The 129,166-nt window shown below is 37.7% G+C and overlaps 9 protein-coding genes and 1 long non-coding RNA gene across 15 annotated transcripts; 6 read left to right on the forward strand and 4 right to left on the reverse strand.

Annotated features, from left to right (window-relative positions):
- Positions 1–4,348: 4,348 nt before the first annotated feature.
- Positions 4,349–17,570, reverse strand: LOC143717350 (glutamate-rich protein 6). 2 transcript variants are annotated; one of them, XM_077209633.1, is made up of 11 exons: positions 17,316–17,570; positions 16,914–16,972; positions 16,571–16,681; positions 16,391–16,483; positions 13,335–13,504; positions 12,660–12,727; positions 11,707–11,876; positions 11,367–11,449; positions 7,517–7,672; positions 5,425–5,647; positions 4,349–5,299 (listed from the first exon to the last, which is right to left on the reverse strand). In XM_077209633.1, exons 1-11 carry the CDS (start codon positions 17,344–17,346, stop codon positions 5,039–5,041), a joined length of 1,425 nt encoding a protein of 474 aa, XP_077065748.1. In that variant the 5' UTR covers positions 17,347–17,570; the 3' UTR covers positions 4,349–5,038. The 2 variants fall into 2 exon arrangements, with proteins under 2 accessions (XP_077065748.1, XP_077065326.1); XM_077209211.1 differs by having other exon boundaries at positions 16,571–16,684; positions 17,316–17,561.
- A 2,713-nt stretch (positions 17,571–20,283) lies between these two features.
- Positions 20,284–31,549, forward strand: LOC143707545 (uncharacterized). Of its 3 annotated transcripts, none has more exons than XM_077200061.1 (5): positions 20,284–20,369; positions 20,589–20,735; positions 28,563–28,685; positions 28,865–28,980; positions 29,057–31,549. In XM_077200061.1, the coding sequence occupies exons 2-5, from the start codon at positions 20,663–20,665 to the stop codon at positions 31,349–31,351; spliced, it is 2,607 nt and encodes an 868-aa protein (XP_077056176.1). In that variant the 5' UTR covers positions 20,284–20,369; positions 20,589–20,662; the 3' UTR covers positions 31,352–31,549. The 3 variants fall into 3 exon arrangements, with proteins under 3 accessions (XP_077056176.1, XP_077056168.1, XP_077056140.1); XM_077200053.1 differs by lacking the exon at positions 20,284–20,369 and having other exon boundaries at positions 20,405–20,735; positions 29,057–30,838; positions 30,980–31,549; XM_077200025.1 differs by lacking the exon at positions 20,284–20,369 and having other exon boundaries at positions 20,405–20,735.
- Positions 31,550–37,492: 5,943 nt separating this feature from the next.
- On the forward strand, positions 37,493–45,748 carry LOC143707891 (schwannomin-interacting protein 1). Its single transcript, XM_077200070.1, has 7 exons — positions 37,493–37,674; positions 38,809–38,927; positions 42,173–42,290; positions 42,401–42,601; positions 42,754–42,877; positions 43,097–43,190; positions 44,255–45,748. The coding sequence occupies exons 1-7, from the start codon at positions 37,645–37,647 to the stop codon at positions 44,343–44,345; spliced, it is 777 nt and encodes a 258-aa protein (XP_077056185.1). The 5' UTR covers positions 37,493–37,644; the 3' UTR covers positions 44,346–45,748.
- Positions 45,749–49,632: 3,884 nt separating this feature from the next.
- Positions 49,633–51,974, forward strand: LOC143719587 (interleukin-12 subunit alpha). Its single transcript, XM_077209842.1, has 7 exons — positions 49,633–49,654; positions 49,767–49,918; positions 50,302–50,388; positions 51,368–51,409; positions 51,491–51,607; positions 51,708–51,749; positions 51,855–51,974. The coding sequence occupies exons 1-7, from the start codon at positions 49,633–49,635 to the stop codon at positions 51,972–51,974; spliced, it is 582 nt and encodes a 193-aa protein (XP_077065957.1).
- A 6,026-nt stretch (positions 51,975–58,000) lies between these two features.
- On the forward strand, positions 58,001–61,753 carry txndc12 (thioredoxin domain containing 12 (endoplasmic reticulum)). The gene is made up of 7 exons (XM_077201213.1): positions 58,001–58,167; positions 58,669–58,729; positions 59,120–59,172; positions 59,825–59,898; positions 60,036–60,105; positions 60,552–60,635; positions 60,926–61,753. The coding sequence occupies exons 1-7, from the start codon at positions 58,065–58,067 to the stop codon at positions 61,003–61,005; spliced, it is 525 nt and encodes a 174-aa protein (XP_077057328.1). The 5' UTR covers positions 58,001–58,064; the 3' UTR covers positions 61,006–61,753.
- Positions 61,754–62,765: 1,012 nt separating this feature from the next.
- Positions 62,766–77,740, reverse strand: gipc2 (GIPC PDZ domain containing family, member 2). Its single transcript, XM_077200705.1, has 6 exons — positions 77,165–77,740; positions 68,839–69,024; positions 68,174–68,354; positions 67,587–67,705; positions 67,376–67,457; positions 62,766–63,725 (listed from the first exon to the last, which is right to left on the reverse strand). The coding sequence occupies exons 1-6, from the start codon at positions 77,438–77,440 to the stop codon at positions 63,574–63,576; spliced, it is 996 nt and encodes a 331-aa protein (XP_077056820.1). The 5' UTR covers positions 77,441–77,740; the 3' UTR covers positions 62,766–63,573.
- A 447-nt stretch (positions 77,741–78,187) lies between these two features.
- Positions 78,188–84,071, reverse strand: dnajb4 (DnaJ heat shock protein family (Hsp40) member B4). Its single transcript, XM_077200071.1, has 3 exons — positions 83,572–84,071; positions 80,786–81,363; positions 78,188–79,450 (listed from the first exon to the last, which is right to left on the reverse strand). The coding sequence occupies exons 1-3, from the start codon at positions 83,780–83,782 to the stop codon at positions 79,217–79,219; spliced, it is 1,023 nt and encodes a 340-aa protein (XP_077056186.1). The 5' UTR covers positions 83,783–84,071; the 3' UTR covers positions 78,188–79,216.
- Positions 84,072–84,115: 44 nt separating this feature from the next.
- On the forward strand, positions 84,116–103,466 carry slc25a24l (solute carrier family 25 member 24, like). 2 transcript variants are annotated; one of them, XM_077200212.1, is made up of 10 exons: positions 84,116–86,773; positions 93,687–93,813; positions 96,650–96,737; positions 97,020–97,131; positions 97,632–97,790; positions 99,093–99,230; positions 99,308–99,415; positions 100,766–100,933; positions 101,092–101,230; positions 102,152–103,466. In XM_077200212.1, the coding sequence occupies exons 2-10, from the start codon at positions 93,756–93,758 to the stop codon at positions 102,334–102,336; spliced, it is 1,155 nt and encodes a 384-aa protein (XP_077056327.1). In that variant the 5' UTR covers positions 84,116–86,773; positions 93,687–93,755; the 3' UTR covers positions 102,337–103,466. The 2 variants fall into 2 exon arrangements, with proteins under 2 accessions (XP_077056327.1, XP_077056326.1); XM_077200211.1 differs by lacking the exon at positions 84,116–86,773 and adding an exon at positions 93,259–93,561.
- On the reverse strand, positions 97,032–97,770 carry LOC143710284 (uncharacterized). Its single transcript, XR_013194528.1, has 3 exons — positions 97,692–97,770; positions 97,210–97,310; positions 97,032–97,115 (listed from the first exon to the last, which is right to left on the reverse strand). It is a non-coding gene; the product is annotated as an uncharacterized LOC143710284 (long non-coding RNA).
- Positions 103,467–104,402: 936 nt separating the features above from the next.
- cope (COPI coat complex subunit epsilon) lies at positions 104,403–113,246 on the forward strand. 2 transcript variants are annotated; one of them, XM_077200073.1, is made up of 10 exons: positions 104,403–104,589; positions 104,794–104,856; positions 105,124–105,224; positions 105,992–106,144; positions 106,230–106,283; positions 108,760–108,841; positions 109,554–109,709; positions 112,632–112,700; positions 112,849–112,923; positions 113,056–113,246. In XM_077200073.1, the coding sequence occupies exons 1-10, from the start codon at positions 104,488–104,490 to the stop codon at positions 113,101–113,103; spliced, it is 903 nt and encodes a 300-aa protein (XP_077056188.1). In that variant the 5' UTR covers positions 104,403–104,487; the 3' UTR covers positions 113,104–113,246. The 2 variants fall into 2 exon arrangements, with proteins under 2 accessions (XP_077056188.1, XP_077056187.1); XM_077200072.1 differs by having other exon boundaries at positions 104,404–104,589; positions 108,760–108,845; positions 109,558–109,709.
- The last annotated feature ends 15,920 nt before the right edge of the window (positions 113,247–129,166 follow it).

Genomic DNA, 129,166 nt, shown 5'->3' on the forward strand with positions numbered 1-129,166 from the left:
GTGAATTTGGACAAATAAAAGTTGTTGCGAATGATGTATTATTCTTTTCTGTATGACCAGAAATGATAGAGTATTTTAAGTTGTTTCCACTGTTGAGGAAAAAATGCAAGTGTTCGCGCCCGCGCCTCCACACTCCACAAACTTGGATAGCTATGCGTCAAAATCTTGTGTTTATTTGTTATAATCTTAGCCCTGTATTATTATGGTCTACCTGTATTATGAGTGAAATTTGACGAATTGCTTTGTTCCTTTTTTGGATAAAAACGCCTTCTAAATATCTGGCCTAAATGTAATAATGATAATTATTATTATCATTTGCGTTTATAAATGAGTTCACTGAAGACAATCATTAAAAAAATTATGAATGTTTTATTTTTTATATAACCTAACCTTGTGTTTGTTATATTTATTTTTTATAGGCTATGTGAAGTCTTTTATTTTTTTGCTTATTCTATTATTCTGAGCTTTTCCTCACAAAAACAAATGACTTTAAAGATACAGCCTAAATGTCGTTTTTTAGAAAATTCAAGAAATTATCCATTTAAAAAAATTAAGTTTAAACATAATGAAAAGCATCCCTAAACAAGAGGCCTTGTACGGTGGGCGAGAGAGCTCAACCTGCTGCAACCTAAAGCATGCAAATAGAAAAAAACATGCAAATAGAAAAAAAACACCACCAAATTAAAAAAACACATCTTCATCAGTTTCACAACACACATGCTCCAAATACTCAAAACACAAGCAAATACAGAAACGCGCTGCAAAAGTTCACAACACAAGCAAATACAGAAGCGCTGCAAGTAACACAGACCACAACGGAATGTTTCCGGGAACCAAATAAGTGACGATAAGTCAACCATAAGTGGTTGTGTTGTGAGCTTTTGCAGGCGTTTCTGTATTTGGTTGTGTTGTGAGTATTTGGAGCACGTGTGTTGTGAAACTGATGAAGATGTTTTCTTAATTTGCGGGTGTTTTTTTCTATTTGCATGCTCTTCTTTAGGTTGCAGCACGTTGAGCTCTCTCGGCCACCGTAGGCCTGGTTGAATCATCCAGCACAGATTGGGGGAGAGGCCACAAATCCGTGAGTACAGTTTACAAACCAGTGGGAACGGATTGCGAAAGCGTGGGCACGGTTTATGAATTTGTGGGTACAGATTGCAAAAACTGAAGGCACTGTTTACAAATCTGAGACCACAGATTAGAAACTCGTGGGTACGGTTTATTAATACGTGGGCACGATTTGTTAAACCGAGGGAACAGTTTGAGAATTCGTGAGTACGGTTTATAAACTGAGCGAACGGATAGCAAAACCATCCGCAGATTTTTTTTTCCACAGCTAGGTGACTTCCCGGGCTCCGTACTTTTCGGCTGAACAGCAGCTCTAAAATAAATTAAAGCTGCAAGCAGCATTTAGCGGTGTTCAAGCAGTTTAGGCCTTTAAGGCCGTTAAGCTCAAAAGCATCAAAAGATATTAAGTTTTATTTAGCATAAATTTAACCACTGACAAATTAGATGGAAAAGACCATTTACAGCCAATACAGTCAATTTACCATAGGAAATGTATGGTTTTAAAGCTTTTTAACAGTTATAGCGCCACCTATGGTCCGATCTCTATACAATTTTGCATGCTTCTTCACCATGTTATGTCACATATGCTCACCAATTTTTGTGAACTCTGAGTTGTTATTTAGGATTTACAGGCTTTTGAGCTTATTTTGCCACGCCCATTTTCTAAATGACCCGGTTATAGCGAACCAAAGGGCAAAGTTCAACTTTTTTCGATAATTATTCATCTAGAGAGTCCAGAGAATAGGCCTAGACTGGTTTGGTTCCGATCGGGCGAAAAAACAGGGACTAGTTCGCAAAAGTAGGTTTTGGACAAAATTCGACATAGCGGAAAATTTCTCTTGCCTAAATCGAAATTGGAATATTGAATTTTGAAATATACACATTGTCCGTCTTGAGCCAAGGATCACAGTGGTGTAAAAAGCGTGAGGCTAGTACCAACGGTCGAGGAGTTATGAGCAATTTAGTACTTTTGGTTGCTGTAGCGCCACCTATGGGCCATCGGGGTCATACTCTGATAGGTTGTCCCCAAACGTGTGGCCTACCATCTGACTGAGTTTCAAGTCTCTGGGCCTTACGGTTTGGGCTGCACAATGCGTTTTAGGGGATTTTTTTTTTCAAATAGCAATTACAATAGGTTTTCAGCACTTCGTTCTTGAACACCTAATTAGTGTCGTTGTTCAGCTGAAGTCAACTCAGTGTTGATTCAGTTCTGTTGTAAAGATCATCGATTATTAAATTAGTTCAATTCATCGATCAAGCAGTTAAGCAGAAAAACGGCGATGTCGTCATCCAGCTCAGTTCACTGTAAAAAGTGATCAGTTGACTTAACTTTAAAAAAGTTAGGAAAACCGTTGCCTTAAAAGTATAGGCTGTGGATAGTGGTAAATCTTTACCAGATAATGGTAAATCTCCAGTCATTATTTCTCCAACATTATTTAAAACAGTATTGTCCTCTTGTTTTCCACTAGAAATTCTTTAAGGCTTGTTTTCAGAGAATTTTTATATTATATTCCCCGTGTTAATGTTATTTTCTCGACACAACCAGCACGGATATTTTTAAAACAAAACAAAGGATCTAGCAGGCAGCCATCAAGCGGATGTGCAAGTTTTGTACAGAATGCAGTGATCCGATTAGCCAGTGCCTAGCCCTGGATCCTACTAAACGGATGACGTTAGAGCAGATGTTACAACATACATAGATTTGAAAAGTTCAGGAGATTCACTCGATAAGTGATTTCAGGTGTGAGGAAGTGTAACAGACAGAGTAGGATTAGCTGCTATTATAACTTGTCTTCAGTTCTGGATTATTTGTAGTGAGATTTTCAAATCTTTGTTCATCATAATGTTCTTGTTATAGTCAAGTCACCTTCATTTTATAAAGCGCTTTTTACAATACAGATTGTTTCAAAGCGGCTTCACAGTAATAAACAGGAAAATAACAGAATCAGTGATGCAAACATAATTTAGTTCTGTTGTAAATCGGCTCTAAAAGACATTCATGAGTTGACTTATTCATATAATCTTTGTATTGGACAGGAAATAACATTTAACACAATAACACTTGCTGTCCTTGGTGGAGGGCTTGAGCATAAGACTTGAGCCTGAAGTCCAACCCCAACCTGACAGCCGCCACACCAGAGAGCCCAGAGCCGGTCCACGTCTGAGTAAGTACGTGAGAGACGGCAAGACTGGAAAGACAAGTCATCTTTATTTATATAGCACCTTGTACTGTATATGACCAATCTGTATATATGACCCCTGTGAATAAATGCTTATAAATGAATACATAAGAAGAAATGCTTTGAAACAGTCTCGGCCTATGAGAAACGGATGAAGTGAAAAGGCAAATACTTATTTTAAAAATAAGAGCTGGTGTAAAAGCTCTATCTGCATGGTTGCAAACTTCACTGCATTGTTGAGCCTATCAAGAACATAAACATACAATAAAAGAGACTAGACTAGAGCCTGTGGACAATACTAATAGTAATAATTTTGTGCATGACACCAGAGACAATTTGATGACACCCCCCATTGGTTATTTAGGTTAAAGAAGCTCTTGTATGATTAGAAAAAAATATAGGTCGACCTTGAAGCTTATATGAAAAGTTCTGTGATGAAACTCTAGATGGCACAGGCTGATTGGTCCTAAACTCAATCTGCTTGGATCACATCATTGTCTTTTGGGAACAGCTGATTGGTTCCTGCTGTATCAGTAGCTAATGAGCTCGGGTGCTCAACCTTCAAATACTTTGTCAGCATTTGCTGTAGATTCAACGTGCTTTCAGAAACCCTCCACCTTCCCCAGCTCCACCTGTATTAACTGAAATCTAAAAAAAAATTGAATATACCTGACATTTTTGGTAACATTAGTAAAAAGTTTAGGTCATTGTTAAACTTTGATTAATCTATGTTCACACTAAGGACGATAACTATAACTACAGGGTTCGACATTAACGTTTGTCCAGGACAAGTGGATTTTTTGAAGGAGCAAGTGAAAGAGAATTTTACTTGGCTGACCGGACAAGTAGCCTGATTAAAACTCAAGTGACAAGTGATTTCCCGTAACAATGTCAAGCTGTTGAGGCTCGCTGCCTGCCTCTCTGTGAGACACTTTCATGGAAAAAATAAAACAAAGATGTATAACAAACATGTATATAATTTGCAGGTATCAGGGAGCCACTATCAATATGTGAGAGACTCCCAGACCTTCCTGTAGAGGTGGGATGTCTGCAAATGAGCGCATAAAGAAACTCACAGAAAAAACATACTGAGGAAGAAATTCAAAATGTTACGTTTTTTATTTATAACATGATAAAGTAATGTAACCTGACCAAGGGAGCTGTTTTGACATATATTATCACAATTGCAAATGTTACATTGATTTTATAGTTTAATAAACAAGTAGTTCATATTAAGTTACTTACATTTTAGACACAATATTGACTGTTTTTGTTCTATTTAAGTTATAGTCCTTCTGTGATACATCTCGAGTGAGCTTCACTATGTGCTTATTTTATTCAGATATAAGTCAAAATAATTGTGTGATGTGATTGATGTCATTGAGTAAATGATGAGATAATTTTCATTTTCGGGTTTACTGTCCCTTTAAGATTTTCTTTCTGTGGTCACTTTTTATGGTGAACCTCTATTTATTGTTAATTTTTTTTTTTACCAAGTTTTTTAAGGTATGGTCACATTTACCCCTGATTGACATATTTTAGCAGGCAATTTAGCTGTCGTTCCTATAAGAATCCAAGCAATCGGAATTTCAAGTGAGGTTGAAAGATTTTCACGTATATTTATTTATCACGCAAATTTGGTTTGAAAGTGACTTCTGTGTGAGCTCTGTACTTCATAATCGCTACACTATTGACAATAGACAATGGAACTTTTTTTTGCCCATGAAATTTCGCTAATGTGACTGCACTATTAGTCAAGCGAGACTTGCATGTCTTGTGTGAGTGTCAGTTCATGGACAGGCCTGCAGACAGCGCTGGATAAAGGCCTTGTCTGGCTCTTCCATTTGTACCCTGTGGCTCAAACTCCGCAGTCTTCGGACCAGCGAGTGAAGGAAAGGTGGAGGTCTGATCCTCAGATGTGTGAGGCTGGATGGGAAGGCTTGGCACTGCTGTAACCGTATCAGAGCCATGTGAAGGCCAATCCTGCATGCCAGAAGCACTAGTTCCTCTTTACACATGAGGGGCTGAGGAGGAGTGTTGTGTTCTTTGGACTGTAAGCAAAGACACGGCAGACAAAACACTCTGAGTTGAGTATTAAGTGTGACGGATCAAGAAAATGTCTCAAACTCTAATGTTGGTGATCAGATTAAAAGACAGGACTTGTGTACTTTCTTACCGACTCACAGCTGCTCACTCTGAACCTGGCTTGCTGTCCTGAAGCAAGGAATGACACAAACACCAACTGTTGGCCAAGAACCCGGACCCCTATATTTCTGTTGAGCGACAGAAAGAGTGGTCTCAGGGGTGTTGGTGTTTGAGCCTGGGCTGTCCAGCTCCACGCTCTGATCCTTCTCCCGCTCTCATCTAGACTCCGCCCACCCCAAGCATCCATACACAACCTGCTCATCAGGGAACAAGAGCCACGTCACAGTTCACTGAACTTATACTATACTATAGTTTAGCTATATAGAGTTCAATTTATAACGGGTTAGTCGTCATTTACACTCACCCTCATGTCGTTCCAAACCCATAAGCCTTTAGAAACACAAATGAAGATATTTTTCCTTTATGTCCATCTATTAAACGCCCACAAAGCCAAAACTTTCAAGCATTAAAAAGTACATTTAATTTGATGTGCTTTATGTATGTGTGTTGATCAATGATTGTGTGTGTGTGTGTGTGTATATATACACACATAAACACAAACTTTTATGATAGATGACAGCACTATATATAATGCTGGGTAGTAACTGATTACATGTGATCTGTATTACATAATCAGATTCCAAAAATGAAGTACTAGTAATTAGATTATATTACGTTTTAAAATACTCGTAATTAAAATACTTGTAATCAGACTAGTTAAATTTTTATTGAATACACAATGGCAGTAAATAATTCATAATTTATTGCTTCTCCATAATTCTTCTTTTTTATGTTTTAAATTTTCCTTTCTTAAAAAAAGCACTTCTTTTATATACATTCAGAAAGTCTTCTAGTCTTGTGAAATTGCACACACAGACCTGCCACTAGTCAGTTATTAATTTTTGTATTATTTTTTATTGATTTATTTAATTATTAGCTTTTCATTAAACTCACAACCCCCTGGAGTTCCATCACGAACCCCTGACGTAATGTAATGTTTAATGCACTACTTGTTGTTGATAACAAAGAATGGAATATATTCTCAATTCGATTCTATATTCTTGTTTTGTTACATTGAATTGAATAGAATTCCAAAAACTATACTAACTAGAGTTAGTAACATAATCCATTACTACTGTTTGGTTACTTGATCTAACTTGTTTGTTACATTGAATTGAATATTCAATTCAATGTAACAAACAAGTTAGATCAAAAGTAACCAAACAGTAGTAATGGATTATGTTACTATCTATGGTTTTTGCGATTTGGAATCAGAAAAAGACCATTTTTAATTAATAAGAAGTAAATAAAACCCTAATTTTATAAATCAATCGTGTCTCTTTGAGAGACTTGTATTCAACCGCTTGATTCATATTAGTTTTACAAATATTGGATTGCACTTTATTTTACACTATGTGCACTTTTAATGTACTTTAATGTACTTACCCCCAAAAGTACTGAGTAGTGTAAGGTAACTACATGGGTTAAGTTATGGGTTAGAAACTTTAGAGGTAGATTCAGTGTAGTTAGTGTCATTCCTACAATAAGTACATAGTATGTTAATGAAAGTCCCAGGATTTGGAAGTGCACAAGGGTGAGTAAATGTTCATGATATCTAATGTTATATATCATCTAATGTTCATGATATCTAATGTTATATATCATCTAATGTTCATGATATCTAATATATCTTAATAAATATTAATGTTCCTGTGGTTAGATTCTGGGCCCATCTGTGTGACGGTATTTATTGTCAAATAAATGTTGTCATCCAAATAGAGCGCTGCAGGGATGCTGTATTTTTGTAGGCCAGATAGCACTTCCGGTTCTATCATCCTAAAGGCGTTTTTTTAAAGGGTTTTTGGTTAGACGTCTAAAATAAAGTCTGTGGTTAACATAAAAATGCACATTAGAAAACACATTTCTCAAAATATCTTCTTTTGTGTTCCACAGAAGAAGGAAAGGCATGCAACGACATGAGGGTGAGTAAATGATGACAGAATTTTCATTTTAGGGTGAACTATCCCGTTAAGGTTTCAAACTTTCCACTCCTCCCCTAGATCAAGAATCAGTACATTTGAGATATTCAGATTCGAGTCAGTGTAATAGCAATTGGACCATACCAAATGCTGCCGTTGCAATGGTAACAAGTGGCTCTGCCATTAGACTGAAAGAGGGCTCTGACTGGACAAAGAGTCGTTGTCGTGTCATCCCGTACGATACAGATCCTTTCCTTCTTACAGCAGAGAATGATGATAGCCAAGTTTCCTGAAGGATAGCTATTGCAATGACAATAAGGACAATCTACAGCAATAGATAATAAGTTAACTAATTTTCAAATCACTGTAAAATCATCTTATCCCAAGGTGTCAAACCCTGTGAGGATGCATCGAGATAGCACCATGCAAAAGTTTTCCATTACCAATGTCATTGAAGAAATACTCTATTTTTATAATGATATATAGTTTGTACCACAATCCAGCCTTTTATTTTTGTACAGTAAAATACTTATAGTTAGTGTCTTTTAGTGAAATCTAAAGTCACACTACAATCCCAGATATTACTAATTACTCATTTATACCTGTAAAGCCTGACAATCATAGTCTGAATATCGACAATAGAGAATATGGAGCTCAAACTTTAGGAGAAAAATTAGATGCAGTTGCTGATATTTATGTGACCCAAAAATAAGATGAAATTCTTATAGCTTGTAATGTAAATCAATGAGATTTTATATCAGATTTGCAAGTTACTTAAAATGCATTTAAATGTCAGATTTCGCTCTGTATCTCCCAATAACATTGTAACATGCTCTGTTTTGGATTCATTGTGTTTTGGTTCTGTTTTCCCTGTTCTGGGGTGCGTTTCCCGAAAGCATCGTTAGCCAGATCGCAAATTCCGCTGTTATAGTTCAGCGAGTCTATATTTTCCGAAACTATGGTTCCAACGAACATTCGCAAACAGCATCACAAAGTTGAGTGGTTGGAACAGCAGATCTCGACCTGTGGTTAGAAGCATAGTTTCTTGTTTGCATGACATGTGGGCTTAATAAATCATTATCGTAAGCAAAATAAGCAAGCTGACATTCAGTAAAATCTATATCTTTCATTTCAAATCAGAATATATACAAATCCCATCTTTTAGATTGTCAAGGGATTTAAAGCAGCATTTTAAAGAGAGGGCATGTGCATGCGTACGTGCTCTAGTACGTAAGAAAAAGACGATGATTTACTCTTCACACAAGAAGAGCTGCTCTGATTGCCTGAACTGGGCAGAGATCTATAGATATATACTCTTAAGGCCCGAAAAGGGCAAAGTAAATGCAACTCCTGCTTGCCCTCTGAAGAGCAGAGAGAGCAATGACCTGTGCTCTGAATGGAGAACAGTAGTTTACAGTAGTTAGGCCAAACTCAAGGTAAGATGCACTCACAGAGAGAGTTTGCAAGTCACCAACTCACTTGACCGAAGGCGGTCTTTAGCGAAAGGGGCCACAGCTCGGCTGATTGGAGCGGCTCGAATGGAGGGCCCTAAGGACTGTAGACAGGTCCCATGTTGGAATAGTGAGGGGGACAAGGCGGGTTGAGCCTTCTGAAAATGAACAAATCTGGCTATAGAATGTTTCTGCCTATAGACTGGCCGGCCACAGGAGCGTGGTATGCTGCTATGCCCGTCATGTAGACTTTGAGCGTGGAGAGGGATGCGCCCCTTCAGCAGCTCCTTCAGGAAAGACAGTACCAGTGAAGCCTCACAGGACGTCGGGTCTTCACTCCGGACTGTGCACCAGTCAGAGAAGACAGACCACTTAAGGGCATAGCGGTGTCTTGTGGATGGGGATCTAGCCTCAGAAATAGTGTTTAGGACTCTCGCGGAGAGGTCCATAGGTTCCTGTCGAGGGGCCAGACATGGAGGACCCACAACTTGGGTTGAGGGTGCGAAATCATTCTCTTTGCCTGGGAAAGGAGGTCCTTCCAGAGGGGAATTGGCCACGGGGGTTTTGCGAGTATCTGCATCAACTCGGGAAGCCATGACTGATTCCTCCAGAGAGGGGTCACCAGAAGGGCTGCACGTCTGTCCTACCTGATTCTCTGAAATTGAGGTCTGAGGCCACCCTCCTTTTTGGGAGCGAGGAAGTAGTATTATGAGATGGCCTCCCATTCCCTGAGTCGAGTGGCAAATGGTTGAAGTATTACAGGCTGCATCTCACGCTGAGGCGGGAAAATAGCACCTGTTACAATATTGAGAGGAAATGGGTAGCGTTTGGCCGGGCAGAGGCGTAGCTTGACTTCCGGCTCCGCTGAGCCTGGGTCGCTGCTGAGTCGCGCAACACGAGTGCAGCGAGGCGAGACTTGATTTCTCGCAGTGAAAGCGTCCGTCTTTGATAAACGCGGCTTGCTGTGGGAACGGCACGCTCACATCATCAACAAAAACAACATTTTCAGTTGCAGAGCTGTCAGCGCTGTACTCAGCTGCAATGGCCCTGGCAAGCGGCGTGCTCAAGGGCGCAACGTTTTAAAACAAAAAAGTTATTTTAGTGAAAAATATGCTCTATAAGTCTCATCTGATAGCCGTTGTGAGGCTGATTCGACAGGGCGAAGGCTTCTTCTGTCTTGTCTCAGAGTCCAGTGAGGAGAAGATCTTCATCGCTGAAGGAGAATTATTCTGAGATCCTATGGCGAAATTCCTGCTTAATATAGACAGCAGCCCTGCCCATTTCGGCGTACTTCGGCGTGCATAGGTTTGTGCAGTTCTGCTGCACAGCCATTGGCTTGTGCAGTTTCACTGCGTGATTCTTTAAGGCTTCAGTATTCTGAGAAAAAGGAGTTTTTATGAGTGAAACATATCGATAGGGAACCATAATTGCGATTCATCTTTCTTTTTTTATCACCAGCACATGCTGATGACGTTTTATTCTTCTATACTAACTTGTGGCGTAGCCTATGATTCAATAGATGTCATCACTGTACAGTCTACATACATGTCGTGCCCAAGTTTATTAGATCCATGTCGTACAGTGATTTGTAATGATCCTATAGGATTGCCAAAATCTGTAGCAGGCATTAAGTGTGGTTAATTCCCTGTGATTCTCCTACGTGTTCCTAATGGAATTTAGCTACTATTAAAGTATTTTTTTGTTATCCTTTGTGATCATGCATTTACAATAGCCTACACATCGCCAGACAAATATGTCTTACTAAGATATTTAAATGCTTAGTTTTATGATCAACGCTATGAAATGTTTATTGTGGGGGCAAAACATATAATGCAATGCAATGATGATTGAGAGCTGAACAAATAAAACAAAAAGCCATAATTATATATTTATACAACCCCAAATCAGAAAAAGTTGGGACATTTTGTAAAATGCATTAAAATCAAGAATCTGTGATTTGTTTAAATTCTATTTAAACAAAAGTACAAAGAAAAGTTTTCCAATTTTTTCACTGACCAACATAATTGTATTTTGTAAATATGAACAAATTTTGATTTTGATGGCTGCAACACACCTCAAAAAAGTTGGGACAGAGACATGTTTACCACTGTGTCACATCACCTTTCCTTTTAATTACACTTTTTCATCTTTTGGGAGATGAGGATACTAATTGTTGGAGTTTTGCTAGTGGAATATTTGCGCAATCTTGTCTGATACAAGACAGTCGCTCAACATTCTGTGGTCATCATTGCCTGATTCTCCTTTTCATGATGGGTCATACATTTTCCATAAGAGACATATCTGCACTGCAACAAACAGGCCAACTTTTTCTGATTTGGGGTTGTGTGTATATATATATATATATATATATATATATATATATATATATATATATATATATATATATGTATGTATGGATAATTAAGTAAAGCTAAGTTGCTTCGGTCAAACAAGTGTTCATCTTGAAGTATTACTAACAATATAAAAGTTGTTCTCATGTTTACTTCATAAAAATCAGTAAAGACGAAATCCTAAAAGGATACAAAACTTGTGCAGAACCATCTGGAAACACAGTAAGAAATTTATCTCCATTAGAATAGTACTTCTCCAAGAAACTTGAATTGTTCTGAAAAAAAGAGACCAGATGTTTAGTTTAAGGACCTCATTATGGAAGCTTTATCCACCACGGAATTAAAATCAATTAAAAGATAATCCCACAATTGCGTGTTATAAAGTCAGAACTGTTAGATATAAACTCACAATTCCGAGAGAAAAAAAAGTCACACTTACCTTTCTTATTTTTTATTCCGTGGCGGAAACAAAGCTTCTTCCATACCATGATAATACGACTTTCTAACAGAGTAAATTATTATGGTCAGTTACCTGGTGATGAGTTAAGCCAAACTCAACTGACCCCAGTGCAGAAGACTTATGACGTGTCCATTGTCCGGAGATCTCGTCCACATGCATGTACTCTTTAACTTTCCAAAGATCCTCTTTGGGTGCACAGTTAGAGAGACGGAAACTGATAACTGAATTATCATGAGGCACATCTGAGGAGAGAAAATATTAATTTACCCCCTCAACATGCTGTCACTGAATTATGTTTTAGTAATAACACACACACACACACACACACACACCCTTTAAAACTATCAAGTTTACAGGGGGTTGAATAATTTTGAGATTGGAGAAGTCATTCAAATTTGCACTTTCAGTTGAATTTGGGGAAACCACTTGAAACATTTGTTGTGATGTGCTATTTCAATTCCTTTTGTTTGATTTGTTCATTGCAAACCGCTGAAAGTCTGTAAATGTTGCCAATAAATCTGATTTGCAATGGGGGTTGAATAATTTCGATTTAAACTGTATATACAGTACATATATATGGTGACTGCACGGAAAGGTAAATTCTAGTCATGGGAGTAAATAATGTCAGAATTTTCATTTCTAGGTGTGAACATTCATTGTTGTTACTTATCCATCCATTGGTAAATTGTCAAACACATCCTCGCTCACACATATTGTCACAGTCAACCCTAGTCATGTCTTCCTTTGTTCTGTTTTCCCGCCACTCATCTGTCTCTATGGTTACTGTCATTTAGTTCATCATCTGTGTCTAGTTAATTATCATCTGTGTCACCTGGTTTCTGTTAATCTGTGTTCATCAGTGTCTGTATAGTTCCTTTCAGTTCAGCCAGTATTTGTCCATTCTCAGTTCATCCTGCCTGTCTGTACCCATTGGAGTTATATTATTAGTAAAGGTTTGTATTGGAGCTTTTTGCCTCTTCATCTTCTTCTGTCTACACCAAACCGTGACACATGTGGATACTCACTGTTCTTTGATACCAATAAACTGGAATGAGCAGCTCTGTCATATCTCTGTCTCTCTCTCTGCTGCTGTCTGAAACGAAGCCAAAGGAATAAGTATAAACCAAATCACATATTTAAATTTTCATAACAACATGCTCAAATAACAACACAGCGAAGAGCATATGCCATGTACACTGCCATTCTAAAGTTTGGGGTCTGTATTTTTTTTTTTTTTTTATCGTTTGAAAGAAGTCTCTTATGTTCACCAAGGCTGCATTTATTTATGAAAGTACAGTAAAAACACCAATACTGTGAAATAGTATTATCATTCAAAATAATATTTCTAAATATATCTTAAAATGTAATATATTTCTGCAATGTAAAAGCTGATTTTCAGCATAATTTCTCCAGTCTTCAGTGTCACATGATCCTTCAGAAATCATGCTGATTTGCTACTCAAGAAACATTCTGTATTATTATCAGTTGAAAACAGTTGTGTTGCTATATTTTGGTGAAAACCATAATGCTTCTTTAAGGTCTCTTTGATGAATAGAAAGATTTTTAGATTTCTACTTTCACTTTTTTGTTCAATTAAATGCATCTTGCTGAAATAAAAAATATTAAATAAATAAACAAATAAACATTCATACTGACCCCAAACCTTAAAGCAGTAGTGTATAGTACTGTACAAATCAAACCTGTGTTTTTCTCTTTCTCGTGCTTTATCCTGTAGCTCTTCGTCCTCATTGATGAAGGGGTCATCTAGTCGACCAGGTCCGATTGACTGTGCCTCAGAACGTCTCTTAGACAGATGCTTTTCATGGACCATAATCTCGAACAACTCTCTGTAGTTCTCACAGCAGAAGTCCTGAAGTCCGATTAGACATTCATAGATTCAGGAAAAGTGTTGAAGCAATAATGGCAGTGTTGGGGTTTAACACATTACAAGTAACGCACGTTATGTAATCAGATTACTTTTTTCAAGTAACTAGTAAAGAAACATTACTTTTAAATGTACTACAAAATATATATATATATATATATATATATATATATATATATATATATTTTTTTTTAAATAAGTAGCACAAGTTACTTTGTTTTACCAATTATTAACTGACACCTCTCCTGTCCCCATGTTGAGAGAAAGCAGTATACAGTATAACACGATGTGAAAAAGTGAAATGCAAACTCAGAAAATGAGATTCTGAAGTGTGCATACGATGGACACTTTGGGCCTGTCCAAATACCCACACCTGCGGTCTTGGCCACTTACACGTGCATGCGACGGGAAGTATGTTCACAAGACTGTCCCATGTCTTATGCCAAAATGCCAAAGTGCAGTGCTCTGAACACACACTAAACCCAAGATCCCATCATGCATCATGTTCGGGAACTCACATGCCTCGAAATCACGAGATATAATTTGGTAGTAAAACATAAAGGCCTTGTTTCACAGACAGTGCTTAGATTAAGCCAGGATTAGCCCTTAGTTTAATTAGGACAAATAAGTAGTTTTTATAAAAATGTCTTTGAAACAAACATTACTGGTGTGCATCTTAAGACAAAACAATGGCACTGACATATATTAAGATATGTCAGTGCAAGTTGTTTTCAGTTAAAAAAGCTCAAACGTGCATTTTAGTCTGGACTAGGTTAAGCCTTGTCTGTGAAACTAGGGGAAAGTGTTGCACATTTCACTGGTGCAAAGAGTAGGCTGTGTGTATTTTGTAACATAACATTTGCAACTGCTTTTTATAACTTAATTAGAAGCACCACAACAAGTCTTCTGTTACAACTACTGAGCAGACATTTAAAAGTTTATTTTAAAATGCAAAGTATCGAAAATCAAGATAAAGCTGTGTAAACATACATTTTTGCAACCCTATAAGTGTGCCCTATCGGGTAATCAAATGGTCTACACACACTTGCGGTCTTCATGCCTACTTGAACACTTGGGCCAAATTCAGGAAACATGTCATGTGGTCAAGTGCAGTGGTCAAGTATTTGGACAGGCCCTTGACTATTATTCCTTTCAATTTTGGTGTGAAAGGGCCTTTACATTTGCCAAAAATATAACTTTTTCCCCTGTACATGCTACCCGTGGGAGATATCATTAGGAAGCATGGCATTAGTTTTCACTGTTATGCTGATGATACTTAGCTCTGAAAAAACTTACCATTTCACAAAATTAACGAAATGCATAGCCGATATAAAAAACTGGATGACTAGTAATTTCCTACTACTTAATTCTGAAAAACAAGGTTTTAATTATTGGACCAAAAACCTCCATATGTAATAACCTAGAATACTGTCTAACACTTGATGGCTGCTCTGTCAAGTCCTCGTCGTCAGTTAGGAACCTGGGTGTGCTCTTTGATACCAATCTTTCATTTGAAAGTCACGTTTCTAGTATCTGTAAAACTGCATTCTTCCATCTTAAAAATACTGTATATCTAAACTACGACATATGATCTCAATGACAAATGCGGAACAGTTAGTTCATGTGTTCATGACCTCAAGGCTAGATTATTGTAATGCTCTACTGGGTGGTTGCCCTGAACGCTTAATACATAAACTACAGCTGGTCCAAAACACATCAGCAACAGTTCTTACTAACTAGGAAGTATGACCATATTAGCCCGGTTCTGTCAACACACAGCATTGGCTCCCTATTAAATCGTATACATTTTAAAATATTGCTGATTACTTACAAAGCACTAAATGGTTTAGCTCCCCAGTACTTGAGCGAGCTCTTAACCCATTATAGTCCTTCACGTCTATTGCAATATCAAAATTCTGACCAGTTGACAATACCTAGAATATCAAAATCGACTGCAGATGGAGGACCTTCACCTTGACGCCACAACGCATGATGTAGTCAGCCGGACCCGGGCCGTATCCAGATCAGATGGTGGACCTGCGCCTGGACACGACCACAACACATCCCTGAAGTGTCAGCTCGTCTCCATATGCACCTGACGACTCCGATCTTAAACCAGATGAACTGGATAATATTCTGATTGTTCCAAACCAATCTGACTTCTGACCTGTAATGCTGCCTGAATCATAATCATACACTGTTCATTCGTTGGCCAGAGGAGGACTGGCCCCCCGACTGAGCCTGGGTTCTCCCAAGGTTTTTTTTCTCCATTCTGTCTCCTGATGGAGTTTTGGTTCCTTGCCACTGTCGCCTTTGGCTTTCTTAGTTGGGGACACTTAATATTCAACTATATTATTGATCAGCCTGATTGACACCATTATATGAGAACTGAACTGAGCTGGACGATGACATCACTGTTTTCTCCAGAGCGGCTGTATAGGTAAATGAACTGAGTAAATAACAAATGATTTTTACAGCAAATTAATCAACACTGAACTTACCTATGCTGGACAATGACACTATTTTCTTCTAAATCTGCTGTACAGCTGAAACAACCTTTTTTTTTCACTGTAAAGCTGCTTTGAAACAATCTGTATTGTAAAATGCACAAAATAAATAATTACACGTGACTTGGCTTGACTTATAAAAAAAAATTTGAAAAAAAAACAAGCAAGCCCAGCACAGGTGAAAAAAAAGTAATGCAAAAGTAAGATAACACTTTACTTTCCATAAAAAGTAACTGCCCCAATTTGTTACTTTTTTAGGGAGCAACATAATATTTAAACGCATTACAATTAAAAGTAACTTTCCCCAACACTCAGTAAGTGTTTGTGTCGGCTATGTCCTTGACTCCTTTCACAAGAGACAAACCTCTCGAGTCTCCGCAAATCCTGGATCCAGAGGAGGCCAGGCTTTCGAACCACAGAACTGACAGCATATTGGAGAGTCCCGTTGAGGTTGGGGCTGGGTAAAACACATGATTTATTTAAAATAAGTAATTTTCTAAGATGTTACACTTTTAAAATGACATAAATCAAATGAATAGGCAACCTGTTGACTGTACATCCTCTCCTGGGACTCTCTTTTGTATCTTAGGACTCCTGGGAGCCCATGACAGAGATCTGGTGAGGATTCCAGTGCTTGGAAATACTCCTGCTCCATCTGCTGGACAGTACAGAAAATGGTGTGGAGAGACCGTTAGGGTGAACAGGATAAGAGAAAAGGCATGCATTTTTAAAACACCACTAAAAGTAGCGCGTGGGGTGTGTTATACTTCATGTTTAAAGTAGGCCTATGTTTAAACATACTAAAGAGGCTTATAAGTGATGTGGGAAAAGTACAAAAATAATACTTTAAAAAGCTTTTCAAAATTATCAGAAGAAATGTTTCTTACACAATCAATATATTTGATCAGTGTTCCAATCTCTGAATCCATCACTGCATAACCAGCATCTGATAATGTGAAAAGTAACTTGAATATGCACACAATTATAATCATCATTTATGGGTCTGATACACATCATAGTATTATTTTCGTGTTTTAGTTAGATGTCTTAACATCATAATGTAAGGGGAAAATGCATAATTTGATCTGTTGTTTATTCTGGCGTGTGAGTTTAAAATATAGCTCATTGATATCACTTTAGCTCATTGATATCACTTTAGGGTTTTAAAAAACTTCAGAAAAAATCACTTTATAACTGTACAAACAACTACAAAACTTATCAGGTTTCTGACAAACAACACTCTAAATTCTAAACAAAGTCTGCAAAAGATGATGAATTCACGTGCTCACCTGGCTGAAAAGTTTCCTCTTGATTTTCCATATCACATGGGTATTCCTGATGTAGACCTACGACTGGGAGCAAATATTCGCTAGTCCAATGGTCTGGACTAATTTTAGCCTGTAGTTTCTTGTACACTGTGTGGGAAAATTTCGGTTACTGAAAGACTGTCTAATAAAGTTTTTTTCCGCTTTGTCACACTGATCAAACCTGATGGAAAGAATTTGGATTGTTCCACGGCAGTGCATTGAAGGCATGCACCCAGTTCAGTGTTGATAGTATCCATGGATATTTGAGAGGAGTTGTCCGGCCTGTAATATCAAACTCTGTGGGAGACCATAGTGTTCAGACAGCGTCTTGAAACACCAGAAGCACATTTGCATTCGTTTCTTATGATCTTTGCACAACTAGTATTTTCGCCAATAAGTCATCTATAGTCTATTTTATTTGTTTTCTCTTACTATATGTTTGTATTTTATGTGTAAAATATCCATCACAAAATGTCAATCTAGTCAGGACACAGTAACAACTCCGCATGGAAATAGCCATAGCCTACCTGCAATCGGGATACCTTAGCAACGCCTATGTGCATGGGACCTCTATAACGTTACAAATTACTTTTAACGACTGTTTAAACTTTTAGGACATGTTTTATTGTGCTAACAGAAAAGTTTGCTATAGGCCTATTAAAATATTTTTTTTTTGTTATTTAAATATAAAATATAGATAGATATAGATTTAAATATAGGCTACGTTGTTAGTGCTAAAACTGTAAGATAAAAAGTCGCGAAATAAAGTTAGACATAACCAGAATAAAGCTTTTATTTGTTTGCTCATTTGCGGAATCCAGCTTTCTTAATGCAAATAATGCCGTAGATTCGATTTTGGAGGAGAGAGAGAAGAAAAAACACACACGAGGAAACACAGACCAGGCATTGAATCTCGCGTGAGATGTCTGTCTGCGGACTGCAAGAGAGGGGCGTAACAGGAGGAATGGGGCCCAAATCACACAGAACCGCATATGTCACACTCAAAACGAGATGTTGTCGGCAAGATGCCAGCGAAAACGTGCCATTTTCTATTTTGACAATCAGATTTTCAAAGTATTGTTTTTGTTGTGTCTAACCCTTTAAACTCCACACCAAGAAAAAAAGTGATGGAAAATGTTTTTCTTCTTATGTTGCCTTAACCACACTCAATGTATTTTTTTTTCAACACATCCCATAATTTTTTTAATATCGGCCTCTACCAAATGGTTGAGATGTCACTTAATGGTAAAAAAATGGTACCTGAATTCATACACATACTTTGCCATACTTTTTCATTGCCCATAATTTATGATCAAAACCTTTTCTAATCTTGACAAAACACATTGTCAGAAAGGTCTGAGTCTCAAGGTTCCATATTTTGTGACAGAAGTGATATTTGGACAGAAATGTATTAATTTTTTACAGCAGAATGCATACAATTAAATTAAATTGAATTTATGTCATTTTTGGTATTAACTTTACGCCTAAACAAAATCTCATGGGAACTTCAATTTTTGTGATATCAACTTCAAATTTGGAACACAATTTGGTTGGATATATGGCTTTGATTTTATAGTAATTTTATAGTAAAAATATTTTGTAAAATATATATTTTATATCCACAAGTTTCCTATGTCCCATGAGGCCTTGCGTCAAAAGTGGGCGCGTCTTCCGGTTCGAAGTAAACAAGCGAGACTTGACGGGACACTCGTTCATTCATTCAACAGTTTACAGTCATTCAAGATGTAACGTTAGCGATCCAAACTTGCTAACGAAATACACAGAACATGACACAAAAAAATCTTAAAGTTTTAGGTGGCCAATTTTTTTTAGTAATTCTGTGAAATATGTGTGAATTACACTGCGCAACCTAAAGTAATACTACCCACTGGATGAAGAAGGGTTGGCTCTCCACAGAAAATAAAATATTCATCGCATTTATGAGGAAAAAACAATGTTACGGACGTTAGCGTTCCCTGAAAGCGTTAGCCTACTAAAAGACTGCTTTAAAACTCTTACAGACCTCAGCAAAAAAATGCTGAGTGTTTTCTTTAAAACAAGACCAAACTTAGGTCTTTATTCCAAAGCTTTCTTGAATTACAACCAAGTTTTAATAGTGCATTGTAATATCCATTCTCAAAAAGGGGGGTTATAGTTTCGTTATGTGCCGTTTGGTTCAGCATGTTTTTGAAAAATTATTAAAAACATAGGCTACTTTAGTTTTTTCATGGAACAAAGCAATAAAGCTTACATTTTGTAAATTTGGGGGCAGTCATGGCCTAATGGTAACAGAGTTGGACTGGTGACCAAAAGGTTGCTGGTTCGATTCCAGTACCGGCAGGAATATGACTGAGGTGTCCTTGAGCAAGGCACCTAACCCCCAATCGCTCCCCGGGCGCCACTCAAGGCTGCCCGCTGCTCCACACGCTGCTTAAATGCGCGTGTGTGTGTGTGTGTGTGTGTGTGTGTGTGTGTGTGTGTGTGTGTGTGTGTGTGTGTGTGTGTGTGTGTGTGTGTTCACTACTCACTACTCTGCTCCTAATGTGTGTGCACTTACTTGGATGGGTTAAATGCAGAGGTCAAATTCCAAGTATGGGTTACCATACTTGGCCATCACGTGTCACTTTCACTAATTTCACTTTCACTAAAGTTAGGGCTCTTATAGGGTAATATTTAAAAAAAAAATAAAAAAAAAATGTGCACAGTTTACCAATCTGTCCACGTGGATGTAAATTGACAATCCTGTACCCACAGTTTAAAACGATCCGTCCCCCCGGATTGTAAAACTGTGCACACAGTTTATTTATTTTTCTCTTCACGGAACCTAGGGGGCTAGAAACCTAGAAAAAGCTATTTTCTGTCTATGAGAAAAAGTAGCTTGTTTTGGGCTTGTTTTCACCAGAGCCATTCACGGGCTTGGTTGCTTGATCCCCTCCCATTAGGCTGATCTGATGTGTGTTGGTCTGCCTGACGCCTCTTTGTTTGGAATAATTTAATGTTACTCTGCCTTTTGTCTCGGGAGATCTGGCAACACAGGTGAGCAATTTGAAGTGGGCGTAACTTAAAGGGGCGTAACGTGAAGTCTTGCAGACTGCAGACGGAATCTATTTGAGATAACAGGTGATTTTACTTAAATGCGCGAAAATGTACAAATGCTTAAAAAACACATGTCACTGGAACACGCACGTTGCAGAATGGCGTATGAGAAAATGCGGCAGAAACTGTTTGTTTTTTTCACATGCATTATTTTAATAGAGTGCCGAGGTGTGGAATTATCTGGAACGCAAGAAACAAACGATGGAGAGAGCGGGATTATATCAGAACAATCTATGTCAGACCACGAGGGATTTGATGAGTCCTTGGCTGATTCTGAGCACCTTGGTGACGACCCCATTGTCGCAGGTAGGCCTAATGATCGCTTGGTTTAATTCCATATGCTTCAGTCCAATATAATGAAGGGGGAATTTCACGTGTGTTTGCAAAGCCTTTCCAGTTTGTTTTATTTAGTTACTTATACCTCCAAGAGATGGCAAAAGTAGGCTATACACATCAAGTAGGAGTAGGCTATAGCCTAGGCTACTAATGTTTAAAGAGACTCTGGTAAAAGTTGATGTAGCCCTACGGACTAGGCTACAATTATTATTTTTTTACTCCAGTTAAAGTAAAGGCTGAGGTTGTGAAATGTAGGCTACTTAAATTTTTCGTTGTGTGTAAACTGACACATTTAACTTCTCAACTTGTATAGCCCTGCTAGGGAGACTGTGTGTACAGTTGAGACCTGTAACTTGCGTGTGCAGCAAGTGTGATTTTTGTTGTGCACATGCGTATTGGTGTCCTCTTTGATCGTGGTAAATTTGAAAAACGGACGCATCTCCGATCCGAAGATATCGGCAAAAGTTTATTATCCTTATGTGACTGTTAAACGTAACTGGTATCATCACAAACGTTATTCTGTGCACTAAAAACTGGCATATTTCATGGTATTGTGTCAAGCAAGGTCATTGCGAAATCTAGAGAAATGTGCGAGGTGGCCAGCGGGGTAAGTTGAGACAGGTGTATCAACTCAACTGTACCCCGAGATATAGTTCTATTATGAAACGCGCTCTTTAGTTGTTCAGTGTTATGATAAAAGGTTACACGAAGTAATTAGCCAGCATAGGACGCAAATGAAAATAAAATTTGATATTTAAACTGTGTATTATTAATGAATATATAAAATATAATTTTCCTGTTTTATACATTTTAACCGGTGCTAATTTAAATAAAATGAATGAATTTAAATCATTAAATCATTTAAATCACACGTGTGGGGTGTGTGCGTGTGTGGGGTGTGTTGTGTGTGGTGTGGCGTGTGTGTGGGGTGTCTTGTGTGTGGTGTGCGTGTGTGGTGTGCGTGTGTGTGGGGTGGGTGTCCATGTGTTTGCCCACCTGTAATTGCGTGTGTGGAAAGTTAGGAAGAATTAGTTAGACAGCTAGTCTTTGTGTATGTGAGTGTTTCTGTGTGTAAAATTAGGTAGAAAGTTAGGTAGCAGCAGAAAGTAAGGTAGAACAGTTAGCCTATGTGTATTAGCGTAGATACAATGGGTTATCCCACCGGTCACTTTTGTTGCCGGTGACATGTTTGTGAGTTTTATAACCACATTAAACAAAGTTGAGTAATTGCAAATGCATATCAATACTAGACACCTTAAACATGATGTGTACCAAAAATGTATGTCCTATCTTTGTTAACATACTTTACTAATCTTTTCTTTGGGAGCTTTCTTGCTGCAATCCTCTTCTCTTGGCGCAAACAGGAAGTAAACAGCTCTTGTCATGTGACAATTTACAGTAAACATGCGACACTCCACATATTTCATTGAGACCCTTTATTATTTCAATATCTGCTGGAAATGCATTGATAGATCATTCAGTAACATTTTTATAGCCTTAGAAATTAAAAAAAAAATGTACGGTCACTGTTGTGACCGGTGGGATTAAATGGGTTAACCCAATCCGATCACGGCTCTCCCGGTGTTAGTGTTATTCCACAAGATTTAAGGATAAACTGTTTGATTTCTAATTATTAGTTTTTCACATTTCACTTACCCTGCTGTGCACGAACATAGCTGTTCCTCAATTTGTGTTTCCCATTTGAATGGTCAGAGTATGAGGACTATATGCGCTGGGACTATAGGGTTTAGCTTCAATTTTTATGGAATTATTCGTTAATCGGTTGCATATGTCGTGGATATATCCCTCGAATCCATACTGCAGTCCCTTTTGTCTGGCTCTCTCAGATATTTCACATGTTCGCCAAAAATTACTAAATATCTCATTGGGAATGTCTGACACCGGTGCATACACACTGTAATAGACGTGCCAGGCGCAAAAGCTTGACCGGTGTAGCAACAGTAACTAGGGAGGGCGGGGCTTAGCGAAGGGTCAATTCCCCCTAGCATTTTGAGCGCTGTTGAACGGATTCTTAAACGCTTTTTATTGGCCATTTTGTTCACGCACTCAACATGTATGTCTTTGATTGGCTACAATGATCAACGCTTCAAAACATGTTGTAAAAAGTTTTTTTTTTTAAACGCTCTTCACCGAGCACTTGCACAGATACACACGGTAGCGTTTGCAAGCAGGCGTCTATCAGACGGCTCTGCTGATCGACACCTGCTTTCAAACGCTCGATCATGTGTGTAAGCGCTCCGTGAAGAGCGTCAAATTATGTTTGTCCCAACAATGGTATAATAGCCGAAGTGGGTCAAGACTCTAGACGTAAACATGGCTGGGGCATCTATTATTTGACTCTCACTGCTGTCCACCACCCCGTTAAAAAACGTTTTCTTAGGCTAGTTAACTTGTTCACGTTGCCCTCATTCATGTGATGAGCTCTAGGAGCCATGAAGTAGTGACGCTGGGAGCAGGGACATCTATTTAGAGCACCTTATTACAATATCGATATTTGGCGCCAGCGTATCTATTCTTTTATTGCACAGAGAAGGAAACGATTGCCCTATTGACATTTTGTCCCAGCCCAAGTGGTTATCATGGTTTAACTACAGTAACCATGGTTGTTGGTTTTAGTAAAACCATAATTATTTTTTGAAAGGGTTGTCTGCCCCATAGCTCCCTCCCTCTGAACCTATTACGGGTGAATATTTGTTTGCTTAATTACTAGGCTACTGTAACTACACAATAAATCAGTAGTTTTTAACCTGTGGGGGGCATTTTAAGATTACTTAAAAAAATGACTGAAATATATTTAAATTAATTGTATTACTATGTTAAATGAGGAAATAATTTATTATAAACCATTTAAACCAAGCACCACCTCTCTCGTACGTATTATTTGATTGTTTCGGGAGCATCTCAAACCGTTTCTCATCGCACTGTGTGAAATCTAGACTGAACGGCGGCCCAAAACACCCAACTTCATGAATTTAGGATACCCAAACTACATCTTTCAGTTGGATAAAGAAAACCAGTCTCTTTTATAAAGTTTTGATGGATGACAATTGTAATGAAGGTATAGATGATTACAGTGACATAAAGGACTCATACATTAGGCATGCAGTAGTTTAATGCAAACAAACCGTTTGTACATTTACTCATTTAGTTTGTATGTGCGCTCTCGGCTCACTGACTACTATAACATCGTATTTGTTCATGAACAGTTCAATGTATTCTCGTAGTTGTAAAACTGTATTTACTGTGAGTGTTTTTATAATGGATGATTGCCGAAACGCGTTTAGGAAGAGTTTGTGCGGATCAGTGGCGCTTTTGTACACATGACCATTAGACGATTGCTTGTTCTGACAGAGGAACTATTCACTGATGACATCGACCCGCCTTCAGAACACTAAGTTTCCACACATTCAGAACGTTTTTATTTTGCATTTGTATTTTGGTGTTTAATCATTTTGAAAATTTGCAGTATCGACTCGAAGAGGAGGGGGGCCTTGGAGTAAAAAATGTTGGGATCCACTGCAATGGGTAATAGAGATGTCTTTTAGCATACAGTATTTTGAGTGATGATAGTAATGGGGTGATGCTGTTAACAGTTATTAGCAGTGTTGTATTACAAATTTATTAAATGTTTAATTTAGGTTCCAATACAATAGTATATAAACTGAGATAGTTTCGTATACTGAATTTAGCATTTGAGTTATAGAGGATGATATCAGCTGATTGTATGCAGAGTTTTCCAGCAGGAGATTCCTGCCAGTCTTGTTCTCTCTATTGCAAGTTAATTGAGTCAGACTACTGAGACTATCAGTCTATGTATGCTGATGAGATCAGGGCCGTGGAATTTCCGGTAACAGGCTGACTTCTGTACTTTATTTACATGCTTTGTTCAGATTGCCTCTACCTCTATGTAAACTAAGTCTAAGTCTAGGTTTTTTTCATAGATATTGACAAGGTTTATAAGGAAAAAAATTAGTTAAAATGCAAGATTTATCGCTCATTTGAAAATGTATTAATTAGTTGATGTACATTTTTGAATATAAAATTAAGATAATTTAGGAATAAAAGTGAGAAGTCTGGCATGGGCTTAATTGGTACTTTTGGCACCATTTAAGCCCGCGTGTGTTCCAAATAAGCCCACATCATAATTTATTCAGAAAATATAAAAAAAAAATATTGATTTTAAAGAAGTAAAACATCAATATATTTATTCAGTGACAGGGAAGTATTAAAAAAATACTTTTGCTAATGTTTGATTAGAGCCCTGGGTGGGATGGGTAGGTGTTAGTGGCCGGTGGTCTGGAGCCTAAAGTCGACTTGACTGGAGTTGTAGCTGGAGTCAAGCTGGAAGTTTGACCGGCTGTATCTCGGGAGCCAAGCCGAGTTAGGGCTCCATAGGGCTTAGGGGGGCCTCCTAGTGGGCCCCAGACACCGGGAGTCTGGAGCCTTAACTCGGCTTGGCTCCCAAATTATGCCTGGTTATACATAAACAACTCTAGGACAAAACGGGCTCTCTCATTTGAATGAATATGTGTAATTTGTAGGCCTAGAACGTAGAACTCTCTAAATAGAGTTGTAAATTAAGGTAGTAAGTAAGGTTGAAAGGTTAGTAAGGTAAAAGTACACAAAGAAATGTTATCATTAAAACTTTCAGAAAATGTATCAAAGTTTGCAATTAGAGGGATTCCTCATTGAAACACACAAGGTGGGCTTAAATGGTTCCACAGTGAGTAATGGTGAAAAAAGACAATGTTTTCCTTTAAAAATGTAAGATATGTTTACAAATACATGCATGGAGCTTAAATATAGTGTGGACTAAGTATCATAGTAATTTTCATTGTGCCCACATTGAGAAATGTTAAGTTTTTTTTATTCAAGGTTAGCTTGTATTGGCTATAGTTTGCATGCGTTTTGTGGCACTGTACCATTTAACTCTTCGGGGTCGCCGATCACGCCGGCGTGATCAAGTTACATGACCAGTTTAAGACGTCGAAGCATAAAAACAAAGTCACGTTGAGCGCTGCCGTCCACTTCTGTCGAAAGTGCTGGCTTGAAATTCTATTTTACTTTTTGTTTTGTGTTGATAGACCAAGTAAAAACGGAGATATGATCATTTAAACTTTATATAAAAAAATACTGACGCGTTCGTAAAAGAACGCAAGATGGGATGCGACAGGCGTTGCATTTATTCTAATAACTTCGTCGGTTTTTGTCATAAAACAAAACGGAGAAAAATTTGTGAATCTGCTGACTCTGCTATTCAGGCTGCACATTTTAGGGAATGGAGGAGGAGCCAACTGAGCTAAGACGCAAAATTGAAAGGCAGAGGATTTACGGAGTTGACAAAGAGAGACATATATACGTTATATATATAGAGAGAGATTATTGCTAGTTTTTGGAAGAGTTTGAGTAGATTTTGAGAGTAGTTTAGGAGTAGTGTAGATAGTTTAGGTAGTTTAGGAGTAGTTTAGGTAGTTTAGGAGTAGATTTAGCTAAACTGTTTTGAGGAGAGGCACAGATAAAAAATAAAAATAAAAAACACCTGATATTTGCTGTAAATAGTTGTATGTATAATTTGATTTTGTGTTCATTTTACCTATTGTATGGTATATTTGCACTATTGAGGAACCCCTCTTACTCAAGGAATGAAATCCCTGTAATGTAGATATCTGTGTAATTGTACATGAATTGTTTTGTAGAGTTTCTAAGCAAAAAAGAAAAGAAAAAACGCCTATTGCCACACCTGCTTTTTGCTGCATATAGTTTAATTTTATCTCAATTTTAAATTGTTTATGTTGTATTTGCACTATTTGCGAACCCTCATACTCTGGGAATGCAAGGCCTTAAATATAGCTCTCTGAATAATTGTGTGCACAACATTTTTTAAAAAGTGGCTGAGCTAAAAAGAAAGAAAAAAAGCCTATGGCTACACACGCTTTTTTTTGTAAATCATATTTTTTTTGTATATAGGTTGATTATATCTGAATTGTACCTGTATATGTTGACATTTACAACTTGTGTTTACATTTTAAGCCTTTTAAAATGCTTCATTGAGCATGTTTGTGTTTTTTGTAGTAGAAAAGCTATAATTTTTCTATTCGGATTTTGTGTTTTTTGTGTGATTTTGGGTCCAGTATGTTGATAGGGTACATCAAAGTGAAAAACTAATTGTCTGATCATATAGGTGATGTTGTGCTGAAAAAAATTATACCAAACATTGGTATGGTAAACATTTTTTTATGTTGCAAAATTTAAAAAAAATAAAAGTACTCAAAAACGGCCAAAATAGCCCAAGACTCCGAAGGGTTAAGCCCATCTTAAAAAAAGTTAATTTATGAAATTAATCTTCTCTACAAAACAATTTATGATGAATTTATTTTTTAAATTAATATAAAATGAATCACAAAACATGTATTCTTTGCAGTTAACATGCTTAATTCTTTGGCAGTCAATCTTTTTGTAAGGCTAATGGTTTAACCTAGAGATTAACTTTAAACATAAGCTAATAAAACTCCTCTATCATTTTATGTAATTTTCATTTAAATGGAAAAAGTACTATTTGTTCATACAGAAAACACAACACATTTATCTCTTATTTGACATGATATCAATGTAGTTACCAAATAAATGGCTGAAAATTTTAGAAATTTATTGATTTCTGAAGGGTCCCGAAACACCAAAGTTTTGGGGTGACTTTGTGTGAGGTCCCCTCAGACAGTAAATGGTAAATGGACTGCATTTATATAGCGCTTTCACAGACCCAATGGCCACCAAAGCGCTTTACATATTTGCCTCTCATTCACCCATTCACTCAGTCATTCATACACCGACGGCGGTGTCAGCCATGCAAGGCGCCACTCAGCTCGTCGGGAGCAGCTGGGGTTAGGTGTCTTGCTCATGGACACCTCGACACTTGGTCAGGTGGAACCGGGGATAGAACCACCAACCTTTCGGTTTGTAGACAACCTACATGAGCCACTGTTGCCCCCAATGGGTGGTATGCACATGGGTGGGGCTAACTCAACATTGCCATATCTGATTGGCATGCAATAAAAAATGCCTGGGAAGTAACAAATCACTGGATTGATTAAAATAATGAGCAGCATAAAATATGATTCGCTCTTTTTTTTTTTTTTACTTCAAAGTTGAAAGTGGGCTTAAAGGGTACAAGGGCTTAATGGGTACGCTTACCCTATATAAACTAAAATGTATACTGCCTTAGTTAGACTTGGATGACTACAGCGTTGCAACAGCAAAGTCCTCAATAAAGAGTAACTTCTGCTTGAAAGATATCCCAACGTCTCCTGGTCTCTGAAGGAAAAGTTTCCAACAGCAGTTTGATGCTTAACGAAGTAATCAAATACAAATCTACAATAGCCAGATGAAACTGACCTGCACTTAACTCCTAAACCGATAAGTAGTTTTGCCTCTCTGCTCAACCTGGGCACTTCCACTCCATTCTCGAGTCTCTCGCATTGATTACTCTGATCGAAAGAAACATTTTGGTATAGCGCAGAAGTTGAATCGTAGTGCTTGCCAGTCGAGACTAACCGATTCACGATTTATTAGAGATGCCACCAAATACAGATTAAAATTAAAGTAAAGAGCCTGGTTTGAAAATGTAAGAAGTAGAAAGTACAGATATTTGTGTAAAAATGTAAGGAGTGAGGGTAAAAAATTGTCAGAAAAATAAGTAAAGTACTGATAACAGAAAAATCTACTTGAGTACTGTTAGTATTTGTACTTTGTTACTTACCATCTCTGCTTGCTTGCTTACAGGGCAGCTAGTCAGTTCTTCTGAAGCAGCTTGGGATGCCATGTCTCCAAAATTGAGGTGTGGTGGTGATCTCATGAAGTTACAACTTAGTGGTCCAGAAGTAGCACAAATTGAGCTTTGTCGAGGTAACCTGTGAATTTATTTATTTGTTTACCAAAGAATTTGATGCCAGCACAACATCTTAGTTTGTTGCATTAGTCCTTTACTGTCCCACTAAGACTTGATTTTTTTCATGTGAACTGCATAAATACAGGAAAAATCCATGTGGTTTAAGTCTTAATCCCCTTTTTTATGTAAATCACAGGTAATGGTGCACCTGTTCCCCTTGCCAAGTTGCCACCTCACTGTGGACACACCATTCCCACTTACAGTGGTCTTGTCTATGCTACACCCTATGATGGATGTGGTATCATGCAACAGGTATTGCTTTTTCCATTCTACTTATTGTGAGCATAGCAAAATGAGGACCAACCTGGATGTTCATGATGTTTTTTAGGGAGGGAGTTATGTGATGCAGATGCAATGGCAGGGAAACTCTGCAGTCATTTCTTGTCCTATGATCTCTACAACTGCAAATGAAACCTTCATTGGACCTTTTACTCCTGCATATCTGCAGATTCTACTGCCTGATTCTCCTCTTGATGCACTGAGTTCAGCAGCAGACACAATGCTAGAAACATCAACTACTGAAACTGGTGAACCATCTACCCCCATATCCCAAGAAATGCTCAAACCTCAACCTCCAGGGTACACTCAAGCATTTATGCAAAATTTTTGGCCTAACTACTACCATCACCAATATGGCAAATCAAAGCCCCCAAAGAAACCAGTTCTAACCTCTTTCCCCACCGACACATCAGTTGCCCAAGCACCAATCCAGAATCATCAACGTCCAGGATACCCCCAGGTCTTTTGGCCGTATTACCATCATGGCAAACCAAAGCCCCAAGATAAACCAGTTCTAACCTCTTTCCCCAGCGACACATCAGTTGCCCAAGCATCAATCCAGAAGCCTCAACTTCCAGGATACCCCCAGGACTTTTGGCCATATTACTTCCATCATCATCATCATGGCAAACAAAAGCCCCCAGAGACACCAGTTACAACCTCTATCCCCACTGACACATCAATTGTTCAAGCACCAACCCAGAAGCCTCAACTTCAAGGATACCCCCAGGACTTTTGGTCATATTACTACCCCCATCATCATCATCATCATCATAGCAAACCAAAGCCCCTAGAGAAACCAGTTCCAACCTCTATCTCCAGCGACACATCATTCGACCAAGCACCAGCCCAGAAGCCTCAAATTCCAGGATACCCCCAGGACTTTTGGGCGTATTACTACCATCATCATGGCAAACCAAAACCCCCAGAGATGCCAGTTCCAACCTCTATCCCCACTGACACATCAGTTGTTCAAGCACCAACCCAGAAGCCTCAACTTCGAGGATACCCCCAGGACTTTTGGTTCTATTACTACCCCCATCATCATCATCATGGCAAACCAAAGCCCCTAGAAAAACCAGTTCCAACCTCTATCCCCAGCGACACATCAGTTGACCAAGCACCAGCCCAGAAGCCTCAAATTCCAGGATACCCCCAGGACCTTTGGGTGTATTACTACCCTCATCATAATCATCCTCATCATCATCATCATGGCAAACCAAAGCCCCCAAAAATAACAGTTCCAATCTCGATCCCCAGTGACACATCAGTTGCTCAAGCACCAGCCCAGAAGCCTCAAATTCCAGGATACCCCCAGGACTTTTGGCCGTATTACTACCATCATCATCATGGCAAACCAAAGCCCCCAGAGGTACCAGTTCCAACCTCTATCCCCACTGACACATCAGTTGTTCAAGCACCAACCCAGAAGCCTCCACTTCAAGGATACCCCCAGGACTTTTGGTCATATTACTACCCCCATCATCATCATCATCATGGCAAACCAAAGCCCCTAGAGAAACCAGTTCCAACCTCTATCCCCAGCGACACATCAGTTGACCAAGCACCAGCCCAGAAGCCTCAAATTCCAGGATACCCCCAGGACTTTGGGGGGTATCACTACCCTCATCATAATCCTCCTCCTCATCATCATCATGGCAAACCAAAGCCCCCAAAAATACCAGTTCCAATCTCGATCCCCAGTGAGACATCAGTTTCTCAAGCACCAGCCCAGAAGCCTCAAATTCCAGGATACCCCCAGGACTTTTGGCCGTATTACTACCCTCATCATAATCCTCATCATCATCATGGCAAACCAAAGCCCCCAGAGGTACCAGTTCGATTCTCGATCCCCAGTGATGCATCAGTTGCTCAAGCACCAGCCCAGAAGCCTCAACTTCCAGGATACCCCCAGGACTTTGGGTTGAATTACTACCCTCATTACCATCATAGCAAACCAAAGCCCCCAAAGAAACCAGCTCCAGCCATCCCCATTGCCTCCCCATCAAGTTCACCAGCAACAACACAGGAGCTGCAAAACCAAATGAATCCTGGAGATGTATTCCCTCAGAATAACTATTACCACAATTATCCTCTTTATTTGAAACCGCTTTATTCACAATACCCAGTTCAACCTTCCAAAACCCATACCATGCCACCTATAACTACCACCCCTCAACCCTGTACTACAACTGCAGCTGCTGAATGCAAACCCTCAGCCAACCAGCCTCTCAATGGCCCACCCCAGTACTATATACCACTCAGTTCAATGTTTTCTGAAAAAGACCCTATCGCAGTTCATTTTGTGGACTTTTCAGAGATTGCTGCTGAATCTTTCCCGTGAATATTCAGAATTTGTTTGGTAATGGACTGCACTTTGTTTTGAGAGATTTCTTCCTGCATTATTGCTAATGTAGGTTGTGTGGGTGTATATGGAGAGACTGCAAAGTGGTTCCTACTCCTAATATCAATATGCAGATGTCTGCTTCATTCTTTTATAATTACCTTAAACCATTCAATAAAATAAATTTTGTGAAATGTACTTTGCAGTTTCCTTTCTTAATCCCAAGTGTTAAAAAATCTGGTGTGAAATTGATGCCTAAACAGATCTAATTCACTGCCTTTTTCAATTTCTGATACCATGAAATGAACAGTGTTCTGAGTGATGGTTTTTAAAATGCTTGTGTATATATCGGAAATGGTTAATAATAGTATTAATAATACCCGTACTTTATTTATCATGGTTGACAAGCTTACAAATCCAATACAGCAAATAGCATCAGAATTTACATCCACTATGAAATGTAATGAATTTGCGTGTTTTTTTAGTGAAATAATTATAAATATTAGACGGATTATCAGTACTACACCGTCTAACAATGACTATATACCGTTATTACAACCACCAAGGCATAACTTGGTTATTATGTCACATTTTAATGTAATCAATCAAAAATTCCTAGAAGAAATAGTTAGACATCTTAAATCTTCCACGTGCTGTCTAGACATATTGCCTTCAGTCTTTTTTGAATTTTTTTTTAGCTCTATAGTAACAGATTTGCTGCAAATAGTTAATAGTTCTTTGCAATCAGGCATTTTTCCAACGTCCTTGAAAACTGCTGCCATTAAGCCTATATTAAAAAAGAGAACAATGGATGCTTCTATAATGAACAACTATAGACCTATTTCAAATCTCTCTTTTATAGCCAAGATTATTGAGAAGGCTGTGTTTATTCAACTAAATGAGTTTGTGACTTCAAGTGGTCTTTTAGATAAATTCCATTCAGGTTTTCGAACACAACATAGTACTGAAACGGCCCTAATTAAAGTTTTAAATGATATACGGCTGAATACTGACTCTGAAATAACAGTTTTGGTTCTATTAGATCTCCGTGCAGCATTTCACACTGTAGATCATAGAATTCTTATAGATAGGCTGGAAAACTGGGTAGGAGTCTCCGGAATAGTCCTTGATTGGTTCACAAGGAGTTACATTGTTACCATCGGAAATTCTGAATCTGATAGGGTGGCCAAGACGTGGAGTTCCACAGGGATCAGTTCTTGGACCACTACTTTTTAATCTCTACATGTTACCTTTAGGCCAGATTCTACAAAACAATAACATTAATTACCATATTTATGCCGATGACACTCAAATGGCTCTTGACTCAGATGACAATAGATCAATAGACTCTCTGTGCCACTGAATAGAACAAATAAAAACCTGGATGAATCTAATTTTTTTACAACTAAACCAAGATAAAACTGAGGTTATTGTGTTTGGCAACAAAAATAAAAGAACAGGTATTATTGAAGAATTAGATTCTCGTGCCTTTAAAATCAGGGATCAAGTGCGTAATCTTGGTGTTATGATAGATTCAGATCTCCCATTTAACAGTCATATCAGTTTTGGTGGTCACCAAAACAGCATTCTATCATTTGAAAAATATATCTAGAATCAAAGGATTGGTGCCTCAGAAAGACCTAGAGAAGCTTATCCATGCTTTTATCTCTAGTAGGGTTGACTACTGTAATAGAAAATGGCTTATTAACCGGACTTCCGAAGAAGACTGTAAAGCAGCTGCAGCTTGTTCAGAATGCTGCTGCTAGATTATTAACCAGGACTAAGAGAATAGAGCACATCACTCCAGTTCTTAAAACTTTGCATTGGCTCCCAATCAGTTATAGAATAGTTTTTAAAGTGATGCTTTTAGTCTATAAAGCATTGAATTGTTTAGGTCCTGAGTACATTTTTGAAATGTTTGAAAAATATAAACCAAGCAGGACTCTTAGATCAATGAACTAGTGGAGCACAGAATTAGAACGAAACATGGAGAAGCTGCGTTTAGCATCTCTGCTGTACATGACTGGAACAAACTACCTGAAGATACCTTAGATGTGCCCCGAACGTATTGATTAAGTTGAAAACATTTCTTTTCTCACATGCTTATGACTGAGCTCTTAAATCTAGCTATACTGTTCAGCTTTACATTTTCTTATTTTTTATTAAATCTTTATAATCTTTTGTGTGCTTGTTTATATCTTGTATTTTATTATGATGTTTTTACTTTTTTGTAAAGCACATTGAATTACTTTGATGGATGAATTGTGCTATATAAATAAATTTGATTTGATTTGTATATTTAGCTCAACCATATATAAACTTAACTAAACAGGAAATGCACTGAATAAATTGGGGCCAATTCAACCCATTCCACAGTCTTATTTTTGTGTGTGTGTGGATGGCTGCTTTTGCTTATTTGCTAGTTCAGTGGCAATATCTCCCATATTAAAAACAATGAATTTCAGCGGTTACCATTTTCCAAAATGCACGGTAGGCCTGCTTTATAAATTGCTAATAATTGTAAGGGAAACAGGTCAATTTAGCACAAAGGGAAATCATTTATTGGGAATTTTGAAAGAATCCCTTGTTGTACAGCCGAGCAAATTGATGGTCCAGCGTTCACTTTCACTTGAATATTAATATCCAAACTATAGTGAAAACACTATAGTAGTGTTTAGCACGGTAACTTAGATCAGCAGTTTAAGACCTTAAATTCATAAGCACATGACACAAGAACACTTCTCTTTAAAATACAAACAAGACTGGATGACTAGTAATTTCCTACTACCTAATTCTGAATACTGAATAATTCCTAGAATACTGTCTAACACTTGATGGCTGCTCTGTCGAGTCTTCGACGTCGGTTTGGAACCTGGGTGTGTTCTTTGATACCAATCTGTCATTTGAAAGTCACGTGTCTAGTATCTGTAAAACGTCTCGGCTACTAATGTAACCCTCGTTCCCTGAAGGAGGGAACTGGAGACGTGACATCGACGTGATGACGTAATTGGGATCACTTCAGGGAGCCCTATCAACTTCGAGTGTCTACAGGACGAGCCATTGAACGTGCGTGCGTGAAAAGCGTCACACGCCCTCCAGCGCGGGTATAAACAGGAAGCGGGCGCACGCACTCATTGTTTTTCGCTGAGGAGCCGAGATTGAGGCGGCCGTACAGTGATGGTCAGCAACTGGGGCGACGGGAAGTCACACGTTCCCTTTCAGTCGCTCACGTTCAACGTGCCGACGTAATTGGGATCCCAAGGAAACGCCGCGGTTGCTGCCGCATCCAGCGCCCTATGGCGGACTCTCAGACCCCCATCTGGCTGGGGCAGAAGACCTGCGTAGAGGGAGTTCATTGCTGTTGCGTTATACCCCACACCGTGGAAAGCGTGCCTTTCCAGGGGAGAGGGATGCTGCGGAAGCCACATCCTGCCCGAAGGGAGGTAACTTGGAGAATACACATATGGACTGGCCTGAGGGCAGTGCAACATATGGAATGTCACTGGAGTGGCTCCAGCCTGAGAAGGGGGAGGCTACACCAGGCAGTGACGGCAGAGCGGACTCTGCCAAGGGAAAGACACGGGCTCACCGCAGGGAGCTGACCGTGGAAGAATACAGGGATCACGACATATGGAACCTAGCCTACCACAAGTTACACAAGCATATGAGCACTAGGCCTGGCGTCGGACGCTCCGCAACGTCCGACTGCCGAAGGGGTGCGGAGGAGTTTGCCTGAGTGGGGAACTCGACTGGAGCAGAGAAGCGCACGTATCTGCTCCATGTGGAGGGGAATGGCAAAGCAAGCCACACTAGAGCGGGAACTTCGGTGTTACCGCTGGTTGAAGCGAGCACACAGGAAGAAACCGGCTCAACACGTAGGCTATAAAACCTAGCGAACGTGTTAGGTGTCACCCAGCCCACAGCTCTACAGATGTCTGTCAGCGAGGCGCCGTGTGTCAGCGCCCAAGAAGCAGCGACACCCCTAGTGGAGTGGGCTCTCAACCCGGGCGGGCAAGGCACGTCTTGGGCTTCGTAAGCCAAGGCGATGGCATCAACTATCCAATGGGGGTCCTCTACTTGGAGACAGCCTTTCCCTTCTGCTCTGCTTCCCTTCCCTTTTGCTTTCAGGCGCAGAGCGCGGACGGGACAGCGAAAAGCCAGGGCTGGGTCTGTCTCCTCCGAAGGCAGCGCTTGCAGGTTCACCACCTGGTCCCGGAAGGGAGTGGTGGGAACCTTGGGCACGTATCCGGGCCGGGGTCTCAGGATCACGTGAGAGTTTGCCGGGCCAAATTCAAGGCACGATTCGTCGACCGAAAGTGCATGCAGGTCCCCTACCCTCTTGATGGAGGCCAATGCAACCAGGAGTACTGTTTTACAGGACAGAATTTTTAACTCTGCTGACTGCAAAGGCTCAAAGGGTGGTCTCTGAAGTGTCGAAAAGACCAGAGACAAATCCCAAGAGGGTATAGAGAGCGGGCGAGGAGAATTTAGTCTTCTCGCCCCCTCAGGAACCTGACGATCAGATCGTGCTTTCCCAGCGTCTTACCCTCAACTGCGTCGTGATGTGCAGCGATAGCGGCAACATACTTTAAGGGTGGAGGGAGACAGCCTTCGCTCCAACCCATCTTGCAGGAAGGAAAGCACGGCTCTGATCAAGCAAGTTCGGGGGTTCTCCTCGCGAGAAGAACACCAGTCAACAAACAGGTTCCACTTCAACGCATAGAGGGGCCTCGTTGAGGGGGCTCTAGCGGAAGTGATGGTCACCTAGAACCTCCGTGTTCCGTCCAGGGACCAGACATTCTGGAGTTTCCATAGGTCTGGATGCGGCTGCCATAGGGTGCCCCGTCTCTGAGAGAGCAGTTCATCTCTCAGAGCAATGGGCCAGGGAGGGGCTTTCGCGAAGAGCACTAGTTCCGGGAACCAGCTCCAGTTGGGCCAATATAGCGCAACTAACAAGACTTGCTCCTCGTCCTCCCTGACCTTGCACAAGGTCTGTGCAAGAAGGCTCACTGGGGGAAACGCATATTTGCGTAGGCCCAGGGGCCAGCTGTGTGCCAGGGCATCCGTGCCTAGGGTCCCCTCGGTCAGGGAATAGAACAACTGGCAGTGAGACGTCTCCGGGGCGGCAAACAGATCTACCTGTGCGGTCCCGAAGCGCCTGAAAATCAGCTGGACCACCTGGGGGTGGAGTCGGCATTCTCCCGGTAGCACCCGCTGCCGTGAGAGCTCGTCGGCTGCATGGTTGAGCAGGCCCAGAATATAAACGGCACGAAGCGACCTCAGATGCTTCTGACTCCAAAGGAGGAGATGGCCGGCGAGTTGAGACATGCGGCGGGAGCGTAGACCACCTTGACGGTTGATGTACGCAACGGTCACAATGCTGTCCGTACGGACCTGTACATGCTTGCCTAGTAGCGGCGATTTGAAGCGGCCCAGTGCAAGATGTACTGCTAACAACTCGAGGCAGTTGATGTGCCAATGCAGTTGAGGCCCCGTCCACAGACCTGAAGCTGCATGCCCGTTTATGCCCTCTCGACGAACGCCCTTAAGCAGGAGCTCTGTTTCTCTTGCTAATTTTCTCCACTGCCGTAGCGGTGATGTCCCCTCTGCTCCCGCAGGCCAGTAAGCTCGGAGCCCTCCACTTGGACAACCAAATATGCACTACCTTTAAAATCATATGTAACTGTGAACTTGTGAAATTGTTTTATTAACAAAGTTCTGAAAGAGCACAATCAGATTATTATCCTAATCGACACCGGAGGAGCACATTCATTTAATCAACTCAATTAACGAGACGAGGTATAAATACAGCTGACTTGCCTCAGTTCATTGACCGTTTTTTAGCATCCTTCCACCACCCCGTCTCCTCACTTCTAACTATTGCTATCCCAACCTGGGATGGGGGAGTTCTCTGGGTTTGGGAGAGAAACCGGAGCCTTATATGTAAGCCTGAACCAGTTTTGGGCATTGTGAAGATTTGTGGATAGATTAAATAGATTAATCTAGTGTGGAATTGATGCCAAAATATGTATCTAGTTAATAAAAAAAAAAAAAGATTTAAAATCTAGTGTGAAATTGATGCCAAAATACGGATGTAGTTCACGGCTCTTTTTTTTTTTTTTTTTTAAGTGGCTGCGTTCCATTGTGAGACGCTTGTGCTCTCCTTGCATGCTCGCTTGCACTCTCCCTCCTCCCCCTCTTTCATGTGTGTGTGATGCTGGTCTCAAGGGTGTAGCTCAGACACTGCAGTAGAAGGTAGGGCTTGGCTGCTGCACTATACGATGCGCTGAAAGATGGTGCACCAAGAGAAATGTGTTTACCAGGTAAGACAGGTCTATATACTTTTTTTTATAGTGTAAGCGTGGCTTCAGTGTGCTTTATATTGTGTGTGTACACACAAGTGTATATTTGCAAAATCATGGTGTAAGAAGTGGCTTGAAGATTAAACTAATATTTCTGATAATAAGAAAGGAACTGTGTTCTGAGTGATGGATGTTACATTTCTTGTAAATTTAGTTCATCGATATATGATCTAAACTGAAAAATAAAAAAATAAATGAATAAATAAATACACTGTTTAAATTGGGACCAATTCAACCCATCCCACACAAGGTCGTATTTTTTTTTGGTATATGGATGGCATTTTTTGCTTGGCATTATCTTCTAGTTTAATGATAACATCTCACTCATTAATAAAAGCAACATTTACCTGTTCCCATTCCTCAGAATGCTTGACAGATTGCTAATATTACATCATAAGCCGAGCTATGGATGTTTCAGTTCCGTGCATCATGAATCAGCCTCTCTTCTGCCCCATATATTTCTTCATCCAAATGTTAATCTCAGTGGAACTGCTCTGCAATCAGCCTGAAAATGAAAGTGAGCTAAAATAAGCATGTCCGTGGATATAGGAAGGGAAAGTTATTGAATTTTACAATAGTAGGCCTTACGATTATTGCTGAGATGAGTGCAAGGCATTTTTAAATATTAGTCATTCTGAGCACCATCAGAAGGCAACCGTGTTGCCATGGCAATGAACTGAGTGTATTATGCACATCTGAGAGAACATTATTCCTACCAATTTAACGTCATCAGGAATAGTCAGGCGATTATGTATTTTGAATGTTTATGTGGGTATGTTTGTCGAGGGCTTCATGCGTACTGCCTCGGTCTCTCTCCATTTGTTTCTCTTCGTTTTTGTAATTTGCTGTTTGTTGATTCATATTGTACCTTCCTATTCACACTCCCACACCGATACCTTCTTGTCCTTGAAATCTAGCGTGTTGTTTGCACTTTAACACAAGCATTCAATAGACGTTGTATTAAAACGGATTACATCTACTTTAAAATATCTCGTCAAATATTCCTGGACGCGAGGTCTTCTGTGGCCTACATGTTGTGTTGACTGTCTGTGAGCGTTCTCTTCATTTATTGAAGTCAACTGTGTTTGCACTCAGGCCCAGAGGAACGAGAGGGAGTCCATTAGGCAGAAGCTGGCCCTTGGCAGTTTCTATGACGACGGACCGGTTACCTTTACTGGCTGCAGCAAGAGCAGCAAAAACTGCCCGTCCTCCCGGTCAGTGTGCGCTTGTGATCAGTGGCTTGATCTTGTGTGTCTTATGTAATGTTGATTGTTTTCAAGTGTATAACTGTATTGACTGGGATGATATAGCTACTGGTAAAATAATAATAATAATAATGAAAACATTTTCAAGTATTTTAAAAGGTTCTGCTGAGAATATTTTTGTTACTAGATGACGAAGCATCATTTTTTTTAAAACCATGAGAACTGTCGTCACATTTATTTATATAGCGCTTAATACAATACCGCATCTTTCAAAGCAGCTTCACATTAATAAACATAACAATAATAGTGTTAGTGGTTTAAAATGTTTAAAGTTCAGTTTATAAAGTTGTTCTTCTTCTGCCTCCAACTGAACTAGAGTGTGAAGCATCGATGGGAAATGAGAAGAAAAAAAACGATATTCTTAAATCTATTCCTGTTTCAAATCCTCAAAATTGCATATTGCATTTCACATCATCCACAAGATTTTCTAATGAGAGTGTATGTATTATGTTCTATTTCCTGCACTTATTCTTTAATAATACATGTCTTTTATTTTTTTATGTTATGCAGTGTATGAGAATATATTCACCTGTTTCTGGTTTATTACACTTATTGCTTTTCCCTGTAGGATGTTTATTGATTTGATGTAAATTGGCAATTATCCAGTGAATGTGATTTCACCAAGTACTGCATGTTCCTGGATTACATTTGTGTCAACCAATCAGATTCAATGGACAAGTTTACAGTTTAAGTCAAGTTTAGTCTTACAACCAGGGTTAGGTGCTTCTACATAAGTGTTATTCACCTATCATTTCCTTCTGATTTTAGGGAAGTGGTTTATGGGTAGGGATAGGGTTACGAATGGAATGTTGTTCCTGGATCAACAAAATATGTTGTCTTACTTAGCAAAATCACGATAACCGCCATTATCCAGCTCAAATTTGGTTCCAATCCGATAGTGTCAGTGCAGTTAAATGATCAGATGTCCAGTTTTTACCAGGACAGTCCTGTATTTAACCTCTATTTTTAGTGTCCCAACTTACTATGAAAAACAAAATCATGTTTTGTCCCATATTTCACCTTTCCTAAAAAAATGTTTATAGCTAAGCAATAGAGAGAGTCTCCTGTCTGATCTAAGGTAGTCAATCACGTCATTGTATATTTTGGAGAACAAAATGACCATCCAATCACAATTCCCTATTGATAGTGAAGGTGGGATCTGGTGTTAGTGAGAGCGCGCAGGAGATTAAAGGGATAATTGGCCCAAACATGAAAATTCAGTAATCATTTTCTCATCCTCAAGTTGTTCGAAACCTGTATGAATTTCTTTATTCCAATTAACATAAAATAAGACATTTCGAAAAATATGGGTAACCAAACAGTTGATGGATCCCACTGACTCCCATAGTATGGAAGAAAAAAAATCCCTTTGACGTTAAGATGTCAACAAGAAGCATTTTTGTACATTTAAAGAGAATCTTTAAAAAAAAATAGTTATTAATTATTATATTTATAATGCATATTATATAAATTATTAAAAAGGGAGTCTTGAATTCCACTCTGAGAATTGAGAAATCTGGTCACCCTAATTCAAATTGATATTTTAACTGAATATTAAGTGTATTTCAAACCACAACTAAGCAAGACAAAGGTGACAGTGGCAAGGAAGGAACCCAAACCCCATCAGGTCACAGGAAGTGCAGGGCTCATTGCAGCATACCAAACCTGGAATTCGATTTCAGTGTAGAATTTATGTTGTCTTGGGTAGTCAACCCAATTTCTCGCTTGACACCAGTCTCTACTTTGTTTTCGCTGTTTGCTCAAACAAATATTTGACAGAAAAAAGGGAACATTTTTCCTTTGTTTCTATTTTAGTCTGGTGTGCTGTGCTTACCGTTTCATGTCTAGAGCACTTTGAGATGGTAAAAAGAGAGTCTGTTGACTTTGCACATTTTCTCAAGAATGATATGGAAAAGGAATTCAGACATTGCTGATATGGAGATGAAAAGATGTTGCAGAGAGTGGGAATAACAGCAATTCATCTGCAAAATAATCTTTCTGCACAAATGGGGTCCTTAAGAGATCAGTGATCACCTTTAATTGTTATTTATACTTACTGGTGGTCCAAGCATTAAGTGTTAAGAATGCTGTTGTTTTCATCTGCATTAGTATTGCTTTTATACTTTGTTCTGCCTTTAAACTAAATGTAAAGAACATAGTAAATGGGAGAATATGAGATTTAGACGGAGAGTCTGAAATGCAGGGAATGAAAAGCAAGCACATGATAAATACCTGTCTGCTGCTGTCTGAATTTGGTGTCTTTATATTTAATCTGAACTAAACATTTATGTACAGTTATGTACTGTACAATTATTATTTTAACGCTTTCTCTTAATAAAGTCATAAACCTCATCATTTATCACTTACTATCCTATATATGACTTTTATTTTTTGCATCAATCATAATTTCACCACAAATCCATGGTTTGGCCATGTTTTATGGTGTGGGAGTTTCTGTTTTTCTGTTTTTTCTGTGCTTTTCTCAATTTGCAACTACTTTAAAGAAGGTTCCTAGAAATCCAAGCAAAAGAAAGTCCAAAAAGGGTTGAAATTAAACAGAATGAGCATGTTTCCCCACAAAACTCTTTATCTTTGTTTACCTAATTACTTTACAAGAGATACCACAGATTCAGTCTCATAGTCTACAGGAGTAAACTCTGCCAATGAAGCCTTCAACTGTAATTATAGAATTACTTGAAGCAGTCGGTGTTTTCTTAGAATACTATTAACCACAAGATTCTCTTGCATTTTAAGAGGAAAGTCTTTCCGTGGGAAGTGGGTTTCACTGTGTTTCACAGACACTAAAAATAGAACTTTCACTCTTTTGCGTTTTTTTTAGTTTTTGTGTGAAGTTTCTTTTTTTTTACTTTTCTTTGTGTTTTTAAGTCGTTTTATCTTCAAACTGTTCATGCTATACAACTAAAATATTTTTTTTATTTTTTTTATTTTTTCAAATGACGCTGATAGATTGCCAATCGAAATATATTCTAAAGCGCATAATTTACAAGTCTTTAGTTGTATTTCACACCACTACAAAATAAAGTATCAATTTAGCATACTAAAACAATATCACAAAGGACAATGGAATTGAGTAAAATGGCAAAAAGCTGCATTGTTGTAGATGGAAAAATTACTTTATTTTTTTTACAAATTTTTATACTCACCCTTGCTCTTTTCTCGCTGCACTCTCATAGGTTTCAGAATGGGGTGAATCTACAGATGTGTTTTGTGAATGACAGCAGCAGTGACAGAGACAGCGATGCAGAGGACAGCAGAACAGAAACCAGCCTGGACACCCCATTGTCACCAATGGTATACGACACATGTCTATTGAATGTCTATTACACAGAGTTCTGCAATTTGAAACTAAAACTTATGCAACTTAACTGAGCAGTTTTTGTTTTTCCTCTGTCTCCCTATAGAGTAAACAGAGCTCATCTCTGTCTGACCGGGACACAGGAGAGGAAGACCTGGACTCGGAGGATTCGGAGTTCTGGCGGCTACAGCGGCGGCTGCAGGAGGAGGCGCGTGTGGCTCTGGCTCTGGCCCGTCCCATGGCCCGCATGCAGGTGGAGGTGGAGAGACAGATTCAGCTACACCGCAGGTCCCCCGTGGCAGACCTGGTCAGTGAGACGAATGCTGCGTTATATTTCTTTCCCGAAGGCTTATTGTGTCCTCAGATTTCAAAAGGGATTTCACGTCACCTCAGAGCGCTTGCTAATAATAAAAAAACACAATACATTTAGCTTGACTCAACTTTGTCCTTGTGCTTTAGTTACCACATCTGCCACACATCAGTGAGAGTCTAATGAAGAGGAGTCTGAGGCCTGTGGACCTGAGGGACATGAGTCTTGGGCAGTTACAGGTTATCACCAATGACCTGCACTCTCAGATACAAGGTGAAGACAGGAAAGAAAAAAAAAGCCATTCTGTTATTATTATTTACATAATGCTTCATTGTTTCATTATAACATCTAATTGACAACACATACAATTGTCAGTTTTAGCCATGCTCTGATTTATTTTTTATAATATGCAACAACCAGTGTAAGACAAACATATTTCGTTGTGGTAATGGCAATACAGACTTGTAGATTTGACTCGTAATTGCATTGCAGGTCTAAATGAGGAGCTGGTTCAGCTGTTGCTCATGAGAGATGAACTACACATGGAGCAGGATGCCATGCTGGTAGATGTGGAGGATCTGACCAGGTTAGGCCTGTAACCCAATCAAAACGAGGCTTAAAGTGCCCCTATTATGCTATTGTAAAGTTCTCCTACAATAGGGTTACATGCATCCAAGGTCAAAAAACACTGTAATTTTCTCTTAATATACATTGCATCATCACCTCATTTCTCCCAGTGTCTGAAACCGCTCGATATTCAGTCTCTCTAAACCTCTTCTTTCTGCGAGCCAACTCACCTCTGATTGGTCAGATGACCCAGTCTTTTTTTTTTATTGGTTCACTCTGCTCTGATTGGTTAGATGGCCAAGTGTGTTGTGATTGGTCAACTCTGCTCTGATTAATCAGATGACCCAGTCTTATTTATTTTTTTATTAGTTCACTCTGCTCTGATTGGTCAGATGGCCCAGTCTGTTGTGATTGGTTCACTCTTTTCTGATTGGTTAGATGGCCCAGTCTGTTGTGATTGATCTATAACTTACAGCATGTGTCGGAAACCAAACACTCATTACCATATCTGTATTTTAGCTGCGTATCTTGCTCAACACTTGATACACAGTGATACTAAAAGTAACAATGCTGTCGGTTTTACCGTATCAATTCTACCTTGAATCCTCATCCTTTGGAAGCGCATGCAATGTATTTGCTCTCGCCGCACAGAAAACAGCGTCTTCTCGACATGTCAAAGACATGAACCAAACTCTTTCAGGCCTCATTTACAACTACAGTGTTTGAGGTCGGATCAAAGTAGACATTGGTCACGAGCAACCAATGAAGACCACAGGCTGGCATTATGATCATGCTTATGTTTATTATCACAAACATACGTGGGTTCGAATAGAAGGTAAGACTAGAATTACTGACAACTCATTTCAGGCAGTTTAGAATCATTTTTTTCTTTTTAATAGACAATAATTCCATTTAAAACTTTGATCTTTAAAACTTTGCAGACCTTTTACATTTACAGCTGTATAACACTACATGAATTCATATCCAAAAAAGCATGATAGGGGTGCTTTAAATTAGAGTTTTTGATGAAATAACATGTGAAAAAATATATATATATATATATTCTTTCTTGTTTTTGAACAGGCATGCACACAGCCAGCAGAGGCACATGATGGAGAAGTCTCTGGCCAAAAGCAAAGCAGTTTGCCACGGTCGCTGTGATTCTCCATTTTGAGGCAAACAGCACAGGGTCCAACCACTTGTGTTTCACTATATTATGAAGCAGTGTACTCGCTATAGACGCCTTTTTCAACTAGATGTGTGTGTTTTTGCCTATGTTACAAGCTTTGTGTGGATGTATGTCAATTATACATGCTGTAAGTGTTCAAGCATGCCCGCACCTTAGCTGAGGGTTACACACTCACTTTTGAGGAAGTCCTGTTGATCCTTCATAATGTAAAAGAATCATTCAACATGAATCATTCAGTCACTGACAGGATGGATCGGTTCCTGTGTAGAATGTCTGCTGGTTTCTAGTTCACTCCGTGTGGACCTTAAGAGGAAACAACTATGAGCTAGTTCACCCAACAATTAAATGATTTTGTCATCATTTATGCACCGTCATGTTGTTTCAAACCTGCTTAAAGATACTTCCAAGAATGTTTTTTGTCTGTACACTGAAAGTCAATTGGGTCCAAAACAACATTGGACCCCTTTGACTTTCATTGTATGGGCAAAAACATCTTTTAATTTTCAAAAAATAAAAAAGGCTTATTCATTTTAGGCAAACTATCTCTTGAACTATGGAAGCTTGTTTCCGCCATGGGGGGAAAAAAACAAACTTTTTTCGGACAATTTTTACTTTTTTCTCAAAATCGCGAGTTATAAACTTGCAGTTGTGAAAAATTAAGTCAGATTTGTGAGACAAACTCACAATTGCGAGGAATAAAGTAGGCCTAAGAATTGTGATATATAAACTCGCAATTGTGAGGAAAAAAAGTAAGACTTCTGTTTATAAAAAAGTTTATACCTTTTGGGTTTTTTCTCAGAAGTGCGAGAGATACAGTAAACTTGTAATTGCCAGTTATAAATGTCAAATTCTGAGATATAAACTTGCAGTTTCTGAGAAAAGTCTAAATTGTGAGATGCAAAGTGGCAATTACCTTTTTTATTTTTTTTATTCCGTGGCAGAAACAAGCTTCAATATCAAACTATAGTAAACTGCTTCTCTGTGCAGATTATTGCTGGATTGATTCACTTACTAACCTTCTGCAATATCTCTCTTTGGGGATGAATATGTTTACTTTACTCTCTAGTTTTACTCTGACAAAGTGTTTGCACTGGCTAATGTGCTGTGGATGGAGCTCTCCTACCTAAAACAAAGAAAACATAGCCAAATGTGAATTTTGGGATAATGTTAGCATTATATTTCTTTGAAGCTGCCTGGTGTGGTGGAAATGTATTATTGTGTTCACAGTGAACTATAATGTCAGTCTTTTAAGAATGCCTATTTTACTTACTTTTTCTTATAAATGTGGCGTTTCCTGTTTCACAGATGTAAGTGACACACCATTCTGTATTTGTGCAGAGAACTGTAAAAGGAAATCACGTTCAAATAAATGACTTAATATGGGCCAGTATGCTATTGTTTTCATCTTCTAAACTGTCACAAGGGAACTAAGCCAGTCAACACAAAACAAGTGTCATTGTGGTTTGTATTAGGTCAGTCCCAAAAACGAAACCTCTTAAAAAAAATAAATTAAAAAAAAGCAATAAATTAAAATAACTGTGTAAAAACCAGATCTCTCTTTCTTCGAGTTCACCTCATATCTACAATTTGTATCTAAGATCTCTGCAGAATTTTAACACAATAGTGAATATGACAAAATAGCACTTTGTCAGAAAGTATTAGCATACAGCACTGACTCAGCAGTCGAGTAGTTCTACTTCCTTTTTGTGGCCAGATTACGCATAACACTCCAGATCAAGACTGCACTCCCACTCTCTCCCTGACAAGAGCACATTACCTCAATATTACATCAGATATGTGTCACCGGCCCACTAAACCATTCACATGGGTACATTTCCCTCAAATTGAGATTTATACATCATCTGAACGCTGAGTAAATAAGCTTTTCATTGATGTATGGTTTGTTAGTAGGACAATATTTGGCCGAGGTTCAACTATGTGAAAAGCTGGAATCTGAGGGTGCAAAAAAATCGAAACATTGAGAAAATCAATTTATGTTTGCGATTGTGCTGCATTCACTCACAAAAATAAATCTTTTATTACGGTAGGAAATGTACAAAATGTCTTCATGGAACATGATCTTTACTTAATATCCTAATGATTTTTGGCATAAAAGAAAAATCTATAATTTTGACATATACAATGTATTGTTGGCTATTGCCACAAATATACCTGTGCAATTTGTGACTGCTTTTGTGATCCAGGATCGCATTTGACGTGTCTGCTCCACCAAATGGACACAAATAATAAGGAAAATAAAGACAGTCAAGTTGTTTTTAGTGGGTTTTCCACTCTTGTTTAAAACTGTGGCTTACAAAAGCAATAATATTGGAATTTGTATAAAATACGTAAGATGTAGTATTTTCATAAAATAAAATAAATATGATGACTTAAGGGCCTGTCCAGAATGTAAACTCTGTAATGAGGCATTTCCAGGAACTGCAACTTGTCACCTGCAAAAAAAAAAAAGGGGGCAAGCAATGAGAGTTTCTCAAATATCATAGCCTCTGTTAACGCTTTTCTTGATTTTATGTACATTTTTTAAAAACAATCCAAATGACGATATAGGAAAGCTTGCTGTTTCATACTTAAAATCACTGGTGCCACAAGAGAGGAAATGTGAGTTTTACTTGAAATGTGACATTAAAGGGAAAAAAAGAGGAACATTCCAGTATAATGCAAGTTAAACTATGACCTGTCAGAAGAAGGAACACAAAATATCAAGGTTACAGTGAAGAACTTTCTTTTTGAAGCTTATAATTTCATAAAATCACTTACATCAATTTTTTCTGTAAAATGTGTTTTTTGAGACGAACATAAATGATCATTTTTTACTGTCGCTTTAGGGTTTTTACACAGAAAAGCTTGTTTACATGTTTAACTTTAACGAATCGTTAAAATATTGGTTCAAATAATATGTACTTTTAAAACCCTAGCTTAAAGCGATAGTTCACCCAAAAATGAAAATTGGCCCATGATTTACTCACCCTAAGTCATCATAGGTTTATATGACATTCTTCTTTCAGACGAATACAATTATATTAAAAAATGTCCTGGCTCTTCTAAGCTTCATAATGGGAGTCAATGAGTTTTTGTTTTTGGAAGTCCATCAAAGCGCATCCATCCCTGATTAAAGTGCTCCACGCGGCCCTGGGGGTTAATAAAGGCCTTATGAACTCAAGCGATGTGTTCGTATAAGAAAAATATTCATATTTAAAACTTTATCAACTAAAATAACTGCTTTCGCCAAACCCAGAGTCATGGAGCACTTTTATGATGGATAGATGCACTTTTATTATGGATGGATGCACTTTTATTATGGATGGATGCACGTTTATTATAGATGGATGCACTTTTGATGGACTTCCAAAAACAAAAACCCATTTTTCCAAAAAAAATTTTGGGTGAACTATCCCTTTAAAAGTGTGCTATAAATGAGTAGTGCTCACATTCCGCAGTCGAGCTTGGACCGGAATTTTAAAGTCGGAATGAACTTCCGATTTGTGATGTATCCCCCATTGTGATGTATAGCCGCGTGAAGCAGCTTCTCGAACAAGAACAAATATAGTTTGGGACTTGATTCTGTCCATGGGGAATTTATTGGATGGTTGTGGTTTGCTATTGGTTGATCTCATGTGATTGATAGATTGTCCCGCCCTCCTGCCAGTAAACACATCATCAAGGAAGAGAAGAGATGAGCCACAAGGGAGGGGAAGTTATTTTGATTAAAGATTATGAGGGCACATGAGTAATAATAATCAAAAGAATGATGTGCACGAATAAATCATTTATAATAAATACTGCAACATTCCATTAATAAAAATAAGAATTGTCGACTTTGATTTCATGGTGACTTGATAATTTTGGGGGAAGATATCCTCCAGGGCAAAATCTCATCTCAGCATTTTTTGATGAATAGCATGGCTATCTTCAATTTTGTCATTTCATCTGAATATCAACACTTGTGAGATTTAGTCAGCCGAAACCATTTTGAGGTCAATTGATCTAATTGTGTGTCTCTGGAAAATAGTGATCTATGACATTGTATTATGTTGAATATCATTTTTGTATGTCTATTTGTATTTTTTTAAATTATTACAATAATAATGATTATTGTAATTAACGGGATTATTTTTCAGTATTTCCATGAATTAGATGTACATTTCAGACATCTTTGATTTAATTCAAACCTATAGGTTAATTGAGTGAAATCATTCAATTAGCATTCTTGCTATTATGACCTCAATTAAAATATGGGCAATTTAAATTGATAAAATGCATAGAATTTAGTTTTCCTTACAGATTAATCTCTTTTACTGGTATTCTGCTTTGTCTGTCATCGGTTATTCAATTATTATCAACTAAATTGTCAAAATAAAATATTAAATACAATTCTTTATTTAGTATTTTCATTTGAATTACACTTTCAAAATTTATAGAAATATTAAGAATTACATCAATAGTAATTTATACATTATGTAAAAGTATGTGATTTAACATTTTAATATTTGACATTTTGTTCTATACTAAATTAGCAAATGTTTATTTATTTCCTATAACACATTGGCTGATGCATCATCATTGTCAAGCATATACTTAACTTATATCTGTCAACTCCACATCGATCTTTTCCCATACTACTTGGATATGTTTCCCTTTTTTCTTTTTCTTTTTCTTTTTGTTCAGGGAAAAAACATTTTCGAAATTATAATTTCGTTATCAACATTACCAATAGCATACCACAAATGTTGTCAAACTGATATTAACCTGGGATATTTTTTAATGTTTATATTTTACTATAGGCTAATAACATTCGATAAAAATTAATTTAGGACTAACATAGGAATGTCTATTCCTTTAGACATCTCTTAAATGCCCAGTGTTCTTTTTAACCTTTCTTTGCATGTTTCTGCAAAATGTTTATTATGACTGTAAACGAGAGTGCAACTAAATTTAAAATGCTGTTAAAGTGACAGTAGGGGCTTTACTGAATAAGAAGGCTCAAGATTGTTATCCTGTACACGTACTGTACTTGTGAAGTATGTCTGCGTAAATCGAAACGTGCGTTAATTCCCAATGTATGCAATCAGCGTGTCCTAAACTCCAGAACTCAACATCTGTAATACCACGGAAATTACAAAACACATGGGCAGCGGGTTGTTTTCATTTGAGTTAATATGTTTAGAAAAGGGAACTCCCATATCTCCAAAGATTTATAAAAAGGACAAATCCTGATCCTAAGCACTAGAATATGCTACAACTGAACGCAACAATGCTGCCCAGGGTCTCTAATTGTAAGTATTGTTACTGTTTTTTAATCTACAAACGATTCCGGCTCTTATTGTAACTATGCAATTTAACTTTAACGTTTTGTGAAATATAATGTTGTTGTTGTTTTTGTAAAAGATTTGGCCGTAAGCATCTTGTGCCTCGCGCTGTGCCGCTGTGGCGTCGCCGGTCCGGTCGGAGCGCGTGAATCTCCATTGAGCCTCACAGGAACGACGTGCAACGCGCTCGCGCGCTCTCTGCTCTGGAACGTGTCCGCGGTACTCGCGATGGTGAGTGATTATTATTCAATAAACGAGCTCATATAGCTAATAAACAACACACTCTGACTGAGTCCTAAATCGTTCCCTAAACCCTCATTGACTAATCCCTACATTAGTCCACTAATAGCTACTGTTCACTTGAAGGAGTGAATAAAAACGAGTGAGCGAATTCAGACAGCCGTTGAGCGTACGTTGGTTGTACACTCGTTATTGCAGTGCAATGTTGGATTGAATAAGTGCACTCAGTAACGTCCACTATGGTTTCAGACACACAAATGGATGTCCCCTCAAATTGTGCCATGTTCGAGGGTATAAGGGTATAGCCTCTCTCACACACACACACACACACACACAAGTAGTCTAGTCTAATAATATTTATTATCCGCTTACAGGACCACTTGTTCAGCGGGTTCGACTGCACAAGGCAAAACGCAGAGGTCCACCTCAGGACGCAAACGATGGCTACCTGCACACCGCAGGTAAGAGTGACGTCATGATGCTCTCATAGTGGAGCACACTTTCAAAATTATTATTAGGCTATTATTATGTAGGGCCCAAGCCCCAAAGGACTGGAGGCCCTATATTGTTTCCCAAGTAGCCTATTAATATTAATTCCTTTCAAATTTTCGGGTACTTTTGGTGCCCTTAACATGCTCAAAAACTCTTGAAAATATCCATACGCGTTGGAATCGTAGGCTACCATTAGGGCCATGCACCCTTTTTGTATGTTTTTTTTCGGTGCTCTGTGGAGCACTTTGTATGTTTTTTAAGGCTTTTGCACCTAACCAAACTTCTCATCAAGCCGTGTTTACGGCATACAGACCAACTGGAAGTCGGCTTTTATGGGCTGATTGAAAAACGCTTGCACTGGAATTTAGTATAGTAGTCCTCCTTGGGGATTCATTCGCTACCAAACTCGAGAGTCTGCTCACTGCAGAGGGGGGGGGGGGGGGGGGGTTGTGGAGTCCAGCTCCCCCGCCCTGAATGTAATTTGGGTGTAGTGGGTGGAGCTAACATATCCAAACACACCCTTATCCTATACCCATAACTTTATCCCTTCACCTATTAGACATCCAGGGAGGTGGAGCTGGACGTCATTTGGCACTATAGAGGTCTACACAGAGGACCAGGTCGGGTCCCAATCTATTACTTCGGGTCCCGGGTCTGTTTAACATTGTGTGTAATACCAGAGTCGATCTGAGAACACCCGGCCGGGATCAGAGTCAGTCAGTGGTGTGCGTGTGTTTTGTAACTTGCAACTTGATGAACTTTCACATTAATGTTTTCTCTGACGCTCAAATTGAATTGGGTTTGCTGCTAAATATAAAAAAAACAATGTATTCAAAAATCATTACTGATCACTCTGCTTTCTTCATCACAGTTCATTCTTGATTGCTGATTTTCAGCATAATCAAAAAATCATAATTTAACAACTGTTATTTGTTTTTCACTCAACAGAACGCAGACTGCGCTCACAGCACTGTCCTAAATATTGATGAGGTAAATTTACAATCCATTCTTCCAATTCTTCTGTTTATTGGCTGTGTCTTTTGTCTGTTACACTGACATGTGTCTTTGTAGAATGAATGCCTGAAGAATATTCTAGAAGATCTCCACTACTATCGGGAAACATTTCAAGCCTACTCGAACCCAGAGCTCACCAAAACAGTCGTTGGCAGCATTGATGACCTCATGCAGGTACAAACACAAACACCTTTACTTAACTACTGTTAAGTAACTATAACTGCAAGGCTCTTTTTCAATCAGTGAATATTCATTCCTTTTTTCATCATAATAGGACTGTTTCTCTGTCTCTGCAATGGACAACTCTCCGGCAGAGGTAAAACCGGTTATATATATATATATATATATATATATATATATATATTCTTTTGACCTCTTTGATGTGTAACTAAGTATGATTATGTGTTTTTGTTTTTTTCAGGTGTCCATGGATCATCAAAAATCTTTTCAAGAGAGACTGCAGCTGTGCAAAGTCCTAAAGGGTTTCAACATTCGGACAATAACAATAAATCGAGTTTTCAACTACATTTTGGCAAAATAGCAAGCTGGCACTTGTTACCGGCCGAGTCATTTTAGTTTACTGTTTCTAAAAGGAATGATTATTTATTATTAAGTTATTTATTGTATTTAAGCACTATTTATTTACGCAGTAATTTATGAACTTGATATGTTTCTTGCTGTTTTATTAAAGGTGGCCTTGCATTTCAGCAAAACTTTGTACTGGTCGTGATTTTCCATAGTAAGATACAATTTGTTAATACTGCAATATAATTTGTCTTATAAATTGATGGGAATATGAGCAAAGTCACATCTACAAACAGAATCTGAGTGAAAAGGGTACATAAAACAAAATGGCTTCAACATCAGAATATTGCTGAACTGAAACACTTCACATAGTGCAATGTTTTTTTCCAGACTGTTGTGAAGTTTGGTGGAGGTTATTGCTGCCAAAGCAGAGCCAAACAATTATTACCTTAATAACGACCAATAAGAAAGGGATTGTTCAGGTTATCCTTTCTTTGTATGTTTTTGATCACTATTATATTAAAAGTATAGTTCATCTAAAAATCTACTCACCCTCAAGTTGTTCCAAACCTGTGTGAGTTTCTTGCATCTGTTGAATACAAAAAAATATATTTTGAAGAATGCTGATAAACAAACAGTTGACTGTAGCCATTTTTTCAATACTATGGCAGCCAATGGCTACTGTCTACTGATTGGTTACCAGCATTCTTCAAAATATCTTCTTTTGCATTCAACAGATGAAAGAAACTCAAACCGGTTTGGAACAGAATTTTTATTTTTGGGTGAACTATACCTTTAACAAGGCATTAAAGTGGTCATGCATTGAGAAATCACATTTTTCCTTGAGCTTTTGACATATAAGAGGTCATCATACTACAGAACTACACATATTTTGTTTTTAAACTAAGTACTGAAATATTAAGTAATGAATAAAATCTAATATTGGCTACAAGTGTATATGTAAACAAAGTTGGAAACAGAGAATGTAAACAAAGTTTACATAACAAAGCATGTAAATACATTAATAGAGTGCACCAGTGCCCACCCACTTTTTCATCAGTGATGATGGTTCCGGAAAGTTCTTTTTTTTTTCATGAATTTTTCCCATAAGCCATGAACCAAACCAACCAGCTACGAGACGAATCGCAACATTACAAACATTACAGAAAAGTATTTGAAAATCAGGCAAAAAGACAAAGGTAAGACTTAACAGCTTTAGTGGGGGAATTAACTACAATCCCATGAAGCAATGCAAATGGCATAATTGAATTAAAAAGAATGGACGAATATGAATACTATTAATTTAAAATTGTTGATTTTATATATATATATAGAAACATATACATTTTAAGTTTGTGGCAGAATGTGCATGTATACACATATTTAAGTATTTTGACAGCTTAGTAAGACCGACTCCGATACGTCACGCGGTGCTTCACAAGATTGGCCATACCCTGCAAGCTCTTTTGCCATGATATGCCGAACCTCACAGTAGGTTTGTCTTTAAAGGTTTATCACAAGTTATGGTTAAAAATCAATTTCCCAGTGGAGAAAATTAATTTGTGATAGTCTTTCTCTATTGTGATGTATATCCGAGTGAAACTGCTTCTCAATCAGGAGAAAAATGTACAATGGGACTTGATTTTGTCCATCGAATATTGATTGGATTGTTGGATCTTTATGGTTTGCTAGGGACCCTTTTCACAGGCTGTGATGACCAGTGTTGGGAAAAGTTACTTTTAAAAAGTAACTAATTGTTTTTTAATAATAATAAAAGCAACCCTCAGGCTGAAGGAAATGTGTAGACATACTTGTACAGTAGAGGGTGCTGCTCAAACAATCCTTTCAGCTTTGTTGCCATTCTGGATCGCAGAAATCGCATGCAGGAGAAGAAAGAGCAACACTCTTTGGCTGCATCTGAAATCGCATACTTATATATAGTATGTGAAAAACAATATGTGAATGTGCTTCTGAACTGTGCATTCAATGGACACTTTACTAACCCTTGAGGTCATGGGAGAGGATTTGTGAATGGCAAACAGGTGTTTTCTCAAGCACACCTGCAACTAATCAAGGTCTTCATTAGTTGCACCAGGTTTGCTTGAGCTAGAACACATGACCACATATGAACACGATGGCCCAGTCCCAATTCGCCTACTTATACTACGACCTAAAAGTATGTACTCTTTTTGTGAAGAAAAAGTACATACTTTTGAGTGTGTAGCAAAAGAGTAGGCAAGCTTTGGGACATACTATGACATAGGGGTGGTGATGGCACAATGGATAAGACACTGCCTTTGGTGTGAGAGACCCGGGTGCGAATCCACTGTGAGACACCAATGTGTCCCTGAGCAAGACCCCTAGTTGCTCCAGAGGCGTGCGACCTCTGACAATATAGCAATTGTAAGTCGCTTTGGATAAAAGCGTCAGCTAAATGAATAAATGTAAATGTAAATACTATCACGTCATCTTTAACGGACAGCTCTGTCGCGTGTTACTGTCACCGTAAACTGCCCTGTCAATCATCTTGTCGCAGTTAAAATCATCCATTCAATCTAATTTGATTTCCTACCATTTCGGAGAGCACGTTCATCTGCCAGTCGTGGGTCTTTCATGCGGAGACTCTCCTCATGTGTTTGCAATTTGAATATAATGATGCATTTAAAAGGTAATGGCTAAACGTATCTTTACAAAAGTTCACAAGCTGCTGCTGCAGATGCAATATAATGCAGACAACGTTGAATAAATATCTTTTCGTCAGGTTAGATACTGATAATTAATCACTCAAACCCCTTTATTTAAACCTCTCAACATAACCGGCGGACTCGCGCGTCCTCCATGTCTAGTTTTTTAACACTTTTCACTCGTGTTTGTAGTTCTAACCGAATCCTCATCCAATGTGCGATGGGTTGCGGGCACTATTAGCCGTTAGAGTGTGCATCGATCTGCACTTCGGAAATAGTAGACCATCCGGGTGTCTTTGGAACACTCATTTCAACATACTACGATTTGGGACGTACTAATTCTATTTTCGAATACTATTTAGGACGGATAGTATGCGAATTGGGACTGGGCCATAGGTCTGTTGAGAGTCACGTTTGACTGCATGTAGAAATATGGCTAAGTTAAAAGAATGGTCCAAAAAGGTATCACCCCCCTTCACAAAAAAGGAACAGGATACAAAAAGATAGCGAAGGCACTAAATGTTCCTAAAGACACAGTTGGATGCATAGTTTCCAAGTTCAAAGTTAAAGTAACAGTGGTTACACTACCTGGACGGGCAGAAAAAGGAAGCTATCAACGGCTGCAACCAGATTTCTGAGAAGGCAAGTTGAGAAAAATCCTTGAGTGACTGCAAAAGACCTGCAGCCAGACTTGGTGGCAAGGCACTGAGTTTTCAGTTGCACAGTAAGGCGCGTACTAAACACATGCTCTGCTCTGCATCCTCTTGCACTGGAAACATGCAGTGTTTGGAAGGCAAGATGGATTCAATGGAGTATCAGGATTCCTTCATTTCCTGATTCAGGAAATCCTAGGAGAAAATATCATGCCGTCAGTGAGGACGCTGATGCTTGGGCGTCATTGGACCTTCCAACAGGACAATGATCCCAAGCAAACCTCAAATTCCACCAAGGCTTGGTTGCAGAAGAAGTCCTGGAAGATTCTACAGTGGCATCACAGTCTCCTGACTTGAACCCCATAGAAAATCTCTGGTGGGATTTGAAAGCGGTGGATGCAGCACGCAAACCCAAGAATATTACTGAACTGGAGGCCATTGTTCATGAGGAATGGACTACGATTCCTCAGAAACACTGCCAGAAGCTGATGTCTGGCTACACATCTTGTTTGCAGCAGGTCATAACAGCAAAAGAGTGTTCTAAAGATGCTTGCCATGAAGGGGTTGAATAATTTTGAGACTGCAGAAGTCATTCAAAGTTGCATTTTCAGTTGTATATGGGGAAACCACTTGAATCATTTGTTATGTTGAGCTTTTTCAATTATTTTGTTTGATTTTTTCATTGCAAACAGCTTAAAAATTTGTAAATTTTGCCAATAAATCTGATTTGCAATGGGGGTTGAATAATTTCGATTACAACTGTAGAACATACTTTTTCACAAACTGTCACAAACTGTACGTTTAGTTTCACTTTCATGGACTTATAGTTTTCGTCAGTTACCTGTTTCCTGTATTTTCTTTGTTCCTAGTTTCCCGCCAGTCCCTAGTTGTCATACACACTTATTAATCATCACAGCTGTTTATCACTGTGTCATCATCACTGTGTACTGTGTATTTAAGTTCCTCTTTGTGTTCACTTCAGTGGTCCGTTTACACGCTGTAGATTGCCTGTTTCTTACCTTTGGATTACTTGAGTTTCTTTTATTTAATACTTTTGCATTGGAACCTTTTTCATCTTTTTCTTCATCATCTGGACCTAAAATTTACAGAATACCGGACCCCAAACAAGTTATTGCCGTATGGAGCGCATCATTCGTACTCGAAGCCGGAGTGCACTCTCTCACAGAAAGTCCAAAAACAGATTCGTAGAAGTAATAACTTATGATGTTCTAGGAAATCATCCAGTGATTCCTTCGCTGTAGCAGAAGCTGAATAAAAAGCAGAAAAGGTTTTAATTGATGAAACGTGAAGACAATAAACACACGTTTGGACAATATATGGTTTATGTGTGTTTTTACTAGAGACACTTGTACTAAACCTTGCCATATGGCAACGCTGTACCACAATGGAAAATTGTCAAAAAAGTAGTTTTTCTATAATATTACGATTTTCTTTAAGAAATTTGTATTTTATAATTTATTTGAACATCCAGTCTTAATCTCCATCAAAATCTGCCACACACATACAAACACATATAGACATGTACTTACACATTAACACTAACTCAACCTCACTCTCATCAAATGGAAGAGCTAATTCTGCACTCTCCCTTTTGCCCTTTCTGTAAAATATTGCTGTTTTCATTTTCTGAAAAGGTTTCTGTATTATTTATACATAAATACAGCTATACTACAATAAACACTTTAAATAAATAACTAACTGCAATAATATTGTTGATGCTACTATCTAAAAAAAAAAAAAAATCCCAATAGGGAAATACATTACTGCAATTCCACTGGCGCAGCGTTGCCAAACGGCATACCTATTTTTTCGTAGAGGTAAAGCGTTGCCATATGGAAACATTTATATTTTCTCAATTTACAGTAAAACTAGGCTATGTTAGACAAGATGAAATATAGTTGCTGTAAAAAAAAAGAAGAAGAATCCCTTTGAGAAGAGATGTTTAGAAATTAGGTTATTAGAGCAATTTCTGGAGGACAGAAACAGTTGTCTTTTGTGTGCGGGTGACAGTGGAAAATGGCCATAAATTAATATTCCCATTCAATACAATGGTATACACTGTATCTCATCTCCATATTATTGTATTTCTGGGGCAACATGTAATGAAAAAATAAGTTTAATAATGGGAGTAATAATTGGTAACATTTTAATCATAGGTAATATCTAATAGAAATATTGATGTATAATTGCTTTTCCTATTCACTTGTTGTATCTCCCAAAATGCCTGATAAACATGATTTGAGTCCTGGTGTCCACTAGTGGACATGTGTGCAAATGATGCCCTGTTTTACAGAAAGTCAACTTTTGATTAGACACTCCAATAACGTTTTCCTCAGATGTTGGTTTATGAAATACGATTTGAAAAGTAGTCCAGTTTAAATTAGACATAGAATTTATTATCATATTTCCATAAGAGTGATACATTTGATCACTAAATTAATGTAAGTCAATTTTAAAGACCAAGGAGAAGTTGTTTTTATGGTGAAACCGCCACACATTGGTATCTCTGAAAAGCCCTCAGTGCTCTTTACAGGACATCCAGACTGTAACATAGGGTGTCAAAGATATTCACTAAAATATTAGCTAATGTCCACAACAGTGGTCAGTGGCAGTGCGTGGACAAAATGTCTATTTCTGGGTCCCAGAAGAATATGGCTGTTCCATTTAGCGTTAATAGGCGGGATTTAGGACCCAGCGGCCGGGGTCTCTCCGTCACATACAGGCAGCTCAAGGCTAACAACCATCGGAATGAAAATGCCGTCGTCTTTACTCAACATTTCGCTGGTTTCACTTATACTGGTTTTTATTGCATCACATTTCGGGGAGGTCTTAGCTGATGGCAATGGACGAGGTAAAAAATGTCAATAAATTTAGAAAATCGATCTAGAACAATCCCTATCAAAGCTATCCGTGCTAACGTTAGACCACCGGCTTCTGTCCCGGAACGCGGATCTAACTAATGTAACTAGACTGACCGAGATAAAACTCACTACTATCTTAGTAAAGATGACTGTCTGTTGTTAGTTACAGTATATCCATCTCCGTATAAAATCAGTGTGTTTTATTCAGATATGAGCTCATCTTTAACCTGAGTTGGTGGGGTTTTGCAATCCATAAGTGATCATAAATGATCAGATGAACTTAACGTTAGAGTTATGAATGCTGAACAGCGAAAGTCATTGCATTTGGGAAATGGATGAAATACTTTGATGGGATCTTTGATAACAGGTGTTTTGTGTCAGATCTCTTTGTTCTGTTGTTATAGCCCTGGCTTGTTCCAACAGGTAACGTTACACTGGTTCTCAACCGGATGTGTCATATTACATAATGCACTTGTTTGTGTTTATTAAAGGATTTGGGGACCACATTCACTGGAGGAGCCTTGAAGATGGGAAGAAGGAGGCTGAATCAAGGTATATATGACTGTAATACCCAGTCATCTCTGTAACGTTATGCTTTGAATATTTCTATGAAAGGTAGGCCTGTACCAGACTTTCAGAAATATAATCAGGTCATGTGCAATCCTATAAGGCATACCGTATCATATTTGATACAGGCATTTCTAAGGCCTCTAAATTTATCAGCATGATACAAACTTTGATAAAAACCTGTGGTACACAATCTATACTACATGCATTCTGTTGTCTGATTGATTACATGTTTTATCCCCCACAATAGAAATGACAAAGCTTTGATCTGAAAACTAAGCATTTCACTTCAGATATAGAGTGTGAGACTAATATTTCTATGTACTTTATGTAAGTAGTCTGCTATATGGTTCTAAAAAATTTCAATGTGTCCAGTGGGCTTCCTCTGATGGTCATTGTTCACAAGACTTGGTGTGGCGCCTGTAAAGGTATGTGGCTGCTTGAGTCTTTGGTCAGAATATCTGTCATAAGAATGGAAATACAAAAGTATTTCAACAATAATATTCAAAAGGTTGGGGTCAGTAATATTTTTGTTTAATGTTTAAAAAAATAATAAATTATATATATATATATATATATATATATATAAGTAATGTTTACAATATAAAAATGTATTCACAGTAATGTAAAATATTATTACAATTTAAAATGACTCTTTTTCTATTTGAATATACTTTTGACTAATTTATTCATGTTATGCAAAGCTGAATTTTCAGCATTATTACTCCAGTCGTCAGTGTCACATGATCCTTCTGAAATCATTCTAATATGATGATTTGATGCTCAAGAAACATTTCATTTTAATAGTCAATGTTGAAATTAAGCAGTTGTGCTGCTTTTTTTTTTGTACTAAATATTTTCAGCATTCTCTGATTAATAGAAAGTTTAAAAGAACAGCATTTAGTTGCAAGATTTTTTTCTGTTACTTTTGGTCAATGTAATGCTTCCTTTCTGAATAAAACTATTAATATATTTTAACAATCTTACTGACCTAAAACTTTTGAACAGTAGTGTATGTATGGCTTATTATGTTACCTTGAAGTGCAAACATAAATTATGACATTGTAAAAATAACTTTAGCGCTAAAGCCCAAGTTTGCTGAATCAAAGGACATCTCTGAGTTGGCCCACAACTTTGTCATGATTAACTTGGAGGTGAGTGTTATTTTCCTGTATTTATTTATATGGTAACACTTTACAATAAGGTTTCATTAGTTAACTACCTTAGTTAAATGAACTGCACTTCTAGAGCATTTATTAATCTTCTCATTACATGTCTCTTGTGGCTACAGGATGAAGAGGAGCCTAAAGATGAGGCCTTCAGCCCAGATGGTGGTTATATTCCCAGAATACTTTTCCTGGGTAGGTTACATACATAAACAAATCGGCTAGGCAAATGCTCTAGTTTAGAACATCAACCATTGCTTAAAGGTGGACTCTTTATCATTAAAAAGATTTATTCCTACAGATTTTTTTTTTTAAATCTTGATGAAGGCTATATTAGTGGCCTAATAAAAGCAGTTTTATTTAATTTTACATGAAGTTAGGGCGGAGTCAGTGTCTTAATGGGTGGTGAAATGTTGGCATCACATAACCAGCCAAATATGACTAACTTTATCTTAGTAACCCTCACATTATTGGACAGCAGCAGAACAAATTACGCATGTTTGAATAGTGTGTTTCTACAATATCATAAGGAACAAAACATTTTACTTGTGTGATGCTACATCCACGGCACTAGGTGTCAGTAAATGGCCAAGATGACTGTCACAACATAGATGGAAAATATGTGTTTTGCTCTTTGTTAGATCCCACTGGTAAAGTCCACTCTGAGATCACAAACAAGAACGGAAACCCAAACTACAAGTACTTCTACAGCAATGCAGATCAAGGTAAGACATTTTACTTTGGAAGCGTTGTGGAATATGCAAGAAACAACTAAATATCTTTTTCTGTTTCCCCAATGAGCCTGAGTTAAATAATGCACTGTATTGACTTTAGCTGTGCCTTTAATTTTAGTTTGTTCACCTTGCTTCATATAATATACCGTGCATTCGAATAGCAAAGCAAAACAGGATTGACAGTGTGTGCAGTCCATTCTGAAGATAAATTTGAAAACCAAATTTGACTTAAGTGCAATGTGACGAAATGTTCCTTGACCTCACATCTCTTCCATGTGCAGTTGTGGCTAGCATGAAGGAAGCTCAAGAGAAGCTGACTGGAGATGCCTTCAGGAACGCTCATGTTGGTGACGAACTCTGAGAACGGCAGAAGTGGCATGGGAAGATCTCAACCGGAACACTACATCCATCCATCCATCCGTTCATCCCCAACTCCTCCTGGGATTTCATTTGACCTGCTATAGCACAAGAAGCTTCAAAAATGAAGGAATTTATAATGCATCTACTGATTACATTTCCAGATATCGCAGCTTGTACGGATTACTTTGCGGTTTATTACTTTGAGAACCAAAGCATGATTACTGTCCATGTCACATAAAGGGTGCTAAAAAATTTTTTTTTTGTTTTCTTTCAAATTCAAAGCTTGCGTGTCCTTTTTGATTATTCATGTCGAAACCGATCAAGCCTCTTGACTTCATTCTCAAGGCACTCAAGAAACATTTAACACAGCGATTCTTGTGCTTCCAAGCCATATCTTGCAAGCTGCGGTGAAACTGATCCAGTTACCCAGTCGCATATATGAAGGGCCTTATAATCCCCAAACTGTACCCACCTAAATCTAACATATGATTTGTTTTCCTGAGCGTAACATCTTTTATGTTAAGGCTATTAGAAATGTGTATTAGGAAAGTATTAGTCCTCAATATATGGAGTTGCCTTTGGTTTAAAAAGAGATTTTTGCTATTGACAATACTTGGGACTGTAATGTACACTGGCATTTTTTTTTTCATTGATTGATTGATTGATTGAGAGGGAATTGTCTTTCTTCACCATACTGTATTTTTTACCAATATGTAAAATGAGGCTACAAATAAAGTTGATATAAAATATTGTAATATAGTTATTTCAGTGTTAGCTTATAGAGTGGAGTGACTGATACCTAATATATTCATATATTAGTTATAAAAGTTTCCCAAATGTACTTAATGAAAATATTGTCTCTCAGGCCCTTCTTGGTGTTTTTGGATTTTTATGAAACGAATTTAAAAATCATGTGCTACATTGTATGTGCTAGAAATTAATATTACGCAATTGTTGACAACATCAGTAAAAAATAACAGAAGGATCTCATCAAACCATTCAAAATTTGGGCTCAGTAAGTTTTTTTTTAAAATGTAATACTTTAATTCCGCAAGGATGCATTGATCTAAATTGACAATAAAGATATTTATAATGAAATAAAGTTATCTGATACAAATAAATGCTGACCCCAAACTTTTGAAAGGTGGTATAAATACAAGATGACCAGAAATTATGATTTTTTCTTTTTAAAAAGTTAGAAACTTTTAAGGGTTCTCATCATTGGGTCATTTTATGCATTTAGTTTTGATTCACTTTTTTATTTTGATTACACTGAATGAATGAAACTGCTCCTAAACAGACTTTATCACTAGGAAAAAAATTATATAACCTGTTAAACATTTAGCAAAGTATTATGCAATCAAGACACTTTATATAGAACGTTTTTTACATAAAGGGTTCTTTGAAACTGAATCAAGAACCTCAGTATTCTGTATAGAACCCCATTGAAAATTTTTTTTAAGAGTGTACTAATCAGATGATAACTTGCAACCATTTTTGTGTTCATATATCATTTCCACATTATGGAGCGGTTTGGTCAGAAAGAGTTATTTAAAAACTGATCTGCGGTACAGCAGAGGGCAGTCTTTATCCAGATATTCCCTCTGTTCCACTTCTCTACTGCTGTAAGTCCAAAAAACACTAACAACAGTTTGAGCCCAATGCAGTGCTTTAAATTAGAATTAAATGACACATTGTGGCTTGAATGATAAACAACAATCTTACATATGTTAAGCTATGTTAAAATAATAATAAGAGAACTAGATAGGCAACAGTTTATTATTTCATCAACAGTGAATGATCAAATTCAAAAAGTAATTTAGTACCTTTTTTCACCTTTAATGTGAAAAAAATCAGGCAAAGACAAATCTTGTGATTTGAGCGCAATAGAAATTGTTCATACAAAATTAAATTGACAACACAACATTTAACGCACACAAAAATAAACATACGTCTATCATACAAAGTGATCCCTTATGGATTGTATTTTACAATAAACTCAAAACAACAAAATCAGCAATGTGAGATCAATTAATTTGTGGAATTTCTTAAATTACCTGTATGGCACCAATTTTTATGGTTAATATGACGTTTTTTATGTTCATGTGTATATTCTGAAATCAGCTACTGACTCTGACATTTTTTTTTAAAATCAAAACGTTTTATCACGTTATTAAATAAATTAAAAAGTCTAAAATATCTCTACAAAAACAATTGATGTATATCCATTATTCTATACAAAATTCTCTCTATGCAAAACGTGTTTCAAACATCACCCTTTCCCTTTGCTTGTGTTAAATATCATACATACCCCGCTTCACCTAAAAATGCTACCCATAGAAATAGATCAAAACTTGGTGGCTAAATGTTCTTGGAGGTTTTTTAAAGGCTTGAGATTGTATTATGTGAAGAATACGGAGGTGATATTTACTTTTAGTTTTTATTTGTTAAAAAATCTGTCGCAAAGTCAAATGATACGCATGCTAGCTATAAACAGCTGAAATCAAGGGGATCCTGTTGAAAGTTGTGCAGTTTTTCAGTGTATGGTGGTGTGTGCATGTAGCAGCGTTTAAAACCGTCCCTGTTTGGCATCACCGATGGCTCCCCAGACATCAAACACAAACTCATCCGGGAAGGCAAAGTCACCGAGAGCCTGGTCCAGAGCCATGGCGAACTCGTCAGGGTTCTTCTTGTCTCTGCCCACCTCCACCATCGTGGCCGCTGTGCAGAAGTGAGAAGGAAGATAAAGTCATCCCGTTTGACACTACTCAATACTTAATGCAACGAACCAATGTTTCCAAATAACCTTGCAAAGGTCAGCCGTTTTGTTTCGGCAAGCAGATTATAGATTGGACATTATGTGGTTACACAACACAGTCCCAAAATTATTTCATATACAAAAGTATATTAAATTTATTATCTATGTTGCTGTCCCAAATATTCACCTAATATTGTATATGGTTACTTTAAGTATTCAAGTATTAAGTATTATTAATTTAGCATTGCCTTTATATATAGTGTGTGTGCTTAGATTTAATGTTAACATTTATCATATATATTCATAAATACACATACAGTACATGCACATACACATTTAAAATTGAACAATAATCAATTTTTACATGAAAAATAAGTGAATTCAAATGTTATGAGTTTATGTGGATATGGGTTCAAATGTATGGAGTCAGTATGATTTTTTTTTTAAAGAAACGAATGCTTCTGGTCAAGAAACAATTTAAAAAAATTCCAGGAAATAAATAATCGTCTTTCTCCTTTTCAGTATAGCACTGTTACTGCTGCTATTAAAGTGTTAAGTGACATTATTAATGCCTTGGATTGTGAACAAAGCTTACAAACCTTTGACACAGTTGATCATAACATTCTTAAAACGACCCATTGTTGGTCTCTCAGATTATGCTATAAAATGGTTTTCCAATTAACTTTCAGTACGAACTCAGTGTGTGCTTTTAAAAGATGGTATCTGAAGGAGTACCTCAGGTGTCAGTTCTAGGACCCATTTTATTTTCCTTGTATACAAGTAATATTTGATATAACATTCCTAATGCTAGGCATCATCTTTATGCAGATGATACTGCTATTTATTTTTGTGCATTATCAGCTTCACTAGCTCTTCAATACTTGAAATCAGTGTTTCATATTGTACAGTCTTGTCTGTGTCAACTTAAACTGGTTTTAAATGCAGATAAACTAAATGAATCATATTTGAAAACTCCAAAGCTCTACCTATTAATCTTCCTGATATTACATCCTCCCAGAGAAAAACTAAATATTTAAATGTCAATTATCTTTTAAGCTGCATACAGATAAATTAATTTCTAAACTTAGGCTTAATTTTTTTTTTTTTTTTTAGAAACAGAACTTTTTCTTTTCAGCTTGGTGTCTGGAAACTTTTTACCACTATTGGACTATGCAGATCTGCTTTTAATGAATGCTCCAGTACACTATCTAAAAAAAATTTTTTTTAACAGTCCTTTACATTTTATTAGCTATCTAAAAACATCAGTTCATGTTAAATAAGGCCAAGATATCATCTCTGTACACGCAGAGAAGTTTTAACTGGTACGGTTTTATTTATAAGCCTATCTGTGGTTTCACTCCATCCTATTTGTCGCTCAGCTGATCAAACACAAACACACACTCACTGGCCACTTTATTAGGTACACTTTGCTAGTACCGGGTTGGACCCACTTTTGCCTTCAGAACTGCCTTAATTCTTTGTAGCACATATTCAACAAGATGCTGGAAACATTCCTCAGAGATTTTGGTCCATCTTGTCATGAAAGCATCACTCAGTTGCTGCAGATTTATCGACTGCACATCCATAATGCGAATCTCCCGTTCCTTCACATGTCAAAGCTGCTCTACTGGATGGAGATCTGGAGAATGTGAAGACCATTTGAGTATAGATGTTCAAGAAACCAGTTTGACATAATTTGAGCTTTGCAACATGGTCTGTTTATCCTGCTGGAAGTAGCGAACAGAAGATGGGAACACTGTGGTCATGAAGGGATGGAGATGGTCAGCAACAATATTCAGGTCGGCTGCTCATTTAAACGATGATCAATTGCTACTAAGTGACCCAAAGTGTGCAGAGAAAATATCCTCCACACCATTACACCAGCAGGAGCCTGAACCGCAGATACAAGGATGGATACATGCTCAACATTTTCCAATCTTCTATTGTCCGTGTGAATTGTAGCCTCAGTTTCCGGTTCTTATCTGACAGGAGTGACACAGGTGTGTCTTATGCTGCTGTTACCTGTCTGCTTCAAGCTTCAACGTCTGGCCATTCTCCTCTGGCATCAACAAGGCATTTTCTCCCACAGAACTGCCGCTCACTGGATATTTTCTCTTTTTCTAACCATTCTCTGTAAACTCTATAGATGGTTGGCCATTAAAATCCCAGTAGATCAGCAGTTTCTGAAATACTCAGACCAGCCCGTCCAACACCAACAACCATGGCACGTTCAGTCACTTAAATCACCTTTCTTCCCCATTCTGATGCTCAGTTTGAACTTCAACAGATCATATTGACCATGACGGTGTCTGATATCGCCCCTTTTGCCCTTAAATAGGGCAACAAAATAACAAATGTACAACTGATGTACGCTCAATGGCTAGAGAATACCCATAATGCACTGTGAGATTCGCGTGCCAAATGATTTCCCGCGTCTCACCAGATGGCGCTCACAGCTGAATCATCCATCCATCCATTCTCCGAAACCGCTGGTACAATGGGGCTACAGCATGATATCATACAGGTTTACATTCCTTTTTAATTGATTATTAAATTGTTTAATTAAGGTTTATAGATTCTAGTTTCCAGAAGAGAAATCTTTTCAATTACTACTGGAGCTGCCAGTTTGCTAAGTTTCTAATGATTATTAAACAGCAAGCACAAACTATGCAAAAGCGGGAGCCCTTCCAGCACACTCAGTGTTCGAATTCACTCACTCCATTTCATTCACTCCCTCGAGTGAACTATATTTGTGGAGTAATGTAGGGAATAGTGAATAAGGGGTGTTTTCAAACCTAGCTCATGTCTACATGCCCTAATGCATTGAGTTACTATAATGATTAGATATTAGGCTAATTAGATGTTTGCGTTAATGAGCAGTTGAACAGGAGTACCTAATAAAGTGGCCAGTGAGTGTATAGGCTACTATAATCTTGCTTCCATCACTGAATGAGTTTTAGGTAATTTTATTATTACTTTTATCCCCTGGTAAACTTTTGCTGTGATCCTTGATTGTATTGACTCGGTTGATGTTGTGAAAGATGTATATTTATGCTATTTGTTGTTGCCCTCTTGGCCAAGTCACTCTTGAAAAATAATTTTTTCAACCTGGTTAAATAAATAAAAGCAAGGCTGCATTAAATAAAAGTAGTAAAGGGCATTCATAATGTTACAAAAGAGTACTGTATTACAAATAAATTCTGTTCTTTTAAACTTTCAGTTTCATCAAAGAACCCAGAAAAAAATGCATCACAGTTTCTTCAAAAATGTTGAGCAGCACAGTTGTTTTCAACACTGATAATAAGAAATGTTTCTTGAGCACCAAATCAGTATATTGAATGATTTCTAATTAATCATGTGACACTGAAAATAAATTGCATTTGAAAAGTAAAACTAAAATTGTAATCATATTCACATTATTACTGTTTTTACTGTATTTTTGATCAAATAAATGCAATCTTAGTGAGCATTAGAGATTTCTTTCAAAAACATAAAAAATCTTACAGACCCCGAGCTTTTAAACAGTAGTGTATTTAGTTAAAATACACTTCGGTCAAAATTGAACCTTTATACGATCTTGTAAAATAGGTGATGCACACTACAGAAGTCTCACCTAATTCAGTGTCTCGAATGCCCATGTAACTCTCAAGAAGATCATCCACTTTCTTCACTGCTTTCTCTTCAAACTCATTGGGCTGTAGTGTAATAGAAAGGCATTAGATATACTACTATCAACTTTAAGTGAATGGTACAGCTCGATTATCATTGACCATGTTGCTAATACTATTACAAGCTATATGGCAACATTTGGAAAACACAGTTACCATCTCCTCGACGGTTGCAGGACCCTTTGAGCGCAATCTGAGCGTTTCTCTGCCTGTGCCTATCTTGCCCTCTCCTGAGGATTTGCCTCCGCCTCCTCTTGACCTTGGTTCAAGCATCTCTGCCGATGTGAAAGTGAAAGAACATATTCTTTTTTTACATTAAATCTACATTAATACATTCAATAGATCACATGATGAAGTCTAAGGAGAAATCGCAATGCCTCATGGGAGTGACCGTTCGCTGCTGAGCTCTTTTGCTGCAGTTTCCATTGCCACGGCTTCTCTCATTGGTGAATCTATCTAGAGGATTGTGGGTAGTGTAGTTCCTCATTGGGAATTCAGCAATTTAAAAAAAATTATTTTAAAATCTAATTGAAATCATTGACTTGTGGCTTCTTGAGAAGCAAATACCATCACTTAGAGCTCATGGGCTCATATTGTGTTAAAAATGAAATTCTCTATGGAGAAAATTAATGGGATATTTAATGCTGCACTCTATTGTCTAGGGTTTCTTCCATACATCAGTCACGTACAAGATTAAAAATATACCAAAAAAACTACTTTAACAAGAAGCATGAATGACAAACCGAAGGCTTTCATGGGCTCCATCAGTTTAAGGGTGAAGGACTGATCTTTCGGCAGCTCCTTCAGCATTCGCGCCACCTCATAGTGCCGCATCCCCACAATGTTCTTTCCGTTAATGCTTTCGATATGATCTCCCACGCAGATCACCTTCACGTCATCCACCACACTGCCCTCTTTGATACGCTGCCAAACGGAAAACACACACATGCTTCAGATTTAAGAATGTTAACATGTGAAAGTAGCAATTGAACAAATACATGTAGGTCTACTTTTACTTTAACCATTACCTAGGCTTAATTATGTATAAACAATTCAGAAAATGGGTCTGAAACCCAGCATTCAGAGCTTCAACTAGACACATGAAAGTCATTCTAACTTATAATTAAATGATTAAGTTCTCTCAATCAAAGCATGGCCAAACAAAAGCAACACAGGACAAAAGGGTAAATAACATTTTTATATAACAACTTATACAAATTCGTAAAATACTCTTCAGGCACTACATTTGTTTAATTTCAAAAACATGCAAATCATTAGCTGTACATGGGAAGTGCTATTACTAGGGCAAGCCACAGTATGTGCGCTATGCTCAGAAAACTACGCTGCTAAAGGGGCGGCATGCCATAATAACAGCTTGTTCTAGAGAGAAGCATCATTGTGAGTGTACCTTTATGAAGGCGTATCCAGCTCCATTGTCTGTGATGGTGAGCCCAAGTGCATCCTCAGTTTTGTGCACCTCCACCTCCTTTTTGATCCCTTTTATGTGAGCGAAGATGAAGTCCTCCAGTCCTATCTGCCCTCCCAGCAGCTTTTCCATATCAATTTTGTGGGTGTTGAGTGTGCAAAATAGGATCTGTTGTAATACATTTAGAGGAGAGTTTCAACTATAGTGACACGGCACTTTTTAAAAATAAAACATCCAGAGACAACATTAAGGATTTATGCAATTTTACTAACTTTAATTTAGTAGCTAATCCCACAGTCAGAAATCTAAATTCTTCATTTGTTAGATTAAAAAAAAAAAACTATTGAAATATTTTTTCCTCCTATCTCATTTTTTTACTTTCAACGTTAGAGGCTCCGTACTAAGGGGACATGGTGATGGAAAAAATATGAGGAAAAATTACATCTAATAATCACTCCCAAAAGCATTGCATACTGTATATTATTGCATACTGTATTTATGCATATATAGCATATCACTTTTGTATGTGCTTGCGAAAGTTTTTAAGAGCAAATGCTAAACTTTTGCAAACCAATGCAGTCAAAAAATATACAACAAGAAAATCAACTAATATATTATTTTAAGAACACATAGTGGCCAAAAGGAAAAATAAGACTATAATGCAATTCCCCAGTATGTCATCAAATTGAATTAAAAGAAAAACTTCTACAGCTCCATAATTATTTCCTTTAACTGTCCAGTTACAAAACAGTATTTCATTAGTAGGTTCTGACAAAGTGACATTTCTAGGAGGAGAAAATAATCAAGTACAAATAAAAAAATCCTGTTTCAGTTAATGCAGTAGTATCCAGTTTGATTTTAATTGGATTCTTATCCATAAAGATTAGAAATTATGAATGAAGTTCCATGCATCTTCCTTTAGGACATTCTGGTTAAGTTGTGAATTTTTCCAACTACCAGTTATAATCATCTAACATGTTTCACAACATTAAAAAAACAGAATGGAATCTCACAGAATTTCCCCCACAATCAATGCCTACAAGCCAATGAAGGATGTATTGTTTTTAAAATAATAGTTTTGCAATTTTTAAGCAATAAAAGTGACTATTATGCTGCCGAGTGTCTTATAAAGCTAATTTCTGTCCAATGTTATATAATAATAAAATACTTATAGCCTATATGCAATAATATATAAAAACAAAAAGCACCAATTCCATTATACCCCATAACCAATGTCCACACAGACAGATGGGGTCACCCTGGTGTTAATCATCTAAAAATCTGGCATCATGTCTTTTAGTGTCTGGCAGGATGAGGAAACATGAGACCTGGCAACCTGAGACACCAGATTTAAGGTTTGACGGCTGATGGGCTGGGCTACTTGATGACAACTAAACACAGTATTGTATAACAAGTCAAGAAAAGACTAAAGCAAATTTCCCTTGCTTCATGATAACTTGATAGTAAACATGATCTCATGCTTGTAAGCGAAGGACAACCTTTGGACGCAATTTAACGGAAGAGAAACGAACAGTCCGTATCAGCTCTTTAAAGCGACCTTTGGCGGTGCCGAGATGCTCCAAACAAAGACGACTCGTTTTCTCCCCCTTTTGTGCACAGCGGGCACTTTGGACACACATCAGCTGACACTCACACAAGACTGTTGCCCTGGTTACCAGAGCCTATCAAAAGGCCCGGGATTAAGGGGGAGCTTTCGCAGGGACAGGAGGGGGGAGGAGGAGACGGCTGTTGGCTACTAGATGACCAGCTTTGCTTCGTCCTGCAGGCTGGAGGCGGCTCTCTGTGGGACGATTCACGGACACCTACACGCCGTTACCAAGGTTGCGACTGACATCATGCTTCCTCTTCCACATCTCACTTTTTTAGAGACACACGGCGGATCTACGCTCTGACGTACCCGCCCACATCATATGAGAAAAAAAAAAAAAAAACTCTTTTAACTGGCAAATGTTTCACCTTCGATACGAGACACACCCACAGACAGGATTGCAACAGACCGACCTTTCAGAAGCACATACTTGAAACAGGCTGGAAATTAAAACAACTGTGTTAGCCAATATACAAGATTATAGTAATCTACTACAACACTTTGTGGAAATAAAGTGGAGAGCGAGGCCCGTTTCTTTGGTAACAGAGTGCTATTTTGGGGGCCTGGGGAGGGCAGTCTGCTCTAATGAATGAATGAGCAGAGCCTAAAGATTAAGCTGGCATTAATAACGGACCAAAAAAGGAACAAACGTGATGTAGACGCTTTGAAAGATTAACACAGTTTAACAGGTCAAAATGCTGAAGCAGCCAGGTTTCACACCACAACAACATGTTGATGAAGTGAAGAGAATCATCAAATCATTCATTACAACGACTGACTAACCAGACAGCTTAGATATTACAGTGTAAATCCATTCACAACAGCAAAATGAGACTCATTGACATTTTTCCATAGGTAACTATTAACATTGGTGGGGTAAAGGAAGGATTTACCAGCTTTCAAAACTTCACTGTGTTTACCCTGTGAATGAGAGTGAACTTCGGTCAACTTTGTTTTTAACATACTTTTTACATTTATCAACAAACCAAACACGGCAACTGTTAAAGTGATAGTTCAATTTAAAGTCCCCCTGAAGTCAATCATTTTATCCCTTAAAACTTGTTTTTAAAATTTGTTTTTTTCCTGTGAAGACTTTCTTCATGCCTTAAAATAGCTTGAATCTAACTCTACACCCTTGCTTCATTCAGAATACGATGATTCACGAATATGCGAATTAGCCCCGCCTCCACTCACTCACGCCAGCTCAAAGATCCACTCGGCAAATTTACTAATGTAAAGGCTGCACAATGGTTTCGCTCTTTACAACGTCGGACACATAACAGTAATTATTTATATGCTTATCCTTTTGCTTGACTACGTTATTAAACAGCTAATAATGTGTTGCAAATGTTACTCAAACCATGTTCCCGTTCGCTGAACAGACAGCTGCCTTCTAACAATCATCAGAAACGCTTTGAACGACTCAGAACGTCAGTGGAGAAAGGCATATAGATCATCCTAACATCGTAATATCGAAAAATCTACACGATTTTTCATATCAACAGAGTAATATACCGGGATAACCTGGCTATCTTTTGAGACTCCCCTGCTAGTTCGCTGTTAATGATATGCTAAAGCCGGCTGGCACGTTGACGTGATTCAAGGTAGTTTGTGACGTCAGAAACACACAAAAAACAGTTTTAAGTATAAAATACTCAGCAATGACTTATGAATTTGCACATGGTTTGTCTTAAAGCTCATTAAAAACACCAAACACACAACAACATTAAAAAAAATGATTTTCACCATTTACTCACCCTCCAGTCGTTCCAAAAATCTATGACTTTCTTTCTGAATCTTACAATATTTCCGATATTTTTGTCCATATAATGAAAGGCAATGGATCCCAAAACAACACTGAACTTTGTTTACTTTCATTGTGTTTATTAAAAAAAATATATATGGGAATTTTCAAAAAATATATTTTCTTTTGCATTTCACAGAAGCCATTCAGGTTTGGAAAGATATTAATAAAATTTTTGGGAGAACTGTCCCATTGAGATCAAATAAATGGCATGTTTCTGCTTCCCCCCTGTATTTCATCAAATGATACGTTAAAATGTGTTCATTCAAAATACACAGACTGACGTTTGAAGTTACAACATAACCATCTAAACGGGTTTCATTAAAGGCGCGACTCACATTCCATTCAGATGACAACAGCAAGAACATACTTGAAGGACGTGTTTCAACACTGATAAATCATATTCCTTATAATGACCCGAGTGCTGCAGGATCAGCCTCGGTTCACCGTGTGGATGACAAGAATTGCAATATGATATGCTTTGTAGGGTGTCAATAAACATCCTCAAAGATTTTGACTTTTATTTTGTTTTTAATCTTTTACTTTTAAGCTTTGTGGTGCAAGTCAGGTACTTTACCCTAACAAAACAAAAAGAAATCCATTTCAAGTTTACTTGAGCAAAAGTATAAAAGTAATTGATTATCAAAATTAAACTTCAAGAAGCTAAAATGTCAATTTTAATTAGGCTACTGATAATTGTGCAAACAAGAAAACAAAATATACCATATAGCATTTTTTAAAAATGAAGAAAAACAAAATGTGTGGTGACAATATAAAAACAGACGACATGGGGCAAAATACACACAAAAAATGAAGGTCCTTTATTGGCATTGATGTTCCATGAATAACCTTTAGCATTCATGGAACCTTTCCATTCCACAAAAGGTTCTTTAGTGAAAAGGGTTCTTAAAGAAACAAACAAAAATAAAGGTTATTTTAAGAACTGTTGGCTGAAAGGTTCTTTGGAGAACCGAAAATAGTTCTTCTATAACTGCTAAAACACCCATTTGGAATCTTCACTCTTAAGAGTGTATGTTAACCTTTTAAGAAGAACACTATGCAAACATACTAGCACTATATAATTTGAGACTTCTACAGAACAGTGGAAGCCTAGCTCTGATTGAATCACTGAATCGAACTGGAGAACCGCTGCAATTAGATCAGTAGAATGTATACTGTATATAGGTCCCTGTTATTTAAAAATACCCCTGAATAATTCATTTGTGAACTGTACTGATCCAATTTCAGCGGTTCTCCAGTCAACAAATGAAGTGGAGTAAAAGTAGGATTTTATGCTTTAGAATGTAGTGAAGTAAATGTTTTCCAAAATAAATGTTTTCCAAAATAAAAATAACCTACTCTGATAAAGCACAGACTTGTGTACAGATATCTACAACTACTTTGTTACTGTAATTTGTCAATTACTCAATGATGACACAATCTAATACTGTAACTAGAATCGTGTCAGGACACAATTTTATTAAAATCAGCAGTGCAGCAGCTAATACTATGTATAAATACCGGTTTAGCACATAATATCCGCATTGCTGTCATATTGAAACAGGAAGTCTGCACTGGAAATTGGAATTCTGACATATCCAAAGGACTTTCTTCCTTTTCATTTTTTTTTAAATGGCCAATATGCTTTAGTTGAACCATAATTATATTAAGTGGCTGGTGGTGTTAGAGGGTGGGACATTCTTATTCTAAGATCTGATTGGACAAAAATTTGTGTAGTGCAGGATGAGTCATGAAACATTTTTGGCCCATTTTCACAGGATAAATGAGTCATTTTGATTAGTATAGTCTATACCTGCCACTTTAAGTGCAACAAAACATTTAGTTAAGCCTATTTTAATATATTTTAAAGACATTAACATTTATATGCAATATTTTAAATGTTTTACTTCTCTTTGGTTTTAGACGTTTGTAGATGTTCTTGCTGCACTTCACAAAATATTCCTTAATGAACAACAATATGGAATTGCATACATTATCAATGCATAATTCAACCAGATGCACTGACCGGACTGGAATTTAGTGTTTAGTCAGATTGTGAATGCAGGGTCTCGTATCTACAATGGTTGATACTGTCTAAGCATTACAGAAATCTAGGTTGTAAATAATCTCACTAGGGGCCGTATGCTATGACGGTCACACTGAGATAAACTGTGTGTTCCTGCCACATCAGATAATACTGATACTAATAAACAATGCTGCCGTCTATCCAGCTTTTAAAAAAAGAAAGCATGTGCATCTAGGCTACTCATTTGAATTTTTTAAAAATGACAACATTTTCAGCTCTGCTTTCTTTAATGGAAAATGCATGGGGCTTTTATTTGGGCGTCCATTATAATTACCTTAGCAATACAAACATACTTTCCACTCCGATAGAAGGGAGCTTTCCAGTTCAGTTTTAGTATTAATAAGGACTTCAATGAGGAGACTGCTTCAGATCGCACTATACTAGCTCGCTCTTATTAGAACAAAAAACTGGTGCGAGAAGTAAAATTAACTAGTCAGTACATGGTGCAGTTTGAAGGCCTTCGAGCAAATATTCAGATAAGGCCTGCTAAATCAAACAATCTACCAAATGACTGAACCTGCAAAAACATAGAAAGCTGTTGAGCAGACAATACAATGTCCAGACATCAGCACCTGCATGCAAATGCTAAACAAATGACATTTCAGCTCCATGAAAGCACACTTTAGTGAAGTCACGTAGTCCAGCATGTGAAACAGAGCTGTGTCGTGGTAATAAACAGACTTTGACCAGTAGCTGTCTGCAAAAAATGACAGCTACATGTCTACAATGTCTTCATTTTTACCTGCGTTAAACCCCATGATAGCAGAAATCTTGAATCTGCCAGTGCACTTGACAAAAGGAGTCTCTTTGTCACATTAATTTTGCATGGGAAGGTAATGAATGTTGTAAACGCGTTAAACAGGGACCAAGTCGAACCTAATCGACAAAGCCCTTTTAACCGGGTATCTATCATATCCATTATACCATATCCACAATCCATTATATGACAGCTTTCAAATTACTGCTCAAATCACAAATAGTACTACAAAATTCATCCTAATATGCTGGTAAAGATAGGAATCAATAGGCAACCCATGCAAAAAGAGTAATAATGTACACACTAATCCACACAGCCTCCATCCCCGGGAGGGCCGGGGCGATTTATCATCATGTGGGTTGAACCCACTGTAACAGGATGTGAGGGACTTCCTCTGAGGACCGGCAATGTGCCTATATCATCATCAGTACCCACCATTTGAACACGCAAATAATCAGTGGTAGATTCATAAAGGAACTGTGCAGGATTGAGGTATCCGCAACGGATAAACTTCACCAGGACATCATGCGATTTATTTTCATCAAAACAATCTGTTGGCTGACCTTTAAATCATTCAAACACCACACACTGACAGATCTGTCCAAACAGTCCGGTTACTGGTCTGACTGGTTTTTGGGATAAAGCCCCTTAAGTGTTTTTAGTACAGGAAGTAGTAGGAAACTTTCTTGAATGAGGACCAACTGCTATATGAGAGGCCAGACAACACTATTCACTCACAAAAATAAACGTTTCAATTGCAACCAAAAAGATTTTTAACACTTGATGCCATAGGAGAACCTTATTGTCTTCAACAAAGAACCTTTTTTGTTTATTAGCGATTTAGAAAGTATCTATGCTCCCAGAAACAAAGACACTGAACTGAAGCATCTAGAATGCTTCATCAAGAATTATTTTTAATCTCCAACAAACCATATTCTAAATTCAAGTTCCAAAATAACAAATTCAAGAATCTGGTCAACAAAATTCATTCACACTATTAGAAAAAATAAGAATTTCCAACTTTATCTTGAGACATCATGATGGTTTTTCCATAATATAAATTTGTATGATGTGTTTAGCCTGGAAATGTATGCTTTTTGGGGAAAAGCAAGCATGATGTCACTCCTAAACCTAACCATCAGTGGGGCATAAGCAGATTGTATGAAAAACTTACAAATAAGATCGTATGAAATCAAATTAGCCACCAATTCAACACAACATAAAATAGTTTTGCGATGACAGTTGGAAGATTTATTTTATCACCAGAATTATGTGGTGTTTTCAAATTCATGTGGGTCAATGACAGAATGCTCATCTTCTTTTTTTTTGCAAGTCATTTAAAAACTGTATTAAGAATTAAATACAGAAATTTACTTTGAAAACACATTCTTTGTTGCACTACAAAGGTGAACAACACCAACACTGAAACTGAGATTTTTTTTTTGTATATATAAAAAGACTTTTTTAAGAATAAAGAACCCTTTTAGGATTTTGTTTTTAAATATTCTAGTTCGTTCACCGAATTTAAGTCAGCATGGTGTAATCAACATGCTGGACTTTTTTAATGTAACAAGTACACCATAAAACAGTGAGGACCCCTTTAGAACCTCAAGGTCATTAAGTCCAGACCTTTATTTGAAAATGTTCTGTTCAGGTCAAATGGACTAACAATTAGGGGGGAAAAAAGACATTTCTAAGCACTAAACAAATGTTTTAAAGTAGTTTTTTTAATAGCCAAGAATCTAATTTTTATCATATCCAATATCCTTATCTGTCATTGACCCAAATACATTTTTTATGCTGGCAACTAATTTGAAGGTTTAAAATGGTGTCTTTACAACGAGTGTTTTCATTAGCCTGGTAAAAAAAAAAGAAAAAAGAAAAAAAAAGAACGTCAACGACTCCTCGAAATTTTTAGCTCGCTGTACTCAGACGCACCTTATGCAAACACCATGTTTTTGATTTGCAACTTTGTGTTGCTAATTTATTCCTGACTCACTGCCTGCGAACTGACTCAAGTTCACACTTAGATATTTAACAGTTGACATTTACCTCATCCGGTCTTAAATTAAACGCTTCAGCTATTTTGCTGTACAGCTCTTTGACGTTCGTGAAGCCCTCGATCCTCCCCGTGGGACTCCCGTGCGCGAGCTGCGTGTGAAACACGAGTTTCGGTCGGAGGCTGGCAGGTGGAGGAGGGAGTCCGCCGACTCCGCCACCGTTCACCGCGGACTTCCCGACACCTGTGTGCCCGCTCACCTCCTCATTCTCCACTAAGTTCGAGCTTTCCCTCGACTTGTTTTTCTTTTTCCTGAGTCCCAAAGGCATGTTCGCTCCTCCTGTAAATCCGTAGGGGGGACTGAAGTAGGCTACACACGGGAACCGGACGGCTAGAGCATTGAAAGACGGAAAACAACCTGTTGAATGGGTCCTTTTAGTTCAGGGCGGTAGTTTCCTCTCTTCGAAAGCGACCCAGGGGCTTAAAAATAACAGGTATTAGATTAGAAATAGACTGTACGCGGATCTACTGTAAACTCTCTTGCCGATGAGACGCAGACAGACACAATGGACAGCTCTATGGCCGAACGCACGCGCGCTACAGGGCGCCGTGACGTCATCCTGAAACTCATTTACCTGGCTCAGGTGTCAATTAATGATTTTTTTTTACTCCAACCGGTGAAAGCTGATGAAGATAAACATACGCCCAAAATGTGATTATTTTGCCATAAATAGGCTATTACTCACGATTAGCTAATTACTTTCCTCTCAAGTGAACAGATGATGTAACAGTTACGGGCGTGTAGAAACTATATATATATAAAACTAATAAATAAATACACATTACGAGTTTAGCCTATTCATACTTACGTCCAATAGGCCTACTACAAAAAAAAGGCTATATATTTGGAACATTCATTCTTAATCATTTAGTAAGGATACAGACGATTGGCTGTTTTCATTGAGATGTAGGCCCGAAAATCTGCTTTTAAAAGTCACAATCATCATTCTAATATGATAAATGATTCTCAGTAGCAAAGGTTGCTAATTTTTTTGGACCTAACTTCCCTCAAGTAGTCTTTTTTTTCTTCTTCATGTGGCGTCCTCTGGCGGATGTTTCAATAAATCACGTGTACAGTTGTTGAGGGTTCTGTACCTCCTGCAGTTTTTATTAATTGTATCATAAGGATTTAGTAATAAACTTCCAAACACAAGACACTGGGAGTAGTAAACGGAGTAAAAATTTAAGGTAAAATAGTACTAAGTATGCAAATGCTCTTCAAATGTTCAATGAATACAACATGGTATTCTATGAACCCACAGCACAAGTCACCCTTTTTTGGTCTCTGTCAAAGACAGGTAGCCTACTTTATGTGAGTGTGTTGCTCTCATTTACAGGAATCTGACATATCAGATCTGAAAAGGCATTATGTCTAAGCTAAATGCAAATTATCATGAATGAAGGCATGTTATCATCACGCAGTTCACTTCAAGCCATCATTTACTAAAATGATATTGTTTTGTGCATTTAGAGAGAAGAACAGTACATGATCTGTCAGTACAGATTAATTTTCTACTTGAAAAAGGCAAACAAAAATATCTTGCTAATTTAGTCTGTAAAATACTGATGTTGTATAAGGTTTCAATAAAACATTAAAACAATTAAAATGAAGCGTAAAAAAATAACTTCGGGAAAAACATTTCAAACAAAAATTGCACATTAAGCCTGCACTGTCACTGACATAGGCATGCAACACACACACACACACACACACACACACACACACACACACACACACACACACACACACACACACACACACACACACACACACACACACACACACACACACACACACACACACACACACACACACACATACACACACACGTGTGTGTGTGTGTGTGAGAAGAGAGAGAGAAAGAGAGAGTGTGTGTGTGTGTGTGTGTGTGTGTGTGTTTGACATATAACATATATAAATTTAACAAACATTTAGATGAAAAATAGAAATTGCACATTCTCAAAATTTGATTTGTCATTTTAGTCCACGTATGCGAGGGGACTGAATTGTTCATGTAGAAATGTCACTAAAGTCCAAGTTCACTTTATGAGACGGGTAAGTGTCTTTTCAGGACATCCTTGGCATTAGATGGCAGACTTTCAGGAAAGTTCACATCAAACTCCACAATGAGGTCCCCTCTTTGTTCAGGGTTCTTTGGGAAGGGCAGTCCTTGTCCAGCAATGATCTTCCTCATGCCGGGTTTGATAACATCGGTTATCTTCATATTGCACGTGTTACCGTCTATCGTTGACACGGTGACGGAGCAGCCACACAAGGACTATGATCAAAGAAATACAATACAGTTGTTAGTAGGATAAGAAATATTCTTTAAACTTTAACTTTGTGTGCTATCTAAATTTACCCCTAATTCAACTTCAATTTCAGTTGCTGCACTAAAGTTTTAAGTATAATCAAATTGGTATATTTTAAGTATAAGTATTTTAAGTAAGACTAAGTTGCTGAACATGGTAACATTATTTTGATGAGACAATGATAAGACAAGGATACAGAAAAGCAGTTTTGTTGTTCATAACTGCACTGTAAATAAAGTTGCTTTTAACATTTTTAAGTACAAACAACTTGGATGTTTAAGTAATTTCAACTTAAATTACATTAAACTGATTTATAAAAATGTTGAATCTTGTATAACTTATAAAAAGTTGAAAATTGTTTAATTGTTTGATGAGTTACAACAATGTAAAAACATGTTGGCATTACTTATTGATAACATAATTTTTATAGTGTGCATAACTGCTTATAAATAGTTTAATTTTATATTGTCATCCATCTAGAAAAAAATAATTAAGTTAGGCAAATATACTCAATATTCATGTCTGGTGTGAGCTTGCTGTTTGTTTTTTATATAATACATATTCATCCCTATTCACAGTGTACTCTTTATACTTTCTTCTTACATGACCAGAATCAGGACAGGAATCTAAGAATTTTAGATGTTACATGTGTACATGTTCATGTACATAATGTGAAAACAACTTTCACATTATGATAGTAACCCGTGCAATTAACCACTGCCATCATTTCAATTCATTCATTATACTGCAGATATTGTGTGCAAAAAGGTATCCAACTCTTTCCCTTTCAACACACACAGCCTTAAAAGCATATTTTATTGGTTTGCCATGTTTGGTACTCTATGTACAGACACACAACTGTCTATCTATGATTCTGCCATAGAAGTACATCTTGATGGCAGTTAACAGTTTAAGTGGGCGAGCTCCTTTTCTGGCATCTCACAACAGCTGATCGAGCTCATATTCCTTCTCGTGTAAACTGCATTATGTAAGAGATGAAATTTCACACAGAAGAATGTAACATTTTTAGCTAGGGAAATTTACAAAACAGTGCCTTATAGAAACCTGCACAGAATCGAAAATGTACAGACTAAAAAACACATGGATGGATGGATGGATGGATGGATGGATAGATAGATAGATAGATAGATAGATAGATAGATAGATAGATAGATAGATAGATAGATAGATAGATAGATAGATAGATAGATAGATAGATGGATGGATGGATGGACGGATGGATGGATGGACAGATCATAAATGACCATTTAGGAAATTCATTTGTACATGGCTCTTCTCACCTGCCGCAAACTGACCCGGACCGGGTACACAATATTAGACCCCTCTCGTCGAAAGTGGCCGTGAGGCTTGTCTTTAATGACAAACACAATGTCGGCAGGAATCGTGTTTGGCGATTCGTCACCCTCGCGTGGAAACGTGATTTTAGTTCCCTCTTTCCAGCCACGCTTGATCTCAATTGTGAGGATTTTGTCCTCGGTTCTCATGGTCCGACCGTCCGGATTCAAGCGCTTGCGTGAGATTTTCATGCGCTTGGTGCACCCATGAAAGACCTCCTCTAGAGACACCCGGAGCTCGTGGTGGATCGCGGGGTCCTGCTTTCTGCGCGGCGGGCCGCCCTGACCAACGTGCCGTTCGCGTGGAAATCCATTTATGTTAAAACTCGTAAAAGAACCAAAGGGGTCACTCCCGTCCACCTCCATGTCATCGTCATCTCGTCCATTGACTTTCCTGCCAAAAAATATCTCAAAAGGATTGGCTCCTCCGAAAAACGTGGCAAACGTCGCATGAGGATCTCCATGGAAGGTGTAGGTGAAGTTGCCTCCTGGCCCGTCGGACGCTCCTCCACCTCCTTTAAGGCCTAAAAATGGACACATTTGAGAGAAAACACGTTTTATCTCGATGGAAGATTTAGGCCAAAGGAAGCATGGTGTTAGACTTGCAGTAGGGTACAACGGGGATAAATTTGCACTGGGGTAAAAGGCGTCTTCGATCTTATTTTCCTCTACACCACTAGATGGCACAGAAACTTGCCGCAGGACTTTCCAAAACATCCGCTTTTCAAGGTGCACATGGAAATTTGTCTGATCCTTGACCCGATCGTGTGCAGCAATGCAACGTGGACTATGTGCTAATTCGATCTAATATTTGATGTTTTTAAAAATGTTGTAGATTTCAGTAGCAATTGAGAATCACTAAAATTACTTATTTTAAACATATTTTGAGACAAAGGTCATCTTAATGACTTTCAGTTTGGTTCAAGGTAAATAAAGCAACATATAGTATTTGGGGTAAAAGGCGCCCCTGCTGTCGGGACTAAATGCACAATAATTAACATGATAATAAAAAGCTGCCAGACTTCTCCATTTGTTGACATGACATGGTTAGATTCAGATGGTAAATAGTTGGGTGTCCACCTTCCAGATAATCATCAATAATTGATGATATTAAATACAAATATGATATTAATCCTATCAAACAATAAACTATAACCTATTGTTCCTATATATATTGTAAATCTATATAACCCAGATAGCAAAAGTCTTTTTGATGTGATGTTTAAATCTGGAAGACATATTTTTAAGAGTGTTTGCTCATCTGCAATACGTCTATAGGACGTTTCCTGTCAGATATCAGAATAGACGTTTAGAAGATGTCAGTTTAACATGCATTCTAAATCATTACATCTTAAAGACATTTTCTAAACGTCTATTTGACATCTGACAGGAAACGTCCTACGTATTGCAGATGAGCAAACACTCTTAAAAATACGTCTTCCAGATGTAAACAACACATCAAATAGACTTGTGCTATCTGGGAAAATTATTATGGGATCTCCTACAATGTTTTCAGAATCTTTTCTTTTTAAAATAATTTTGTTTTGACAGTTATAAATGATGACAGTTTTTTATTGAACAAAAATGTATTCATTTATAAAAATAGTAACAGAAAATAGTACAAACTTCGTTTAAGTAATTGTTTTCAACAAGAATTGACTTAGACATTATGCAAAACATATTATTTTAACTAAAGTATTTGAATCCCACCTTGCCACTAGATAGCACAGGTACGTCTTTAAGATGTCTGCTAAAGATCTGGAAAACATCTTCTATGTAAATACATCTGATAAACATCTTAGAAAAAGCAGTTTTACATACATTCTAAACCACAAATATCTTACAGACATCTTCCAGATGTCCATCTGACAGGAGATGTCTCAAAGAAATATTGCTGATGAGCAAAACTAAAAAGAAAACATCTTGCAGATGTGAATGCAGACATTAAATAGACGTCTCTGGGATGTTCGTGTGCTATCAGGTTTTTTAGCAAAACAAGCCATTTTTATGATTTATTTTCACACAAAATCTGTTGCTCCATCACCTGATAGCACACATCACATGGTTTTTGCTCCTCTGCAATATGTCTATAGTACGTTTCGTGTCAGATGTCAAATAGACGTTTAGAAAATGTCTAAGATGTTTATGATTTAAAATGTTTGTTAACCTGACATCTTAAAGACGTCTATCAGATGTTAATAAACAACAGATCTTTCCAGATGAAGTGATCTTTAACAGACATCTTGTAGACATAGGTGTGCTATCTGGCAACGTTCAATTCAAACATATATTTTCTCCAATCATACACTGTGAAAAGCACATTTTAGCCCCGTTGTATCTAGGCTACTATAGGCTACAACCCAGTGCGGTAGGCTGTGTAGCCTATCCCAGTAAACGCTAAATTTACGCACGTAGGCTAGCCTACAGACCGTTTAGAATTAGACAACAGACATCTAATTTCGAAGCTTACAATATAGCTTTGTTTCCGACTTAAAATATGTTGGTTGCGCACTGCCAGCACAATAAAACCATGACTCCATATGGTCATCTTTGTATAAGCATACATACGGTAAATGTCCGGAGATTTCGTTTTAATTTCAACATCTATTTGTCTGACATTATCCAACTTACATTCGACATATTTAAACGATGAGCAGAATGATTAAGCATTCGCGCGGTCAGATAATGTCCACTGCTAATATGGATGTGTTTCAGAGATGGAAGAAGCCTACCTTCTTCTCCGTACTGGTCGTATATTTCCCGTTTCTTTGGATCACTAAGAACTTCATAAGCCTCCGCGACCTCCTTGAATTTCTCCTCCGCATTGGCCGCCTTGTTTTTGTCAGGATGCCATTTCAGAGCCTGTTTTCTGTACGCTTTTTTAATGTCGTCGTCTGATGCTCCTTTCGCGATTCCCAATATTTTGTAGAAATCTTTGCCCATTTTCTCCTATGCAGAGCGGGTTGGCACCGCTGCCCGAGGATTCGGTCAGTCCAGTGAAAAAGAAGACCGTGAATAAAAGCACCGTTGTGTCTGTCAAACCCTGCCTCTTTAAACCGTGACACAAATGATCAGTTGATCCTGTTGTGTCTGTTTAGAGGTGGTTACTCAGCACTAAAGATCTTGTGTTATTTTAGGCTCTTTAAATAGCCACTGCTCCCTCCCCTGTGCCAGTGCAGTTCTGGAATCAGAAGGCGCTTCTAGAACGTGTAGATGAAGCACGTCATTTCCCATTTTCAGATAAATCCATTTTCAGATCTAAAATCCTCTCGAACCAGAAACGCATGAAACGATGTGAAATAGCCGGTGTCTCTGAGAATGTTGTCTATCTATCTATCTATCTATCTATCTATCTATCTATCTATCTATCTATCTATCTATCTATCTATCTATCTATCTATCTATCTATCTATCTATCTATCTATCTATCTATCTATCTGTATAACCTGCAGGTGTTAGTCTTTGAGTTTCAGTAACATCCATTTACAGTTTTTCTCAGTCGCTTTGGTGCATTTCATACATCGCTATTTACATTACAGTTAGTTCAACCTCCACAACATTTAGTCATTTGTGCACATCAGTAGCAGTTTCTCATTTCTTCAAACAAATTGCAAATGCTTCTGGACATGCATCAATTGCTTTCATACAACTCTCTGCTGTTTTATAACTTTATCATTGGTCATGTCAGTAAAAATTAACTATACTTGTGAATGCTGAATAGTCATTCCATATACAACTAACAGTCCTCATTTTATTGCTTGAGTCATCAACTAGTGGTTAAATCTATCAAGCAAATTATTTTGTATCTTTTTTTTTCTGAAAATGTCTCCTAAATTGAACAATTTCTCTCAGGTGAACCTATGTGGCCAGACAGAGAGGAACGTCTGTATGTGTCACGGTTCGTCAATCCATCGTAACCTTCTTGTCTTATCTCGGTCTTGGTGTTGTGTGTGTGTATGGGCGTGGTCACCGATCACTGCCGCTGATCAGTGGAGCCAGCTGCTTTCACTTTCGGCGCCAGCTGCATCTGATCAGCGGTGCTTATATATACTCACTGTTTGCGTCTTGTCTTTGTCAGATCGTTGTGATGTGTTCCGGTGTCGTTCCTGTCTGGTCTTCCATCGTGGTCTTCGTTCCCTTCCTGGATAATACGTCGTGTTTCCTGTGTTGATCATCTGCACCTTCTGGATTTGGATTTCATTTCACCATCACTCATCACTTCTGTTCCGGTTCCATCGAGGTCCCTGCGTCACTTGCCCGTTCCTGTGTGTCGCCCTTTGTGTGGACCTGACCGTTCCTGTTTATTGTTAATAAACAAGTGTTTTCCCTGCTTTTGCCTCTTCTCCGTTTTCTGGCCGTGACAGAACGATCTGACCAAGAATGGAGGCAGCAGGTGGATCTGATTCCAGTCTCTCTGATTTCATCACCAGAAGCATCAATCGAATGGATTCGCAAGAGGAATGCATCGCGCACACAGGACGGGCGGTACAAGCTTTAGTGACGCAGGTGTCCGAGCTCACCCAGCAATTCCAACAACTGTGGAGTCCCACTGCACCACCCACACTGCCAATTCAACACGCATCACCTGGGTCGTCCTTCCAGTCAGAGCCTCGTCTGCCGATCCCGGAGGCATACTCAGGGGAACCAAACTTCTGCAGAGCCTTCATAACCAGGTGTTCCATGCACTTTTCTCTTCAGCCCCGTACCTTCAACAGCGAGCAGTCTAAGGTGGCTTTTGTTTTGACGCTGCTGACTGGGAGGGCGGCATTATGGGGAACGGCGGTGTGGGAGAACCAAGACCCATGCTGCGCCTCGTTCCAGGCACTCGCCGAAGAGATGAAACGAGTCTTTGATCGGTCAATGGCGGGACGAGAAGCAGCCAGAGTTCTTGCCGATCTACACCAGGGGGACCGATCCGTTTCAGACTACTCGATTGAGTTTCGCACCCTGGCGGCCGAGTGCAATTGGAACGAGGAGGTGCAGTGGGACATGTTCCTGCGTGGGCTGGCTGATCGTGTCCAGAACGAGATCTACGCGCTGGATCTACCCACTACTCTGAACGGGCTCATTGACCTGGCACTCAGAGTGGATGCACGTCTGGCCAGGAGAGAACGTCGTGCTCCTCAGGTTCGTTTTCCTGGAAGTACAGGGGATCTCAGAACCAGCAGCGGAGACACAGTCAGCCCTGCATTCGACCAAGAGCCCATGCAGGTGGGTAGGGCTCGGCTTTCCCGGGAGGAGAAGGAGAGGCGGAGATCCCTCAGACTCTGTCTTTACTGTGGGGAGGCGGGCCATTTCCTACACGCCTGCCCGGTAAAAGGCCAAGCCCGGTAGTAAACCTGAGGCTACTATCGGGTGGGATCTCCGCTGAGAAGACCTCATCACCATCATCCACGCTCCTCCCGGTAACACCGAGATGGACTACCGGCACACACGACTGTCATGCCTTACTGGACTCTGGAGCGGAGGGAAACTTCATGGATCGTAAGCTGGCCCAGAAGTTACTTATTCCTGTCACCTCACTCACTCACAGCATATCCGTCAATGCTCTTACTGGCAAAAGACTCCCTAACATTGCTCTCACCACTGGGCCCATAACACTCATCACATCAGGCAATCATTCTGAAACTCTGTCATTTCTTCTATTGGACTCCCCCTTAGCACCCGTAGTCCTTGGTCATCCCTGGCTCACACTCCATAACCCCCGAATAGACTGGCGTCAACATTCCATCTCCGAATGGAGCACTCAGTGTTATAAGTCTTGTCTTACGTCTGCTTGTCCGTCTGTACCTGTTTCTGTGTTTCAGGAGGAGACGGTGGATTTACTTAACGTGCCCGTTGAGTACCTGGACCTGAAGGAAGTGTTCAGTAAGTCCCGTGCTGCTTCTCTCCCTCCGCATCGTCCCTATGACTGTGCCATAGATTTACTGCCAGGTAAGTCTCCGCCTAAGGGCAAACTTTATTCACTTTCTGTTCCAGAAAGGGAGGCTATGGAGGAATATATTTCTGATTCTCTAGTATCAAAATTCATCCGCCCTTCCTCTTCACCGGCGGGGGCGGGGTGGGACTCTTTTTTGTGGGCAAGAAGGATGGTTCACTGCGACCTTGTATTGACTACCGGGGGTTGAATAACATCACGGTAAAGAATACTTATCCTTTGCCGTTGATGTCTTCAGCCTTCGAGAGGTTACAGGGAGCATCAATCTTCACAAAACTGGACTTACATAATGCCTATCATTTGGTTCGCATTAGGGAGGGGGGCGAATGGAAAACCGCATTTAACACCCCCAGGGGGCACTTTGAATATTTGGTTATGCCGTTTGGGCTGTCCTACTCCCCAGCGGTTTTCCAGGCACTCGTCAACGACGTGCTGCGAGATATGGTAGATCAGTTCATATATGTCTACCTGGATGACATATTGATTTTTTCATCCTCTCTCCAGGAACACGTGCAGCGCGTCCGACGAGTGCTTCAGAGGTTGCTAGAGAATGGGCTTTTTGTCAAGGCGGAGAAATGCGATTTTCATGCACAGTCTGTTTCTTTTCTAGGATATATCGTCTCGTCTGAGGGAGTGCGTATGGATCCTGATATGGTTAAGGCTGTGGTAGAATGGCCAACTCCAGATTCCCGTAAGGCCCTACAGAGGTTTCTGGGGTTTGCTAACTTCTACAGGTGTTTCATTCGCAATTTCAGCCAACTAGCCGCGCCTCTGACTGCCTTGACCTCCCCCAGAACTACATTCAGGTGGTTCCGATACAGCTGAGGCTGTGTTCGCCAAACTGAATAGTCGCTTCGTTTCGGCTCCCATCTTGATAGCCCCTGATTCCTCACGTCAGTTCGTGGTGGAGGTCGATGCGTCAGAGGTGGGGGTAGGCGCAGTTCTTTCCCAACGCTCTTCCACAGACGACAAGATGCATCCATGCGCGTTTTTTCCCCACCGTTTGTCTCCCGCTGAACGTAACTATGACATTGGTAACAGAGAGTTGTTGGCGGTCAAGTTAGCGTTGGGGGAGTGGCGTCATTGGTTAGAAGGGTCAGGGGTACCTTTTATCGCCTGGTCCGATCACAAGAACTTAGAATATATCAGCACTGCCAAAAGACTCAACTCCAGGCAGGCTCGGTGGGCTCTTTTTTTCGGTCATTTGGATTTTTCTCTTTCGTACCGCCCGGGTTCCAAGAACATCAAACCTGACTCCTTATCTCGTATTTTTGACCTTTCCGAACGCCCGTCCACTCCCGAGTGCATTTTACCAGAGAACCTGTTTATCTCTACACTCTCATGGGAGATCGATTCGAAGGTCAAGACGGCCTTAGAAGGGGTAACGCCTCCGCCCGGTAGCCCAACGAACCGGTTATTTGTGCCAGAGGGAGTACGGTCCGACGTCATTCGATGTGGGCATTGTTCCAACGTGGCTTGTCATCCAGGGGTAAATCGCACCAGTTTTTTGGTTAAGCAACGATTCTGGTGGCCGTTAATGGCTCGCGACATTCGCAGTTTCATCTTGGCTTGCTCGGTTTGTGCCACTGGTAAGACTTCCAATCGACCCCCAGATGGGTTACTCCAACCGCTGTCTGTCCCTTCGAGACCCTGGTCCCACATTGCGCTAGATTTTATTACCGCCCTCCCACCCTCCCAGGGCAAGACGGTCGTTTTGACCGTTGTGGACCGGTTCTCGAAGGCGGCTCATTTCATTTCCTTGCCCAAATTACCCTCTGCCAAGGAGACAGCGGAGACTGTCGTTGACCACGTTTTTCGCTTACATGGCCTCCCGATTGATGTGGTTTCCGACAGGGGTCCCCAATTCGTATCCAAATTTTGGCGAGAATTTTGTAAATTACTGGCAGCGACTGTCAGTCTGTCTTCTGGGTTTCATCCCCAGAGCAATGGTCAAACTGAGAGAGCCAACCAGGACCTGGAAAGAAAGTTGCGATGTTTGCTATCCAAGAATCCTTCCTCCTGGAGTCAGCAGCTTTCAATGGTTGAGTACGCTCATAACTCGTTACCAGTGTCATCCACGGGCCTATGTCCGTTTGACGGTAGTTTAGGTTACCAGCCATCTATTTTTCCTAGTCTGGAATCCGAAGTCGCGGTCCCCTCCGCTCACGCCTTCGTCCAGAGGTGCCACCACACATGGACCAGAGCCCGAGAGACTCTGCTCCAAGTGGGGGCGCGCACCAAGGCCAAGCCCGATCGCCACCGGTCGAAGCCTCCCTTATACATCGTCGGTCAAAAAGTGTGGCTTTCAACTAAGAACATTCCACTCCGCTCCGTGTCTAATAATTTAGCTCCTAAATTTATCGGCCCGTTTACTGTCACCAAGATTATTAGTCCAGTGGCAGTCCGACTCAAACTCCTTCCTGCGTACAGGAGAATTCATCCCGCCTTTCATGTGTCCAAATTAAAACCTGTGTTTCATTCTCACTTTAATCCGCCTGCCCCGGTTCCTCCTCCACCGCGACTCGTAGATGGGGAACCTACATATTCGGTTAATCGCATTCTGGACTCTAGGCGGAGGGGACGCGGGTTTTAAGCTCTCTTTATGAGTGACAAAATGTGTTTGTTTATTGACAACCATAACATAATTTATTATAATTTATTATAATTCATTCAACTTTACCAATTTATTTGCTCACAAAATGCAAACAAATATTATTGTTACAATTTCTGTTTTGTTTGTTACTACTTGTGTTGTAGTGCAAGACCGGTCTTGGTCTTGAGACTGGTCTTAAGACTATTTTTTGAAGGTCTTGGTCTTGTCTTGGTCTCGGACTATTTGGACTCAGAATTTTATTTTAAGACCGGTCAAGACCACAATTGCGAGGATATCACTAAATTGCCAGTGTATTTTCTAATTTATTAACATCATTATTGTGATTGGATGTACAACTTTTTGCTTCAGATGCATGCAATCAGCAACTTATTATTTCTAATTTGCTTTAGCCTATTTATGTACTGTTGTGCTGGGTCGGAAATTAATGAGGCATTACAGTAATTCAAATTCCCATAAAATTCAAGTTATTATTGCAAAAAAATACTCGTATAAAATCTGGATTTTCATATAACAACATATGATATAATTATTAAAAAGCAACTTAAAAAGAGCAAGAGCGTTGTTTTCACAAAATTGAAATAGATTTTATACAATCGTTCAATAAACAAAACATTGTTTCGGCATTTGTAATGTTACCAATTCAGAAGCAACTTCTGTGCCACGCCAGTGCAACAATGAGAATTGTTGTTAGTGATTTCAGGTGTTGTTAACAGCGCTATATAGTTTTATTATTCTAATTGTATTTATTGATTAAAAATAAGACATTTCTCAGGCAGTAAATGTGGATCTTTTAGATCTTTTATGTGGACTTTGTCTCTGATTAGGTGGTCTTGACTACAACACTAGTTACAGTTAACGGGATAAAATGCAAAGAATTAACCTTTTTAAAAGTTGTTAGTTTTCTTTTTTTAACAATCAACACATTTCAATTCTTCAAAACCCTTCAGTCTTCACACAGTTCTCCTAACCAACTTTCATCTTGGCACAGCTGTTAATTTCACATTCAAAATGCCGTAAATCTTCCAAAACGCTTCATTCGTGCCTCGAGTCATTCTTCAAAGTTCTCACCCAACAAACATACTTTGTCACTCATAAAACAATGAGCTAAAAACACAACAGTCAGCATTATACAGTTTTCTTTTGTAAAATTTCTTTGCAAAACAAGAATGTTTACAATATAGTACAAAATATTTCCACATTTTTCCCATTTTGAATGGATGGTAATGAAATTGAAAGACTAACACATGCGTAGGAGTTCATATACATCTAATTGCTTTTCAGTTTTAGATACAGAATATATTTAAATATGGCATTATTGTAGCAAATTGCTGTCTTATGCAGTTGTATTATGTTTTTAACTTAAGTTTAAAAGTTTTGAAAAGTGTATGCAAATTTCCGTGTAAGTTCAAAAAGTTTTGGTGTCTGAGTGAGAAGTGAATTGATATTTTATATATATATTTATATATTTTAATATAGTTGTTATAGATATAATTTGAAAGATCTCATCATTGAATGCATTCTTCATTTATTACATTGGCTCCTGCCATTTAACACCAGTTTTAAACAATCTGTCTTTTAGATTACCTTTAGACTAATATGGGAGACTTTGATGATTCATATTAAAGTTTTTTACAATCGCTATGACAATTTTTTCAATACTTTTAACAAATTTCCTAAACTCTTAACGCACCAACACACAATTGGCAAATCAGTTAATTTCATGATCAAAATCACACATTGTAAACTAAATTCCAACACTGATTTTCAAAATACAATAATACACTATCAACAATACACTATGTCTACCAAAACACTGCAAAAATGTCTCAAAATCAAATAATTTTTCAAAACACTAACATGTTCTCGTCCAACAGGAAGATTTAGTCAATCACAGCACAATGTCATGAAAACACTAACATCAGATGGAATTACAGAAACTGCATTATTTTATATGTCAGGTCTGTCCTTATACAACAGACAGTATATTGTATTGATCATGGAATGTGTTATACACTGCAGTTTCTTTTGAAGCCTCTCTACATTTTTGTTTTGTTGAGTTTAGGTCGTTTGCTGCAGAAATTCAATCAGCTGTTTCTCAGTAACAATAGAATAAAAAACAGGGGATATATTTGTGTTTCAATTCACAATATAAACAGCTGTTTACCTTGACTTTAGCCTGTAGGGTTAGGTTTAGAACATGGTGTTTTCTGTTCTGACATACAGTGTTAAAGCATTGGTAAATTTTCCAATAAAAATCCATTGTTTTGCTCTTGTTTGAGTTTGTGTGTAAAAGAAGTTCAAGCATTTTAAATTTGTGTTAATTGTATACATTTTGTGTTCAAGCAACAAGAAATGTGTTAATAGTATAGCTTACACAGACGGATGCAGTGCTAACTGTGTTAAGAGTTTAGGAAATTTGTTAAAAGTATTATTTGTTAAAAAATTATCATAGAAAAACTGTATTGCAGACAACACGCTATTATTAAGTATAAGGCCGATAAGTGAAACCCCTTAAGCTAGCGTAAAGCTTTAGGTCAGTAAGATACAACTGTAAAGCACACTGTCTTCATCAGAAGCTAAGCAAAGTTGACGCAGGCTATTACACGTCATTTTCTGAAAATAGAAGGAAAATATGACATTAACAGGCAGGACTCTAAGTATAGTAGTGGCAGCCTGCCATCAAAAGATCCTATTTCTTCTCTATCACAACCTGTCCCCTTCACCCAGACCGACTTTGCATTTTTGAAGTAGGCCTTATCTTTGAAAAAAATATTAGATAACGTGTCTAATAGGAATACATTGTAAAATGTGATCAGGCACCCCCAGGTTTGCTTTTAGAAATGACCATGTTTGGTCTGTGAACAATATTGCCGATCGACACTAGCCTAGGCCTACATCGTTTTTTAGAATTGCTTACACACTAAAAGTGGTACTTGAGGCCCACTCAGTGAAACCATTCACTCATCTACATAATCTTCAGACAAAGTCTTTAAAACGGCAAGCAAATTTGTAAAAAAAAAAAACTTCTTTTTTTTAGCAAAATGCTAAACACAGTTCTCTATATTCGACACACACATAATTCAAAAACTAACAGCTATTGTGTTTCATTTAGAAAACACTGCCATTTAAATGCCACAATCATTTCCCATTCCTCAAACCCAACGATCGTGTGTGAAAACACTTGTTGGTTGAGAAATTGATCACTTATAGAAATCAAACCTCAATGTTTTCAGAAAGATTTTTTTTCCACACTCTTCATTTCTGTTTATTTATACAGGGCCTACTGAATGCACAAGTCAAGTTGCCTACACCTACTTCTATTTCTACAGCACTTTATACAATACAGATTGTTTCAAAGCAGCTTCACAATAGTAACATGTTCAAATTCTGCAGTAAAACAGCTCTAATAAGCCAAAAGGGTCATTATTCAGCTCAGTGGCCTACATCAGTTCAGTAACTATAAAGTTTATCATTTGTGTATGCTTACATGTAGCCAACGTGTGACAAACTCCTGTACACTCCACTGCACACTGAACAAGCAATGATACAAGATAGTAGTGTTTTATATTTTTTCACATCTGTCTGTAGTTTGGCATACGTGGCTAATCATTTGATGGTTTGTGTGCTGAGTTACTGTGTGAAAACACCATTTTTAAAAGAGTTAAAATAGTTTTGAATGAAGTGTTCTAGAGTCACTCTTTTGCTAGAGGAGTGACGTTCTCCATCTTGTGTGCGTTATTGTGTGTAGAGTTTTGAGAAATGAAGCCATAGTTTCAGAAAAGTGTGTGTAAGCAATAAAACACTGTAACACAGACCGCCGCAGTTCCATCTGCTGGTTAGCCTCGGTACTGCACGACATTTCCCGGTGAGAGGAGGACATCAACCCACAACCGGCCGCCGCACTGAACTCCATCCTCTGGCAAGAGATATGACTCAGCGTTAATGAGCTCAAAATATAATAACTGACCACTTATTAAGTAGTAAGCTTGCTTAAAACTATACCTCGTATGAATCGTTATATTTAAATAGCTTTTTGTCTTTTACATCATGGATAGCTTCCGCGGTTTGTTTGATAAACTCGACAGGAATAAAGACGGTTTTATATCTCGTGAGGAGCTGCAGAGTGAAATGCGAAGGATAGGTGTGGAACCAGTGTGTGAAAAGGTTCAAGTAAGATTTTCTACTGATATCAATTGCAGAGGTCATGTCAATCATTCTTTTATGTAGCCTATCTGGACTGGAGATAAAATTCATTTATGTGTGAACAAATAACAGCCTACAATTCTATCGTATAGGCAATCTTGTCAAATTATGACGAAAACGAGGATGGACGTCTAAGCTATCAGGAATTTCTTATTTACATAATGGACAGAGAGAAGAAATGGAAAATAGATTTCCATGCCCTTGACAGAAATAAATGTGGTAAGTTGTCTGTGACAAATAGCCTATATCATTCTTTTTTTTTTTTTTACTGAAACAGCTTACAGTAGCCTATTCTTATAGAACTGCATTGTGGTGTACAATGTTCTCTCACCTACAAAACAAAGTACCAAAACAGTGTAAAAAATATATTTTAAATAATTAATATATTCATTAAATTATTTTTATATAGCCTATTATAATATATACATTTAAATGATATTCTATTTTTGTATTTTGTACATGATGTAACATGATCTGTATTGTCTTAGAACTGCACATTTCAATTTGGATATTACTTAGTCACCTCTGGTAACATCCACCGTTTTTTTTTTATATACAGTCGCTATAGGACACATTTCTCAATAGTTAGGTCACTTTTTCAAACCTCTTCACACAGCTAGTTCTCCTACCCAACTTTTATATTGGCACAGCAGTTATTTTCACATTCAAAATTCACTAAATTAATCAAAACACTTAATTCATGTCTCTAATCAAGTCGTTCTTCCGTAACACTCGCAAAGGTTTTCACCCAACAAATATTGTCACTCATAAAACAAACTAAAAAAACACGAAAAACAGGAGCATTAGGCTATGCAATGTTTTCTTATGTAAAAGATGAATCTTGGCCAAACTGTTAATCTCACTTCCAAAACTCACTTAGAACAACAAAACACTTCATATATGTATCAAAATAAGCTTGTTCCACCATAACACTGGCATTTTTAAAAAAAAATGTTTTTTTGCTGCTTGATTGAATTGCTTACTGTAATACAAATGCGCTAAAGCAACACAATTGCTGTAAGTTTTGTCCTAACTTAATTAGATTGTGTTTTATATATATATATATATATATATATATATATAATAAATATATATATATATATATATATATATATATATATATTTATAACACAGGTCCTTCTCAAAACATTTGCATATTGTGATAAAGTTCATTATTTACCATAATGTAATGATAAAAATTAAACTTTCATATATTTTAGATTCATTGCACACCAACTGAAATATTTCAGGTCTTTTATTGTTTTAATACTGATGATTTTGGCATACAGCTCATGAAAACCCAAAATTCCTGTCTCAAAAAATTAGCATATTTCATCTGACCAATAAAAGAAGTGTTTTTAATACAAAAAAAAAAGTCAATATAATTATGTTCAGTTATGCACTCAATACTTGGTCGGGAATCCTTTTGCAGAAATGACTGCTTCAATGCGGCGTGGCATGGAGGCAATCAGCCTGTGGCACTGCTGAGGTGTTATAGAGGCCAAGGATGCTTCGATGGCGGCCTTAAGCTCATCCAGAGTGTTGGGTCTTGCGTCTCTCAACTTTCTCTTCACAATATCCCACAGATTCTCTATGGGGTTCAGGTCAGGAGAGTTGGCAGGCCAATTGAGCACAGTAATACCATGGTCAGTAAACCATTTACCAGTGGTTTTGGCACTGTGAGCAGGTGCCAGGTCGTGCTGAAAAATGAGATCTTCATCTCCATAAAGCTTTTCAGCAGATGGAAGCATGAAGTGCTCCAAAATCTCCTGATAGCTAGCTGCATTGACCCTGCCCTTGATAAAACACAGTGGACCAACACCAGCAGCTGACATGGCACCCCAGACCATCACTGACTGTGGGTACTTGACACTGGACTTCAGGCATTTTGGCATTTCCTTCTCCCCAGTCTTCCTCCAGACTCTGGCACCTTGATTTCCGAATGACATGCAAAATTTGCTTTCATCCGAAAAAAGTACTTTGGACCACTGAGCAACAGTCCAGTTCTGCTTCTCTGTAGCGCAGGTCAGGCGCTTCTGCCGCTGTTTCTGTTTCAAAAGTGGCTTGACCTGGGGAATGCGGCACCTGTAGCCCATTTCCTGCACACGCCTGTGCACGGTGGCTCTGGATGTTTCTACTCCAGACTCAGTCCACTGCTTCCGCAGGTCCCCCAAGGTCTGGAATCGGTCCTTCTCCACAATCTTCCTCAGGGTCCGGTCACCTCTTCTCGTTGTGCAGCTTTTTTTGCCACACTTTTTGCTTCCCACAGAGTTCCCACTGAGGTGGCTTGATACAGCACTCTGGGGACAGCCTATTTGTTCAGAAATTTATTTCTTGCTTGAGGGTGTCAATGATGGCCTTCTGAACAGCAGTCAGGTCGGCAGTCTTACCCATGATTGCGGTTTTGAGTAATGAAACAGGCTGGGAGTTTTTAAAAGCCGCAGGAATCTTTTGCAGGTGTTTAGAGTTAATTAGTTGATTCAGATGATTAGGTTAATAGCTCGTTTAGAGACCCTTTTCATGATATGCTAATTTTTTGAGATAGGAATTTTGACCTAAAAGACCTGAAATATTTCAGTTGGTGTGCAATGAATCTAAAATATATGAAAGCTTAATTTTTAACTTTATCACAATATGCTAATTTTTTGAGAAGGACCTGTATATATATAATTTAAGTTTACTTAATCCGTTTGTTTTGGGATTACGATTGATTTGTGTTGCATTACAGTAAGTTTCACAGATTTGAAAAGAGTATATAAACATGTGCAAACCTTTTGGTGGTATATGTGTTACAGTGAGAAAAGAAATCATGTAAATTGAACGATAGTGAATGCATTTTGTGCCAAAGCAATGATAAATGATCCACAGTTTAGCTCACATAGACTCTGTAAAGAGTTTTGAAAAAGTGACCTAAGTAGGCTATTGTAAAAATGTGTCCTAGCAATTGTGAAAAAATTTTATTAGAAAAATGCATTTTCTGTAAAGCTGCTTTGAAAAGATATGTATTGTGAAAAGCGCTATATGAATTGAATTGAAAATTCTTTCCTCTGATTAGGGGCAATTGACCTGGAGGATATCATGACTCTGTTTAAGGAATTAGGTTTGGTCATATCAAAACCCAATGCAAAAAGAATCATTCAAATGTAAGAGACCTGATGCTGCTGCCTTCACATTTGCAATATTTTATAATTATATTTTATATTAATTTCTATGCAATTGGTAACAATGCCATAGATAATAAATGTCACATCAAGATCACTCCATGTTTTTCTTTAATTATGGGGTCAGATACCTTGACATCTACAGATTTATGTAAATGTTAAATAGACCTTTTGTTCTGATACAGTTTATATCAAATGCATGAAATCAATGAAATACTTACGAATTTGTATTGATTTGATTATTATTATTAACATTGTCATTAGGATGGATGAAGACAACTCTATGACAGTAGACTGGGATGAATTCCTTCAGCACGTCATCATCAACCCAGCAGAAAACATTGGAGAGTTAGTATCTTCCTGGAAACATAACTTGGTAAAACATTTCAGCTTTTAAATACTTATTTCTAAAATAACATGCCCCAAAAGGGAAATTATCTCATTATTTACTCACCCCATTGCTATATCAGATGTGTTTGACTTTCTTCCTTCTGCAGAACACTTCCATTTCAGCTGTGTAGATCCATCCAGGAATTTAGTTTTTACCAAAAAATCCTATATATGTATGAGACATTTGAGACATTGATAATGGCATTGGAGCCATATGAATTACTTTTATACTTTATGTGTTTTTTGGAGCATCAAACTTTTGGTCACCATTCACATGCATTGTGTGGACCTTGAGAGCTATGATATTATTCTAAACATCTTTGTGTTTCTCAGAGACAGTCATGCTTTACATAAAGACTATGACATGAATAAATGATGGGAAAATGTCATTTTAACGAAACAATTCCTTCAAGATTTTGCACATATACTGTACTTTTAATCTGAACTGATTATCATCGGGTTTATAAAAGGATGTTGTCTTTTTAGGTGTTTGATGTAGGAGAGAGTCGCTCTTTGTCTATTGAGTTAACCCAGGACGAGACTGACCTGTCCATCTGGGGGAACTTTATACTGGCAGCAGGATTGGCAGATGCAGTGTCCAGAACTGTGACAGCACCAATTGACCTGTTAAAGACACGACTTCAGGTATTTTTTGTCAGTCAAAAATGAAATGTGTTTTTGTTTTTGTCCACACTTGCTGTTAAATTCACTTAATTGTCTTTGATTAAATCTAAAGAAATTTAAGTATGAGCGTTGTTGTTGTTGTATACAACTAAAGATAGACCTTAGAGAAATGATTGCTCAAAATTACTCATTCATATTATTGGCTTATTTTGCCAGTAAAGAAAGAGAATTTAAATTTACGTTAAAAAAACAACAACTAATAAATATTAACATACTTTACTCCAGTTGATTGATTACATTAAGAATTACAAACATTAAACATTTTCTGAAATGTTGTTTAAATATGCAAACAAGGCATTCTCTAATTAAATATTTACTTCTTTGCATACATTTCCAGTACAGAAATTTAAACATTGGAAAAAGCCAGGTTCAAAATTCATGTTTTATTTTGTTGATATATTAGAGTTAAAGGTTTTTGACAGTGGGGATTTTGGATTTCTCTTTTGAATATTCCATAAATCAAAAAATACTCTCAACAACCAGAAAAAGGAAAACGTTGGCCAGTCAATCCTTTTGTTCTATGGTAAATGGACTGCATTTATATAGCGCTTTCACAGACCCAATGGCCACCAAAGCGCTTTACATATTTGCCTCACATTCACCCATTCACTCACTGATTCATACACCGACGGCGGTGTCAGCCATGCAAGGCGCCATCCAGCTCGTCAGGAGCAGCTGGGGTTAGGTGTCTTGCTCATGGACACCTCGACACTTGGTCAGGTGGAACCGGGGATCGAACCGCCAACCTTTCGGTTTGTAGACAACCTACATCAACCACTGAGCCACTGCCACCCTGGCAGGACAAAATTCTATATAAGAAATTCTATAGAAATTATACTCGGTTACGACTTCAACTTACGTCAGTGACTGACGAATGAGGTATATATAGTGTTTCTTTACAAACACACATAGTGTTTCTTTACAAACTGACATCACCACCTACTGGTCTGGCAGCAGAATACAGCGTTTTAGTCGTTTTTTTATCAGATCGGTGTGAACATGATCAGTGTGACAACTTATCGTCTGTATGCAAAGCTTTTTAAGCAGCTCTACAGAAGACAGTACTGTCGTCATCCAGCTCAATTCAGTTCAAGATTTGGTTCTCATCCAAAAGTGTCAGTGCAGTCAAAGCGATAATGACGTATATTATAATGAATATTAGTATTTCATTTAAATTAGCAATGTATACCATATGTTTTATTTGTAAAACTGAGTGTGTGAGATCTAACAGAATAGCTTAACACATTGCAATATACTGGATAGGTTTTTGGATCCAAAGCTGTGTCTCTGGGACTCCGAGAGCTGCAGACTGGAGGTTTTAGATCCTTGTGGCAAGGAAATGCTGTGAATGTTCTTAAAGGAACACCACAATCAACGCTTCAGTGCTTGATCTATGCCCAGGTGAGCACACAAACATGCACAAGCATTCACTCACATGTGCACAGATGTTCAAACATTCTTTGTCACTCTCCCAACAGATGAGGATGACCACTCTGGGCGAGAGGGACAGTCTGTCGGTCCATCAGAGGTTTGGACTGGGCTGTGTGTCAGGGGCTGTGGCACATGCTGTGTTCTACCCCTTAGAGGTATCACAGTGACACAACAGGTTGGAGCTCCTTACTGTTAGGTGTTGTCTGTCAAATATGTAGTTTTTCAGAGTACAATACACCTTGCATAATTTAAAATTTCTTTCTCCCTTTTTTACTTTCCGGCAAAGACAGGCAAAGCTTTTTTTAGTGTTAATACAACAACATGAAGAGCAAAAGATGTGTATAGCTGGTTTTTATCTTTTTATTGTATCATTTTCATGCTCCCAAAAATAATGATGGCAAATGTAATTTTGTCACACAAACTTGTTGCCTTATAATGGCTAAATGCATAAATAAAATATAAAAAAATAAAATTATAATAATTGTCAGTAATCGTGGCGAGGGACCCAGGCTTATTGCAGCTAACTAAAACTAAAACCATTTAAAAAAATCCTACTTGAAATAAAATGAACCTTAACTAAAATAAAATCATGAAGAACTTTAATCTTATTTCTGCTAGTTTCTTATCTTCATTTAGTTTATCTTGATGTATTAAAACAACTAAAACCAAAGCTAAAATAAAAATGAATTAAGACTATATAGACATATTAAATTATAAAAATGGCAAAAAAAACATTTTTTAACCAGCAACATTATTTAAGACTTAAGACATAAGACTTTAACTAAAATTAAAATTCAATTTAATTCAAAATAAATAAACTTATAGCATCTCAATGATACTAAAATAACACTGATGGTGACATAAAGATTAAAATGTAAATCGAGTTATAAAGTTATAATGGGTAACACTGTACAATAAGGTTTCATTTGTTAACATTAGATAATGTATTAACTAACACAAACTAAACATGTTTATAAAAACACATCTGTTCAGTGTTTATTAATGTTACTTCACAGTGCATTAACTAATGTTAACAAATTAGTAAATACTGAAATCAACATTAACTAAGATTAATAAATGCTGCAGAACTATTGTTCATTCTTAGTTCATGTTAACTAAGGTAGTTAACTAAAGAAATCTCATTGTAAACTGTTACAATTACAAGAAATAAAGTTGCTGTTGCAAGAAATAAAGCCACAATTGCAAAATATTAAGTTACAATTATTAGAAATGTGAGGTAAAGTGACATTGTGAGATATATAGTCACAATTGTGTAAAAAAAGTGTAACTATGAGAAATAGTCACAATAGTAAGTCGCAACTGTGAATTACGAGAAATAAAGTTGCAATTATGAGAATTCATACATACAGTACAAGTATTTTCCATATTAGTCATTTTTCATCAACAATACAAACTAAGTTGCAGTTAACTTTCAGAACTTACAAAAGTAACCCCAGTTATCTTCCTTGATGTTTTTATATTTTATTTTATTTTTTTAACGGCAGGTACTGAAAGTGAGACTCAATCTCCAGCCTGCCGGCACCTACAATGGACTACTGGGATGTGCCAAGCTGATTTACCAGAACGAGTCTGTGGCGGCTTTCTACCGAGGGTTCAAACCCAGCATACTCTGCATGATACCTTATGCTGGAGTGGAATGTGCAGTGCATCAGGTATTCGAGAGGAGAGGAGGTATCTGGGTATTCAATCAACGACAAACTACAAAACTGCTTTTACAGGCAGTGTGGCATGGGCAAGCTGCAACTTTTATTTTCTTCTCACTAAGTTAAAATGCATCAGTCATTAACATGAAACCTTTCTCCTCTTGCAGTCAATTATGAGCTGGGCAAGACAGGATCCAGAGCAAGTCAGTGACTCCAAGCTGTTCCTCTTCAGTTTTGCTGCATTTGCATCGGGACAGGCCACCAGTTACCCACTTGCTGTCATTAGAACACAACAGCAAGCTCAAGGTGAACGCTAACCCGAACTAATAAGAATTGCTTTCATCAACATTTTCCTTTATCAATAAAAATGTATTCCAAGGCTTCTAATAATTAATATCTGTGCTGTAAAATCTGGCAAATTTTTTATCATGATCATCTTCTGTCTGCATTAACACAGCATCAGAGTCCTAGCTAACAGGAAATGTTCTCAGAAAATCTTGACTAACGCAAGGTCCCTTTCAAAGTTATGAACAAACGTTAATAGAATGTTTGTTAAAAGTTAAATATTCTTTACTATGTTCTACTGTTCTCAAAACATTAGCACAAAAAACGTTATTTATACCTTTCTCATGGAACTTTTTTCTGAAATTAAGTTGGAGGTTTGTCTAACATTTTTTATATGTTACTGCTTGTTTCAAAAGCTATGTTCCCACATTGTTGAAGAATGATAAAAAAGGAATGTTCCATTAAAGGCCCACTGAAGTGCCCACTTTAGAGAGCACATTCATGAGAGCATTTGATTGGACAGAAAATCTGATCAGAAGCTGAGGTGCAGAGTGATGTCATCAAAATCATTGATCCATATTGGCGGAAGTGAGAGACTAAGTTTTAAACGCTTATATCTGTGTCATTGTTTTGGAGCACACTAGCTTATAGATAACCTTAAGGCTACCATATTCATACTAAAAAACAAAAAACTTCAATAAGTATGAAAAAAAAACGTTTTTAAAACAATTAAACAAACTAAACTGACTAAAAACATTCAGAAATAACGTTTTCATAACTTAATTGGGACATTACTAAATGTTTTTTGAACACATTATGCAGGATACGTTCATCTCAGACTGTGTGAATGTATCAGTATTTGTCTTGTGAATTTCTTTAGCATTTACTAAATATATCTGTAATTTGATCACTGTGTTGTTGTCTTTTCTCACACACTCTCAGCTTTCTGTTCGACCTCACAGAAGACTGCGGATGCTCTTCAGGGACTCGTCGGAATCTATGAGAAAAATGGAGTCCGAGGTTTTTATAATGGAATGGGTGCTAGCTTTGTGAGAGCTGTTCCTTGTGCTTTGCTGAATTACACCCTGACCTCGAGATTTGAGACATTGCTTTCCTCGTTGTCCTAATGATAATGGTTTTGAGTCAATGTTTTTTTGATTGTTTTTTATTTATTTTAATTATGTCATAGCACGTACATTCTCGTGTTACCTAATGTTATGCTGACAACATATGACTATGGTATGGGTATATGGTATCAGTTCTTGATATCTGAGCCTTTTAACAAGTACACAAGCACCATATCAGTATTTTGTTCATCCTTGTTGTCATTTGGGTTAATATTTCATAGTCTGCAACCATATGTATTTTAGTCATAATAATTTGAATCTTGTTACCAACCTTCCTGACATCAAAAATCATTATTTGATGTATGTAATCATTACATCAAATAATTTAATGATGTACTATATGATGTACTTACTATATGATGTACTTAGTCATTATGACATAGGTGGTAAAGTGAAAAAGTGTTGTTTTCTTTATGATTTTCTGTTATTTTTGCTTGTGGTCTAAGCGCTGGACGTCACTAAAGTCTTGAGACACCTCTGCGGAATATTAATCTGCAAATATTAATTTTGCTGTGAGTAAGTTTAACTTGTTGTATTTAGGCTTCTGTGCATACGTTTAAATTGTTGCTTTTCCTTTTTATCTAATTATGTATAAAGAAAGTTTTAACTTACATGAGAAGGGAAATATTTACAGTGTTACAACTGTAATAAAAATCTACAATTAGCACTATTTAAACATCCCAAAAAAATTCAATTTTTCCATTTTTTTTCACAAAGATCCAAACTATACAGTTAATTAACTGAAACGAAAGAAAGATGGTTGATGATGGAAGATGGAGTGAGTCTCAATGAGTTTCAAGGAGAAAAAAAAGAAAACAAAAAAGAATAAGGAATAGCAAAATTCAAACTTGTATACATACTTCTGAAGATTTTTAAAAACATTACATATGAATTATCTGGTAAAAGATTAGTCTTCATAGATAAGATATAGGGGAGTCTGGGGCTAGTTGTCACAAGGGCTTGACTATATCGCAGTATGGTTTTGAGACAAACGTCCAATTACATAAATTCTGGTTATCCTTTTTTGGATGTTTTGTACCTTGTCTTAATTTATAGGGCTTTTTTTGTGTGAATTCTGTCCTCAAAAATCAACACAATAAAACCAGTACATTTAGACGAGAGTCAACTATGAGTTTAACTGTGTTAATAACAGTGTTCATAAATGTAAAGGGACAGTTCATCCAAAAAGGAAAGTTTTGTCATTAATTACTCCCCCCATGTTCCAAACCTGTAAGACTTTGGTTCATCTTCTGATTCAATTAGGCTAAACCGCTCAATTCATATGGATTAGTTTTAATATCTCTTTATGAACTTTCTGAAGTGACAAAGTGGTAGTTGCGTAAGCTGTCATTGGACGGACAGAAAGCTCTCAGATTTCATTAAAAAGATCTTCATTTGTGTTCTGAAGATGAACGAAATTTTGGGTTTGGAACGACATGATGTAAATGATGACAGAATGAAAAATAAATAGTTTTTGTAATTTTTTAAGGTTGGGGCAAGTTTTATAGGTTTTGTATTATACAAAAAGTAGGCCTAAATTAAAAATCACTTTTACATTACTTTCTAAAATACTTTAAAATATCGTCATTTGCAGATAGTGAGCACCACTGGACGGAATAGTGGCTTTATCCACAAATGTAAAACTAAAGTGACCCCCCATTTTTCACTTTCAAGAAGATGTTAAGGTCTAGCTAGCCTATGTATAAATCCTTGTCTACATCCTGAAACAAAAAGTTTTGAAACTTTGAATGTATGCTCACTTTTTGATGTTTTTGTATACACTTTATTTAATATTATTATGTTATGTTTTGTGGGGAGAATTGCTATATTTATGTGATCTGTTTAATCAATATTTCCTAATGTATTTGTTTATTTATTTTATGTTTTTTCTCCTTTATTTATTCATTATTATTATTATTTTGTATTCTCTAAGTAAATGTTTAATAATCATATATATATATATATATATATATATATATATATATATATATATATATATATATATATATATATATAAAGACAGAATAATAGCTGTTCACCTATTCCTTACGACGCCACAAGAGGACACCATACACATTCATTAGCGAAACGAAGCAAACTGGTCTGGTTACGTGGCCATAGTGACGTCGACAGAATTGACGTTTCACAAACATGGCGTCGCAGCAGAATGAAGTGGATGAGCTGTTCGATGTTAAAAATGCCTTTTACATCGGCAGTTATCAACACTGCATTAACGAAGCCCAAAAAGTAAAGGTGAGTGTCCTGAAAATATTCTCCATGGTACGAAAGAATTTCTTACTGAAACGCTTAACGTTATAACGTTAGATTCTAGAGTAAGTTATTCCTGTTAGCCTTCGGCTAACTTAATTCACTATATTTTCTCTATAACGTTATTTTAACAAGACTGCAATTAACAAATGATAACCAACCACGTGTAAATGTCTTATATTTCTGTAGACATCAGGGCCAGAAAAGGATGCAGAGAAGAACATTTTCCTGTACAGAGCATATATTGCTCAGGTAAGTTCTGTTAGCATCAGTTTGTTGTGGTGCTATGTTGGTCTGATGTCGATGAGAATAAACTAATCGAAGTCGAACACCAACCCATATTAAAAATTAGATTGATTTGCATTTCTATTTCGTCGTTTTTCCATTCTGTCAGCTGTTATCCCCCTTTATATATATGTATGTATGTGTGTGTATGTGTGTATTCACATATACTTTTCTTTTTGATTTAGTGCTGTAAATTGAGTTCTAATTAAATGATGATTTCTGTTGTCTTCTCAGAGGAAGTATGGTGTGGTTCTGGATGAAATAAAGCCCAGCGCCTCTGAGGAGATGCAGGCTGTTAGGATGTTTGCCGAGTACCTGTCCGATGTAGGCAAGAGGTATGTGCAGTGAAACTGCCACATTTTTATTTATTGTTTCAAGCTAAATATAACTAAAAACCTAGATGCATACAGGTTAGCCATTTGGTCTATCAGTCAAAGGTATAGGCTAGTTCACCCAAAAATGAAAATTATATCATTAATGAATATTATTTTAATAAAATCTGAGAGCTTTTTGTCCCATTGACAGCCTATGCAACTACCACTTTCAAGCCCCAGAAAGGTAGTAAAGACATTATTAAAGTAATCCATGTGACTACAGTGGTTTAACCTCAATTTTATTAAGTGACGCAAGTGCTTTGTTTGCGAGAAAAAAAACCCTGCCACTTAGCATAATGCATGGTTACTTAGCATAATGCATGGTTGTTGTGTTGACGCGAGAGCAGATGTTGCGTGAACGCGTGTTGGAGATTGATATTTTTAAAATTAAGTGTTAAATAGTTGTTGTTGTTTTTTGCGTAAACTAAGCACTTGCATCGCTTCGTAAAATTGAGGTTAAAACACTGGAGTCCCATCGAATATTTTAACGATGTCTTTTCTACCCTTCTGGTGCCTGAAAGTGAAACACTGCTGATGTAGGGACAAAAATCTCTCAGATTTCATTTAATAAAAAGATCTTCATTTATGTTCCAAAGATGAACGACAGACTTGCATGTTTAGAACGACATGAGGGTGTGTAATTAATAACAGAATATACATTTTTGGGTGAACTATCCCTATAAATGTTTAGGCATGAAATTAACTATACCACAAAATGCTTTTCTCAGGGATGCAATAGTGGCAGAACTGGACAAAAAGATGGCTAAGAGTGTTGATGTTTCCAACACCACCTTCCTGCTGATGGCGGCTTCCATCTATCTGCATGAGATGAACACAGATGCTGCGTTACGTACCCTGCACCAGGGAGAGAGTCTGGAGTGGTGAGGCTGGAGTTTTCATCAATTTTTTATGAGTGGGATTACAAATGTATAAGTTGCTCACTGTCCATTTGTATTTCTGTTATAGCATGGCCATGACTGTCCAAGTACTTCTAAAGCTGGACAGAGTTGATATGGCAAGGTATTGTTTGTTTATTCATTTATTTATTTTAGGTTTATGTGTGTGCACGCGTGAATGCTTAGCTATTTGCACGTTTTATTAAAAATACCTTTTAACCTGCTAAATATATATTTGACAATATATCTTGTAGCCTAACTTCTGACTTTAAACCACAAATATGTAATATTTTTGGATTTGAAATGTCCAAAAATCACTAGAACAATGTTATATATTTTTGTTGACTTGTATACTTATAGTATCCCACATGTTTCCAGCAATGTATTTATCATATAAATATACTATTTTAACGAGTGTAACATCCCATTCCATTGCGTCGCCGGTCAATGATGTCATATCCGGTTTTACTTCCGTAGATAATGTTTTGTGTATTATTAGACAGGTGAGCAAGTGTTTGGATATTGTTATCGACAATCTTATTGTTTGAATCTCTTGTTTTCTTGATTTACTGCGAGTAACATGTTTGTACCCAAAAAGTAAATCAGTCAACATTCTTCTGTCAAGTGGCTAATGTAGCATAATCAGAAAGAGCTTTATTTGTAGTAACAGTAATACAGCATTTTCTCCACCATACAATGTTTTAAAATTAATTGCATGCAATCTAGCAGCACAAGTCATCCAGCTTTTATTAATATGATACAGATCTAACGCATAGGGCTGTGCAATTAATCGAATTTTGATTTCAATTTCGATTTTAGCTCCCAATGATCTCCAAAATAGTACAATCGAGTAAAAACTATTATTTTGTCATGTTATTTTGTCTTGTGTTCTGAATGACTCGCGCACGCGCACATCCGTCCCTCCCGAAGTCATAAACTCTCTCAGCCTATACAGTCATAAATTGCAAGCACAATAAACTTCACAATAACAATTGGCTAATTTAATATAGACTGGAGTGAGACCATAGACGTCTCTCGAGCTGTAGCGATCTCTTTAAAATTTAAAATTTCATTCATTTCTGCTCGATCACTGTAGCGCCTCAGTTAAAGCGAAAGGCAGCGAGCGCACATGACCTGATCATCTGTTCCGCTTTACAGAACGAAACAAATCGAGAATGAACACAGGGAGCGACATTAAAACGTGTCTGTTTGTCCGGGAAAAGGGGATTTTTAAGTTTCAAGTGAAAGAGTTTAACTTGCCCGACCGATCGAAACGTGAGATGGTTTTGATCTTATACAGTCAGTGTAAACAGAGATCGGTAATAGTTTCTGGAAGCAGCGCTTTTGCCTTTGTGAGAGAGACATTAGTGGACAAATCAAAACAAATGAGCCTAACAGCTCACACAAAAACTCACAGAAAAAACATACTGAGGTAGAAATGTTGAGTTCTTTTTATTTATAATAAGCTATATGATATAGTTAAGTAACATAACACGATTAAGGGCTGTTCTATAATATCACGATTGCAAATGTTACACTGAATTTATAGTTTTATAAACAAGTAGCCTAGTTTATATGTGGTAACTTACATTTTAGATGCAATATTGACTGGTTTTGTTCCATTTCACCGACGAAAATAGTTACAAAAGAAAAGCATCACTAAGCGCTGTGTTTTGTTACTGTAGGATTCATTATTTTGAACAAATCGTTTTAATGAATGACTCAATGATTCATTTATTAAGACGGTCACTTGTCGCCACCTATTGATTTATTGTTTAAAGGCAAAGGCATAATTGATTTTATTTTTTATTTTATTATTTGTTTAAACATTAATCTCATAATATTTTCACAGTTGTAATTTTGCAGTGTAAATTAATTGAATGGATAACAGCCCTTTTTATTAAAACTGAATTTGATCAAATGTAAGAATTTGACATAAAACATATATTTAGTAAGGTTTAATAAATTGTCCTTTATAAAGGCAAATAACGCCCTGGTGACCCCCTACAACAAATTACTTTGTAAACATGTCTCCCTTTTCACCACTTGTGAGTTTGCAAGTCAGTTTAATATTTCAAAAAGTACAATAAATGTGCAGATTTAGATTTTTTTAAGAGTTGTTGAAAGGTGTCTTTTAATAAATGCAACATGTTCCCAAAGTCATGTGAAATAATCGTGTGAAATAATCGTGATTTCAATACTGACCAAAATAATCGTGATTATGATTTTTTCCATAATCGAGCAGCCCTACTAACGCACGTATAATGTTATATCATAACGTTCAACACGCTCAAGCATATTTTTAGTATGATTGTTTTGAGCAGTAAAACAGCGCTGTGTTACCCCACAATTTTTATTTGTCAAATAAAGTGACCTGTACGAGTAGTAATTCAGCGAAACTTCAATACATTATTAGCTCATCCATGAACATGATTTTGCATTCCATCGACTGTGGAGGTGAAGACGACAACTCCCATGATTCCACGCTCAGTCACGTGTCATCAAGCTACACCTTTGTAATTGTTTCGAATAAGAAACTTGCATACTGTGCCTTTAATGCCTTTAAATATGTTATTTTCATGGATATGTTGTTTTCACAGAAAGGAGCTAAAGAAGATGCAAGACCAAGATGAAGATGCCACTTTGACTCAGCTTGCTACAGCCTGGGTCAACCTTGCCATGGCGAGTATACAAGTCAATGTGAAATTAAAATGATTTACTTTCTTAATGGGTATTCCTTGGTGCATGTCATCCTAAAGAAAAAAAGGTTTTTTTTTCATCAAAATGTAATAACTTTCCTCTGAAAAAAACTTTGCAGGCTATTGGAGTAAAGTGAACTAATTTCCAAATTGATAGTTAAGCATTATTTTAGCTGATCTTATCTATCTAATCTCTAAAATCTATGATTTTCTTTATTTTTTCCCACCAGATGGTCTTACATGTATTGGATTTTTATTACATTTGCTATATTTTTGTGTAAACATAAATTTATATTTTGTGTAGAAAAATGCTGCATAATTTAGAGGTGATTATGAGGTGAAAATGGTCCAGTACCATAACAGATTATGCCTCAAAATATTAAAGTATTAAAACAAAATATTGTGCATTAATTTCATTAAAAAAATGATTACTTATTGTCTTCAATCTGTTTTGACTGCAGAGGTTCAATAGCCTTAATCATGAACAAATACATGTATGCTATCCAAATACACCCATTTACTGTATATTTTTTGCATTTAGACATATGCATTGTTGTAGTGAGCTGAAACATTTGAGATGATTTTGTTTTCTTTTAAATCTCTCTGCATGCCTATTGCCTATTCAGTTTTTGCTGAATGATTTTTTTTCCTTATCGACTGGGAATTAAATGTCTTTCTCCTTCTTCTACCAATAGGGAGGAGAGAAATTGCAGGATGCGTTCTACATCTTCCAGGAAATGTCAGACAAGTACTCACCCACACTGCTGCTGCTGAACGGTCAGGCTGCCAGTCACATGGCTCAGAATAAGTGGGATGAGGCTGAGTCAGTACTACAGGATGCTCTGGACAAAGTAAGAGCCTGGATTTCAGCACGGCAAATGCCAGGAAGTTTTTGTCTCCCACTGCAAAAAAAAGTTTAACTTTGGTCCTGAGAGTCTGCATAGCGAAAATACATTTGACAAGTATAGATTGGTTACACTTTATTTCTATGGTCCACTTTAGACATTCTACTAACTTTAAGTAACTTTGCAACTACATCTCAACTAACTAAGTATTAGTAGACTGTTAGGTTAGGGTAAGTAGAACATGTTGACATGTAGTTGTAAAGATACTTGCAGTCAGTAGAATGTCTCTTGGTGGAGCATCAAAATAAAGAGTTAGCAGATATTAAGCAGACAGTCTACTAATACTCTAATGAGAGTCGGGGTGTGTTCACACTTGCCATGTCTGGTTTGATTAAAACGAACCCTGGTGAGATTGCTCTGTTAGTGCGGCTCATTTGAATAAGTGTGAACGCTGCCATCTGAACCCTGGTGCCACCAAACAAGCGCATCGAGACCTCTGAAAAGATGGGTCTCGGTCAGCTTTCAGAAAAACTCTGGTGCGGTTCGAATGAAATATGAACACAACAGACTTGTAACCAAAAGACTTGTAAACGAACCAAAATCAGGAAATGATGTCACAAGATGCGACCCTAAAAAGGACAGAACGCTCAATTTCTCGTCATTGTCACTTTAGCCCATCACAGTTCGGTACAGGCAGAATTGCACATAGTTCCTCACAGCAGATCTTTGTTTGAGTGTGTGGTGGAGGGATCCCTGCCTCCGTTTTGACTCCTTTACACATTTCACAAGCTCTTCACGAGTTCTCAGCTTGTCAAAATACCATCATATGTGGGCTACGCACATACAACGACCGCATTTTTTTCCTGCAAACAGCATTGGTTTGGATGTCCGGTGGGTTTCGTCACAAAATAGGCAATACGTCATAAAAGCCGGTTAATTAGGTTGTGAACGTATCCCTATGCTTTTAGGTTCTGTATCTTTAGGTTCGGTATTAAAATGCCAATATGAACGCTAAACGGACCAGGACTAAAAATTTCTTTTTTCTTTTTTTTTGGTCTGGACCAAACAAATCAAGTAAAGCGAACTACAAGTGTGGTGTGTGCAAACACCCTTAGTTGACATGTAGTTGCAGAATTGTAATACTTGATACCAGACTGAGGCCGTTTCTCAAAACCAAGAATGCAAAGAACAGACTTGTGTTCTTGGGGAGAACGCTTTTGCTAGTTGTTCTTGGGAGAATGCACTTACAAGGTGACGAGCACACAGAACGCTCCTGACAGTTTGAGGCGATGTGTTCTTGCTGGTATTGCGCAATAATACCCCCGCACAGCGTCCTCTTCAGTACCCAAACATAACAAGAATTATTGATGATAACAGCCAGGTTTTTAGCATGACTGGCCGGTTGGCTCGCTAGCTACACCCGCGTGCGCGTATGGAGATTCTTCACTACCGAAAATGTTTGAGCATATTTTCGATTCGCCATACATTTTCGTAAAAATGGCAATATTTGAAATCTACACAGTAGATTTCTCGCATCAAATGCTCTCAGAAGTGAATTTAGTGATGAAATAGCATACGAAATTGTAGAAAAACGACTTACTGTTGTTCTGCCTTTCTGCTCCCCGCTCCTTCCTTGAATGCCGAAATGAATGCTGGGATATTTCTGCCGTCAAGTTCACACAAGTTACCAACCGATGCATCCTCGGTAAAATGGGCGTGTCAAGAACACTTCCGGGATTTTTAACCGTTCTTGCCAAAATGCAAACTTGTGTATTGAGACAGTACTTGGACAGCCACTGATGACGTTTCACTAGAACACAAGTACAGACAAGAACGCATATTGAGAAACGGCCTGAGTTCTTGGCTGAATTCAACTTTCATGCTGACCAAACATCCCAAACTTCGACAATATTAGAAATGATATCGCTAAAGCACACTTTTTCTGATCTTGGACAATTCTGCTTTTTTATCCATTAGTCGGAGTTATTTATATAGTGCTTCATCAATTATAAAACACATTCATTTGCAGCTGTCATGCAGCTCTACAGAAGATAATAGTGTCAGCATTCAAGCTTAATTCAGTTCAGTGTTGATTCAATTCAGTTCAATAACGGTGTTGTCATTATCCAGCAACTTGTTGCAAATGTTGCAAAGTTGCTGTCATTATCCAGCTCAATTCAAATAGTCTTCTCATCTATCAGTGCAGTTAAATCGATAATATTACTGAATACAAATTTTCTTATAAATCCCTTTAGTCTCTTATGCTGACCTATACAAGGTTGTAAATTGGATGCCATGGAGGGAAAACATGCATTTCTGGTTAAAAACTACAAATCACTGTTAAAGTCCCCCTGTGTTGAATCAAGTTTTTAATTTTGTTTATATGTCTATGTGGTGTTTTTTCATGTGCTTTAAGACAAACCATGGGCAAAATCATAAGTCATCACCATTGCTGAGCATTTTCTCCTTAAAACTGCAGTGAAAAAGTCTTAAAAACACAGTTTGAAATCTCCAGTGTTTCTTACTTCACAAACTACTTTGTAACCAATCACATGAATGTACGGACGGGCTTTAGCATATCAACAAATATGCTATTCTATAACTATGCTTTGAAGCAGAGGAGACTCAAGAGAAGCCAGGTTATCCTGGTATATTTTTCTGTTGATATGAAAAATCATGTACATTTAGCAATATAGTTTAATGATGAACTATATGCCTTCCACTGACTTAAGTATTTCAAAGCGTTTCTAAGGATACTGTTTTAGAAGGCAGCTGTCTGACTCAATAGCAACACATAATTAGCTGTTTGATAATGTAGTCAATCAAAAGGCTCATCATGGCTAATAATTATCGTTATGTGTCCAGATCAGTCAGTGGTCCAGGTTTAACTGCAGTGAAATGTAATGATCTGTCCTTTATCTTCTATAGGACAGCAGCCACCCGGAGACACTCATCAACCTCGTTGTGTTGACACAGCATTTGGGCAAACCTCCTGAGGTAAGCTCCATAAATGTAAATGTTGACACGTCAAGATTTTTAATTTTTTTTTTTTAATTACGGTCTTCAATGCATCTGAGTTTCATTGTACACCTTTGAAAAAATCAACACAGATGCTTATATTGTCTGTGTTTGTGTTTCTGCACAGGTGACAAATCGATATTTGTCTCAACTGAAAGATGCACACAAATCCCATCCTTTTATTAAGGATTATCTTGCTAAGGTAAGGTCATTTATCATGTTACGGGGACACCATTCTGTTTTTTTCTATTTTGAAAACATATTGTGAGAGCATTATCTAAGTAACTGTGAAGAATAACTACTAAGTTTAATGTAAACTCAATTGTTTCCACAGGAGAATGAATTTGACAGACTTGCAATGCAATACGCACCCAGCGCCTGAAAGAAGTATGGTTTCTATTTATGTCTCCTACGCTGCAACACAATGTTATTTCTCCTCTTCTTTTTTTCAATGCCTTTAAACAAACTCATTTTGACACTCTAAAAACATTCCTGTATCATGGTTAAATAAAAATGTTTATCTTACATGGTGTTGTTGCCTTTTTGAATATTCATGTTGTGTTAAAAAAAAGAGGTGTAAACCGCCTTCATAACACATCAGTTCACCCTATTGATTGCCAGTTCATAGAAAGGGTATATATAAATATGGGGTAAACATTTTTTGGTACAGTACAGCCGTGGCCAAAAGTATTAAAATAATTGTGTGTTTTGCAAAGTTTGCTGCTTCAGTGTTTGTACATATTTTTTCACGTTTCTGTGGTGGAAAACAATAAGCATTTCATACATTTTAAAGGTTTTTGTTGGCAAATATATTCAATATATATTCAAATAGTCAGTCAATATTTACAGTGTTGACCCTTCTTTATAACCTCTGCAATTCGCTCTGGCATGCTGGATATCAGATTCTGGAACAAATCCTGACCGATGGTGATCCATAATCCATATTTGATCCGTAAGTATCAAATTACATTCATAATCGTCCTTACAGTCGTTTAGTGTGTCCCCAGCTTTAAGACCCCAGTCTGTAGCGCACCTCTTGAGGTCAGGGGTGTGAGGTTTACCTGCACAGCTCTTACTCGCTCTGGCCTCCATAATACTCACCCCCCTAAACCCCACTCCCATTCGGGTCACGGCACCAATGTTACTAGTCCAGGCGTGCTCAAACTGCTCTGTCCTGCAGAGTTTAGCTTCAACTTGCCTCAACACACCTGTCTGGAAGTTTCTAGTATATGCCTAGTGAGACCTTGATTAGCTGGTTCAGGGGTGTTTAATTGATTGGAGCTGAATTCTGCAGGACAGTGGCCCTCCAGGAGCATGATTGGACACCCCTGGACTAGTACTCGCACCGCTCCAAGCGGGATTTGAATCAGCTCGACCAGCATTGGGGGCGGGCGCAAAAAAAGAAAGCTAAAGACCGCACGCCTCTTGAGGCAAAGGCCTCAATTACATATGCAAAATATGACAAAATGTAGTGTGACCTTATTTGTAGGCAGAACAGAAAGTGTTATAGGACACAATACTGACTCAGTTTATCACAGTGAAGAGGAAATTATATCTTGTCTTTTTATTTATCTAATCGGAGTAACGTTTTTTGATGGAAAATCTCTCGTATTAAAATTTTGTCCAATGTAATCGGATTCCAAAATAGCGAGTTGGCCAAAAAATAATTCCCTCTGTTTTGCTGACATCCAATTCTGTTTTACACCTCATTCATCACTGGTGAAACAATAGTGTTGTCATCAGTAAAGTTGATGATGTGGTTGCTGAAGTGGAGACACAGTCATAGGTGAATAGTGAGAAGCTATTATTTATAGCTGAGGCAGCAGCTCTGTGCAATGCAGGTGCTCTGAAAAAAATGACCATCTTTTTAGTATTTAGGACTCAGGTTTGGCTGTAGTGGGGTCCAAACATCCAAGACACGAACACAGCTTAACCCAGTAAAGAGACAAATATGAGCAATCACAACCGTAAGTCAGAACTGAAGTTCAATCAATTAACAGCAGGGATTAAAACAAAGATTCATTCTGAGCAAAAACTGTAGCAGAGCGGGGGTTTAAAGCAAAAAAGGGAACAAGTGAAGATTTAGCCTATCAACATTATCCCACAAGTGTAGTCGATTGAGCTTAACTTGTGTTGAACTTGGCAGAGTTATTATTATAATTGAGACTAAATCTAAAACCATAGAAAAAAAACATTAAAAAAAATAAAACGTTAAGAAAAAACGTATACAAATGACAAAAACTCTCAACAAATTTATTAAACCTTTAAATGAAATTAAATTAAAAATGTAAAGATCTAATTCAAAATAATAAAAACTATAATACTGTAGTATCTCGATGCTAAAATAACACTAGAACCTGGAAAGATGCGTGTCTGGACAAGAATGGCTAAATGTCAGGTCATTCTCACTGTGTGGGTCACATTTTAAGTGCTCCTGTGATTATGTTTCTTATATATTGACCAACTGGAGGCTGCTTGATAAAAAGTCAAGAGCCCAGTTTCAGAAAGATTTACTGAGCTCCGGAAGTTGTAAGGCCGGTTTTGACATATTTATAATGTTGAAGGTGGAGCTGTGGACAATAAATCAGTACACACATCCCAGAATATGTACAGTATGTACAGCTCAAGGGCTGTTTGCAAGGCTGGAGAAGTGGTGTCATGCATTGATTTGTTTGTTCAGTATGCAACTGCTGAGTGTCTAAGGATTCATGAATGATGCGGCCGGTCAGTAGAGGACATTACTATTTGTAGTAGTTACATACTACATAAGTAAAACTGCAGAAGTAATCACAGTTTGACAGTAGTTAGTCTGTTTGAAACAGACTGAAATCTCAGGGTGAGTCAAGGAACTCTTGAGAATGTCAGTGCAGACCAGTGTTTCTCTTAGGATTTTTTTTTCAGGGGGGTTGGTAGACCCCCGAAACTACTAGTGTCGCGGAGCAGGCGTTTTACGGATACATGGTGTACAATTTTTTAGTAATCAAAATGCAGGTTTAATTAATTTAAATCATGAAATCTTTAAGATTATTAAACTTATGACATTTAAAAAAAATATCTATGAAATGTTAGTTTTTTTGACACAAATTCTGGAAATGGCATATCATTTCAGGCATATAATCACAACGATGTACTAAAAACAAGTTTTTCCTTTGCGTTTTTTGGAAAGTTTTGCATACAGACGACAACGTTATCAAAACGATCCTTGTTCACATGTATCCGCGAAAACGACTAAAAATGCTGTATTATTAGTTGGCGATGACACTGTTGTTTTGGTTGTCGTAGGCCTACTTGTGCGAGCCTATACATGAACACATAATCCGCATGCACATGGTGTTACCGTTTTCACAAATTCGCGTTTTTCTGAGTTTACACAGAGACACAATTACATTATAATTTTCAAAAACATGCACTTTGAAACCATGTTTTTAATGCTTGAGTTTTCAGGTCCCCTAAAACGGCGTTGTCGTGTGAATGAACGGCCAAAACTCATAAAAAAGTTTTCCACCTCTTAGTTTTTATTTATCATCATGATCCACTTTTTTTTGCCACTTTATCACTGGTAAAACTAAAACTTTTGTCAACAAACATCTTTGTCAGTACTTTTGTTCATGGATTAACATATAGCTGGTTGTGAAAAAACTCACGTAATGACATGGGACAAATTACTGGTAGACTTATGTTTCTCCAAATAATTCAAATGTAATGTTTCTAACAATCAGCCTGTCTTCAGTGGTCACGTATCTTCATCACCATCATTATCGGTTCATCTGTCTCAGTGTTCAATTAATTATCATCATCTAACTTGCATTTAAGTTCCTTCAGTTCAGTCAGTGTTTGTCCGATCTACCGTTCAGCCTGTTGTATGTATATTAAAAGTTTAAGTTTGTTCCATCAAACTGAGTCTCCTGCCTGTCCCTGAGAGAACCAGTTACAATGATCATATTACAGGTTTGAATTTTGTTAGTCCTGGGGCCTATACCATGAAGCCGGTTTAGGTGGCTAGCCAGTTTCAGTTTAGTTTGTGTCAACCCTGGGTTTTATGGACCATGAAAGTGGTTTGGCTTTAAGCAGTGTTCATCGCCATAGTAACTTACGCTCCACGGCTAACCTGGTCCGGGGCAGGTTATGTTCCAGGTAAGAGGTTGCAAACCGAACTTGGACCAATCAGCTGTGAGTAAAGTGACACATGCCTGATGCGATAAAGTCACTCCACCTGTTTCTACTCCAAATTAAAGATCACTACATAGTAAATGATTTTTAAAGACAAAATCGTCTGGTTTTTAGTGATGCTTATTTAGAATAATAAATTTGTATGATTTAGATATTATTTATGTAATTATGATACCCTTAATCAATCACAGATGTACAATTTTAGTTCATCAATTATTATTACGCAGTTTAAATGAATAAATATATAAAGGTAATATAAATACGCTTTAGCATCAATAGATGAAGCTATAAAATAACTACATGTGAGCTGAAATGTTCAATTCTCTCCCTTTATCAGCTGTATAAAATAACTTCACAACTTTTACTTCCACTAATATAAAGTAGCAAGACTTTTTCTTTTAGTTGTCCTCTTCCATAGACAGCTGTTTTCTTCTTACTGTGTAAATTTGTTTAAATTCTTACTATTTTAATACTTTTATTTCATAAGTGAATTGCGCTGCTTCTCTCACGAGAAATTAATCTCAGTTTCACTCTTTCTCAACATGTGATTGGCTGTTCGCTACTGATGTCACACTTATGCTTTCTGTACACCTGAAGACTTTGAAAAGATTTAGAAAAGACTTTATAAGATTATCAGCTCACATCTAAAGACTTGGGTTCACAGTTTTTAGTCTCAGACTAAAGACTTGCGATAATATCAAACATGTTTGATATGAAAGACTAGAGAAAGACTGGCATAAATCGGGTCGCCGACTGCAGATTATCACCTCACATTTAACGATCGAGACGACGGGAGCGCGCCGAGACGCCAGTAACATTCCTAAAGACTGCCGGTCTTTAGTCTGGGACTGTGAAAATCCTTTGGTGTATCCTACGCCCTGCATAAAACTCCTAAACTCAGGATCAAAGCCTGAGTTGACAGAGAAAGTTGATGATCAGCATCATGGTACCAACAAAGCCTGGTTGGATTGGTTTGGTTTTGTCAACTCTAAACTAATCATGTAACCCTGAGTTTGTTCAACTACCATCATGGTACAGGCCCCTGGTTCTCTCTCTTTTTTTGGATCTTTGTTTAGTGATGTAGGTGATTATTGGCTGGTTGCAGTGGTCGTGTTTCCTCTTACCGTCACATGAGGGCAGTAGATTTGTCTATATATATATAATAGACAAATATTACAACCAAATGTGGTTTTCATTATCAATCCGTTCTTAATTATGAGCTAATACTATATACATTTTCAAAAAATGGACTAAACCAAATATTACTAAGATGGAAATTAAATATTGTATTGAATTACTTCTTGGCTTTAAAAATAGGTAAGCACAATGCCCTAGGTCTCTGTGTGAAACTTTTATGTTGATCTCATACCTGGTTTGTTGTTTTTTCTTGTTTTGTTTTTTTCCCATTCAGCTTTGACTGTATTTGTAACTATTTTCATTAGGGGATAAAAAAATATTTAGTAGTTAATATTAGCTATTAAAAATAAAACAAAATTGTCAATATTAGCTTATTGTTTCCCGAGCTGTTGTATAAAATCAAAGTCCTGCTGTTATTGGAACAAATGTCCAGTTTAGTCATGAAACTGTAGGTGGCGCAGGCTGAATATGCAAGCAAGCAATCACACCATGACCACATCTCATTGGCTGATTCTGCAGCCAATCAGATTGCTTGCTCAACATTTTAAATAGTCTGGTTCAGTGTTTGCTATAGAGTTCCTCTGAACCTTCACCCTCCCCAGCTCCACCTGTCTAGATCTGCTACGGGATTTATGCATGTCTGCTCATGCAGCAGCAGCAGATCTTACAGCTCACAGCAGCGTGTATCTATTGAGCTTAGCAAGTTCATTCTTGCCCTGCAGTAGAGGCAACATGCGTAGCAGAGTCTGCCAAGACCAAATACATTAACATTGTCATATTCATTAAAATGCCAAAACTACTTCAAGAGTCATGATTTAACCAGATTTTACTATGACATTCCATTCACGGACATCGCTACTTCTCTCCCAAAGCTATCATATGACTATACAAAATTTTAGATATAGTTTGTATGGACTTGTTTAATGATTTTCATTTATGCATTTCACAGACTCTTTCATCCAAAGCGACTTACAGAAAAAGAACAAAGCATTCATCAATGATTTATTGGTTCATTGGAGTTTACACAATTCCAGGTTTATTGGACAACTAAATTAGGAAACCAGCTAGAGAAGAGAAGAAATACAGATTTATTCATTTTTGTAAAAAAACAAATAGAAGGTTCTGGAGTGAGTGAGTGACATAAGAACTTTAAATTTGATTCTCGCCACAACGGGGAGGCTGTGGAGTGAGATCAGGAGGGGTGTGACGTGGATTCTCTTAGGCTGATTGAAGACTAGACGAGCTGGAGAGCTAGTAGAGCATTGCAGTAGCCCAGTCTTGAAATAACAACCGCTTGGACAAGTAGCTGTGCTGCGTATTCTGACAGAAAGGATCTGATTTTCCTGATGTTGTAATGCGCAAATCTGCATGACCGGGCCATTGTTGAGATGTGAGTGGAAAAGCTCAGCTGGTCGTCAAACACTACCCCCAGGTTCCCTGCTGTTCTGGATGAGTGTTGTAGACCCTAGTTGCATAGTGATGTTGATGGAAAAAAGAAGAGGAGTGAGCACTGAACCTTGAGGCACCCTGGTGATTAGCTGATGTGACTCAGACACCCCTTCTCTCCATGAAACCATGAAAGATCTGCCAGTGAGGTATGACTGAAGCCACTGAAGTACATACCTTTAATGTTATTGCATCCTTTTTGAAGCTCTAAAACTTTTGTCTCAATTAAGTGTAAATGCGTGGAAAATAGTGACCAGAACATTATTCAGAAGTTCTCTATTTGTGTTCCACAGGAAAGAAAGTCATTCAGGTTTGGAATGACATGAGGGTGAATAGACGGTGACAGAATGTTGTTTGGGTGAACTATCCTTTAATTGTTGTTGACGGATTAGGGATGCAGTCCTCATTAGTGGATGAAGAACTTCAAAGCAAAGTTCAAAGTGGTAGTTGCTTACTCTCTTTATTGGATAATCCAGTTTCCCAACGTCAAATAAACAACACTATACATCAGGCCACAAAGTGTCTGATAATGCTTTCACTCAGAATATCCGCTTTATCACTTTCTGCTATATTACCTGACAAATATGCTGTTTTATTTTTATCAGTGGTTTATAATGTGTGTTCCTTTATCCAAGAATCCAAACCCATATGAAAACCTGTTAATTGGTTAACAGTAAGTTTCATTACTGTATACAGGGAAAAACAGTAATTTAGATATAACCTTTCTTTCATGTTTTTTTACAGTAAAATACCATTAAATGTACAGTTTTGGAAGAAAAAATGAACTAATCATCTTAAAATTTACAGTAAATTGGCATTCCCACCATTCCTTGTGTGACACTTGACATTTGATGCTTTTTTATTGTAATAATTATATTTCTTCTTAGTTATGTGCATTAGGTTGTTACATCTTATTGTTAAATGAATGTTTGCCGCATTATTTTAGTGTTGTGTGTTTTATTTGTGTGCACAGTATGACACTCTGAACCTTCTATATATTAGTATTAACTTCAACTTGTGGAAAAGCTTGTGATGAACTTTGATTCATCATGTGGTTTTCTCTACCCTCTGTGTTATTATGGAGGTGTCAGTATATGTTAAAAGCACTTATTACATGGCTCTGTGGAATACTTGATTCTGATTGGTCAATCGTGCCATCCAGCGGTATGCTGATAACAATCGGTAAACACACAGGCTCATCCGGGATAATGTCACTGAAGTTGGCACTTTACACTTGCTAGGAATGCTAGGAAACTTGCTTTTGCATTTGGTGAGATAATAAAATATTAAAACTTAAATCAATGTTTTGTGTACAGTTATTTAATTATGTCACCCGGTATCACGGACTCGCTCTCTTAATTCATACAAACGCAGCTGCTGCCATTTTGCGAAGATTGTTTTATACCATGTAATTGATTATAAGATAACAAACGGGTACGATTTTAAAACAGTTTCATCTCATATCAATGTCTCTTATCCCCATAATTATTTATGTGGCTAAATGCTGTGTAATAAGTGGTATGACTGAACTGTATCCCTTAAATGTCCGCCTAGTTTGAACTTGCCCCTTGCTAGCAACTGCTCTCTCAGCGGAAGCTTTGTGTTTTGAGCTAATAAAATAGTTTGACTCAGATCAATATTTCATGTCTAATTATTTACTTAAGTGGCAAGTAGTCGTGTAATGAGCAGCATAATGTACTTCCAGCTGGTTGTCATCTCAGAATAAACCCCTTCAGGCTGATGCAAGACAGTCCTGATCACCCTGTCAGGGTTTATTCTGAGATAAAAACCGACTGGATGTTGGACATACCGTTTTTAATTTCTCTAATGTAAATTACAGTTTTAAATTGAAACTGACATGTTGTTCTGTAAATATGTATACTGCTTTTTTTTTTACATAATTATTCTGGCAACCATGTTTTTTTCAGAAAAACAATAGGATTTTTTGATAACACTTTATTTTAGTGTCCTTGTTACAAGTTACACACGTACTTGCTTTAGTAATAGCAGTAAATTAGGCATAATTGCATGCAACTAACCCTAACCCTTAATAAATCGCTTTACAACAACAATTGCAGTGTTTTTCTTTATAAACCATTTTCTTAAATCGCTTTACAACAACAATTTCCAGTGCTTTTCTTTAAAAAAACCTTTCTTTATATAGTAATAATAATAGCATAATTGTGGTGGTGATGGCGCAGTGGATAAGACACATGCCTTTGGTGTGAGAGACCCGGGTTCGAATCCACTGTGAGACACCTATGTGTCCCTGAGCAAGACACTTAACCCCTAGTTGCTCCAGAGGCGTGCGCCCTCTGACATATATAGCAATTGTAAGTCGCTTTGGATAAAAGCGTCAGCTAAATGTAAATGTAATTGCATATTACATAACAATACTTACACTGTAACATGTATACCTTAAATATAGTGTAAGCCTTTATTTTAAGGTGTCTTTGTTACAGTGTAATTATACATTTAACTAGTAGTAATATTGATTAACTACATGCACTAACAGAGTTAGATTTGGAATTAGGGTTTGGTTTAAGGTCAGTTGCATGTAATTATGCATAATTCATAGTTATAATTATAGTAAAATGTGTAACAAGGACACTATAAAATAAAATGTTACTGGGATTGCTCCTGTCTCACACGCTGATCGATTGCTCCTGACTGCCTTGCTGCAGGTTTGCATCTGTATGCTCCGTATAGCTTTCTGCTTTGAATCTCTATTTTACTATCATTCCTTTTGTTTATATTGCTAAATATAACTTACTCATCAACATATGTTAGATATTGTCTAATATTGCCTATCACATTAATATGACATCGCTAGCTTTTAGCTAAATCGTTATCGGTAGCACAACACGCTAGTATCTCCCTAGCCTGTTAACCTGCGTCCTTGCTTGCCATCTCGTGCACTCTGTCCTCAAGTGGTGTCCACAGAATAAGATAGGGTTCATTGACAATTGGAAAAGTTTTTGGGGCAGACCTCACCTGTTAAAAAGAGATGGTATTCATCCCTCCTGGGATGGTGCTGCTCTTCTCTCTAGTAATATGGCACATAGTCTTAGAGCTCAAACATGAATTGGGGCTCAGGTCAAGAAGCAGACAGACTGGCTAAACCAACCGTCTGCTAGCTGTCTCATGTTACTGAGGTCAGATAAATCCCATCACATAGAGACTCTTTCACCTAGATATCATCATATAGAGACTGTGTCTGCTCCCTGAATTAGGAAATACAAAAAACTCCCAAACCCATTTAAGGGTAAACATTTTATCGATGTTCAACAAATAAAAAATAGATATAATACAGATGAACAAATGATAAAGCTCGGGTTGCTGAATATTCAGTCCCTTACTTCAAAAGCACTTTATGATGATATGATTACAGATTATAACCTAGCCATGTTGTGTCTGACAGAAACCTGTCTAAAACCAGACAATTACAGTACTTTAGATGAGTGCACCCCCCAAGATTACTGTTATAAAAACGAGCCACGTCTGAAAGGAAAAGGGGGAGGTGTTGCTGTAATCTATAGTAATATCTTCAGAATTACTGAGAAGACTAGTTTCAAATATAATTATTTTGAAGTGTTGGTGCTTAATGTAACACTATCTAGTGTAAATGATAAATCACGCTTGACATTTGTGCTAGCTACTGTATACAGGCCACCAGGGCACCATAGAGACTTTATCAAAGAATTTGCTAATTTTTTATAGACTTAGTACTGGCTGCAGATAAAGTACTAATTGTTGGTGATATTAATATACATTTAGATAACGAAAAAGACTCTTTGGGATTGGCATTTAGAGACATTTTGAACTCTATTGGAGTTAGACAACACGTGTCAGGACCCACTCATTGACATGATCATACTTTAGATCTAATATTGTCACATGGAATCAATGTTAATGCCGTTGAAATTCTGCAGCAGAGTGATGACATCTCAGATCATTTATCTAGTCTCGTTTATACTCCATTTAGCCAAGGTTGCAAAGCCGACTCTGTGTTACAAATATGTTAGAAGAACTATCACTTCTGCCACTAAAGATTGCTTTATTAATTCTATTTCTGATCTGTTTCATCTACTCAGCATCCCAGATAGCTTAGAAGCAGTCGATATTGCGACAGAAACTTTTGACTCTCTCTTTTCCAGCACTTTAGACACAGTTGCTCCTTTGCGCTTAAAGAAGATTAAAGAAAAAAGTCCAACACCGTGGTACAACGAGCACGCACTTAAGAGAGCAAACAGAAAAATGGAGCTCAACTGGAAGAAGACAAAACTAGAGGTTTTTCGATTTTCGAAAAGAAAATCCTAGAAAAGCCTTGAAAACTGCTAGATCTGCTTATTTTTCGACTTTCTTAGAAGAAAATAAACACAACCCCAGGTATTTATTTGACAAGGTGGCTAAATTAACAAGAAATAACGCTTCTACTTCTGAAGTTTCCAAAGCGCATACAGTAATGACTTTGTGAACTTCTTTACTTACAAGATTGATAATATTAGAGAGAAAATTATAACTATGCAACCATCTACTACAGTATCACATTAGACAGTGCATTGTAGTCTCCCTGAGGAAAAATTCCATTCATTCGTTGCAATAGCAGAGGAAGAATTCTAAACTCGTAAATTAATCTAAATCAACAACATGTATGTTAGACCCTATACCAATTAAGCTACTGAAATAAATGCGTCCAGAGGTCACAGATCCTCTTCTTAATATCATTAATTTATCATTGTCACTAGGATATGTACCGAAAAATTTTTAAGCTGGCTATTATTAAACCTCTTAAAAACTGCAACCTAATGCTAGAGAATTAGTCAATTACAGGCGATCTCAAATCTACCCTTTTTGTCTAGAAAAAGAAGTATCCTTTCAACTATGTTCCTTTTTAGAAATAAATGATATCTGTGAGGATTTCCAATCAGGATTTAGACCATACCATAGTACTGAGACAGCTCTCATTAGAGTTACAATTTATTTGCTCTTATCATCCGATCGTGGTTGTATCTCTCTATTAGTGCTACTCGATCTTAGTGCTGCATCTGATACCATCGACCAAAAAAATTATTTTAAATAAACTCGGAAATTATGTTGGCATTTGTGGAATTGCATTAGCATGGTTTAAATCATACTTATTTGATCGTAATCAGTTTATAGCAGTAAATAAAGAAATGTCTTATCGATCACAAGTTCAGTATTGAGTACCACAAGGCTCAGTACTAGGACCGTTGCTGTTCACTCTGTATATGCTAACCTTAGGAGATATCATTAGGAAGCATGGGATTAGTTTTCATTGTTATTCCAATGATACTCAGCTCTATATCTCTCTGCGTCCCGACGAAAATTGCCAATTCAAGAAATTTAACGGAATGCATAGCTGATATAAAAATTTGGATGACTGGTAATTTCCTATTTCTTAATTATGAAAAAACAGAGTTTCTAATGATTGGACCAAAAACCTCTGCACGTACTAACCTAGAATTCTGTTTAACAATTGATGGCTGCTCTGTTAAGTCTTCGTCGTCAGTTTTATTTCAGTTTTATTTTCAGTAGGAACTTGGGTGTGCTCTTTGATACCAATCTTTCATTTGAAAGCCAGGTTTCTAGCATCTGTAAAACTTCTTCGATCTTAAAAATATATCTAAATTACGATATGCTTTAAATAAAAAATACAGAACAATTGGAACTGGTAACTGGTGACTGAAAACAAGAACAAGAACCTGGACACAAAACATTCAATACTAGACCAAGACACAGGGCAAACATGAGGGCTTAAATACACAGACTAATAACTAGGCAAGGGGCACCTGTGAACTGTAACGGGACATGGTGGAGGAATCACGAGGAAGACAATGAGGAACAGGAATTTACTCAGGAGTCAAAACGTACGTCAAACTAGAAACGAGAACAGACTGAGACAAAGACTGCATGAACTGAGGGAAATTAAATACAGAGACTGATGAGTAAGATGAATTGAAGACAGGTGATACAGATGAGGATAATTAACTAAACACAGGTGAGACAACAAACGAGGAGCGGGAAAACTGAACAGGACTAAACCAAAAAACTAGAAAAAGGAGGGGGGAAACAGAGTCACACTGTTACTTGAACAATGATCAGACGATTTTACAAATGACAAGACACATGGCAGGATCACATGACAATCAGGGTAATCACATGACAAGACAGAAACATGACAATGACAAGTACAAGAAACAAGAAACCCAAACCGTGACACTATTAAAAATTTTATAAATTTTAAAATATTGCTGGTTACTTACAAAGTACTAAATGGTTTAGCTCCCTAGTAATTGAGCGAGCTCTTAACACATTATAATGATTCACACCTATTGCGATTTCAAAACTATGGCCAGTTGATAATCAACACTGTTGGCGGTATATCCTTTTCCTATTTAGCACCTAAACTTTGGAACAGTCTTCCTAACACTGTCGGGAAGCAGACACACTCAGGGTGCTTTCACACCTGTAGTTTGGTTCATTTGGTCCGGACTAAGGGCGAAAAATTATACTTTGCATCATTTTCAGGCGTTTTGGTTCCTTTTCACACCACACTGATTGCTCAGGTCCGAATCAGTTGATGAGTTGATGAAACAAACCAAAATGCAGTCACGTGACAACATCCAATTCACTCGTTGGCAGGATGTGTCTTGAACGTATTTCCACAACTGCACTTAGATTGGTCAGAATTAACGTGCGGGAAAATTCCAACAGAACTCCCGGAAGTAAACAAAGAGGAAAATCCGGCAGACTTTCGGAGAATTCACTCACAATATGTTCAGAATCAGCTCGAGCTTTATCCTTTCGCAAATCCCCCCAAGTCTAGACGCGATATAAATAAGAAATTCACTGTGCAGTGCAGACAACTTCAGTGTTTATGATGAGATTTTAGTGAGTGCAGAACGCGGTAAGTCAGTCATGGCTTAAACGGAGCGCTATTGACAATCTAAATAATAATTTTGTTTGACTACGGCAGCTGGTTTAGTCCAAAAATGAGCAGTTCTTTGACAGTTGGGTCTGTTCGAGGTCGGTTCATGTTCTCACCACAAACGAACCGCTCCAGAGTTCGCTTGAGAGCGTACCGAGACCACCTCTTCGAGGGAGTCTCGGTACGCTTGATTGGTCCGCTTTTGGTGCGCACCCGAGTGCGATTGCTGCTTTCACACCAGCCCAAACGAACCGCACCAAGGGGGAAAACGAACTCTAGTGCGATTCAACCGAACTAAATGAGGCAGGTGTGAAAGCAAAACACATCTCTTTAACCTGGCATACACATAGAAAATTACGGGCCGTATCAAGACCAGATGGTGGACCTGCACCTAGATAAGACCACAATGCATCCCTGATGTGTCAGCAGAGATTGTATCAACTAGACTCTCATCAAAGACCTCATAGAAACGACAGCCATCAGGAGTGATCCTCAACAAACCCGTCTCCATCCCGGTGTGATGACTCGGATCTTAAACCAGATGCAACTGGATAATATTCTGATTGTTCCAAACTAATCTGACTTCTGACCTGTAATGCTGCCTGAATCATAATCATACACTGTCCGTTCGTTGGCCAGAGGAGGACTGGCCCCCCGACTGAGCCTGGGTTCTCCCAAAGTTTGTTTTCTCCATTCTGCCACCTGACGGAGTTTTGGTCCCATGCCACTGTCGCCTTTTTCCACCTTTGTTGCCATTGGCTTGGCTTGCTTAGTTGGGGACATTAAATTTAACATTTAATTTAATATTCAACAATAACATTGATCTGCCTGCATTGACACTATTATATAAGAACTGAACTGAGCTGGACGATGACATCACGGTTTACTCCAGAGTGGATATATATATATATATATATATATATATATATATATATATATATATATATATATATATATAAATTAACTAAATTAATAACTTTTAAAAAAAAACAAAAATGAAACATCACTGAACTTACTGAGCCTGTTAGACTGTGACACAATTTTTTTCTGGAAACAAACTTTTTTGCATTATTTTCCTGTTATCTCTGTAAAACTGCTTTGAAACAATCTGTATTGTAAAAAGCGCTATATAAATAAATGTCACTTGACTTGACTTGGAAACCATTATATTTATTTTGATCCCAATTTAGATTAAATGTCTGTATTAAAAATGCCTTCATGTAGCTATAGCTGTTATTGATTCTGTGTTTACATCTATAATTACACTGTTGACCTTCCCTTCACCTTAACCAACCTTAAACACCTTAAGTGTGTTTATGCAGTACTCAAGAAAATATATAGTCATAACACAATCATTGTCTTTTTATGAGATCATTTTTGTTGCTGTTAGAAAAACAAATGTCCTCACAGTATTATTGCTTGTAAATATAAACAGTTAATGTTATAGGTCAAAAGCATCATATCACAAGGATAATCAAAAATGTTTTGTCCAAAATTAAAAACAGTTACATATGAAGACAATGTAGCTATAACAGTTGCTGAAAATAATTCAAAATGTTGAAGTTTCGATGAAATGTGCAAATGTTTATTGAGGCTAAACTAGGTCACAGTAACATGAAACAGTGAGAATTGTGGTTGATTCTACATTATCAAAAATAATTTCAGTACAGAGTTTCCTTCTACTTTGTTGTTGAATCTTGACTAAGACATGATTCAATGCAATTCCTCTGAATTTGTTTTAGCTTAAAATGTTCTCATTGATGTATACTTTCTTGGATCATAAAGTGCATAATAAAACCAAATTTTAAATAGCCCTCAGAATTAGGCAGCTATGTGTGCTGTACCAACCCGATATCTAATACACACAAACACACTCGACTTTGTGCAAGCTGATACTGAGAAAGTATTTCGAATATATGAGCATTCTCGTGCACTGTTTGTTTAAGAAGGGCCTGAAAACGGAAGAAGGGAAGTTTCTCTGGTCTAGCTGCATTGTTGAGTCTGTCAGTGCAGGCAGAGAATTACAGAGCCCAAGAGAGACCATCATTCAGAATCCATCTCACACAGCCTCACAATGCCCGAATTAACGCAGAGCCAGAGTTACATTGTGCTGTGCACTTCATGACCTTCAGTGCTGTGTAATCATGTAGAATCAACCACAATTCTCACTGTTTCATGTTACTGTGACCTAGTTTAGCCTCAATAATCATTTGCACATTTCATCGAAACTTCAACATTTTGAATTATTTTCATCATACGTTACAGCTACACTGTCTTCATATGTAACTGTTTTAATGGTTCTGGTAAATTTTAGATTCTAGGCAATTGTTTGTATTTTCTAGAGAATGATTATCTATACATGGTGTATATTTCCTTTATAATACTGATATTGCCATGTTTTATGGGGACTTTCCATACACATGAGGATTTTTATACTGTATTCCATCCTAACCTATCAATCACAGAAATCTTTCTGCATTTTTACATAAAAAACAACAACAAAAAACATAATTCTGTATTTATAAGCTGTTTCCTACATGAGGACAAAAAACAATTTCCCCACAATGCCAAGGATTTTGGATATTGTCATCCTTGTGGGGATTTTGTCCCCATAATAAATGAACACACACACGCACGCACGCACGCACGCACGCACGCACGCACGCACGCACGCACGCACGCACGCACGCACACACACACACACACACACACACACACACACACACACACACACACACAC

The sequence above is a fragment of the Siphateles boraxobius genome, unplaced genomic scaffold, assembly GCF_051911475.1.
Source record: "Siphateles boraxobius isolate OS27281-9 unplaced genomic scaffold, OSU_SipBor_1 1, whole genome shotgun sequence".
NCBI lineage: Eukaryota > Metazoa > Chordata > Actinopteri > Cypriniformes > Leuciscidae > Siphateles > Siphateles boraxobius.

Bases quoted from the DNA above. Each gene is read 5' to 3' on its own strand.
- LOC143717350 (XM_077209211.1), bottom strand. From the start codon at position 17,346: ATGGAAAATCAAGAGGAAACTTTTCAGCCAG. The intron at 16,685-16,913 runs GTAAGAAACATT...TGTACTGTCCAG, and splicing joins TGATCAAATATATTGATTGT to CAGATGGAGCAGGAGTATTT. The intron at 5,648-7,516 runs GTATGGTCCAAT...CCTGATGAGCAG, and splicing joins CATTGCAACGGCAGCATTTG to GTTGTGTATGGATGCTTGGG.
- LOC143707545 (XM_077200025.1), top strand. From the start codon at position 20,468: ATGCGCGAAAATGTACAAATGCTTAAAAAACACATGTCACTGGAACAC. The intron at 20,736-28,562 runs GTAGGCCTAATG...GCTTGCTTACAG, and splicing joins TGACGACCCCATTGTCGCAG to GGCAGCTAGTCAGTTCTTCT. The intron at 28,981-29,056 runs GTATTGCTTTTT...GATGTTTTTTAG, and splicing joins GATGTGGTATCATGCAACAG to GGAGGGAGTTATGTGATGCA.
- LOC143707891 (XM_077200070.1), top strand. From the start codon at position 37,645: ATGGTGCACCAAGAGAAATGTGTTTACCAG. The intron at 37,675-38,808 runs GTAAGACAGGTC...GTTTGCACTCAG, and splicing joins AAGAGAAATGTGTTTACCAG to GCCCAGAGGAACGAGAGGGA. The intron at 42,878-43,096 runs GTGAAGACAGGA...ATTGCATTGCAG, and splicing joins CCTGCACTCTCAGATACAAG to GTCTAAATGAGGAGCTGGTT.
- LOC143719587 (XM_077209842.1), top strand. From the start codon at position 49,633: ATGCTGCCCAGGGTCTCTAATT. The intron at 49,919-50,301 runs GTGAGTGATTAT...ATCCGCTTACAG, and splicing joins TGTCCGCGGTACTCGCGATG to GACCACTTGTTCAGCGGGTT. The intron at 51,750-51,854 runs GTAAAACCGGTT...TGTTTTTTTCAG, and splicing joins TGGACAACTCTCCGGCAGAG to GTGTCCATGGATCATCAAAA.
- txndc12 (XM_077201213.1), top strand. From the start codon at position 58,065: ATGAAAATGCCGTCGTCTTTACTCAACATTTCGCTGGTTTCACTTATA. The intron at 58,168-58,668 runs GTAAAAAATGTC...TGTTTATTAAAG, and splicing joins AGCTGATGGCAATGGACGAG to GATTTGGGGACCACATTCAC. The intron at 59,173-59,824 runs GTATGTGGCTGC...AAATAACTTTAG, and splicing joins TTGGTGTGGCGCCTGTAAAG to CGCTAAAGCCCAAGTTTGCT.
- gipc2 (XM_077200705.1), bottom strand. From the start codon at position 77,440: ATGCCTTTGGGACTCAGGAAAAAGAAAAACAAGTCGAGGGAAAGCTCG. The intron at 69,025-77,164 runs GTAAATGTCAAC...GTATTACAACAG, and splicing joins TTAATTTAAGACCGGATGAG to ATCCTATTTTGCACACTCAA. The intron at 67,458-67,586 runs GTAACTGTGTTT...ATTACACTACAG, and splicing joins CTGCAACCGTCGAGGAGATG to CCCAATGAGTTTGAAGAGAA.
- dnajb4 (XM_077200071.1), bottom strand. From the start codon at position 83,782: ATGGGCAAAGATTTCTACAAAATATTGGGAATCGCGAAAGGAGCATCA. The intron at 81,364-83,571 runs GTAGGCTTCTTC...GTCCATTTTTAG, and splicing joins CGACCAGTACGGAGAAGAAG to GCCTTAAAGGAGGTGGAGGA. The intron at 79,451-80,785 runs GTGAGAAGAGCC...CTTTGATCATAG, and splicing joins TCCGGGTCAGTTTGCGGCAG to TCCTTGTGTGGCTGCTCCGT.
- slc25a24l (XM_077200211.1), top strand. From the start codon at position 93,439: ATGGATAGCTTCCGCGGTTTGTTTGATAAACTCGACAGGAATAAAGAC. The intron at 97,791-99,092 runs GTATTTTTTGTC...TATACTGGATAG, and splicing joins TGTTAAAGACACGACTTCAG to GTTTTTGGATCCAAAGCTGT. The intron at 101,231-102,151 runs GTGAACGCTAAC...ACACACTCTCAG, and splicing joins AACACAACAGCAAGCTCAAG to CTTTCTGTTCGACCTCACAG.
- cope (XM_077200073.1), top strand. From the start codon at position 104,488: ATGGCGTCGCAGCAGAATGAAGTGGATGAGCTGTTCGATGTTAAAAAT. The intron at 106,145-106,229 runs GTGAGGCTGGAG...TTTCTGTTATAG, and splicing joins CAGGGAGAGAGTCTGGAGTG to CATGGCCATGACTGTCCAAG. The intron at 109,710-112,631 runs GTAAGAGCCTGG...TATCTTCTATAG, and splicing joins TACAGGATGCTCTGGACAAA to GACAGCAGCCACCCGGAGAC.